The following is a 125,503-nucleotide window of genomic DNA, read 5'->3' on the forward strand; positions in this document are numbered from 1 at the left end:
TCCAAATGGCCTCTTAGCCAAAATAGCTCCTCTAATCTTTAAGTTTTAATTAGCTGCCCACAATTCATAAAATATCGGGAATTAAAGCGCCGATACCTCATTCTCCTGAGAAATGGCACGCAATTAACCTCTTTTTCTCTGGTCAAAGGCGGAAATTGAGAAAGAGTAATGACAAAATTAATCTACTCTGGCGGCACAGCTGGAAAACGGCCTCCGATCCCTCGTCCAAGGGGAAAGCCACGGCGCGCCTGTGCGGTCTTTTTATGTGCGTGCCAAGTAGGTCACAAAGCCGTAGTGGGCTCCCAAAATCTTGCAAAAATGTCCTCCTAACCCACCGTCCCTTTGCCTCTGAAAACGGGTGTACTTCAAGCCTGAAGCTCTGGTTTCCTGACGAGGTGGGCAGACTGAGATCCGCACACCTTCTGGGCAAGCTCCCCGGATCAAAACCTACTCCCGACAGTGACGCCAGGTGGAGTTGCTGGTACGGAGTTTACGCCTTTCTTGAATAACTTTTTCTGTCCAAAAGGTAGATTCTGCTCTTAAATAAAAATCCTAATAATAAATTACATGGTCAGTAATTTATTAGAGCCTTGAACTCCAGGGGAAAGTTGGGCTGTGCTTCCAAAATGGTCTCGAGAACCAGCTCAGAAGCTGGTGACTGGCAGAATGCTCTTCCACATTTAGAGAAAGTGAACCCTTTATCTAAGGCCCAGCAGACCAAAGTATGTGCCCAGAGATGTGGCAGCTGCCAAGGGCCAGTGGCAGATACATCTAGGACCCAGGGTTGACAGGACCAACCCTCAGGAATGCTATGCACCAAAAGGCCTGGACCGGTGATTTAACATTGACATTGGACAGAGTAATATTCTGGCAGCCGCCCCGGCCTGCGATGTCCAGCTGCTTTCCTTCAAAGAGGACCTCCCAAGCACACCTGCTGAAGACCAACACCTGCACAGCGGATAATGAACTAACAATGGATACATTAAGTCCAACATTCACAGTATTAAGGCATGTTTCTATTTGTGTTTGGCTGTTTGCTTTCTGTATAGCCCTCTGAACACAAACCTTTATTTAACTTTCAATCTCTGTTACATCTGGAAGGCTTCCTAAAACCTGTTTATCTAGAAGGTTCTTTAAATCTTACATTTAAAAATAGCAGTCAGAACATATTAAGGAAGTTGAATGGTGGAGAGACTATTTGACTGTTGTTATGAAGACATTTATTGGATGTCACCATGTAATGCGTGACTAGGATCCCAGCTCATGGGTTTACGACCTAAATTCACCCGGGCTCGTGCCCCAGCAGGTCCTGGTCCTCAAAATGACTCAACTTGTCTCTGTTATACTAAAACAAACCCATGCTTTCTTTGGAACGTGAACAAAGAGGCAGTTTTCTGCTGTCCTGTTCTGCTAGGTTGAAGATGGTTTAGAGCCCTTTTCCCCCACCTTTTTAAATGATGTGAATAAGAACAATTTAATTATGCAAATAAAAACTTTTTAAATACAGATTACCAACAAAGAAAACACTGAAAGTCATCTGTAATCTTAAATTAAGCATGCAACCTTTTTAGTCCTTCTAAAAGGGTTGCTGACTGTCACATCAATAGATGTCAGGAAGCATTTCCCGAGAACCTAAAATATTGCTGGGACAGTGCTCCGTGACAGGAGGCATGGAAAAGAACAGGAAGCTCAGCCTAGACCCTCCAAGGAGTTCCTTCTCTTGTTAGGGACTCTAACGAAAACAAGTACCGAAAACAAGTACCGCCAGGGACTGTAACATAGTGTTGACCACCCCCAACAGAATGAAAGGGGAGAAGACGTGTTAGTATGCATCCAGCACCTACTATGTGCTCTCTGGTATGCACCTGAATGGTGAGCTTAAGGAGATGATAACAGCCAGTTTGGAAAAAAAGACCAGTGAAATACAACAAAGTATTATCTAGAAGGACATATGGATAAAGTGTGTCTGGGGGTGGGGGCAAATCTAGCTTTCCCAAGGAGCCAGGAGCGACTGTTTAAACTGGAGGGAGAGAGCAGCGTGCAGGGGACGCTTGGTGAGCGCGCAGAATGTGCCTGGCACGACCTGCTGAGCCCTCTTCGCAGACTCCCCCTTTTAATTCTCACAACAGCCCTGCCAAACGAGGGTTCTTCCTGTCCTCTGTTTGACAGTGGGGAGGCTGAAACCGAGAGGGGTTAGAGCACTTGTGAACAAACCCAGCCAGTAGGTGGAGTCAGAGTTCGCGGCTGGCCACCCGCCTTCAGAGCTGTGCACTTGACCGCTCCCCACTCGAACTGGAGTAGCTGTGGCGCCTTGGCGTCGGCCCTCGCTGCCTCCTGATGGGCTGCCTTTTTCTTCTCTGCACCCACTGCCGCCGACAAAGCACACGGTTTGGGTGCACCAGCCGGTTTTTGTTTTGTTTTGTATTTTTCCTGAATGGGAGATCTCGTTCAAGGATGTGAACTGTGCAACGAGCCTCGCATAATCTTCAATCAGCTTGGCTGAGGGTGAGAGGCTCCCCACTGCCTATCACAGATGCAGCTGAGAGCTGAGAAATAAAGTTGCATTTGAACTTTGCTGAAGTTAGCGCTCTCTGCCTGGGTACAAGCTCTTCGCTGAGGATTCCCACCTTAACGGCTAGATCCGCTGTCCTAGCCACCCCTCTGCTTCTCCACCTACCCCCCACCCCCCGCCCCAGTCCTGCAGAGAAGGGGCCCTGACTGCCCCAACTCCCGCTGCCTGCTCTGGTTTACCTAGCTGCCTTCGCCCTTTCCCTTCTGCTCGGGGAGTCCGAGCACCGCCCCACCTTCCAGGGGTACTCACTCCACACCCCTCTGGCTACTCCTCTGGGTCGCATGACCCCTTTCGGAGCAGCACTCTCGAATCACACTCTCGTTTTCCTTCCAGAACATTGAAACTCCGAAGAACCTCTCCCTGAAGTCAATGCGGCCTTTTCTGAAGAGGTAGCGTCTTGCCACAGGAAGTGAGAACGCGTTCAAAACTGAAAAAGACGGGGCGGAATCCCATGCCCAGTGCAGAGCAGTGAGCTCTTTGGGGGGTCAAAATGGGGAGGAGAGCAATATTAGCTTAAGCTATGGGGAAAGGCTTCACGAGGAGGCAAAGCTTGAGAGAACTTGGAAAATGGTGGGAATTAGAGACAACTGAAGAAAAAAGATGTGAAACAAGCAGGCATCTCGTTATTTTTAATCTGAGTAATTCACCAACTTTACATAAGAAAATGCTTAAAAGGAAAATGTTTTTATGCTGCTGTATACCTGTATTTATTTCCTCCTTATTTAATCCATAGCTGAAGCTTCTTAACAAAGCAGGCCTTCAATTTTCAAAAGGAATAAAACCAAGTATTTCTGTTAATAATTGTTCTTGGAATAAGAGATCAGACCATTCAAATTTAGACCCAGTTTATGGATTTAATTTTATAGCCCTTTGCAATCATAGCTTTAGAATCCGATTCAATTAGGGAATGTAATCACTGATATCAGGTGAGTTTATCTCTGAAACCTACAGGATACTAAATATAAATTAAAAGTTCAACTGAAGTTTACAAGCAGTTAAGATAAAAAAAAGAGAGAGAAAAAGCAAATATGGTGTTTTGTGAAAAGAAGAAGTAATATAGAGCTTTAGAAAAATAGTTTTTGGACAGTGTGCATAATAACGATACTATTTGTATACACTGTTGTGTGTGACTGTATATGTGAAAATGCTTGACCGAACGATCCACTGGAAGCTACCGACAATGGCCATGTCTGCAGAGGATAACTGCTCAGAGCTAAAGTGGAAATGTACTTCTCATTGTATACCTCCTTCTCTGTCTAAATTTCTCACCATATGATTCAATGATCAATTCTAAAAAAAATAAATTAAGATTTTTTGCAAGTGTCTGAGGGGTGACAGAATACGCCAACCCAAACACACCACTTTCACGTGAGGAGAGTTTCGAGCCGAATGCAGTCGGGAGGAAGGAGACACAAGAAAAGCTCTCTGTCCTGGCCCGTCTGCCGAAAAGTAGGACATAATTTGTAAAGATCTCCCCTCTCCTCTGTATACCTGTGTGCTACAAGGAACAACAGACGTTAATCACCGGAGACGACTAGATTCTAACCAGCCCAGAGGTGGCACCAGGGGACCCACATAACCACCTTCACCAACTAACCCTCATCTTCCTCCCGTTTATCTGCTTTCCCACAACCTGCCACCCTAGAAGCTCAACGTCTCGATGCCACATAGCCCCAGGTTCTAACCACCCCTTTGAATCACTCATCACTGAGCAGTACTCTCATGTGCCTGCATGTTGCACGTGTTAATTAAACCTTTTGTTTGTTTTCCTCTTGTTAATCTGCCTTAGGTCAGCCTAAATTACAAGGCCCCAGCCAAGAACCCCGGAGGCTGGTGGGGAAATGTCTCTTCCTCCTCTGAGTCCTGAAGTTGGTGAGCAGTCCTCGCAAACACAGGCAAACCTACTCCAAATTGGTTCTCTAGGGTCACCCACTCTGGGCCAGGTGCTTTTCCTGCCACGAAACTAGATCAAGTATTTGATCCCGATTCCTCTCGTCAGCTAACGAAAATTTCTCGTACCTTCATCATCTAAGCCCAGATCCTCTTGCAGCATCTTCCTAAAGATTATATACAGGGTCTGGCTGAAGTAGCGCCTGCTCAAGTGTGGCTGGTGGGGTAACAAAATAGGTATAATAATTCATAGTTTTCGCATGAGCATTTCACCTAAAGTGTCATGTGGTGGACTTGAGTGTGATACTGATATGTTACAGAATCACATGCTTAGGATTTTGTAACGAAGGATTCTGTACTAAAAAGGGGTGTTGTTTGTGCCAGACCCTGTGGGCTCTTGAGAAAGAATAATTTGAAGACATTAATCAAGTTACCCTTCGCTTTCTTTTACCTTAGGAAGTCCATTTCATATCTTTTTTTGTTCTTTTATAAAAATAATTCTCTTATTCCTAATCATGTTTTTGTTGTGTTAACCCTCTCCTCTTGAGTTAATCAAAACTGCACAAAATGTTCTAACATGGATCTCACTAACAACATATAAAAATACTTTATTTTTAGAGCTAATGCTCTATTTTAATACTTCTCAGAATTATGCTGACTTTTCACAACAGCATGCCTATATAGCATTTTTTAAAACATATTTTCAGCTACGCCTCCTACCTCAAAGGGTTATGAACAGGTTTGATGTGAAGTACTCGTTAGGATGCCCAGCACAAAGCCCACCCTCTAGACGCAGAGACTCTGCTTATTCTGGGTGCTTTAAACCAGAGAGGCAATGACGTATGGAGGGGAAGGAGTTGCTCCGAATGCACTGTAGAATATGGTAGGTAGGGAACAGGCAAATATCAGCGCACCCTGTTTAAGACAACTTATTATATGAAAACTGGAATTTATGGGACTAGTGCGTGACTCGGGGTCTGTTAGGAAGAAGACCCTTGCCTTTGCTCAGACTGTCCTGTTTGCTTCCCCCGGTGTCCGCTAGCCCTCTCCCAAACATTGCATCCAACAGCTGGAGACTACACACAATTCTCCAAGCTTTTCAGTTAGATGAGTGAGCTGCACTCCAGCAAGGTAATCCATCCCGACACCACATCTTAAGGGTGATGGTGCAGAATCTACATAGTTCTGGCATCTCAGGCAGATCCAACCAGGGGCTGTATTTCTGACCAGGGCACAACATCGGGTAAATTAGATACAATGCGTAGTATACAACATGAAACTGAAGAACCACAAACCACTGTGCACATAAGAGAGTAGACACAGGGCCCAAGACTAGTAAAGTGGACATTGATGTACGTACACATTGACTACGTGAAAGGCCCCAGTGAATCATTAAATGCTCATCTAGTTTGATTGTATTTAACAATTACAATAGCTTCCCTATATCATAATCCTGGCCTAAAATGCAAGTAGTATCCAGGATAATTAAGAAGTAAACAGCCATTTAGCAGCATGTTTGGGAATCACCTTATAAATTTGTCACATGAGCCAGATCTCCCAGGTTTTCTTCTAAAAACTTCCCGAGGAAATTTGAGAAGATGCTTCCCCCTCTCCACCTGGATAAATGTCTGAACCAAGAGGACAGTCACAACCTTTCTGGTGCTAATAGAGCACTGGGCTGAGCACTGACTCATAAGTGTTTCATGCTGGTTGTGTTCTTTCTGTCAAAAGCATTTCTTTTCTAAAGGAAAGGCTGACTCCACACTTCCACGCATCACCCTTCTCCTCCCCCACCCTCCCCCGGGGTCGTGAGGACGTATCCCAGAGCTGCCCCATGTCAGAGGGGTTCCTGGAAGAGAGCTCACGTCCAGTCTTTGTCAGCCTTCACTCCCAGGAAATGCTAAGTTTGACATCTCTCAGAGCACTTTCCACTTCAGTGAAAGGAAGTAAAAGTGATCAGATTACCTCTTCATGCTTCTTAAAGTAAAAGAAAAAGTTATATACATATACTACCTATATTTATTTTTTAAATTATATGTGTAAATATAAAAATTTTTAAATACTCCCTACCTTCTTTTTTTCCAACATAATCTATGAATGCATTGAAATTCCAATTTAGATCTCTTAAGGATTTTTTAAATTTTATTTTACTTGTTGTTCAAGTACAGTTTTCTTTTACTCCCATCCCAGCCCACCCCCCAGCCCTCCCCACCTCCCTCCCATTTCCACCCTCCTAGTTTTTGTCCATGTATCCTTTATATTTGTTCCTGTAAATCCCCCTTTCCCCTGAAATTCCCTCCCCTCTCCTTCTTGATCATTCTTCCCACACATAAGGGCCAACACACGGTTTACAACCTCCTCTACCCCCTGGTGGAGGCCTGCCGAGACTATCCTTTATTTTTCCCCCCGTCCAACATCTAACCAGGTGTGTTCCTCTGACCTCCTGCTGATAACACATGTTCCTACTCCAGGAGCAAATACATGGGGTTATGGTGTCTGCCCCACATTGTCTGAAACGACTCTCACTTTCAGCATCTTCACCATTCTCCTCCCACTCAAACACCTGGAGAGCTGGTTAGTACTGTGTGGTCTTTCCCTATCCAAGAAATCTTCTTCTGAGGGCCCAATGAAACCTATTTCTCCGTAGAGCCTTCTCTGATTAACCAGCAAAAGCCTTCCGTTTCCTCCTACAATTACCTCCACTTTTACTTACGCGTCTAAGCAAGCATCCCAACAAATACTGCAGTCGTTTATAGCAACGTTTAGGAGGCGGCAGTTGCTAGATGCTGGACATATATTTAATCCGTGCAATCCTAAAGAACTGTTATATGTAAAATGAAGATAATTATATACACTTCATAAGGTAGTTAGGAAGATCAAATAATGCCTGGCGCATAGGGGGAGGTCAGTTAATTAACGTCCAATTGATGAATTAATAACCTGAGAGTACACAGTACGTCATAAATGTGAGTTCCCTTCCCCTCACAAAACAGCAGAACCAGAAGATACACAAGACCAAATGTATAAATCCAACAAGTGGCTCTTTTATCTGTAGCAAGTCGGCACCCCACTAACCTGTATAACCCATTTTCTAGTTACTCCAATACATTAAAATTTCTTCCTCCTGTAATTCTAATCTACATCCCTGACCTCCTGCCCCGGAGTCCTGGCTCAGCTAAGGGAGCGACACAATACAGAGTAAGGCGTCTGGGGCCTCTCCTTTCTTTACTCCACACCATCTAGTTTAGGCTTCCATAGGTATCGAGGAAAAGGTGATACCCTGCACGTCCCACCTCCAACACACACTTATTGTGAAAACAAACGTTCTTTAAGAAAAATTGATTTCGAACCCATGCCAAAGTTGTGTTCAGACCTGCAGAAGAAAAAGACAGCAAACGGGAAAAGTGTGTTCACAAAAAGTCGTAGTAAAGGGCTCTTTTAGAAACAGAAAGGAGAACAACAACAAAAAAATTTAAAGAAAATAAATAGGAATATCTAGATAAATGGATCTACCCCCAGCGTAGCGTTGGAAACAAGAATTTGTGATTCTTCCCGTTTGAGATGGGGCACAGTAGACGGATTTCTAACTATGGAGATGGATTTCGCAGATGAAGATGCTGGAGCAGGGACCACCCTTTGAGAAGCACTGGTCTGGATTCCAAGTAAAACTGTTGAGCTATGAGACTAATTTTACAGCTGTAAAGCCGCCACGCCTTTCCCCGCTGGGCGAAAAACTGCAGACGCCGCCCGAGCGGCCCTGCCGGCGCCTCTAACCAGAAACACCGAGCCGCCCCCATTCGCTTCAACGGTAGGGTTTGGTTTCTCAAATTGCGGTGCTTTGGGGAATGAAATTTGGGATGACGCTGTCTCTCTCGTCCCCCGAGACAGATCGACTCCTTTCTCGTCCCAGCCCTCAAGGCGGTGCCATCCGGAACTCCCATGCGCTGAGACCAGGACCGGACCTGGGCCAGCCAAGGTCGAGGGCTCCGTCCCGGTCCAGGTCTAGGTCTCGGTCGAGGCGGGGCTTCGCCAGCCCCGCGGCCCCGCAACGCGCATGCGCAGCAACGCCCCCGACGGCCTCCGAGAAGGCGCGCCAGAAATGGCGGTTCCGAGTGGCTGCACTTCTAGTCCGTTTTCCCTTAAGCTGGCGTGAATGAGAGTCAGTTTAGTCCTGACAGAAGATCCTTTGCGATTTGAATCCCTTCCAATAAATAAATTAGTTAATTCTTCTTTAAAAGGGAGGCCTGCCGAAACCCGGGATCGAACCAGGGACCTTTAGATCTTCAGTCTAACGCTCTCCCAACTGAGCTATTTCGGCGCCTTGTGCCTTGGCTTAGAGCAAGGTATTACTGAATTTCGCGCGACTTCCTGATTCGTCCGTTTCCAATTATTGCTGTCTCTTTTATTGTCATGTCAAATGACTATATGAGAGTCATTCTGTCTGGCTCTTTACAAGCGGTGATTTAGCCGCTATATAAATTACTAATGTATATGGTGTATAAATTACACTATATACATTACTTGCTTTTTTCCCCCCCAACATGGATGGATGCACTCAAATGTGGACAAAAAGGGAAAGAAAAAACGATTGAATATTTGGAAGTGTTTGCAATCGCTAAGGTGGAGAGTCGTTTTCTGAGTTCCTTTATGGTGTCAGATCCAAGTAACAGAAGAGCTTGAGATTTCAAAGAAGGCGTTGGCTAAAGAGGGGAAAGAGGTCAGAGAACTTTGGGGTGAATATTGATCTGTGAAGGCTTTGGGGGCCTTGGAGTGAAAGGAGGAGAAATTTGGAGCATGTGCGGGTCCCACATAAAGAAAGAAATAAGAGGATTTTCACAGGCTTTCTTATGTGTCGTGGATGTAGCTATCTTTCACATGCAGGAAAGACTTGAGTAGGAAGTGGCAGGTGAATTTTGATGGGATGGGCGGGGGGGGGGGGGGGGGGGGGAGGGTNGCGGGGATCGGGAAAGGGGAAGAAGAAAAGGTCCAGGGTCAGAGGGGATATGTAGGAAAAGCGATAGGAGAAATAAGAGAAAGAAGAACACGACCAATAAATGTCATGCTTCACAGTTTGATGTGATAACATCCTTTTGCAAAGTACGAGATAATAGAAGCTACATTGTAATAATGATTACCTGCCAAATAAAGGTGGATTTCGGAATGCAAGTGTCGTGATGTAAGCTGTGGATTAACTGGGTGCCCACACAACCTGGTTTGCCCAGAACAGTCCTGGTCTACATCTATTGTCAGAGTCATACCCTTTCACTCACCCTAGAATATCTGGAAAATAAAGGATGTGATCACCCAATTTATAACCTGTGAAAAAGAGCCACAACTTAGTACTACCTAGCGAACTCTACCAGTTTCATCGTTAGTGAAAAGATTTTTAGCATCAGCTCGATATTTGTTATCGCTGTTCTACAAAGGTTTTTCCCAGATTTGGTGTCCTCTTTCCCAAATTGAGCAGCCAAGTCCTACGGGGTACTGCAGTGCTGCAGGTTTCCATTGTTCGAGGGCAGCGGGGTGATATTGGACATGTGTGGGGCACCACTAGGAAGCTCATAGTTTCAGCCATGGGTCATTTCTTTGAGTGACATTATCTCTTTGAGAAGCTAAGTTTTCAGCAGTTGTGATAAAAAGTAATTGCCCGTGAAAATAAATGCATAACAGGAAGTAAGAGTGGCGACTTCCAAGGCCTGAGAAATTCTGCACGACCCAAAGGGTACACACATCCCATTGGTAAGTAATGATGCAAAAATAGAAATTTTTTTACAATCGATATGTATGATTTTTTTCCCAAAGAGTTACAAAGTTATTAGACAAATACTTAATAAGTCGTTTGGGCTGAGCATTTAATTAAAGGAACTGTTCATTATTCCTTTTGGCTTGGGGCACTGGGGAATATTATTGAAACACTAAAACACCGTGAACAGAGAAAGTCTGAGACCTCAAGCTTAGTGCCTCAGTGTGGACAACAGGAATGAAACTTCTTAGTGAGCTTGGACAAAAACCAGGCTTTGCTCCACATGAATGCAGAGGCAAGAGGAACCATCAGAACTTCCACAGAGACCGTGCACCAAGGGCCAAAGTGAAAATCTGCTTACACGTCACAGTAAGGAGCCGATGATAAAGAAATTGGCATTCAAATGAGGAGAAGGATGTCGAAGAAGGCTCCATGTTGAGAAGTTTTATGTAGGCTACAGTCCTGTCTTCCAAATTAGCCTATGGGTTTCAGCCAACTTCAGTCTAATTACCTGTGATAACTATGAAAACTAATTATGAGAAGATCTGAGAATAAAACAACTAAAGAGAATGCGTTGTATATAGTTGTAACATCTAATAAAGTTTTGAAATGCTGTCCACTGGTAATGTGTCCTTAACTTTGCTCCTGGGACCGCACAACACACATGCACAACACACACACACACGCACAACACACACACACACACACACACACACACAAGCACTTATTTTGATGTGCCTCTGATTTTAATCAGTATTTCTCAAGTATATAAAAAATGGGAATATATCAAAGGGCATAAGAGCCACTTTGAAGGGGCTCCCAGTGGCCAAATTTGGGATAATCTGAGCATCAAAATAAATAGAGTCATAGATTATTTACCCCTTGAATAAAATAAAAACCCATGAGTACGGTAAAGGAGGGAGAGGGACATGGAGGATTCTGGCTTGACTCGCTGTGCCCACTGAGAAATGTGAGGGGCGTGGTAGCGCTGAAATCATCATTTCCCAAACATCACAGTCAAGCCTGGTTCGGTCCAGAATCTCAGTGGATGCTAAATCTGAGGGGGACGTTAGAGGAGGAGCAGGAACACTGCGTGGTCGCAGAGCATTTCCCCACCGATTCTTAATAGCCGCAAGGGGGAAACAGAATGTGAGCAGTGAAGAAATGACACAAGGCCTTTATCGGGTCATCAAGGTCAGCATCACCAAGGAAAGGCATTCAGACATCACGTGCCTCCGAATGTGATTCTGCAGAAAGGACACAGCTTGGTCCCTTACATAAGAGTCCAGCCAGGGTTGCACAAGCTGAACTTAACCAGGAGGCAACATTCACCAACCCAAAATAAAGGTTATTCTGGTACAGGGCTGGCCTGTATTCTCAAAACTGGTAAGGTCATAAAAGCAGAGAGCCGAGGAATGTGTCAGATGGAAGGGCTAAAAAGACCTGACCACTAAGGCAGTGTGTGACCCCGGACTGGCTCCTGTTAGGGAGGGTCAACGCTCTGGAGAGGATTGGTGGGGCAATTGAAGAAACTGGAGTACGGGCTGCAGATTACACAAGAGGGTCATGCCAGTGTTAAATTTCCTGGCGCTGGCGACCATATTCAGGTAAACAAATACCCTTGTTCTTAAGAAATACATCCTGAAGTATTCAGGGATAGAGAGATGTCCTATCTGCAAGTTACTCTCAAGTGGTTCAGAACATTAAAATGGTATGTGTACAAATATAAAGAGAGAAAAACAGAGACCAATAAAAAGAGAATATGAAAAAGTAAATGGGGGCAATGCCAAAAGTCGGTGACTCTGGGTAAAAGATATATGGGACTTCCTTGTACCGTTTTGTAAATTTTACGGAAATTGGAAAGTCAGCGTTTTTTTTTTTTTTATTTTTAATTTGATGTGCTGGACCTAGACAATCTGAGTTGGAATCAAAGAAATGCTAGAGGTGGAAAAGAATTTGGGGTTACTTAGCCGGACCCAGAAATTTTATGTGTCAGGAAACTGAGCCCCAGGGACCCTATAAATAGTTGGCTCAGGGTTACTGCCTTGCTGGAGATGGGCTCAGTCTGGTATAACNGCGTTTTTTTTTTTTTTTTTTTTTAATTTGATGTGCTGGACCTAGACAATCTGAGTTGGAATCAAAGAAATGCTAGAGGTGGAAAAGAATTTGGGCTTACTTAGCCGGACCCAGAAATTTTATGTGTCAGGAAACTGAGCCCCAGGGACCCTATAAATAGTTGGCTCAGGGTTACTGCCTTGCTGGAGATGGGCTCAGTCTGGTATAACAAACTACCACAAATGTTTGGGGGAGGGGAGGGCGGTGCTTAAAGAAATTTATTTTCTCAAGGTTCGGCGTCTGGGAAGTCCCGAACTGAGGTGCCTGCTAATTAGGTTCCTCGTGGGAGATCTTCTCCTGGCTTGCAGACAGCTGTCTTCTCCCTGGGTACTCCAGTGGATTTTTCCTTGCTTCCTTGGAGCATGTTCATGGAGAGAAATCTCTCTTCTTCTTCTCATGAAGCCACCAATCCTATAGATTAGAGCTGTATCCTTATGACCTCCTTCACCTTAATTATCTCCTAAAGGCCACAGCTCCAAATACTGTCCCTTTGGGCGTTAGGGCTTCATCATATGAATTGGGGGGAGAGGGGATACAATTCCATTCTTAGTAGTCACACAATTACTTTGGTGCAGAACTGACTGCCAACCTATAGAGTATATTCTTTAGCTTGAGCTAAATACTCCAAATACATATTTTTTTAAAGAAAGACTTTCTTTCATTCACCCTGGCTGGTGTGGCTCAGTGAATTGAGTGTGGGCCTGCCAACCAAAGGGTTGCAGGTTCGATTCCCAGTCAGGGCACATGCCTGGGTTGTGGGCCAGGTCCCCAACAGGGAGTGCACAGAGGCAACCACACGCTGATGTTTCTCTCCCTCTCTTTCTCCCTCCATTTCCTCTCTAAATAAATAAATAAATAAATAAATAAATAAAAATGTGGGGTGGGGGGAGAAAGACCTTCTTTCAATTAAAAATTGGCACAAGAGTCCAAATCCTTAACTGGAATCTCATGTTAAGTCTCAGCTATTTTTGGTTTTGGAGATCCTTTTCTATGGGTATGTCTATGCATTGTGAAGTTGTGTGTTTGTAGAAAATAATGCCTTTGCTTGATGGATATAAAGTGATGTCTCCAAACTTACGTATTAAAGTTGTAACTAAGGGGAGAAGTATTCAAAAAGCTAATAGATTGCAAAATCATCAGTGTACTGAATTGATCCAAAAGAAGTTAATTTATTTAAAGCCATTAAACCACAAGTCAATAAAGACCTTATTGTTTTTTGTGTTTGTAGAATCACATACATCGATATAAAGCCTCTAGGTATACTTCCCAGGCCAGAAACGATTAAGTAAATTATACTCAAGAACAACCTCCCAGGTTTTTCATATGTTCAAATCCAATCCTCTCATGTCCATCAAGCAAATGCCTAACTAATCACATGGATTCTGCACAAAGGCCTAAAGGCCAAAAAACTTGGATTCTAGAGCCTGAGTTTCAGAAGCTTGCACACTCTTTAAATACTTGTCAGCTTAATTACTTGTCTCTTTCTTTTGATGAAGTGAGCCAGCCTCCCAACTGTATCCGTGCCTGTCTCCCCACCTCACCCCCACCCAGCAATTAAAGGATAAGGCCTGATTAGTCACCCCCAAAAAAGACAAAATAAATTTAGTGCACAAGTTTCCTAAACCCTTGATAATTGTTTAATGCCAGGAACAAGAAATAATTAGTCCCCTTTTCTTTTCTCCAGTGAAGATGCACAAGACAGTGTCAAATGACCAGAGACTCAGAAAAGGAGGCCAGGACAAAGGAGTGCCTGTGGCATTTGTCCCGAAGTCCCCTGCAACCTCCCAGGAGCCTCGTATTCTTGACTCTCCACTGCTTTCATCCCCTTCTCCGGTGCTCTTCTTCTGTACCCTTACACCAGCTCCACGTCTCACCACTGGCCAATCCCCGACCCACACAGCTTCTACCCAGGAGCCCTGGCGACAGTCAGCTCTTCTGGGCTGGTCCTCCCTGACTTCCTTGCACACACAGACCAGACACTTTCTGGAGACCTTCGGTGGATGGCTGCGGTGCGGTGAGAGAACGGGGTAGTAGAGCTTCGCTGTTCGCTGTGGTCCGCACTCAGGCGAGACTCCGCAGTATGAGACAGGCGCTTGGGCGGACCTTTTCTGGCTTCAGGTTGGAGCTGTCAGGGCACATTTCGGCAGTTTGCTAAGTCAGCAGGACAGAAAGCAGGGCCCTGACCCCGGGCCCCACCACTTGGCTCTCCAGCCCGTTTCCACCATAGCAAGTGGGAAAGTTGACGACACCCAGTGTTCTGCACCTCCGTGGGCTGCGAATTGTTCAGAAGGAGCTGCAGCGCCCCCAGCGCCCCCCCCCCCCCCCGCCCCCGGTTTTCGCACTGATAGTCCAGGGTCCAATTCTTGCTGGTGGAAAGTCCAGAATGCATGTTACTGCCAAAAAGGCATAAACAGTTCATGTGTGGACCAGTACTGGATACTGGTATAGTTTTTTTGTTTTTTGTTTTTGTTTTTAAAGCTATGAATAAGAGATCCTTGGGATATAGGGGAGAAAAAGAAGTTTTCTTTCTACCCATCTCAGGTTCCCTGGCTGGGGTCCTGTAAATTAGACTGACGAAAGACAAGACAAAACAAGCAAACAAGAGAAAAACAGAAGTCTGTGAACCTGTGCAGTGCACGTACACGTCACAGTGATGGGGTAACTCAGTGGGGTGGTTAGAACTTGGGCTAACACGGCGTCTTACAAGATAAAAAACAAAAGTGTACAGCACTGATAAGGCAAAGACAAAGACTAAGGTTCCAGGGCGGCAGAGCGTGGGAAGGTAAACGTGTGGAGAGATTAATGGTCCATGGAGCTGGTTTGTCCAGTTTGTTATGTTGATTCCTCGGTTGCCACTTGTGAGGGGATTGGGCTGCACAGTTCACACTGGTGATTAACTCCTGTCCTTTTCTTCTCCGAGTGCATCTTCTCAGTTGCCGGCAGCTCAAAATAATGCTTATACCAAAGCAACAGGTTTTGGGCGGCATGTTCTGTAACTTTCTGGGAAATAATGGAGACCTTTAAATATGTATATTAGGAAATGACTGTGAGTTTTCTTAAGTATGAAAATGAAATGGTAATTCTGCAGGAGAATACGTTGAATTTTAGGGTGTTTATGTTGAAGTATTTAGTGTGGAAGTGTCATGGAGTCTACAGCTTACTTTCAAATATCTCACACATACACACACGTGAGTAAAATGAATGTAGCAAAAGGTGAACAATTGTTGAATCTAGGTGGAGAAATATATCTTTAAAAATTTTGTCTTAATTTTTCATAATAAAATTTGAAAAAAGATAAATATTAGTCTTCTGTTACAGTTCAAAAAAATTCTGGATTTTAATGTTATTTTTCACTAAGTATAGTAAAGAAGTTTGATCCTTACTAATGGGTTTTTCAGCCTCCGAATGTGATGAGGAATATATTTTGCGAAACTAGAGAGGTTCTTCATCAAATCCACAGTCAGCCTAACTAGCCCCTTGGCCCCGCGGTTGCTAAGGCTGGTCCTGCATATATACCAGGACCAGAGTTTGGGAATCACCGAATAAAAACACGTGGTTTGACAAAGCATTGGTTTTCCTCACTTCTGTTTTCACTCGCATGAAAGCCTTACAAAGGCATAAAATAAAAATATGTGTAAATATAATTTTTTGTTTAATATATCACAAAGCAACTTTATTGAAAAATAACACAATTAAATGAAATTATACTGTTTCAAGATTTGGGATGCAATATTCATACCTTGTAGTCAATTCCAATGTGATTTACAGAAGAACCTTTTAATAACTCTTACAAGGTCAACTTAATGTATCACGACATGTGTTGGGGAGAAAAATGTCTTCTTTGTCTTTCATTCTTAACTCTAATTTCCTTTCTGAATCAGGCTTTCAATTTTGACCTTCACAATTACTGAGGAAAATCAGATTGTTGCAGCAATGCCCTCTAAAACCACGGTTTGATCAGTCTGTTAACTTAAGGACCCACAGTTTCAACTCCTGAGAATTTGAAACTGACTTCATTTTAGCTAGGTGGCACACTATTTACTTACTTATTCTTATGATAGCTGAAATATTTTCGGAATAAGTCACAGGTAGCGTGCTCATTTAGAATGCTACCAGGACAAAGGGAACCCTTGTGGAGTAGCAGAGTAATCTTAAGGAAAATGTGTATTTTCTAAATATTAACACGTGGTATTTTCACTTGATACCTAACATCCAGATAAGCTATAATTACATCTTACTGTGGAGGCTTTTTTCGTGAGCAAAGAAAAATTGCTTTACATTTTCACCTAAGTTTATTCTGTTAGAAAATTGTGAAGGGCAGACCTGCAGAATCACTCATCCACGTTTCAAAATTTGCTGGAAGTAGAAAGATCTTTCTCAGGGCCTTATGTGGCCTATTTGATGTATTATTTCTCATCTCTGTAATTTCTGTTCAGTACTTTAACCTGAAAAGGTGCTTTCCCTCCTCCCTTCCAACCGTCTTCATTAAGTGAGCAATGTTTTCATTCCAAGTGAAGTTAATAATAAGGGATTAAGCAAAATACAAAACTGTTACTGAAAGGTGTACAGTTTTGTATTTTGAAAGACATTTTATTCAAAGGTTTTCCAGCAGTTCAAACCAAGAGAGGGAAACCAAGAATTAAAATTTCTTCTTTTGCTTCACGAAATTGACCTAATTAAGTCAAAATGTTAAAAAGGCAGGGGGAGGGGTGCTTCCTACTGTCTGAATATGGAATAGAAAGAGTACATTGGTCTAACAGAATCTTTTTCACCATTGGCTAAGTCTTGTCTAAGAGTGTGCCGATTAAAGCACAGTGAGTTTAGCTATAAACACAACAGTGTTAGAAACACTGACTCTTAAAGCTAAGAAAAGATCAAAGAACAATTTTTCAAAGAAGTTTCGACAAAGAAGCACCAGAGTGAGGATGAAAGACCAGTCCTTCTAAACAACAACAAAACCTAAGTGAGATCAGTCGCAAGCACAACGCTTGCGAAACTGGTTTATCTCTTTCTTCAAATGTGAGGTTCAAGGAAGAGCGCACGCTTTATGGGGTCAGTGGTGCGTGCAAAAGCAAGGGGTTCTGCCTGGGATGGGGTGGAGAGCAGATGTGTGCACACACGGACAGGGAGGCAGAGAGAAACTGCGGCAGACAAAACATAGTGACAAAGAATCTGCTCCTTTGAGACCCCACAAGAGAATGGAAACGCTGAGCGTCCGGGTCCTGGGCCGCTCAGATGATGACACTCCCAGGACCAACAAGTCCAGCGGGGCACACGCACCTACAAGCAGATGACTCGTATGAGTCCAGCATGATGGGCACATAGAGGGCAGAATCTCAACAGCCGCAGGTGAGGCCAGCTTCCCTGAGTAGGGGACATTTGGGTTGGGTTGTGAAGGCTGACTAAGAGTTCTGCAAACAGTTCTGCAGGAAGGTGCTTCCGTGAAAGGATGGGCAGCTGTGCCGAGTAACAGGGTCTTTCAAGGGCTTGGAAGGGCCGGGCATCCCGGGGAGGCCAAGGTGCGTACGTGTGAGGGCTTCTGAGGGTGGAGCTGGAAGGAGCAGGGAGCCTGGGCATGGGAACCCTTTGGAGTTTGAAGCATTAGGCAAGAGGGAATCAAAATGTACTTTCCACGTCAGGAAGTGGTTTGATTTACGGTAATTTTGTGTTTAGGGCAAGGACACTCCAGTTTCCTTTATTTTTTTTCCTGTGAAATAAAAATAAAAACTAACATTTAAGGAACGTGTATTATTTATGTACCAAGCACTGTCTGAATGTTTTACATACATTACTTCTTTTTAAAAATTCACAATAACTACAGTTTCCATTTTATAAAGGAGGATACTGAGCCCTGGTTTGAGAACTGTGACTATCACAAGGCAGGGAGTAGTGAACCTGGCTTTGAACTTGAAGTGCTGGGAGGCCCTCCTAAGCTTGAGGGGTTTCACTGTTGCCCTGTGCATATGCTGCTACTGCTCAGCCTGAAGGCCCAAGGGCAGTCTCCAAAGTCAGAGAAACCGGTCATGGCAGCTTTAAATGCCAACTAGTCTGAGTCCTCACTTTTTATCCATTCCCTGCAGGAGGCTAACAAATTAATACTAAGTCACTCCGGCTCTCCATTTAAGGTTCTTCCTGAAGAGCTGACCAGCTGTAGGGTTCCACGTGACTCACTCCTTGCTCAGTCCCTCCAAGCAGGACACCGCCTGGCAGGAAGTCTGTCTGGGTCTGGTTGTCATGGTAATGATCACAGCTGATCCGATTCTGGAATCTCCACTGTCAGGGAGTGGTGCACGTCCATTAAGGCTGTGGCAGCTTGGGACGGAGGATTTCATGAGCTTGCACACATCCCATCAAAAAGTTAGTGGAGAGTGTTCAAAGGTAAGCACCTGTTTTCACATTTGCTCTAGCCCAGCAAACACGACTCCCAAACCCTGTTTTTTGCCACTACGTCATTTCACGTCCTTCTACAATATTAGTAGGAGAATGGACTGAGAATGAGTGAGACCAGAATAAAGCCAAGAACTTAACATCGTGATAAAAAAAAATATGGAGAGCTGCTACCCTGTGGCATATAAAAGGCAGCTAAGCAGGAATAGATGAATGCATTGCTTGTAGTTTGAAGGGCACACTTGTTTCTGTTGGTGGTACCAATACATAAAACTTTGAGGTTTTCTTCAGCAACATGCTATAGTCCATGGACAGAATTAGAAAGAGAAAGATTAGATTCTTTGGTTGGGCTAGGTAAGGATAGTGCTTGGAATACAATAGGTAGTCAATAATACAGAAGGAAGGAAGGAAGGGAGGGAGGGAGGGCGGGAGAAACAAGAGCAGGTCGCAGAATGAAAACCACTGAAAAAAGGTTTGTACCCGTCTGGACCACTGAGGTCCAGACAGAGTAGGAAGGGTAGTGAAGCCAAGGTGAGGCTGATGAGACAGATTGTTGAGGCTGATCTGACTGGGGTCCTAGGTGGAAGCAAGACTGGATGGACCCTGAAGCTCAAGTCGGGGGGTGGTGGGGGAGGATGACATCAAAGGGGTTGCTTCAACTAACATTTAATCATATCATGAAAAAGATCTGCTTCAAATACCCCAGTTGAAAAACCAGCAACAATATAAATGTGCAGTTCAGAGTGAACAAATATACAAGTGGCCAATAAACACACACAGAGAGGCTTAAGCTATCTAAAGATTATAGAAGTACAATTAAACAACTTTGCATCTTTCAAACTGGCACAGATTAAAGGGTCTGTTAATATCCACAACTGGTTGTGCGGTAGGCGGTTAGACAGACATGAGCAGAGCAAGAGTGAAGGCCAGGTACAGAAGGTCAGCAGGGTGGACGCCCCGGGTGCCCAGCACCAGGCAAAACTGGAAAAACAGGGGCCTCACCCCCAGGGCATCCTTTCCCCTCCTAGCACAGCGCTGGTCACGTGGTTTAGACGCCCTGAGCTTCATCTCCCTGGTCATGCGTTCGGACCCTCCACTGACCTTTCCTCCCCTGGCATGTCGCTAGTCACACAGTAGATCCCCTTAGAGGAGGAACAAGGGGCCGAGGAGTGGCCTCCTGTGACTCCCGGGAAGGGCCTTGCATGAGCACTCCCTTAAGCATTAACCCCTCTGTGTCTCAGTGTGTTTCAGCTCCAGGCCCAGAAAAGCAGCCAAACGGGACTGAGTAACAGCGTGGCTGACATCAGGACCGCATGCCCACCCTGGCACCAACCCATCGGTGGAGGCTGTGACCCTGAAAGGACACACGTGGAAGCTGATGAATATTCTACTGGGATCCTCTCCCCAGGACCCCCAGATAAAGGCCCTCAAGACAAAGGACCCAGTGAGGCTCTCTCTATGGAGCCCGCCCGCACCTTTTCTCCGCCCCCTCCCCACCCCCCCCAGGTGCGGGTGTGTTTCCTTTCACCCGGGCTCCAACAGCCCTTCTTTTGCCTCTGTAACTTGTTTCCTGAACCCCTTTCTTTCTTCTCCCTCCGTGACTTTCCAAATAAACTTCCTTGCATAGCTTGCATTTGGGCTGTGAATCCTTTCTTAGCCAGAGCTGAAGCACTGAGGTTGCCGAACCGAGGTCCCATCCCAGGTAACGTTCAGGTGCCATTTCGCCGCTAACAGCTGTTGCGCAGGCAGTTTCAGGTACAGGGGTGTCCAACCCGCAGCCCTCGGGCCACGGGCGGCTCAGCGCAGCTATGAATGCAGCCCAACACAAAATCATAAGTTTACTTAAAACACGATGAGATTTCATTTTGTGATTACATGTCTCAATGTATTTAATGTGTGGCCCAGAGACGCCAAAGGTTAGACACCCATACGCCTTTCCAATGTCAGGTGCATGTTTTTTTAGACCCAGAAACAGCATTTCTGGACACCAGTCCTTCAGAAATACATTCATCTTTGTACTGACGGGAGTGCACAGGGTGTCTGAGGCAGCGGTGTTTTCAGTAATTGCGACAGGGGCCACTATGAATCTGTGGCCTTCAACTTGGCCATGCCCCGACCTGGGTAATGAGAAAAGTTTCTGCTTTTACTTTCCTCTGTAAAAAGTGACCCTTTGAAATTCTCACTTCCCCTCATTTGCCTTCCCTATCACTCAAGAAGAAAGTGAGGCCATGGTGAGTTCCCTTATGACCCTTTCCCAAAGTCTCTATATCCAAAAATTCATCTCAACTCCTGCCTTTCTGGTCCAGAAGGATGAGGCAAACCCCACCTCCCCATTTCATACAAGCCCGTGCTTTCCCCTGGGGCCTCTGTCCCCTATGACTGGTCAATCGCCCACCCCTGGCCCACCCATCAGCCTTTCCTTCTCCACTGCCCAGTCTCCCATTTAGAACCATAAAGAATCCTATCCTACGCAGAGAGAGAGGGAGAGGGAGAGAAGTTAGTTTCTGAAAACCCTTCTGAAGGGAAAAACTCAATTTCCTCCTCTCTACTATTATTGCTCTCTATAATTATCACACTTCCAGCCACCAGAAAATGCGTTTTTTCCACACCAAGCAATTCTTCAGTTCTCCGAGGACACCAGCAGGCTGCCCTATACTTTTACTTAGTTGTGACGTAGCTGCCTGGAGCTACCAACAGATCCCACAAGCAAAGACTGTACTCACCTCAGGCCAGTCCATATTGTCACTTGTGCTTCAGAGCATTAGCTGTCAATTTCAGGTCCCCATGACCTCCTCCTCAGGTATGATGATTTTCTAGAAAGGTTCACAGAACCCAGGGAAACATTTTACGTATGATTATTAGAAAGGTTACAACTCATAAACAGCCAGACGGAAGATGCCCACAGGGCAAGACTCAGGAAAAGGAGCGCGGAGCCCCCAGGCCTTCTCCAGGTGCGGCCCCTCCCAACACCTCCACCTGTTCACCAACCTGGACACTCATCAAATCTCTTTGTTCAAGAGTTTCTATGAACCTTAGTTTTTAGACTCTGTGTCTACAACATCTTACTCTCATTTGGTATTTCTGGTGGCCAGAGCCATCCTGAGGCTGTTTAGGGGCTCCGCCCTGAGTCAACTCATTAGCATAAACTGAAGTGTGATTTCCCAGGGCCTCCTGGGAGTAACAAAGACACTTCTAACACTCTGGAAATTCCAAGGATCTTAGGAGTGCCGTCCCAGGAGCCTGGGGCAGAGATCAGATATATTTCTCACACCACAGGTTCCCCGGACCCTCTACCCTCTTTAGGGCTGGCCCTATCTTGAATTTTCTCAGCCCCTGTAGATGCGAAAAGGCACAATCTGTAGAGATTTTTTTTTTTGTGAGTTTATCTGAACCAACTTGATGACCTTGGCTAGGAAGCACAATCTCAACAGACTGAAAAATGTTCCAGAGAATGGCAGTGTTTCGGTTTATCATACACATGAGAATAAAAGGAGGAGATGTAAGGAGGGTTACAGGAAACCTACTGGTGGAAGATGAAAGGGGCGGGAGAAAGCAAAAGTCGGGAAAGCTCTGGGGCTGGAAAAAAGGAAAACAGAGAAATCCCACTTACTAATGGACATGTACAGCACAGAGAGATGGTGTGTGGGGAACGAGGTCACATAGAGGGGGTTGTGGTCTCACACTCCAGTGCAGCAGTTGTCCTGGGGGATCTGGGAAAAGAGACCCCCCTGCCTGAGGACACGCTTTCAGTTCGGGATTTTTATGTTCAAGACGGTCCTATGGGGTTCCTTCTGGTTCCTGAGCCTGTCTTGCCTGCCGTGCCCATCTGTCTTGCCCGCCTTCCCTGGCCTTGTCAGGTTTAGTGTGTAGCCCCCCACACTCTATTCCGAGACCTCTAATTGCAACTGGCATTAAGGCTCTTGGGGTCTTCAAGATAGAAATCGAGAGGAAACCCCAGAGGCCCTTCCAGACAGATTTTATTAAGCTTATGCTCGACCACAAGGGAGGCACCACAGAGGAAAGGAAGGAGGGGCCTCTGAACTGGCGTGGCGGCTGGCTCTGCTCGGCTGTTTGTATCAGCTGGGGGCAGAGTGGGCTTTGCAAAAAGGCAGGTTGTGAAAATTTTCCATTTCAGGGTGGGGTGACTTCCTTTTCCAACGGTGTTGCCTAGTAACTATATTCACCTGCACTGTGTGGACAAGATGGCAGACTGTTACTACTACCACCCTAGAAAGGAAGAGAGGTCACATCCTGACCAACTGCATGTGCAGGTCAGTGGCTTCAACACTGGCACTTAGAAGGGAGGTATCGGCTCCCTCTGCGTTTTGAGTAGGGAGTGGAAAGGTGGTGACATTCTTGAGGTCAGCCTATCTGGCACTCTCTCTGACCACGTGGTCTTAACTCAGCTTCCTGGCTACCCTGTATTTTCTATTCCCGGCCCCAAGTTCCTATGCTGTCCCATAATCACTACTCGGTCTGTATTCTCTGGGTGCTCTCCTTCTCCCCCACACTCCACTAAATCAGCTCTAGAAATTTTGTCTGTCTCTTGCCCAAACCAACAGATGCTTTTCAAGTCTTTTCCTTACCCAACTTCAGCTGGCCCCCTGCTTGTTATTGAATATCTGTCCCTTCGACTGCTGTGCTGTTATTCCCTTCTGTTGTCTGTCACTCCTCTGACCAATTTTTTAAACCATTCCTTCTTGATCTCTCTGGCTCTTCTGCCTGAAACTCATACTCATACCTTGGTGTCATTTCTCATGGCTTGTTTGTGAATCATGACACCCACCATCACCCTTGTTCTTTTGTGTGCTCTCCTTGGGAAGATTTTGATCCACTCTCAGGGTCTTAATAGCAATTTAACTCATCAATACAGGGGTGGGCACAAGTAGGCTTACAGTCATTCATATGGAAAAAACCATGCAGATTGTGATGATTACAATAGCTTTATTAACTCAAAAGGATGTCACAATGCAGCTGTAAACCTACCTGTGCCCACCCCGTATGAATCTGCAGGTCTCGAACCCTGCCCACCAATCTGAGCCTCAGATTCATGTCTGATTTTCTGTGAGGTGTCTCCTTTCGCATACCCCGCCAATGTCTAAGGCTCATCACCTCCCAAACATAATTTACCGTTCTCCACTCTTTGCAGTGCGATATTTACAACCTTAAAATACTACCCAAGTCAAGAGAGTGTACCTCCCACGCCTAATGATCTGGGTTTTAATCTGAAGACCTCTCACGTCTGTCCTCCACACTGTCCCTTTTCGGCAGTGCTGGGCTGTGGGTCTTTCTGTGGCTGACCTGATTTGCAGCAACAGCTTCATGACCCGGATCCCTGCAGGAGCTCAGTCTTGCTTTCCTTGAGCTCACCTTCCACGCTGTTTGCAGAATAAGCTATCGAAGCTGTAATTCTGTCAGCAAAAGTGGCCAATGATCTCATAACATGTAAAACCATTCGTGATATATTGCTTAGTGCCAAAAAAGCACACTCTGAAACAGTATGTCCATTATAGTCCCATGCTTGACTTTTTAAAAAAATTATATATATTAGTTGACTTTTTGACGTCTGTGGTGTGTGTGCCTGCCTTCCCCTGCTCCCACCCCCAATCTTGCACTGTGGTAGGGATGGGGAGAAGGGGTGAAGGGTAAGGGCTTCTTTTTCCTACCCAATCACCTTGCTAGCTTTTCACACTCAGTGTAAGAACCTCCTCGCTGCCGCCACCTTGGCCGATGGGGGAGACTCCCCTGGACTCCCAACCATTTTACAGTAACAGTGAGATGAAGTGGCATTTCTTCGTGGCAGACAGGACCCTCCATGACCTGGCCACCCCATCATCCCTCTCTCGCCTGATCTCCCCCCCTCTTTAGGGAGCAGTGGTTTTCAGAGATTAGGGTCCATCAGAACCTCTAGGCCCCACCCACAGAGGTGCTGATTCCCTAAGTTTGAAATGGGGCCAGGAATTTGCATTGCTAAGAACTGATTCCAATGCTGCTAGTCTGAGGACGCATTTTTAAAAAATTATCGTGATAAACTATACATAATAAAAAGCCTCCCTTGTTACCTACTTTAAGTGTACACTTCAGTGACATTAAATACATTTACAATGCTGTGCAACTACCGCCATCATCCCCCTCAGGACCTTTTCACTATCCCAAATATACTCTGTACCCATTGAACAGCAACTCCCCCTTTCCCTCTCCACCCAGCCCCCACCCCTGGTGAACCTCTATTCTACTCTCTAAGTCCATGAATTCCTACTCTAGATACCTCAAATAAGTGGGATCCCTTGTCGGCATTGGGTGGTATTAGTGTTACAGATTTTGGGCTTTCTAATAGGTGTGTACCGGCATCTCGTTTTCATTTGCATTTTCCTTGTGACCTATGATAGTATTAAACTTGTTTGCATTTAAAAAAAATGAACTGGTTTTCCATTATATGTTCCTAATGACTGTCAAGGTCATCTCCTAAGATTAGACAAACGATAAAGTGAGTGCATTAAAGTTGGAAATAAAAGTGTGCACAAGGCCTGACTGGGTGGCTCTGCTGGTTGGAGCATCGTCCTGTGCACCACGGGACTGTGGCTCGGATTCCCAGTCAGGGCACATACCTAGGTTGCAGGTTCAATCCCCAGCCAGGGTGCCTATGGGAAGCAAGAGATCATTGTTTCTTTCTCCCTCCCCCCACCTCCCTTCCTCTTTCTCTCAAATCGATAAACATATCCATGAGTGAGGAACTTTTTAAAAAGTGTACACAAATATATGGCCAAGAATAAAGGGCACAAAGTGTTATTTTGTCATCTACCCTCAGTGACCAAACTCCACCACAGACCATGAGCTCCTGGTTGGCCCTGTCTCTGCCTGGAACTGCCTCGCCCCCAAGCTCTCACCCCCAAGCTCTCACCCCAGCCTCCCTTATGTCTGCTTCCGGGCTCCCTTTCTTCTAGGGCTCCAGCTACCTCCACGGGGCATTTCCTTCCCTAGGCATCTAAGATCAGTGAAGGGTCAGCTCCCTTAACCTCACTTTCTCCTGCCCGACCTGGTGCAACTATTCCAATTCCGGCTCAAACCATTTTTACAAACCTCAAAATTCTAGAGTTACCAGTGTTCAGCTTCACTATGTGTGTGTCAGGCAAATCCTCTCACTAATTTTGGGTCTGCTTGCTCTTCTCCCAGTGTCCACTTCCTCAAGGTCCTTATGCCCCGCCCACTCACTCCTTCAACCACCTCTGTGTTCACAGCCAACCTTGCTTCCTACTTCCTTCCTCTGTTTTCGCAGAGAAAACAACCATCAATCACGCATCGAAGCCAGAGAGTAGGGTATAGTTTTTGACTCTTTTTCATTTTTCAACGTAATATCCATCCAGTTACATTTTTCAAATCATCTTAAGGTCTTTAAAGAAATTAAAAATACATAATTATTTAAAATTTTTTCTACAGCAAAATAAAAACATACATTACCCTCCAAAAACAGGCTCTCTATATAAAATACATTAAAATATTGCTTTTTATAAATAAAATCATTATAAACATTAAGTACATAATACAATGTCCAAAATGTGGTTACTTATACAGAGTTCAATGATTGATTTTGAAAATACAAAAACTAAGTCTTTCTTTGTTCTAAAAAACATTTAACTTAATATTGCAAAATTACCCAAAGTTAAAAAGTGCTTCCATTTTGTTCCATTTTCAAAGCTCATGTAGCACAAGAGCTTATCTTTTAAAAAAGATGACTCAGGGCACACTATTGCGTACTGTCTAAACATGAGGACTTCAGAGACTTTCCCAGCAGTGGGAAAGGCCGGGCCACTGGCTGAGTCACTGACTGGCAAAGCAGTTGCCACCCAGAGCTCTGGTGTCCTTGATCCCAGATCCGGGGCCCCTCCTCCCTGGCCCACGCTGGTGCAGGGCTCTGCCTGTGCCTTCTGGTTCCTGTTTTGGAAAAGGCTTCTGAAAGAATTTTGATATTTAAATCCTATGCTAATACTAAAACTCTTCTCAAGATTGATAAAAGTTTTGAATTTTATACAAAAATCATGAATCTGATTCCAAATGAAAACAAGACACTTCATTTGGTCACTTGATTTCGTATCTCTTGTTGAGGTAGGGTGATGTTCTTCCTTTTCGAAAGCCGTCCTGTCTATACAAACGGCGGCTCTGCTGGGAAGGGTTCTAACGCCTTTTCTGCGTTCTTCCAGTTGTGGAAATTCTCTCTGTACCACTCAACTGACAGGAAAGAAAACAAGAAACAAAGATCAAAATTAAAAAACTAAACATCGGTGAACCAAACTTACTGGGTTCCGATAAATAAGAAGAGTCTTGCCCAACAGTCTATCGGAGGGCAAGGGTGGCCTACTGACAAAAACAATCCAATTTTGAACTAACAATCAGAAAATATTTCATCATCTGAAAATTCAGATTTAAAAATCAACTGTTTTTTTTAACTTCAAAAGTATTATATTGAATGTACTGGTATAAGTATCTAAGACATTCTCATTTTAAGAAATCTAGGGAGAAAGGGAGATAAGTCATTTGTACTGGTTTTAAAGTTACAGAAAATAAGTGTAGTATTTTATTCATGTAAATGTAGAACAACACTGCATTACAGGCATAGTGAGATGATCTGAGTTTACCTCTGTTAATATGTGAAATTATTTTATCTTGCTATACTAGCATTAAAGTTTTTTTAGTTAAAAAATAATCTTTTAATTTGCTTTTTAAAACCTAACACTAGTATTTTGTATTTTAAGCTCCAAATCAAGACTTAATGTGTGAACCTATTTTTTCTCATGAGTATGTTTCTAAATAGAACTTTAATGTACACACACTTACATACACTTATTTTAGTAGATATTCTGTACATGGTCAATCTGCTTCCTATTTAATATAAAAAAACTTGACACTTAAAGACTGTAACTATGTATTTAATCAAATCTAAGATGTCACGTAAGATGGACCACTGTTTTACATACCAAAAAAAGAAAGAATTTGCAATAATCTTAACACATGAGTGATTGTAAAATACATACCTTTCAAGGATATGAAAAGAATAAAAAATGTACACCTGAGAATCAATATACCAGGAATCTGAAAAATGCTAGTAACATATAGGAAGACTTATCAGAAGTTAATCCATGAAATTCAAGATGCTCAGGAAATATATTTCTGTTGTTAAAAATATATTAAATACAACAATTTGAAAAGTAGAAATGATTCATCAAAATATTCCACTGAATTAGTAGTGTTCTAAAAATCAACTACTTTTTCTTTAAAATTTTCTGAAACTCTCAACTCCCAAGGGACCAATTCATAACATACTCGTTTTCTTTATTCCTTCTTTCCAAGGCACTTTAGGTCTCCATCCTAAGCCACGTATTTTCTCTGACTTCATTGGATATCTCATGTCATTGGTAGGTCTTGGAAAACAAAACAGATTTAAAATGACAGCATGAAAATATATTTACATATCTGAATATTATGAGAAATAATGTGTCCATGCATCTCTACCATAATTCAATCTAAAAAATTCTCCTTGATAACATGAACATAGAACATTGGTAAAATAAAGTATTTATTTTAAAAAAACTAGCCCTGGCTGGTGTGGCACAGTGGACTGAGCGCCGGCCTGCAAACCCAAAGGTCATGGGTGTGATTCCCAGTGAGGGCACGAGCCTGGGTTGTGGGCCAGGTCTCCAACCGGTTGATGTTTCTCTCCCTTTCTCCCTCCCTTCCCCTCTCTGTAAAAATAAATAAATAAAGTCTTTTAAAAAATGTATCTATAATCCCAGATACCTAACATCCCCATGGCCTGTCCTCTTCTTATTTCAGCACAATCTAGGTATGAATGCAGTGGGTAATACCTAAATGTTTAATGAATGAATAAATAAGTACACACAGACTTATTAGGGCTCTTGTGTTCCATACCCTGGGCTGGGCACTTTGTATTTATAATCAAACCTTAAAATTCTTTGTAAACAGCGAGATGTTATTTTCTCTATTTCACACTGGAGGAAACCTCAGCCTTGGAAAGGGTCAGTAACTTTCTTTAAATCACAGATGTAGCAAGTAAGAATGTTACACTTTATTCTTAGAACATTTGTAAGTAGACAAATATTTTAGTAGAAAACTCAAAACGAACCAACTGGTTTGGGTCCACTCCGTGTATTCCGTAATTCTGTAAGTACCTAAGGTTCCACAGTCTTTCCTCAATGCCGGCACTTGCTACTCACCTGTCACTGACATAATCAACCCAGCTTTCCATTTCAGACTCTGACTTGGTTTCTTTGATCTGTCAGAAAAGAGAAGGCTTTTGAGTCCAATTACAAAATGAGACCAGAGAACAACGACGATGGTCCCCAGCAGAGTTAAGGGGTGAGAAACCCAACCTGTCAAGCCGTGGAGACAGCAGAGACGAACAGCATCTCAGTAACACCGCTGGTACTTTATGGCCCAAATTACGCCTGAAGCTCATTTAATACACGTTGTATACTATGGCAGAAAATGCATTTTTTTTGGCTTTTGGTGATTACTCAGTGTGATGCTACGATTTATAAGAAACATACGCTTGTTGTCCCTGTTCCTGACACTGAGCTCCCAGAATACTCGCCATTTCCTAGCTGATGAGAGATACAGTCTTTTCGCTGTTTACAGCAAGCCTCTTTCTACCACACTGGAGTTCACGGTAGTGTTTTTGGGTTAGTCCATAAGGATGGGGGTGTTTCCTGTGGAAACAACCATGTGATTACAGGGACAGAACTCAGCCCCCCTCCCTTCATACCCGGGAGAGGGGCGGGAGGTTGGACTAGTCACTTACAGCCAGTGAGTCAGTCAATCACGCCTACTTAATAAAGCCTCCACGGAGAGCTCCCAGTCTGTTAAGGTGCTGGGAGAGGGGCATACCCACAGAGAGCGTGGACACTCCACGCCCCTTCCCCCGTGCCTTGTTGCCCTTACGTGTGTCCTCCATGTGGCTGTTCCTGAGTTACAGTCTAATACACAGTCTGTCCAGAAAAAGCCTAGCCATTGCTAATATAATGAGAACAGTTTGGGTGACATTGATGTAACCTGGCAGCCAAGGAGAGTGGACTGGGATGTGCACATGTGAACAATGATGACTTCACTGTACTGGTCAGTGGGGGCGGTAGATGCCACTGAGTGAGCATGTGCACTGTGTGGCCGTAACATTCTGACTGAGCAAGAAGAGCAATGAATCTGCATCAAATTTTGTGTTAACCTTGAACATTCCTCCACAGAAACTATTCAGATGACTCAGAGGCCGTAGCTATGGACAACTGGTGATTGGTAGCTTCATCCTGACAATTCCCCCCATTCAAGTATCACATCTCACGCAGTTTGTTGGTGAAACATCAAATCACCCAGGTGACTCAGCCCCACTACAGCCCAGATCTGGTGCCCTGTGATGTCTGGCTTTCTCCAAAGCTAAAGTCACCTTCAAAAGGGAAGGGGCTCTAGACCATCGGTGGCATTCAGGAAAATATCATGGGGCAGCCGATGACGATTGGGAGAACTGTGTGAGGTCCCAAGGTGCCCACTTTGAAGGAGACTGAGGTATCATTGTCCTATGTGCAATGTTTCATGTATCTTGTATAAGACACAACAAATGTCTTTTTCATATTACATGGCTGGATACCTTCTGGGCAGACTCTGTACACCAGTAACCTAGAAAGTAAACTGTTTCCCTGAGTTCTGTGGGCCACTCCAGCAAATCACCCATGGTTTTAGCTGCTGGTAAGGAGCACAGAACAGCCAGGTCTCACAACTGGTATCCAAACTGAGGGCAGTCTTGTGGGGCTGACTCCACAACCCGTGGGGCCTGGTGCTGCCTCCAGGCAGGTGACATCAGCACTGAGTTACACTGCAGGACACCCGGCTGGCACCGGATGAGTGTAAGGTGTGGGGCACCCCCGTTGGGAGTGGAGCACCCGTGTAGGGAGCACGGAGCGCTCTGGTGACAGTGCAGAGGAAAAGGAGTTTCTCAATACGCTCAGTCTTCCTGTCTGCTGAGTCCTGAGGTTTTCCAGCACTGATATTCAGAAACACACACCTGCACTCACAACTGCAATTGTTTATATATCATTTCATTGTCCTTTGATTTTAGGGCACAACTTCACATTTCTGAAATTGAAGTATGTCTTTTACTGGGTGTGCGCACTGAACACATTGGGATTTTTCCCCCTGAAAAAACTGTTGCTACGTGGCTGACAGAACCTCGCACGAGCATCTCAGCACACAGATGGTGCACACAGGGCTCTTCAACCGCTTTCATCCCGCAGGACACGCACAGATGACTAAAATTCTGCAGCGCACCAAAAGATACATTATGCTTTTTGCTGATCTGACAAAAAAAATAGGTGATTTTGATTCATTTACACCGGACAGCTCTTGTTGTGTTGGCTGTTGTCATGTTTTTATCCACCAATCTAAGGGGAAAGAGGTCAGTGCCCCTGACTCAATAGTCAGGTGCTACACGTTTGAAAACTGTTGTGGCACACAGGTAGAAAATCGCTGGTATACGCAGTTATAAATTTTACTTATCCATCCCCGCTTCTCGCCGGAATAAACGGGAACCTGTTGATTTTGACTACCACCACTGAGTGAGAGACAACCCCAAAACGCTGCCCTGTGGCCGCACATACGCACCAGCTGGATGAGCTCCTTGGCGAGCTGCAGCACGGACATCTCAAAGTTGGTCCCGATGTTGTAAATCTCACCAGGCTCCCCCTTTTTGAGGACAGTGAGAAATGCTTCGACGACATCGGTAGCATAAAGAAAATTTCTTGTTTGAAGCCCTGATCCATGAATGCAGCTAAAAGGGTTAAATAAAAGGGAGTCATAAAACATAAAATGTAAGCTCTCCCAAGCCAGAGCAAGGCAACACCTGGGTACAATTCCAGAGAAGCCAATTCCTGTGGCAACCCGGGAGATCTTTTACTGAAAACACACCATCCCGACTCTTCTGAGTCTCATCCAGAGTTCTTACAAGGCCTCTGGTCCCCCTGAGGTTACTCAAGAGGAAATGGAAAACACATAAGTGACACCTGAGAAATATTTTCTCCTCCACTAGATGCCTTAAATTTATTTTGAAGAAATACCTACAGTTCTATGAGTTAAATCCTTTCAAAAAGTTATATAAAGACAGATGTCAAGTTTTATGTGATGAGTAAAAGTTCCAGGATAAATCATTTAAGAACTAACATTTTTTTCTATCACTATTTATCCCCACTTTACCCTCTTCATCACCCCCCCAACCCTTTTCCTCTGGTAATCACCACACTGTTGTGTTTATAAGTTGGTTTGGGTTTTTTGTTTTTGTTTTTGCTTAGTCCCTTAAGAGCTGAAATTATCTTAGTCAATAAACGGTAAAGATGAATTACAGATTACACTTATTTAAAAAACTTGCCCTGGCTGACATGGCTCAGTGGACTGAACACAGCCTGTGGGCCAAAAGCTCACTGGTCCAGTTCCCAGTCAGGGCGCAGGCCTGCGTGATGACTGGGCCCTGGCTGGGGACCTGTGAGAGGCAACCAGTGGATGTTTTTCTCTCACATCGATGCTCCTCCCCCTCCCACTCTCCCTCCCTTCCCCTCTCTCTAAAAACAAATAAATGATGAAAAAATAAACTATTACACGGATTGTAGAATGAATCTTAAATTTGTTGAGACATCCAATTCCATGGCCTCCAACACCAAGACTTATGATTTTCCAGAAAGACTGTCACCAAACAAGTAACAACATCAGAAAAACATCCGGGTACAAAGGTAAATATTAACATACCATTTCCTGTTGTGTTGTAGTAAAGATATAAATTTTGGAATAACCTAAAAGAATATTCAAATATCATTTCAGACTTTGGGATTTGCTCACTAATATGTATTTGCACTCATAAAAGTAAAACATTGTTATTGTTAAGAAATATACATATAGATACATTCCAATTCTTATCAGCAGTTCAAGAAAAACCTATTGTAACTTTGATAAGTGAAAGAACTCTAAGATGGCTTCCTATTTCACAAAACAAGTTAATGGCTACAAAAATATAAAAAAATATAAACATGTTCCACTGTTTATACCGTTTTCAGAGAAAGTCTTTATGAACAATTGCTTTTGTCACAAACCTCACTTCTGTGTTGATTTTTACAAGAGCAGGAATCTTCTCTGAGTTATTGCTTTACTTCTAACACCTATTCAGTAAGAGCCTGGGAAATGAAGTCTTTAAGAAAGTATATTCCAGCGCTTTGGCTTCAAAGAAAACTTACGTTAGAGAGATGAATTACTAAATGTACAATAGACCTGTTGAAGATACTATATAAATTAAGTGAAGTACATATTACCACCAGCAGCTCACGATAAGGGCCCTTTCCTCTGGGAAAACAGACGAGCGTGTCCAGCTGGGAAGTGGAAAGCCCAGTCTGCACACTTAGGCAGAGAGAGGGCACTGGTGACTTACACGTGGGTCTAATGACACACAGCCTGGCATTCTCCGCCTTCCCCCTGCGTGTCTTTACTCACTACTTGTGCTGCTTTGGAGCACTATTTTCCAAAATGCCCTCGGAAGTCACTGAGCCCGTCTGGGACTCCTGGGACTGGAGCGGCTGACCTGGTGTGTGGCGTCTGTGCCCACTTGGGAAGGCTTTATTCCACGCCACCGTCCCACAGCTGTGAGGTCTAAGAAATGCCTGCACAAGCGTCCCGCGCCACTCCCTGCCCCGCGTCTCCGTTCCGCACAGCCTGGCACGCGGGTCTGACTGCAAACCCAGAGTCTGAACTGTGGTGGGGTGGTAGTGAAGGCAGGACTCCCCAGCGCTGGAGAATCCCAAGAAGTACAAGGCATTCTCACACACACCATCTCACCGGGCCCTTCAAAATCCTGCCCAACATTATCGCTACTCCTCCACTTAAAGGGCCCGAGGTCACGCCAGCTGGTGAGTATCAGGTTGAGACCTAAGGTCAAATTTTCAAACTTTAAACCAGGAATCTGCATGTGGCCTATGTAACATTTACTGATTACGTATCATTACTACATGAATTTTGAACAAATGACTGAAGGGAGGTTATTACAAGCAGTAAGTTACGATCACTAATGCACACTAAATTCAGAAGTAAAATGTACCTTTTCTGGGTACTGATGTGGTCCATAAACGTTGCTGCTTCTCGTGATGACAACTGGAAACTGAGAGCATTGGACACTGAGATAAGGGCAAGGCCCCGAATAACGATACCTAAAGGTAAAGCTTTAAAATATGGTTCTTCTGGCTAAACAATCCCACACACCCCAAGGACCGAAGTGAAGGGATTTTTCCTAATGTAAGGCTCCTGAAAAGACAGGAGACAATGGGATTCAGACAAAGGCAGAGGTTCCAAAAGGAAGAAGGGGAATTTTTCCTTTACTGAGACAAGTGGAAGATAAATATAGACGAAGGCAGGTTTCTAAGTTTGCTAGAAGAAAATTAAGGAAATTTCCAGCTGGTTGTTTCAGAGACTACCTCTAAGACTCTAGATTTGGTTAGATGTTAAACTTCAAGTCGGCTTTCCCTGTTGAACCAACCCTTGCAAATAAAAAACCTGCCACGAAAAGAGAAAAGGATCAGTGCTACTGGAACAGAGAAGGCAAGAGACCCTGCCGTCAGCCCTGGGCTTGCCTCTGTGACCCAGTCCCTAGGAGCTCCTGGGGAAGAGCAGTGCAGAGCCAAGTGTGGGCGTTGGAGTCAGTGACTCAGGCTGGTTAAGGCTCTCACACCGACACTACAGAACCTCCCAGGGAACGTACCTCCCACTTACGGGGAGCCAAGAGGTGGGCCATGCAGAGGGGCGTGCAGGGGTGAGGGAGCCTGCCCTCGCTCCGTCTGCCTTCACTCGGAACGGGGCTTTTCACTAGAGCTGAAACGCTCGCCCTGCTACTGAGCAGGAAAAACACTCTCGTGCGTGCACAAATCAGTCCTTTAAATGGTGAACTGAAGAAGCAGCAGGTCCTACTTTGTCCCCATGGCATAGAAAATCAGTTTTTTAGAATTCCTTAACATATAACTTTTCCCAATATATGTCCTCTACTCCAGAAATGAAACATTGCTAATGCTAACTTGAAGTTTCATCACTGAAGTCCAAAGAAAAATGATTCAAGAGTTTTTAAATCAGTTCTTACTTTATATCGCTCCCAGTAAGACTGCACAAAACACTCAGCAGCCGCTTTAGAGGATGCGTAAGGGTTTGTCGGCTGTTTGGGCGAAGATTCATCAAATTCCTAATTTTAATAAGATAAATTTAAAGGTAAGTATTATGCACATTTTCTAAGTAGAAGAATCAGAAAATATTATTATAAATTTGAAATGTTAATCACTACGTTAAAAAATCATTAATGAACCCCAACTACACGCCTAGCATTTTTCCAAGCACTTGAATGTACTGCAGAGTCACCTATCCAAAGTTCACACCAACCCTGTAAGGCAAGAGGCAGAAGAGCATGTGCAAAGGCCCGGAGACAGAAGCCTGTTCAAAGGAACTGCAAGGAGCTTCGTGAGCGGGGAGAGGAGTGGGAGATGGGGCTGGGGGGCTGGAGGGAAGCCGGCACCATAACAGTAACACAGTGAGAGCCGAGTGATGCCATGACTTCACCCACATCTGAAATGTCATTCTGGCTCCCATGTCACTTCTGATGTAGCATGACAATGTACAAAAAGGAGTAAGACAGCCTTATGAAAATGGCAAGGAGAAGTGAAAACGGCTGTTTCTCGGGGTGGGGCTGTGGACTGGAAAGTGGTCAGGGTCTGCTTCTTCTCACTGTAAGTATTTTCAATCCACTTGATTCTTTTCACTATACATGAGTTTTGGTAAAAATAAAATAATAAAACAGAATGAGGTCACTGCTGACCACAAAAAATATAAACTGGAAAATGGAGCCATTCTTTTGCATGAAGAGAGCCACGCTCACGAATGACCAGGAGAAGAGAACAGACCCCCGTCTCACGGCAGTTGCTCACTCACCCCTGGACATGCCCACGTGCCTCCCTGAGGGGACGGACAGTGTGCTGCAGCCTGACGCACATGTGGCTTTGGCCTGTGGGACTACCAGTCCCTGTGTACGCAAGGCTGAGACCCAAAGATGCAATCAGCTGCTCTCTCATCAAATCACACAACTCCTGCACCCAGAGGACCTCTGTGGCCAGTGGGGCGGCACCGTCCGATCGACCAGAAGGCACGTGGAAGGTCACCTGGAGAGCCCCACAAGGACGTGCAATCGGAGGGTGAAGAAAAGCCCGGAGCAGGTTCTGCTGACACAGGCTTGCTCCGGGGTCCATGGGAAGCAGGTGCAGTAGATGTCTTCGGAGCTTACCTTGTCAAGGCTGCCCCCGTACACTTCGTCTGTGCTGACGTAGATAAACTTCTCCACTCTGGCCTCATGAGCGGCACTTACCAAAACGTGAGTGCCGTAAACATTAACGTAGGTAAACTCGAAGGCACGCACAAATGAAAGATCTAAAAAAAGAGAAAAGGCTAGGGCAGTTTTATCCAAGGACTGGAACAAACACCAGAGTTGATAATAGATTAAGTCGAGTTAAAGTGTCTAAGGTCTCTGTGTTACTTGGGAGGCGAGCAAAGGTTTTGACGGACTTCAGGCTTTGACGAGCTAGTTACGCATGTTATACTTTCTAGGGAAACCACTCACAGAATACAGGCAGAGAATACACCTTCCAAACTAGTAGAGGAAGAAAAACAGAATAAGAAAAGCTCCCCAGTCAAGCCCTTAAAAAAGCAAGAATTTTTTAAAGGTATTTTTAAAAAGACAGGGAAGAATTATTTTAAAAAGAATTTTAAAAGAAACAAGCAGAGAAGCAGAGCTGGCGAGAAAAATAGAGAGCACATAATAAGATGATGGGAATAAGTCCAAACAGGTCAACAAACTCCGTGTTTAGAGTAACTACCAAGGATGGCCAGAGTAGATTAAAAAAAATCCAAACATAAGTTGTTTATAAGACATACAGCTAAACCCTAAAGTCAGAGAAAGGTTGGAAATAAAAAGACAGAAACGGACATATCATAAAGATAATACTGAAGGAAAGGTGACACAGCTATATTAATGTCAGACAAAACTGACCTCAAGGCAGTACACTTCGCCAGGGAAGAAAGATCATTCCATAAAGATAAAAAGTTCAATTCATCAGAAACAGACAGGAGATTTGGAGACCGTGACTAGCCAACTCAACACAACAAATGCGCAATCACAACATACCCAACATCTGCAGATGACACAGTCTTTTCAATACACATGAAAAGAACACACATGGGTAAGAATGTTCATGGAAGTATTGCTGAGGACTGCCCAAAGTGTAAACAATCCAAATGTCCATCAGCAGTGGAACCGATACACAAATTGTGGTATATACTCAGAATGAAATATTTTATGTCGCTGAAAATGAATAAATCACACCTACACTCAACTACGTGGATGAGTCCAGCTGGATGAAAAAGCACGACCAGAAAACCTTTAAGTTATTTTTTATGTACACTTTTATAACACTTTAGAAACAGGCAAAACCTATCCTGTTTCAGAATAAATACACAGACAGCAAAACTCCAAGAAAACCAAGGGAAATAGTACTTTTAAGTCACGTTAAAGCAGTAGTAAAACTATAGCTAAAGAGGGTTCACCAACATTCTGTCTTTTGCTTAGGCGATGGCTACGTGGGTGTTCACAGTATCAGCATTCATTTAATCTGGAATTAAATTCTTTCTAAATTCTTCTGAATATTTACATTTCACACTATAAAATGCTAGACAAACTATGAGAAGAATCTCGGAAGAACAAAAAAGTACAATTATATACTGTTCAAATGTGTATCCAATGCCCAGCTTCAAAACAACAACAACAAATACAGTTTGAACGTCCATCTGCCCAGAACTCATCGCTGCGCTGAATCCGGTTAAACTCACAGTTTTAAGAGAGCATTCAGGGTTGTATTTCAACCTGAATGCTAAAAGAAATGTCCTGAAAAACAACAGATATCTCGATGGCACCGTGACCGCTGGCTTGTTTTCCGGTGGAGTGCGGTACGTGCTCTTTCAGAGACGCACACACAAGTACCTACTCGTTCCACCCCAGGACTGCGCTTTGATGTAGGCTCATCAGCCACAGGAGGAAACAATTTGCCGGTCATAACTGTAACACAAAACAATGCTTACCTACATGTGTTTGTGCCGCAAAATGCAGGACTATATCTATTTTCTCTGTTTCAAAAAGCAGCTTCACAAAGTGAGGATCACATACGTCACCCTACGTGAAAGTGAACATGAAAACACTAAGTTTCGTCGCACATGCCCATTCGTAAGAACCACTGTACTGCAGGAACTACACAGAAAAATGGTAAGAAAAGAATTCTCCCCTCCCCAGTTTAAGAGAGCACTATCTTAAAAATTCAACTGAGGTGTCAAGTAAGTATGGTAACAAATGATGTACCTTTTCAGCATCCTAGGATATAAAATATTCAATTCAAAAAATTTGTTGCAAATTAATGCCTGAAATATTTTATTACACACCAATTACTACTAAGGACTTGCCAGCCTAAGATCATTGAGTTGACAGGAAACTTTTTATACACATTTTCAAAAGTTTGAGATAAACACTACTGAAGTATATTTAAAGTAAATGTTACAACTGGAATGACATTTAAAAAAATCTATTTAATTGCAACTAAGTAAATTTATGAGTACTTTTGTTATATGAATAGTTCCAAAAATATGTATCCTCAATGATCCTTTGGTGACCGAGGGAAACTCTTTCATATGGAACAGAATTAAGAAATGTATTCTCAGTATATTCTTTAAAATTTGTGATTAAACGAATCACTATGAAATATAAATAAAAATAAAGCAAAGGATAAATAGTTGCACTTGCCATTAAAATTCCCCTTTGCAAATGAATGACCTGGCTCTCTGGTTTATACTTTGGATTCTTTTGGGAGGGGCTAGTAAGAACCAGTCTTCCAGAAGCAACCAATCAACTTTTATGGGAGAACACTATGCTACAGGCTGTATGGGGGGCTTTTTCGCTGTTGTGTGGCCAGAGTAACACCCCACTTTATACCGGTCTTTTCTTTTTAAATCCCAGCAAGGCCTTGTTTAGAAGGATACTGAGGACCTAAAAGAATCCCAAACCATGTAAGTTGTCTAATCAGCTATGCACAGATCTGGTGAGACACCAAAATCCCATGGAACTTTGTATGTGGTGCAGCTGGAGAGCAGGTGGTGCTTCTGGAAGCTAACAGGTCTCTAATTAGCGTGCTTTCCAAGCCCGTCACACAAGTTTGTGAAGAAGATACAATATCTGAATAACTAAAGGCTCAGTACAATAATTATACAAGAAAACATCATACCTGCACAAATTTGTAGTTTTGTTTGTTAGAAATGGTTTCAAGATTCTTCAAGCTTGCACAGTAATCCAGCTTAAAGTATTTGAGGGGGAGGGTAGAGAAACAAAACAAAAAGAGGTGATAGCTTTTTCTAGAAAACGCCAATTTATTTTAAAGAAGTTCTGATTACAGTACAAGAACATGTCTTCTTAAGGTGTTTGCACTTTGTATTTTTAGATGTTTCTAATATAGTAAAGTAAAAAACAAACAAAAATATAATTTGTTAATTTTATAATTAAATTTGTTATAAAACAAATTTTATAAAATTTGTTTTATAACAAATTTAATTATACAAATACTATATTTGTATAGTAAATACAGTAAATGTAGTACAGTAAATACAAATTTTATAAAATTTGTTTTATTTGTTATAAAATAAATATATATTTATATTTGTTATAAACTATAACAAATTATATTTGTTTTAAATATAATTGAAACGAATTATATTTGTTTAAATATAATTTAAACAAATTATATTTAATTTGTTAAATTAAGTATAATTTGTAAAAGTTTACCATTCCTCACTGGAAGAATCAGTGCTTGAAGACAATTACCCCTGCGTCGCACATTATGACTCATTACACTTTTTCCTCAGTAACTGTTGGTAGGTCAGTGGAGAGGGGGGAAAAAAACTACTGTCCATCATGCTAAGGCAGGTAAAAATTCCCAAGACTTATGGACTATCCTTTGACTATACATTTTTACTATTACGTTTTATGAAATAAAGGTCACTAATTGCATCCTGTGTTTAAAGTAAAAAATTCAGTGACTACCAATCAAGGTTTTCAGACTCTCTAGGGAGATTCCAATTATTACAGAAAAGTTCTCAAAATTAAATTAATTTACATTTTAATTAAAAATATAGTTTTCCATGAAATGGCAGTTATAAAATCAAATAATAAAGTCAAATAATCAGAATATTCCAACTCCAAAAAAGGTTAATAATCACAAGATTACACTAAATATTAAATTTAGGGTGAATTTTTTTTGGTAAAAATACTGCTCTTCAGACCTTCATTTTATGGGCTATCATAATAAATAAAGTTTCAAAAGACTTTATGTAAGATTAAATACGGCATGGATACATAACTATATAGGTCCCTAAGTTGCTAAAATGACTAAAATACCAAGAACCACAATAGGAAGAACTAAAATATCAGCATGACAGGATTCTAATACTTTTAAAAATGTAACTAACTTTCAGTACATGAAGCTCATTTTTATAAAACTCACCTTGTCTAGATTTATGATCATATAATTTGGGTAATCTTCTACCAAAGAGACAATCACATGCGATGCACTATAAGAAAAAAGTATATTTTGTTAGTAGGAAACTTAATGATTTCCATAAATTGTTAACTGTTACCCTAAGCCATCAAGTATTACAAAACTATTCAAAGATACCTTTACATCTTTGCAAGAAATATTACTACACTGAATTGACACTTACCTACCCTTTTTACTAAGCTTGTCAACAGTATCAACATACAAAGCCTTATACTCCCTTTACACTACAGAGAAGAGTGAATTTACTGCTCCTGGGTATAAGAAGAAACTAGTTTAACAAAATGATCTGTCCATGCATGCTTTGAATATGGAAGCAAAGCAGGATGATAAATACAGTGGTTGATAATAAATATGATGATAAACACTGAGTGCAAACGGGCTATAATGTGCTTTTTCAGAGTATAACTATGTAAAAATTAAGTTAGTATGGGCGTAGGAGTTGTCTGTGTCCATAGTAATTGCACTGCAATTGCTAGCTCTTCATACAAGAATTTGATGGTGTAAGTTGGGTGCAGGGTAGAGCACAGGTCTTAGACTAAACTTGGTTTTCAAGGCTAACAGATGACACCACCCTGAGTTGGATATCCACAGTGACTCCTAGGTTTGGGTTTCAGAGGATCCTGAAGTGGAAGGACAGGCACGGCTCAGTGAGATGATCCACCAGATTTATCGTATACACCAAACAAGGGCAGGATCAAGGGCAGCCCCCGACCAAATTACAAACTCAAGAGTTTGTACCTGACAGCCCTCTCATGGTGTTTTCTAAAAGTACCCTTCCCAGACCAGCACTATCACCCCTGTACCACCCTTTTATGTCCACGCTCCTGCTGTCGTTAAGTCAACCTTGCCGGCCTGATACCCTCCTCCAAGTCACTGTCAGATCAGAAGAGGAGATTTAATGTGCTAATGGGCTGGGAGTGGGTAGGGTGGTGGGAGAGACTCCCACGTTCCTCTTCTTCCACTAGACATTGGAAGAACTTCTCGTTCACAGGTATGCATTCAGCCATTCAACAATTACTGACGACCTTTATAAAACGAGCCAGACACTCTTCTTGGTGCTGAAAGAACAATAGTGTCTGCCCTCATTCAGTTTACAACCTTAAGTGGGGGTGCAAGCAATGAACAAGTAAACACGATACATAATAAAATTCCAGGGAGTGATAAGTGTGTTAGCGGGGGGGGGGCGTATTTTAGATAGGGTGGTAAGGGAAGGCCTCTCTGAGGAGGTGGTGTCTGAATAGAATGATGCGAAAGGGGAAGCGAGCGTAAAGTCCTCAAGAAAGTAGGAAGGAACCTCGTATGTTCCAGGGACAGCAAGGGGTCAGTGTGGCAGATACAGAAAAGAAAGGGGTAGACTGGCCGGAGAGCAGATTGGAAACGTAGTGACTGGGCACTTGAGAGTCTTCAGGGCATGGGAAAGTCTCGATTTTACTCTCAGTCTGATGCACTTTCACTTAATAGACACCGACTTGGGAAGAACAGAAGCACTATGGCCAATCAGGAGGCTACAGTAGTCGTCTAGGCAAAACCAACCACCCACCCAACCGACCACCCAGTAACGCGGGCAAGAGTAGAGGCGAGAAGTGGCCGTGAGAATATACTTTGGAAGCAGGGAGACAGGACTTGCTGACTGCGGGTGGGAGAGGGAAAGGGGCTCAAAACGTTTAGTACCAAGAGAGAATTTTTAATTCAGCTGAATAAATAAACGTCTTGTCGTGCATTAAGACCCTCCCCTTATCGGGCACCCAAAGCCTACAGCGAGCAGAGCCGCAAGAAAAGGTTGGGGTTTCTGGGGAGACACTAATCGGCTAGCGACGCCGTTACCTACATGAAACCAGCACCCCCGGTCACCAGGACCCGCTTCGCAAAGCTGCTGGGAGGAGCCGAGGGATCCACCCCACCCGCAGCCGACATCTCCCGGCTCAGCACTGCCCGGCACCATGAAGCCACAGGTCTCTGTACCGTAGGGAAGTTCCACCGCGACCTTTTACGACGGGCGCAGTTTCCCCGGACACGACACGTTAACTGGGGCTGGCACCGGCGGCGGCTTCCGGAGCGTAGCTGATCCGTCCCCGCCCTTTGGGGGGCTGGGCCGAACCCTTCGGGGCGCAACCTCCGCAGCGGCACTGCGCAGGCGCATCTGTCCCGCGCAGTCCCCTGGCTCGCTCGCGGCTGTTGGGGGTGTCTGGAACTGTGGGCTTTGACAAGTGGTACGGGAGCGTGTCATCAGCATGAATTAGGCTTTCCTTAGATGCACAGATAGTCGGAATTATGAATGATTACCTTCTTTTCAATCTTGTACTACAGCGATCTCCACAATCATGCACCAGTTGGGTTGAGAACTCCCGAGTTCTCTTACAAAAGCATAGAGATGGGAGGTTGGATTAGCCAAATGACCTCTTTCTGTGGTTGTTACGATTATTGTTACAGATGTTGCCTAGATCCTACCCTCACATCTTTTCCTACTCTGCCCTAGCCTCTATTACTTGCTTTTCCCTGAATTCGCCTGGCATGCTACTTCCTTTAAGCCTGGCTGCTGCTTCCCCAGACGTCTACCTAGCATTTACCCTTATTTCAATTCTCAGCTTGAATGTCACCCTATTAGAGAGTCCTTCCTTGACCACCCAAATTAAAATAGCAAATGCTACTCCAGCCCTGCCGAACAGCAGTTACAGAGAAAAATAACTGTTTCTGCACAACAGTTACCAACATTTATGTTGAATTGCTCATTGTCCCTGCTCCAAGTGGGCAGAGGCTATGTTTCCTGATATAATCCCAAAGTCCTAGGACCAAGCCTGGCACAGAGAAAACCATCAGTAAATGTTATTAAATAGGTGAATAAAAATCTTGTGGTTTTTCCAACAATGTGGTAGTAGTGCCTAAAAAGAATGGGAATGCCCAGATATGTAGAAGAGTCATTGGTAACCTTTTGGTGCGCAAATTAGTAATATATATGCAGAATTCAAATGTACGTATCCTATAATCCCCCAAGTTCTATGATGTATAATGTAGGTAATTGCAGAAAACACAGGTATGTTGATTGCTGAATTGCTTGTAGTGATGAAAAATGACACAATATAAATGTCTACTAATACTGTCACAGGTTTTAAATACAAGGGCTGATATATAGCCTTTTAAAAAATGTACCACCATAGAATGAAGACCAAATTTACTGTAGTGGACACTTACGGTTTTATATGACCAGACTCCCCCCTGCCCTTTTTCATCTTCCCAACTTGCCCCACTTCAGGCGGGCCACAGGATGGGCATGTGACGCACCCTACACCAATTGAAGCCTCTTCCTGGGATCTGGAGTTGGACTCAGGTTCCAGGATAGTCTGGTTGCTCTTCTTGAACTCTGAGGACCTACACATTTTGGACTTGCTGGTGGCCATATTCATTCAAATGAACTGAGGAATCAAAAGAGCCTGTTTTCAGTGAGAGGGAAAAACAGACTTGATAACAAGGAAAACAAAGACAAGAGACAGAAAAAGAGGCCTCACAGTATTCAAGGCCCATATTCTGATTTTTTTTCAGGACCAATTTTATTCCTTTTCTTGGCTTGCAAATACCACATATATTTGCAAACACATGTCTGAAAGGGCCCACCCTAAACTATTAACAAGGGTTACCTTTGGGTATCAGGTATAGGCAAGGAAAGGAGGGAATGAGGACTTGTATTTTTATTTCATGTAATTTTGACCACAGTTCTTTTCTAAGCTACATGAAATACTTTTATAATTAAAATATAATGTAGCTTTTAAAAATCTCATAATATTAATACCTTCATTTTATTCCTGGTCTACCAGAGATACAGAAAATGCTGGCTATATGATAAGAAGTATTCCCTTAAGCTTTCTTTTTTCTAAAAGATGAAGTCCAGTGTGAGAATTTGCTTCTATGTAATAAAACTGGTTGCCTAATGAAAATAATTTGTATACACTTATTCATTAAATAATTTTAAGCATCTACTCTTATGGAGACATAGTGTCTGACCAGTTGGAGCTTACAATATAGTCGGGGATTCACATAAACCAAAACATATTTAAAATACCTTTGTGATTAGTGCCTGTAAGGGTAGAGAAGTAGGGGCCTTTTCCCGGGGCATCTAGCACACGCTTGGTGGTTTGAGAAAGGGTTCTAAAAGAGCCTTGAGGAAGAAAAGACGAGACAGGAAGGTGGCCTGGAAATTGAGTAGTAGGATCAAGACAAGCATTCCAGCCAGAGGGATCTGCCAGGGCTACAAGCCCGGAAGCGAGAACTTGGAGTGTTCAGCCTACGGCCAGTGGCTCGCTAAAAAAAAAAAAAAAAAAAAAAAAAAATGCCGAGAGATGGTCATTTGAGAAGCTCCCAAACCGTAATTCAAGAGTGCGTTGTCTACTGAAAGCAATCGAGAACTTTTATAGGAAAGTAATGCAGTCAAACTGCACTTTCCGAAACTTTCTGTGTCTCTAAGGATAGACTGTGTATAGCCAATTGGAGAACATGACCGCTGGAGGCAGGTCAGTTGCCATAGGCCAAGTAAGAAGATGATACCGTTATTGCGACCTGGAGAGGACCGTGGCTGCTGCTTCCTACCATCAGCGCCCAGGAGAGGCGCTAATAAACATCTGTTGAATTGAGCTGACGGGATACAGCCGGTAAGAGCTGGGGGCGTCGAGGTAACTCCCAGCTGTCTGGCCCGGTAGGTGATAACGTAATTCAAGAAAACACAGAACCTAGGAGGAAAAATAGCGATTGGACAAGCCCAGTTAACTATCTTTGAGACGTTAAAGTGGAAATGTCCAACAGGCTACATAGGCACCTAGTACTTTTCGACCGTTTTCTTCTCTTCACCAGAAATGGTGCTGCCGTGGGTTTGATAGCTCTTTCCAAAACCCATAAACTTCTGGACAGTGGAGAGCTCCTGCCCGTGCTCCCACGCATGCGCAGTGGACTGCGAAGGCACTAATGTTTTCCGTAACCTGAAGCAACATCCTCCCAATTCTCCGTAGAAAAAGGCGGGAACTAGCCAAAAGGCAGGGAAGTGATGGGGCGCAAGCCTCTGCACGTCCCGCCCATTTCAGCCTCTGATTGGTGGATGTCCTGGCTCGTGGCGGAGGCGCCCAGGTCATTGGCTGTCCGTCTCCTGGGCGGGTCCGCGGTGCGGTCCTGCTCCCTCTTCCCCCTTCTCCAGCTGCGGGCGTGGGGCCGGTAGCCGCTGGTGGTTGGCGGTGGCGGTGGCGGTGCGGGTGCGGAGCGGCAGGCAGGGATGCGGTTGCTGCGGCTGCTGGCAGTGGCCCTCACTTGCTGCTGGTGGCCGCCGGGCAACCAGGGTAAGACGCTGCGGGGCAGCTTCAGCAGCGCCGCGGCCCGAGACGCGCAGGGCCAACGCATCGGCCACTTCGGGTTCCACGGTAGGTGCGGGGGCGGGGAGAGGGATGAAGGCGAGTGGACACATCCCGCGGGCCGTGCCCCCAGCCTTGCGTGGGGAGCCGGGCCGCCGGGCCGGTTGTGTCACCTGGACTTCCAGTGCCGCCCTCTCTCCGCAGTTCAGCGGCGTCGTGGGATGCATGTATTGCGCAACCCGCTGTCGCAGCCCCCTACACCCTCGTCATCAGCACCCCTTCCCCACTTGTTGATTGTGTTTTGCACCTAAAAGATTGTTTCTCCAACCTCAATATACAAACGTTGTATAGATGACACGCCTGCTGCATTTTTCGAGATCCTTCCCTCCAAGAAGCATCATTTGCTCACTTCTGTTTCAACCTGATTAGGTACATTAAGGCACTGCAATTACGTGTTGTCTTAAGCCCCAGAACATAGATTTCTTGGATCTGTTGCTATTAAAGTTAATTGGATAAAAACTACCTGCAATAAAAAGATTTTGGAAAACAAACAACAACACCTGATAACCTAGTTGTCACTGTAGCTTCAACAGTTTAGTTACTCTGCCACCAAAGGAGTAGATTGATTAGGCCCAGAATTAACTTGAGGCCCAGAATTAACTTGAGGGAAATGCATGTGTGTCCCAGAAGGGTCATAATTTGTGTCCAGTAAAATAATAATACCACAACTATATGGAAATAATGAACTCTGATTCAGAATGCAACTTAAGATATTAACAGGGCCTTAACGTCATTGTTAACTTCTGATACTTTATAATGTAATCAATTTATATAGGATACTTACACTCTCTTTGATACATACTATACATTTAAATTTATTTGAAACGTTTAGTCAAAATGACAATTATAGTAACAAAGATAAAAACAAGAGAATAGAACATCTGAAAACAAAAAGTGAAACAGTCTCCTGCTTTACCCAGGAGTGCGTTTCACCTGCTTTTCACCCAGAGTGCATTTTCACAGAGGCACCTATTTTTTTTGCCCTTTATTTTTGGGCCTTAAATGTATTTGGTGTGTGCAACCAGGCTCATTGGACGCTAGTCTTGCAACAGACTCTGAAAGTTCTACTGTAAAAAATCCCATGTCAAATTTCGTGTTGGGTGTAAAATGTCTACCCCCAAACTCTAAATTTTCTTGCTATTAGCTATGTTTATTATTTACATTAAAAGTATAATTCAACATTAACAGCCATGTTATATTAAAAAAAGAAACTTAGGAAATTTCTGTAGATAGTTTATGAACAGATGTTGAAGACATGTGGAGTGGTTGTAAAATGAGGCAAAAATTAGTGAAAGGTCCACGTGCAGCAGATGTCGCTGTTGAGTCAGTGCACTGGCATCTGTTAGCTGGAGTATAAGGAAACACCGCACACACCGCTTTGGACAATTAATGTGCGTCATCTCCTGCCTTGTGTCTGAATGCGGCATTCATTCTAATGCGATCTACCTAGTTAAGTGAGACTTAAGAAAAATTGTGATTTTTCTAAACTCCCACTATGGTAAGTGGGGGTGTTGAGTTGTCCTGCCATCTCCCTTTTGTGTGAGACCAAACGGATGGATAATTGTGTTTTCCTCTCCAGGTGACCAGGCTCTTCTCTGTGTTAGAATCAACAGCGTAGCAGTAGCTGTTAGAAGAGAAGCGAAACTCTACCTGTTCCCAGCCCAGGAATGGCTAAAGCTGCAGGAAAACAGTCGCAGTGACAATTGTAGTGAAAAATTGTCCAAAGCTCACTTGACAAGTGAGTATAGCCTTTGTTGTATGATTGGATATGTGTTTTCCCTCCTTACTGCTAAGTGCATGTTTGTGTACCAGGGTGTTTCATGACACGGGACACCTCACACTGGGGTGACTTTGTCTAGTACATTTTAAACTGAAGTTTAATGAAACCGATCTTTCCTGTGATCAAAGATGGAATACCTCCCCCCCCCTTGTCATTCAAACTTTTTGAAAATATGTACATGTTATTTATAAGGGCATACTTTCTTTCAGTCAGACTGCTTACAGGTCATGTAATTCATACCGATATGGTGGATAGATTTTGACCCAGGGGCAGCGTGGAGTGAATAACATTTGTTGAATGCTTATTATATGCTAGCACTGAGCTGAAGACTAAACATGTAGTATCTCAGTTAATTGTATAATTTAGCCCAAGTGATGCTGTTTTGCAATGTGTTATTTGAACGTGGGACCTAGTCATGGTGACACAGGAAGTCATTTTGGGATGGGCCAGCACCCCATCCATTGTAAACCTTTGGGTTTGCCTCTAGAGAGCCCTGCTTTTCTATCCTAGTTGCCTGGATCCTTGAACTCTTCCCTTCTCATCAACACTGGCCTGTGCAGTAGGGTGTTAGGCGTCCAGAGTGCGTGCAGATCTTTCTAGTATAGAAATGAAGAGCACGGGCCATGCTGCCCGTTTTGCCTCTCGGAAGTCACGTGTTTGAAGGGGACATTAGGAAGATGAACACCCGTGAGAAAAAATGGAAATTGTCCCTCTTCCCTTTTCGCCTCTACGTTTTCCCCATCGCGTTCTGCATACCGATGAGTCTCTGGATCTTCTTTTAGTCTAGTCAAGGAAAACACTGCCGTTTCTAAACATCCGTTCTTCCTAGTCTTCGCAGCTCCCAGATTCCCTGAAGGCAGCGAGCCAGAATAGGGCCACAAGTCTCCAGTCCTTGCCACCCACTGTGGGGATGTCTTATTTGTATGTGTGAGATGACTTTGACAGTATGTTAAAGAGGTCTGGATGACTTAAGGATTCAAATACCAATGAGGCAGTTACATGAAGGTATGTACCTCCTGCCTGAATTTCAGAACCTGCCTGAGAAGTTCACACAAGTGTTCATTACCTCTCCCTTTATACACCAGTGTGTCCATCTGAGTGTCCTACAAAGACAGGCAAAAACTTCTTGCCCATCAAAACCCTCCTCAGTGTTCATGGTTTTAGGAACTGGCACCACCACCATCTAGGAAACACGCTGGAAACCAGGGAGTCTGTGGACACTCTGCCCTTTGACCTCCCCCCCCCCTTCTGGCCTACCAGTAAGCTGCCTCTAAACATCTCCTGAATTCACCAGATTGCTTCCTCTCCACCCCCACCAGGTTATTCCCGGTTGCCATAATCTCTTGCCTGATCCCTGTCTGCCATCAGAGGAATCTTCCTAAACAGTAGATTTCCTCAGGCCACATTCACTTCCTCACACACCCTCAGCACTTCAGTGGTCTCCTGCTGCTCCTAGGTCAAAGACAGACCCCCCCTAACCGGACCAGCAAAGCCAACAGAGCCTGGGCCCTGCTCGCCTGTCCTCCCCCAGCTTCCCCTCGCAGCACTGTCCCCTCCTGCCTCACTTTTTGATAGTGCTTGTTTAGTTTGAGTGTTCTCCTGGGCCTCTGCTCGGGCTTTTCCTCTGCTTGCTCTTCCTTCCCTCTGACTTCTCCCTCGTCTAAGTTAACACCGGAGTTTTTATAGCCTCTTGTCTCCCTCCCCAGCACTTACTACAGTTACCTCTTTGCATTTTATTTACCTGTTACCAAATCAATCAGTAAGAGCACCAAGGCTCTTTTGGTCTAGTCATTCATTCGTTCATTCATTCATTCATTCACAAGCTCCTCTGTTGTATCACGGATTATGCTACACAAGTGGTAAATCAGAATGAAATAATGACGCTGCCTCAGTCCTTAAGGCCGGTGGGTGTAACGGGAATGAAACACATCAGTGTAGTGTAAAATCGCAGCTGTGATAAGTACTATGAATGGTAGTTGCATGGTGTTATGAGGATGAGAATTTAGGATCCTCTAGTGCTGAGTTAAGTGTTTACTGAGCATTCGTAGGATGAATTATCACAGAGCTTAGTGCTTGAGGGGTTTTCGTTGGTAGGTTGTTTGCTTTGTGTGTGACACCCCAAAGTTCTTTTCTTCCTTTTATTTTTCACTAAAAATTTATCGGGTAGTTTAAAGCTTTGAGCTGTAGGAATGGATTTATTTTCTTGTGCCATGTGGTCAGTATTATACCATGTACTACATACACATAGCTTTTATATCAGTCATAAAATGCCTTCTGTCACGGAACTTAGACATACAGACAAGGGGACGGTATGGGGCGATGGCAAGACTGCTGGGCTGGTAATCAGGGCTCCTGACCTACGAAATCTTCTCTCTGAGCCACACTTTACTTATCTGTGCAACAGGGAAGCTGGACCCGTCTCCTCTAAGGTTTCTGAAAGTCCTAAAATGCCGAGATTCTGATGATGGCTCTGTAGGGTGGAGTTGCATGTACACAAGGCTGTAACTTCATAAAACCTCTTGCTGTCGTTTCTCTTTCTGTTTTTCCCTCTCTCTCACCTACTCCCTCTAGTGGAAGGGTGTTCTGTGGAATTATTACAACAGAAGATCTCAGGAAACAGGAATTTTTGAGGCTTGTTTCGTTAAATTTTGGGGCCTGAGATACATTACGTGTTGGTGACACATAAATCACTTTCTACATAGTTCATCAATTCTTTTTCTAATAACAAATGCCATGTCTTAAGAAAGTCTATATTCTCTAACTTTTATATTAGTTGTCATATTTATAGTATGTTCTTCTTTAGGGCCTTGGCACACTGAAACAGAAAGCATGTTTTTAAATTCACGATGGTGTAGTGGTACCACGTTTTAAATTAACTTCTTGTGGAAATAATTCTCATTTCCTGGCCATTTAATCGGACTTTAGAAATTAACGGCCTTTCACCTACCTGGTAATTAACTATGTAAAACTTTGCTGCTGCTCTGAACTGTGAAAAGACCAGCAGTTTTGAAAAACACCCTAGTATATCACATGTGCCTTACAAGTATATGTTCTCCCAAATTAACGTTTAAGAAATTATTTTTCAGTCTTCCTTTGTTCTCTTTCAGTAATGCCGTAAAACATCAGCTTTAAAAATAGTGATAACATATTTTGTAGGTTTTTTAAAAGCAAGCAAACCAAACATTTAAAAACACTAAAAATAAGTTTCTGTGTAAAGAAATTTAACAAGGAGATTAAGAGTAATTTGCTGTCAGAGTAGAAGACCTAAATACAATTTTGTATATAAAACATGTAGTAATGTCTCTCTACATCATGTGCGTGTGTTTCCTTTTGTACGTTTGGCGTGTTTATGAGTCCTTTAAAGGTGTTGGTATATTATTGTCCCGTGTATTCTTGTTAACTGTATTCGTTTCCTTTTACCATATGATTGAGCAGTTAGCCATGTAACATCATTGTCTGCAATTCAGGTTTTGCTCCTATTTGAGGCACTAATTACATCAGCGTAGAATAGGCGTGCTGTGCCGGAGTCTTTTGTCTTGGAAACAGTACGTACACAGTTTTGTCTAGAGGCTTGCTTTCCACGCCTGCTGGAAAAGGCAGCAAGACCGAACGTGGGGACAGCATCACTTTATGAAGCACTCTCCTGCTTTCATTAGATGTAAATCTGCATAATTTAAAGTGAAACATTAAAAAGCGTATTGGTGGAAATATAAAGGTTAATTTTTATATTGTTTTATCTAAGATAAAAAATGCAAGTGATAGAAAAGCAACATAACAGAGCCTTTATATAATGAAGTCCAAATTATGTAATTTCAAGCTGCACCTTTCAAAAACCTTATTTCTGATCCATGTATTGATTATATGTTAAATTCTTATTAAAGCTCTTTAAATATTTAACAGAAATTACAGTATGTGTTACATTTTTCCAGCTGTGCAGTTAAAAAAAACACACTATAAATGTCAGCTAAATTAAGATAACCAAAATAACAGTGCTATGGTATTATTGATAAAAGCATCTTATCCAGTTTCACTGCTATTAATGAAATTCCCAAACTTAAGTCCAAGTCCTCAAAATTTGAGTCCTGACTAGATATATCAGTATCTCATTTATAAAGACAACCTATAAATAACATTTTTCCAACTTTTTTATTAGGAAAAATTTTAATCATACAGAAAAGTTAAAAGTGTATTACCCCCTACATCTGTATGTATATCCTTGGCTTATATTCATTAATTGTTACCGTTTTGTTAGGTGTGCTTTGTATTTGTGATGCTTGTTTTTGATCAAGCCATATGAAAATAAGCGGTAGGCCCTGGCTGGTGGGGCTCAGCTGGTTGCAGCAGCGTCCTGTAACCAAAGGGCTGCGGGTTTGATTACTGGTCAGGGCAGATACCTAGGTTGTGGGTTCCATCCATGGTCCAGCACGCAGGGCAGACAAACAGTTGATGCTTGTGTCTCACATCAATGTTTCTCTCTCTCCCTTCTCTATGAAGCAGTGAAGGACTGTCCTCCAGTGAGGATTAAATAGACTGGGAAGGAGGGTGGAAGGAAGGGAAGGAGGGAGGGAGAGAGGGAGGGAGGGAGGGAGGGAGGGAGGAAGGAAGGAAGGAAGGAAGGAAGGAAGGAAGGAAGGAAGGAAATAAGCCGTGGATGTTAGGAGCATTTGACCCATCGTATTTCAGTCTACCTTGTGTAACAGTAAGGACATTCTCCATAACCACTTTCTTACACCTAAGAAAGTAAATCGTTTCTTAATGTCCTCCAAAATCTCTCACATATGCGAATCTCCAGTTATTTCAAGACATGTCTTTTATTTATTAAAAAGTTTTTTCTTCAGTTGAGAAGATGGAGACTGGTAGGCACGCTGTGCAGGTAGTCTGGAGTTGAGACTCGGGCCCATCATAACTTACGTTATAAAAATAGTCGACTTTGTTCAGAACCGGACTCTTTACCTGGGATTTTCATACACTGTCGCATTTGCTCCTTACAAGAATCTGAACTAGGTAGGACAGGTGCCTTAGTCTTACTACTGAAAAACGAACTTACAGAGATCACGTAAGTTTATTTGCTAAGTCATAAGGTTGGTAAGTAGTGGGTCTGAGACTTGCTCTTTTAACTCTTCTACTTTTTTTCTTAATCATCGAGTCGGAGACACCACTCTCCTATACCTGTGTGACCGTGTTAGCGAGTGCCTCTTAGGTCAGAATCGTGGGTTTAAATTGAGAAGGGATCTTGCACATCATTTAGTGTTTCTCAGAGGGGGTACTGTTGGCATTTTGGGAGGAACAGTTCCTTTTTGTGAGACTTTGCCTTGGATTTCATGAGGTCTAGCACAGCCCCCTCCAAGTGTCTTCTCAGCTCTTGTGACCAGACTGTCCCTGCACATTTCCAGATGCCCTGGGAGGGAACAGGGCTGCCCTGGATTGGGAACCACTTATCAGCGTGACCACCTTTTTTTAAAAAAACCACCCTTTCTAAAGAAAGGAAAAGGAGAATTAACCTTTATTTAGCAACTACTGTTCGACAGATCCCATGCAGAGTGGCTCACATAACTCAGCCCTTGCATCAGCTCCTCGCTCTTAGTGTGTTATCTTCATCTCACAGATGAAGAAAGTGAGTGCCAGGGCTCACGTCATTTGCCCAAGGTCACACAGAGGGTGAGTACTGGAGCCAGGGTTCACGCGCAGCTGGGTGTGATGCCAGCATTCAGGAGTCCCCTCCGTCCCACCACTGCATAGACCCGACCCAGTGTGACAGACAGCTCCTACATTCTTGTCACTTCTGTGTGTCCGCTTGTAGTGCCTTCTTAAAGAATTGCCCGTTAGAGAAGGACTTTGGAAACTCTTTTGAAGGTATCTGTGAGTCATAGCTGTTAGATATGGTTTTCCAAGTTGAGTGCTCCATTTTAGATTGAACTTTCGTTGATGTTTCCCTATTTTTCTCCCTCTGTTTCCTTCTCTCTAAAAATAAATAAATAAATAAATTTAACTCAAGTCGTTTTCATATATGTCACTGAGATGATGGTATAGCATTGTGAAGGAGCTTGCTGCCCCAGAACTGTACATCAAAAAATCATTAAAATGCTGAATTTGTGTTTTATCTGTTTTACCACAATGCAGTATGTAGACTGCATGTCAGAGAAATGTACACCTGAAACCTGTATGATCTTATTCAGCAATGTCACCCCAGTAAATTTAATTTAAAAAATTTTTGAATGTCACTAACCCACTTGAAAAATTTGAAAACATTTAAAATTAAAATTCAGAGTTTCAGTGAAATCATTCTATTCATTTGTGATGTTTCATAGTACTCGTACAGTGATTCCTTTGGTGAAGTTGCGTTATTTTTCTCTGCTTTATGATTTACAGACCATATGGCAACACTGCAACAGGGTTTGAATGTCTAAGGCTATAAGAATTAAACGAGAGAATTCAAATTTCAGGTTGATTGTATGACTAAAACAATGAATATGTTCGAAGCTTGTGCTTTGAAAGTACTATCTTCTTTTTCTTTCAAGTGACCGTGAATCAGACTGAACACAATCTGACCGTGTCCCAGATTCTGAATCCACAAACATGGCATGTGTTTTATGCAGACAAGTACACGTGCAAAGATGACAAGGAGAATTCTCAGGTGGAAGACATACCATTTGAGATGGTGTTTCTAAATCCTGATGTTGACGGGAATCCGCTTGATCATTTTAGTGCTGGAGCATCTGGTAAGAATATACGTTTAAATACATGTCCCTAATACAGAAAAAGATGAATGCACAAATTATTTCATGTTGTGTTTTTAGAATATGAAAAATTAAAAATAACATGTACAATAGTAGGGAAATGGTAAAGTGAATCTTCCTATAGCATTTTAATAGCTGTACTATTAAGTTCAAAAAGCAGAACACTAAATTTTATATCGTATGATTTGAAATATGTTTAAAAATACAGAGAATAATCAGAAGTACAAGAATATTAACAGATTACTGGTAGAAATTTGGGTAGTTTGATTTTCCTCTGTATATTCTAAATCTTTTTAAAATGGTAAGCTAGCACTTACATAAACAGAAAAATACTAATAAATTGAGGAATCTAAATCGGAGATTCCATGGTCAAGATTAGCAACTGTGCTGCTTTGCGTGACTGTCCTTTTAGTAAGTCGTTCGGGCCGATTTAAGGATTGTGTTTATTCAAGCTTGCCACTATTTTGGGAGTGACCAAAGTTGGAAATGCTTTCCAAAGTCAGGTTTACGCCCATTACATGTCTCATTGACTGTGCACGGTACTAGTGACGGGAGCTACCTCGTCCAGACAGAAATGCATGACTTCCTGTGATTCGTGATAGACATGCCATAAAGTATCCAAACACATTTGTAAATTAGCACAGCAGAGTAAAAATGGAGACCTATAGGACATCTGTCAAAGAAGGGATTCATGAGTCCATTAGCCATTTGGAAGAGTCAGTCTGCTTGGAGAAAAACTTAATCCCATTACATTTCATTCCTGGTCAAGTTGGATGAGTGGAGCCTGGACAGGAGTTGGGGCTACATTATACAACACTGATTGTTTAGTTCAAAATATAAATTGCCAGCAATAGGAAAACAATTCAAGGAGCATGTGTTATAGACAACAAGTCACAAATAACTTAATGTATCAAGAGATCAACTTTTTAAAAAAATATCCTTTGGTCTGAAAAAACATTATATAGTGACAAAATGAGATGCTAAATGTTTCAAAATGGTTAATTCTGAAAAGTTTCTGTGTGTGTAAAGGAAATGACATAAGGTAAGCTACTCAAGTTATTTTTGAATGCGAATGAACTTAGAGGTTAAATTTCACTTAATGGTGGTTCAGATCATTGTAGATTGTTGCGGGAAGTTGTTAGTCCTACTAACAACTTTGTGTTGTTGGTGGAAATGGGGTTCCTTCTCGCAGTAGTGAGAAAAGCTGTTCTGGGGACCCACACGTGGGAAGTTAAGGTGGTGTTGTGGTAAGATTTATTGGGGTTGAAGTGGAAGGATGCCCCGGGTTCCTAGGGTCTCCTCCCTGTCTGTCTCATAGACAGACAGACCAGCTTTGGAAGAAATCCAGATTTGTCTTAATCAGGCCCAGAACGAAGGCCAGTGTCCAGGAATGCTGGGTCGTGCCGAAGCTGAGTCCAGTTCAGCCTCTGCGCTTGTCCGGCTAGCTTAGTCTGTTCCCAGGTGTGTTTTGGCTGGCACTGGCCCAGGCCTGCACTTGGAGTCTGCATGGCCCTATGGCTGCTGTGGAGAGAGAACGTGCGAGTGAACCGGCAGGCACATGTTGTGAAGAGAGAGAGAGAGGGGTTGTCTGTGTTAGGCTGATTATATTACCTAGAACAGGAGAAGGACCGGGCACCCTTTCAAGCTAACTGATCAACTTCCCAGTCTTACTCAGGCTTCTGGTGGATCCTCTGCTCACCATCCACTTTCTAGATCTTCTGGGGTTCTGTGTTCCTTATCCAATTCAATCCAGCCCTTTTCCCAGGCTGGGCTCTGCCCCTTATGGACATTATCTTAGTTCCTACTGTGCATGCCTCAAAGTGGAAGGACCTCTGCCTGCACCTTGTTGGCCAGCAGAGGAATTTCTCCTCCTGTTGTATCTTTACCTTAGTAACCCTGGCTAGTGACTGGTAGCCATCCTTCCTGCCCACTTCCGGCCTCAGGTCCCAAGGGCGGAGGACGCAGCAGTCCCCTGGGGCTGCTGAAGGTATAGCGAAGGAAGCTTATCGTGTGATTCAGCTCCCTAGTTTGTTAGGCTTGATGTTATATTCCCTTTGCCCCCTTTCTTTATTAATATCTAGCTACCTACACTAACAATTGTAGATGATTATTGAAGTTAAGGCAGTGCTACCATTTCTTTTATCTTTCTAAAAGATGTTGGCGTTTTTCACAGTTTGCAAAGGCATTGATGAAGCCCACATCCACTGATGGCATTGGATAGATGGGTGGACTAAGTTGTTTCTAAGGTCCCTTCCAATGAGAAGGCTGCATTACTTCACCTGATGCTTATTTTTAGGACCCGTCTAGGCCCAGCGGAAAGCCCTGCTCTGGAATAGTCACTGCACACTCAGACCCTGCTGCCTCTAGTTGTCAGGGGCTGGTCCTGCCCTTGCACCGTCTGGGACCTTTTGTGTGTCAGGCACCTCCCAGTCCTTGACTCACGCAGGGGAGATTTCAAGAATGAGTTGGAGGGAGAATCAAGCACTTTTTTTCCAGGTAGAGAAAAAGAAAGAGGCCAGGGTGCGGGTGCCGCTGTGCAAGAAGAGAAAGGCGCATGTCCCAGTGGAAACGGGCCAAGGCCAGAGTGCGTTATGTGCATGGTCAGTCAGTTCCTGGGATTTTGTGTGTTTCCAAGGGTCTGGTGTTGTTTCCAAGCTTTGCGGTGGCAAATCCCACCTGCTCCTGGTTGGGAGGAGGCCTTGTTGTTGCTTTCCAGAATCACAGGCATTTGGGCCACTGACTGTTTCCTGTTTGGTCATTCCTGGAGATGGGGTTCTGGTGAGAGGGTGTCAGCTTCTACTTCCTCACCCCACTTGTCGGGGGTTTCCCTCACTTTCTTCCATCCTGCGTCGTAGAGTCCACTCTTCCCCTTGTTGCCTTGCAGGCTGTAGGCCTTTAGCTCAACAGACTGTTTCATTTATTGTATGGATCTGTGAGATGCTGTTGTGTGCTGATACGCTTTTTCTTGCCTCCTTATCCAAATTCCCATTTCCAGTCTCCTTCTACATTTCCAGTTTGACATGTGAACATTGACCACAGACCATGAAGTGATCATACGTGTGCCCTACACCATGCACGAACCACTGCGTGTCAGTCATACTCACCCTGGCTCATCCTGAACCTTCCCTGCATTGTCTAGTATTTTTTCCAACAACCTTAATTACAGTTAGCTTTTTCTTTAGGGTTCACACTAACCATTCTGATTGAGTCCTTAGTCCTAATTTCTTCTGATCTATATTCTTTTGTTACTGACTTTGATTAGACGTTTATACTTAAGTCTAAAATCTGGGGTTTTTTTTTAATGTTAGGATGGGGAAAGTTACATGGGACATGTCATCACCAAAAGTTAAATTAGGTACAAAACCTCATTATAGTACTTATTTTCCTTAAGCATGGGATTCTGTGCATGGCTAATTTATTATCAGAAAGTGCCAGAGTACTCAACAGTATTCGTATTTGTTGTGTGACTGACTTAATTCTTAAAGGTCACATTGTTTTGTAGATTAAAATGCCTGGAGGGCTTAAAATACGATTACTTCTACATTGCCATAAAATGTGATTAATTCTACATCAAAGTCTGCATCAGTGGTTCGTCACCTGTCACTGCGCATGCATCTGGAGAGCTTTACAAAAAATAGATAGATGTCCATCCCTCAGAGACCCACATAGATTCGGTTTGGGGGTGGAAGCCAGGAACTTGTGGGTGGTCAGAGCTCCGAGGTCGATTCTCATGCACAGAACCACCAGTCTCAAAGTCCATACTCAGTTGTCTGGGCAACGTGCTCGTATAGAATAGAGCCTTCAGAGGGGTTTCTCCTGTTCTGCAGCCTTAGGTGTGGAGTTTGTTTTCAGCAAATAAATCCCAATTAGTTCATTTCAGAAACTTTTGCTCATTTGTCTCATTTTCTGCCCTAAGTAGAGAAAATTGATTTGCTCTGCTTTTTATTAAGCACTGACTATTAAACCATGTACTTGAGAGGTTTGAATTAGAATAACCTGGTGCAAATAACTGGTGATTAATGTTATGTACTATTTTGGTTAAATTTTATAAGTTGTTTTCTTTAAAACCATTATGTGTTTTATACCTACCAGACTTTGGTTTATCCTGTATTTTACAGAATTGGTCTAGATTAAAATAATAAATAAATAAAACTAAGGCAAGTTTGATGTCATTTGACAAAATAGTACATAGGGATGTCATGCTTTAAGGCAGAATAAAACTGCTTCTTAATTAAACAAATAGAATTGTGGTTAACTATATCTGTGCTGTTGTTAGAGACCAAGAGAAGAAAGAGCAGGCATCCAGAGGGTTACGTCATTACCGTCTAAAGCGGGCTGGTTTTCCCTGGGATAACATTACAGGTCCTGCCAGCATCTGCCATTTCACTGATGTTACGAGTCCAGGTATGTTCATCCTTTTCTCTCCCCCCTGTGGCCTCTATTATCCCGACAGATTACAGGTTGGGTCTTCCATTTAGCTCTGATAACATGTTGCTAATAACCGGTTGGAATGTTTTTGGCTTAAAGTAAACAGAAAAAAAGTAATGCAAATGGTGTAGATGATAAGGAGATTAATTATCTTACACTGCCAGAATCCCCAGGGCTTCTTCAGGGGGGTTTATTCGGTACCGGTACCGTGGGGCGGTTCCGTCCTGCTACTCTGTGCCTGTCAGCTGTGTCCTTAGGCCCTTTCCCTCCTCTTCCCCGGTAACACGTTAACGGGGCCCCATCTGGGCATCAGGGCTAGGTACTGTCAGCCTGTACCAGCTGTGGACCCCGTACTCAGTCACAGAGTGAAAATAACAAAAAGGGGTCCCAGGCAGTTCCAAAAAGCACGATTGGAAATTGCCCCGCGCTGTGCGGAATCCCCCCTGCAGACGAAGCGCGTGTGCGCCCCCCTGCCGGCCTCTGGGCACCTCCAGTGACCGCGTTGTTGTGTGGGCGTCGTTCACCCCCACCGCATTAGTGCGCCGTTCTGCAGGAGGGGTGGGTCCCGGAACCCGTCCCCCTCGGATACTGAGGGTGATCGATGGCAAACATCAGAAGAGGGAGCCGGGAGACCTTTCCCGGAGGCGCTCTCGTCGCATTTAATTGGCCAAAACTGGGTCACGTGCCCTTGCTACGCAGGCCAGGAGGGAAAAGTAGGAGAAGGTGGCGGAGAGGAAACAGGGTGTTGGCGAGGGTGCTGGCGTTTCTCCGGTCGGTCAGGCCGATTCTCAGGCCGATTCGGGTGCATCCTGAGACTCCTGCCGGAGGGTGGGGCTCTGAGACAGCAAGCACCGTGGACAGGCAAGGGTGTTCCAGGTGCTGCCCCAGACCCAGTGGCTCTCCCCTCCTCGTACCCTCTTTTCTCTGGTCTCCTGCCGGTTTGTTGGAGCCGGATTGTTTGAAGCCTCGCTGTACGTTTTCTTCCTGCTGAATGATGCAATGCTTCTTCCCCGTGAGCTTGTCTTTAAATCTCTACAGTTCCTAATAACGTGTTTGTCACATGCTGCACACTCCTTTACGAGTAGTTGTCTTTGTGTATAGGAAAATTTGATACCTAGTGTCCATCTATTTTAAAATTAGATTTTGATTTCAAAGTGAATATAAAGTGCTTTCTTGTGAAGGATGGTGGCAGAACAAAAGTAAAATTGATAGCTGAAGAGAAAAAATACCTTTTTTTTCTAGAGGTGATTTATTTAAAATAGAACTGAGCGCAGAACTAGCATTTTATCTTTGAAGTGTCTTGTGGGTAGAGTCATGGTAAAAATAATTTATGCAAAAATTCAATAAACAAAGTGTAGGACAAATGACCTGGTTCAATGTATTTAATATATTATCTCAATGAAGTAATTTGTTGGTTATAATGTTAGCTTTTTCTAGAAAATATACTTAATCTTGAGTAATCCTAAAACATTTTTTTGCTGGTGACATATGTCATATTTTCAGAATCTCCCGGCCTATATTATTCCAATTACTCAGTAAACCATCTAAGGATTTTCTGTTTATGATGGGTTTGTAACCTAATGGAGTCTAAAACTTTACCTTATAATGGATATTCTACAAAGAATTATGAATAAATAAAACTTTAAATAGAATGCCATGTTTAATTCTTTCTGCTAAGAAGGAAGATAAAAACCAGAATTTTACAAAGCTAGAAAAAAATTTTACTGACTTACAATCAGCATATTTTCTGTCTTGCTGCATTACTAAACAGTCCCAGGGTTTTTGTCCCGTTGTTTCCAGAGCTGGAATACCTCTTCTATGTAAGCCATTCTGTAAGGGAAAAAATGCCTTTTCTGTTATTTGATCCTCTCCTCCTGAAGACTGAGCTTGCCTTTCACCTGGACTGGACAGTGGACCATCAGCATGTACATAAGTAGAGCAGGAGAGACACCCAGTGGCTGGAATCCCTCTTATCTCTCCCTTTTCTCTCCTAACCATGCCAAAACCATGATTCAGATGGAACTTTTTGTTGACTGTTTTTCCCACAATTAGTATCTGGATTGCTTTTCGAAAGTTATTTTTCATGGAATGGAAATATTCCCTTCCCTGCCTATTGGTGTGGAGTTTACTACCAAGGAGGAAGTGCAGTGGGTTCAGTGTTCACAATTAGAACAGGAGTGATTGCAATTTATACTGTTCATCCACAGGCTCAGTGGAGACAGCTCTGTTCCTGTCTCCTGTCGCTGTATTCCAGTGTTACTCAGACAGACTGCGAAAGCCCCAGTATTGAAGACTGGCTTTAGGTGTAACCAAATAAATGTAAGCCATTACGCCCAAAGTTAGGCTTCTAGCTCATTATAAAAGTTTTCTGACATTTTTGAAAAATGGAGACAGTATTCCAGATAGTGCAGAAAAGAGGTGAGAGAGACTTATCTTGAGGATGCAGGAAGACTCGACTGAAATCTGGTGGGAATTAGCAGCTGCTTAATGACTGGCACCGTTTCTAATATGAAATCTGCACATTTACTTTGTCTTGTCTTTACCACCCAGCTCCTTTTGCTCATTCAAAATGTCAGTGTGCTCAGAAATTTTTCATGGCTCAGGTTCATTTCTTTGGCCTATCCCCATGTGGGCCCCTTTAACTTCAACTCCTGTTGCCTAATTCCCTATTTTGTGGTTTGATTTCCCAAAAGAGTGTGATTAGCCTAGCTTACTTTTGAGAACAAATCATGCTGTTGGCCAATGGCTGTCTTTGGACCGGTAAACCCTCAGTCAGTTGTTGCAGTTCAAGGTAACCATGGAGTGGAGTCATGGCCACCGCAGGTAGGGTTTCCTCGCTGACGAGAGCCGAAGACAGTTCACTTCAGAAGGGGACTCTGGTCACAACGGGTGTTTGGAAGCTTGGGCCAAGGGGAAATGTGAGGTCATGCTATATCCCAGAGCTTCGGTTCTCGTGCCCAGTTGCAGTCAAGGTCACGTGAGGGTTATTGGAACACGGACTGCTGGGCCCCGTGCCAAGTTTGGGTCAGTAGATCTGGGATGAGGCTCAGGAATTTCATTTCTAGCAAGTTCCCGAGTGAGGCTGCGCTGCTGGCCCAGGGACCACATGTTGAGAGCCGCTGTCAGGGCGAGTTTTACTGTTGCTGGCTGACTCAGTCTGCTCCCGTGTCTCGCAGCACAAAGTCCAGGGGGTGAAGAGTCTGGCTAACAATGCTGAAATCACGGTTTCAGTGCACTGTTTTTGAACAAAACTATGGTCTAATGGGCAGTCTTCAGGCTTATTCCTTGACCCCTATACTTTTTAATAGATTGACTTTAACCGGTTTACTTTAATCTGCCTCCTTATAGTTAAAACTACCCAAAAGTATAAAATTTTTAAGTTTCAGTAATTTTCTTTTTTTTCCTCTTTCTTACAAAAGTGAATGCTATGACTTCCGCTAAAAAACAAGTTCTAGAAATACATTAACAGGGAGACTTGAAAGCAACCCGACTCTGTAACTGGCTTGTTTTACTGAAGCAAACTCCTTTCTTCTCTTCACAGGGTTACATGAGTTCTTTCTCCTCCTAGTCCTAGCGTACTCTGTGATTGCTTGCATTTATGCTCAGTCACTGTGGCAGGCTATTAATAAAGGAGGACCCATGCAGATGATTTTAAAGGTTCTGACAACTGCTTTGCTGTTACAGGCTGGCTCAGCTTTGGCTAATTACATTCATTTCTCCAGGTAACTCACAACCACTAAACTGTGTTCATCATTACCTCTAATTAATCCTAATTAGTCCACCAAAATTGTGCTTGATTTGACTGTCAACAATTTTTTTCACGTTTGCAATTTACACTGACCCTCTTCTCTCCAACCCCTCAGTTACTCCAAAAGATGGAATAGGGTGCCTCTTCTGGGAAGTTGGGCAGAATGTGAGTATTTTTCTGAGCCTTGTTTTTAAAACTAAAACTTGCTATCTGTGTCTTGTTTGTCTTTCTGTTTTGTAAGTTGTTCTTTCGTGCTAATACGATTTTTCTATTCAAGGTTGGTTACAAATTAGCATGACTGAAAACTGGGCTACAGATTTAGTTCCCATGTATCTTATTTAGTTTCCTCTTCACTGGCAAAGTGGGTCACTCTTCACTGTTCATGGAGCATATTTATATGCCTTCTTCTCTTTCACCCTCAGTAAAACCTTGGTGACCTGGAGGTTTGCTTCTCCCTGTTTTGCAGATAAAGTACCGGGGCTCAGTGCCAGGCAGCACATTTCCAACTGAGTGGTGGAGCAAGACTCAGAGAGACTCAGACCCGAGTTTCTGACCCCAAGCTGAAGGGGGTTTTTCCATATTTTTAACCCTTCTTTTACCCTTTTTCCTCTGTCTGACCCAGAGCCATAGGGTGTCCTTATAACTGAGCTGACCTCAGAGCTTTAGGGTTTTTTTAAAAATTATTTTTAAGAGGAACTTCTATGAAGTAATTTTTCAGTTAAACACAATGGAAAAAATATTTAGAAGTTTCTCTAATCATGACTTTTTAAAGAGAACTTCATATACCACATCCTATGCCTTTCTCAGTCCCGGAAAACTCATTATGATTTGAAAGACACCGAGAAAGATTCTGAATATGAAACCATTCTGGAATTCACTTTTCCTTGCATTTCCCTATTTCCGTTCTGGTCTCATCCCTCTTTAATAGGGCATCTTATGGTAATCTCTGTAATCATCTCAGACCCACTTGTCCTGACCTTGCTGCCTACTGAAGATTCGAAAATGCTAAAACTTTTTCATTTCCTTGTGAAGGGAATGTGTGTGGCTCCCCCTTGGGCATGAACAAGAGTTGCTTCTCCTTTTTCAACATTGTTAGGAGCCCCGGGTTCTCCCGCTCTCCTCTCTAAGATGACTCAGAATGTTTAATAGAATCATAGAATATTTTCAAGCTGGACAGACCTTAGAAATAATCTAGCTTATGCATTTTAGGTAAGGAAATTGAAGCTTAAAGAGGCAAAACACACAGAAGCCCATCAATAGCAAAGCCATTACAAGCTCAAGGACCCTTGCATGTTAGTGTCTGCTGTTTGCAAAACAGCGTAGTGGTCTGTCTGGCACCCTCACTGTAGGTTAGAAAGAAAAAATCTTTAGTAAAACCGCAGTAAGTCAGTGTTGCTGTTTCTGGTAATTCTGACAGCAGGTTTGGCTAGTGAAATTATTAAAATTAAAATCACAGGATGGGATTTTGTGTGTGGTCTGTGTATTGTACCCACAATTAGTTATTCTTCAACAACAAATAAGCAGTGTTCTGCCTATCCTCAAAGTTACAGCATTACAGCAGCGTGTGCATTATTCAGTATATAAAGAAATGCACAGGGAAATCGGAATGCACAGGGAATGTTTTTATTCCCAGGTATTTGGTTTTCCAAATTAGCAACTTACGTAGGAATGTTTCTTTGCCTATAACTTCTTTCAGTAACTGAATATGTATTTGTGAAACATTGAACAAAAATGACTGACATTTACAGGCACTTAAAATCTGTGGGGAAATAAAACTCTGCTTGATCTGAAATGCTACAACTTTTTGTATCATTCAAATGTAATGACAGTCCATTGTCAGAATTCACTACTATCAATACATAAGCATAAATTTAGAGAATGCAGTTTTAATTTGGATGGCAGAGTAGGGGGGAAATATGGTAAACTGTGTATGAAAAGGTACGTTGTTCATAGGTTTTTGGCTTGACACTTTTAAAGACAAGTATTATATGATAGCTAGTTTTATTTGGTTCTTCAAGAACATCTTTATATAAAAGGAAGTAAAAGTTGTGCACTTCAAAGTTACGGATAGCAATTTGAAAAAGGTTTATTTTGTTAAATTGTGATCACGTTTACTCTAAAATCTAAATGAAAATACTCTGTGGTGAGAAAGAGCCTTTTTTAGAGTCAATAAATACCGTCTTCTAAAATAAATATGCGTGGAACTTGAAGTATTTATAGATGGTTGTTGAACTGGGTGCAGGCAGTGAGTGGGCTGCCTCACCGGCGGCAGGCGGTCCCTGCAGTGTGAGGGACGGCCGCCTGGTGGCGCAGTGCACTAGCGCCTGCGGTGTTTCATGTTTTCAGGACTCGGACACTGCACCGGACGTTACTGCAGCCATGCGTGCTACTGTCGTCCGGTTTCTCATGAATGGTTTTAGAAAAAGCTCTTCACTTTGTGGTTCAGCCATCAAAAAAATTAGCAACTGAGAAAGGAAGGTGCCAGTATGTGTACATGACAGAAATTATATTTAAAATTTGTCTTCTTTAATAAGCAGTGAGGTATAGAGAGCAGGATGATGCAGTTAGAGAAGCTAGGAAAAATGGGAAACACAAAGAGATTTAAAGTTTATCTTAATAAAGATGTGTTAAGGGCATACATGTACATGTACATATATTAAAATAGGAGTAGTACCATTGTTTTCTCTGTTCTCATGAATGTTTACGAATTCTAGTGGCAAACTTTTACTCTTTTACAGTCTTATATATGAATACCTGTTATTTACTGAATTGTATTGGTTCTCTTTGAAAATGGCCATCTTTTGTGGTTAAAAAATAATTATATATTCTCAACTCCAAAAGGACCCCACTCTTGGTATTATGAACAGTTAGTTGACTTTGGTTTTCCTTTCCCATCAGTTTTTGACATCGCTTCCCACATTCAAATGCTATAGCTCCTCCTGAGTCTGTGCACGGGCTGGACCATAGGCAGAATGAAGTCTCAGAGCAGACCTCTGCAGCGGGATTCTACCCCTGCATCCACCGGCATCGCTGTGCTCATCGTCACGACGCAGGTGAGCGTGAGCTCGCAGTGCTTCTGTGCAGGACGCAGAGACGCGCGTTTACACAGCCCGTTTCAGAATGAGACTTGGTACCCCTGAGTAACTTGTGCAGGCGGATTTTAAAGTGTGAATTTACAGACTGATGGATTAAGTAATCTGAATTTTTGTGAGGTACCTGAATTTGAGCTTCCTGTCAGCTTAGTCGAGTGCAATATGTTTCATATTAGGTCAGAGTCTTATTTTCTAGTTAGTGGTTTTCTTTCATATGTTATAACATGTATCAAATACTCAGAATTAAATGAGTGAATCTGTGCATCTGAGATTCACCCACTGGCAAGAATCTTTAGGTTCAGTTCTATACTTTATACATGAAACAACTCAAGGGAATATCTGAGATCAAGAAAAAAGCAAAATGTAGAATAAAAAAATGAATCTTGTCTTTGTTCATGAAAACCATTACAGAAACAAATTTGGTCTTCTTTTTTTTTAAGATTTTATTTATTTTTAGAGAGGGGAAGGGAGTGAGAAAAACAGGAAAAGAAACATCAATGTGTGGTTGCTTGTCACACACCCCCCCACTGGAGACCTGGCCCCCAATCCAGGCATGTGCCCTGACTGGGAATCGAACTAGCAGCCCTTCAGTTTGCAGGCCAACACTCAATCCAGGGCTAAAGTTGGTCTTTTAGAAAGGCCCTCTCTGCCTTTTTCCCCCCATAGCAACAGGCCGAGATGTCACCTGGGATCTCCACGTGCCTGTGTGCTGTGGATTCATAGAAATTAAGGAGAAAGGTACAAACATAGAAATTGGTACCGAGTTTGTAACCATCATTGACTTTAGATGAAAATGAAATACACCCGTGGGCTCTGTAAAGGACATTAAGTACATACAGTGCAGGGTTCATTAATGAACGGCGAGGGCTGTGCCTCATTCTTCTCCGCACCTCTGGGATTCGGCAGGGACAGCAGGTAGTGGTTGCGGAGTGAAGTGGTCGTGCGGAATCGGCATGACCGGTTGTAGACTGTAGTGCGGGTCGTGGTACTGAGGAAGGAGATAACGCTGCGGAGGACAGGCTGACGAGAAAGAACCGGATTAGAAGTCACTAAATAAGGGCAAGATTCTACCGACTTAATGTTTCTGATTTGGGATGTGTGGACGGTAGTGTTAGAATCTCATTTCTCAATTAAAGGCTGTTTTAAAAGTTGAATTTTTATTATTTCTTTGTAATTTAAATTCATTACCATGGACAAATGCAAATTAAGAGTCAAGGTTCTGACACTACCCTAGACTGTTAGGTGAGCGTTCGTGGGGAGAACATTAGACGGGGCCCTGGTACGACAACCCAGACAAGGCGAGTGCTGCGGGCGACCAGAGACTGTCTGAATGCATGCATACATGTTACAGGCCACGTATTTGTACACGTATGTGAAAATACGGGCATTTGAACTGTAAGAAAGTGAGTCATGGGAATCGGTAGGGGGTTTTTCTGCTTTATTGGGGTATTACTGACAAGTGGAAATTGTGTGTATTTAAGGTGTACAACTTGATGTTTTGATGGACATATCTATTGTAAGATGATCGCAAATAAATTCATCACCTCACAGAGAGCAGGAAATGGTAATTCCATGCTATGCACTTTTTTGTTGTCAAGTTTAGAAACGTAGGGTAGGAAATCAGTGGGTGTAATTCAGTGGAAGAGGAATGTTTTCAGTCTTAGGGAGCAAATATTCAGTCCAACAGGGAAACCCACGTGTCCCAGATGGCAGAGGAGCTCGCCAGTCACGAACGGTAGCAAGACTAGAACTGGTGTAGAAGCTCTGAGAATGAGAAAAGGAAGAGGGTGCTGGAATACTCCCTGGAGGCTAAGAATTGGAATTAACACTTCAGTTTTGATGCCCACTTTTTGGAAGCCACTGAAGATGCACTTCTGAGGTCTGAGTTGGTATGAGAAAGCAGCACAGAAGGCTACTGACTTATGATGGTAAAACCATTAGATTAATTTATGTATTTAAGTGATTGGTGTTGGGAAAGATGGAGGGAATGTGGATGCAGATTCCTAGTGAATAGCAATAACCAGAGCAGCTTGCTGAGTGTTGTACTGTTACAATAACAACATGGGAGAAAAACCACTGAGGATAAGTAACTGCGCTCCTAGTGAATATTAAAAATACACTCTATTTTACCCAGGGAGGTGACCATGGAGAAAGAATAAAATCTGAAATTAGCAGAAATCAGCAGTTCTGACTTGTTAATTTCTGGGTCACAAAAAATATTCAGATATTTGAAAGTTACCTGGAGATAATACACTTGAATGCAGAACAGTTTGATTTCTAATAAGGTGTTGAAATAAGAAAAAGATGGATTTAGAAAAAATTTCCATTTGTTCTCTTAATCTTTTCCCTTATTGCCACCTTCACGGATGTCTTACTCGAGTCACGTGAGCAGCGGAGTTCTGTATCTTCAGTGCGTGGTCTTGTTTGATAATCCAGTTTCTCTACCGAGGGGGTCAGCAAAGAAGGAACTGTCCCTTATCGATTGACAGCTTTATCCTCTGATGAATCTTAGAACCTCGTAGAACATTGATGTGTGTAAGGGGATGTTTAAAGGACTTGGGAAAGTACTTCATTGTAAACAGGTGTGACTTTTTTTCTGTAAGTGTATTTTTTTTTTTGGCAGAGTATTTTGCTACTTTGGGAGCAGTTTGAAGACACCAGTCCTCACAGCCACTATTCCCACGACAACTTGGCAGGGACCCTTCTCCTCCTTCTGGGGGTCTGCCTAGCGCTGTCCTCAGGCTACGGCCTCCACCAGATTGTCACGGTGGAGAGGAGCAGCCTGAAAAGGGAGTTCTGTATCACCTTCGCCAAAGTAGGGGTCTTCTGATCGTCGGCTTCCTTCTGCCCCTTTAGCAAGCACACGCAGGCAGCCACTGGCCAGCCCCCCATCTCCCTTCCTCCCCGGCCTGTGAGAGCGGGTGGCATTGTCCCCATTTTGTAGAACCCACGGGACAGTGTTTCCCACTTTTGGCAGGTCAGTTTTGCCTGGCCCATGATTCCTTTACCAGTGGGGATTTTACATTCTTCTGTAGTATCAGAATTTTAATTTTTTAAACAAATTAGAATGCAGTTTACATTTTCTATTAAAAAAAGTTTTCTGACTATGACTAGAGAGAGTTCCTCAGAACCATGCGGTGCCCTCCCTCTGGGAGGCGCTCTTGTTGGCCTGAGCAGGTGGGCACTGCAGGCCCAGCTCCACGTTGGCCTCAGCATCTCACTGCACCCGCGTGCGATGTCCACCCCATTCCCCGCTCCATGCCCTTGGTGTGGGAGCGAGATCTAAAAGCAATTTTTTTTCTAGATCCATTTCATAAAGGAAAAGGTCAGGAGAGAGTGGGGGCAGTGACATTGCAAGCGTTTCTCCCTAGAAGGTTTCTCTGTCTGGGTGAGAGGACCCATACTCCCTCACCCGGCCACCTTACGTGGCGTTCCGATGAGCTGGTCTCTGTGCAGTCTGAGGCAGCCGTGGGGGCGGTGGTAAGGGGGCCAGGTGCCCTCCCTGATCCTGGTGCGGAGCACGGCCAAGCTGCTGCCGCAGCCCTAGAAAGCACCAGCCAGGCCAGAAAATGCCGCTTCACTTTTGAAGTTTTTACAGGGGTAGCAGTGCTGATTGTTTGAAAAGTGAGTATATAGTTAAGGTTTTTAGAAACTAAGCTTCCTCTTTTGTTCGATGCATAAAACATTTTCTTTGAACTTAAATTATTTTATATGTTATGATTTCACTTTTTGAATGTGTTCAAATGTTCAAAAGTATTGATAGAGTAGCAAAACATTTCTTACCCTCTCCCATCTACCCAGTTACCACCACCTCAAAGAGTCCCTGCTCTCTCCATTTACCCTTCCAGAGAATTTTTAATGCACATTCCTATGTATTTCCCTCCAATTTTACGTAAATAATAGCATACTAAACACATTTTGCTGCATTTTTCCTTGACTTTAATATATACGAAGTATCTCGACAGCTACTACTTATTAATGTACTACTTTATTTCAAATTTAACCTTGGAAAACAGAGTACATTGCCATGGTTTGGGGAAAAAGAGAAAACAGATACCTGAAAGGACAGTGTTAAAAAGTCCCCAATGTCACTCGCCCGGCCCCTCTGGCTTCTGCCCGCACAGCCCGTGTGCAGGTGGCTGCCTTCAGTCACTGTGTGTGTTCTTGCAGCGTCTCTGTGTGTGTGTGTGTGTGCGCGCACAGTCTTACTTTCCACAGAAATACACAAGTGCACTTTGGTTTTCTCAGTTACTGATTTGTTACTTATTTGCGGTATGTCAAAATGTCTGTGTAAAAGATACAAGATTTGGAAATTAAACACTCTAGAAAATGTCCATTTGATGAGAAACAAAATATTAACGTCACAGCAGCAGCAGATTACTTCTGCATTTTTTCTAAAGTTCTACAAGTTCTCTAAAGTCCAACTGAGGTCAGTCAAGACCTCTGACATACGCTACTTTAGTTTTATCCGGAACATTCTAAAAGGAAAGCTGCAGCCACACTTGTCTGACTCGGTTTCCGTCTGTTTCGGGGCCGTGTCCTGTGGTTTTCGTGCCGTCCAGGGCTTGCATGTATTTCCGTCCTGTGTAACGACTGCCAAAGAGATAAGGTGAGGGGTGTAAATGACCAGAATGGTTTTGGGTAGTCTTTACTGAGCCTGTTTTTTCCTCTCAGAGGCTTCTTGGGTTCTTTCCAGTAAAACATTGAAACAAAATATTGAACTGGTGAGTATGTAATTTAGAAGTTTAAAATGTGAAAGACAAAATTTTCCATTTAGTTTATGAGCAAAATGATGGAAAATAGCTTTGTTATTCACATTTTAGCCTATTTTATAATGCCGTTTTGTAAATCAGAGAATTTATAACACATCTTTGTTGTTAAAAATGGCAAAGTTCTGCGTAATGGTAAAAATCCAGATAGAATTACAAAACTCAGTGCTATTGCTGTAACACCCTGACACCGCCGTGCCGCGGTCCAGGATGCGCGTTTCGACTGCGGTGTGCACCCCTACCCTGGTAGGCGAGCGGCCCCGTCATTTCCACGTGGAGCTGGGCGGGAAGCCCATTAGGAGCGGTGCAGTGTGCACCTGAACGCACGAAGTGTCTCGAGCCTGGCATGTTTACAAAGGGTAAATGGATCGGAAGGTAGTCTGCAAAAATGGAGGAGCGACTTGGGAATTTCTCAGGGGACTTCTGGAGTGCCCTTCGGTGTGGGCGGGGTGTGTCGCCTTCCTGTTGCTGGAGGGGCGAGCACCCACCTTCTTCCTCGTTGTCTGTGGCCCGGCACCGGAGGGTGGGTGGCACAGCGAGTTACTCTCCTGTGTCTTATTTGGGCGTCTATAAGCTGTTCAGAGAATTTCATCTTCGAACAATTCCAGTTCTGAACATTAGCCCTATTTCTCTATGGGAAACGTATTACAAAATGCGCCCAAGGTAAAGATGGAGAACAGGGTGTGTGTATATACAGGGTGAGGCAAAGGTAGATTTATGGTTGTGAGTACACAAAACACATGGTTCATTCTTGTTATTTATCAACTCTAGTATTATTTTTCCATGTGAACAACTGCAAATCTGCTCTTACTCCCCCTGCCTGGGCATGTAAAGCACAGTGTGTATCGGTTTGTGATCGATTGAATTTCTGGTATGGCACGCAGTGAAATCATTCTCTTTCTCGCCTTTCCAGGTTGTTACGACAGGCGTCATCCTTTGCCAGTCCGTCTCCATGGTGGTTCTGTACAGACCCTTTCTGTCCCACAGCCTGTACTGGGAAGTGTCCTCGCTGTCCTCGGTGACGCTGCCGCTGGCCATTCCCTCTGGGCACAAGGGCCTGCCTCACTTCTGATACTGTTTTCTTTACAGGAAGAGCGAACAGAGTGCAATAAGGATCCAAATTCTGACTTTATTGTTCATACTTATAGTATGAAAACTTGAACATGGAAAGCAGAGCGTGTTATTTATACGACTGCATTAAAGCAGTGCCAAAACTGAAAATGTAAAAATGAAACGTTTTGAAAAATACTTAACTTTAAAGAAAGAGTAGGGTTATAAGGTGATTTATGCAATTTCCATGTGGAAATAAAGATGAAAAGAATTATATGATATTTTGGTAAGAGATTCACCACTTATAATGCCTCATGACAAATAGGTAACTCAGGTTTGAGAGTCTTATAAAAAGTAATCAGTTAAATGATTACTTGCTTATACATAGCTAACCGAAGTCCAGCTACGGAGTCAATGTAGTACACTGATCTGAACTGCTTTTTATGCTTTAAAGAAAACGCATTTCACATTGGAGTTGAAAGGAATTGAAAGTGGAACTGCTTCAGAAAATAAATACCAGGTATATTGGTAGTTGAATGAATAAGCGTTTGTTTATTTGTGGGTGGGGTTTTTCTCTGCTTTCTTCTATCACTTTGGCTCTGACTCGGGTTTTACTTTGATTAGCAAAGAGTTTTTGACAGTTTATGAAAAATAAAATTAGATACATTCTATGTGTTTTAAGGACAAAGGGTGTTAAAATCTGAGTATCTAGGTGAAAGGACAAGCAGGTTTACATGTTTAAAAAGAAGAAAAGAGTGCTGTGTGATAATGTCACTAAAATTTTAATCCCAGTATAATTCATTTCTCTTAACATTGAATCCCCAATCATAATTAAGCCATATATACAGGTTAAATTAACAGAAACATTTCACATAAATGTTGGTTTCAGTCGTCAACTACCCACAAATTCCTGCCCAAGGATACTTAATCGGGATTAAATTTTCTATGAATAATTGAAAAACAAAATACTCACTGGATTTGTTCTAATCCGTATTGGCACTGGACTCTAAGTGGTTGCCATCCTGAAACTTCTGTAATAAAGCCATATCCTTCTGTGCATGCGGTGCCCAGCGCTGAGTGTGGTGCCCAAGTGCCCTCTGTCCCGTGCCTGCGGAAGGACTTTCTGGCTGGTCGTCAATGCCTGCTGGAGAAAGCGCGTGTTCCCAGTAGTGACTGACTGGAAGTGACTCTGTTTCCCGTTGTGAGGTTGTTCGGGTCTTTTCATTTTTGCCTCTGGCTTATTTTTTAAAACGTCTTAAACCTACTTTCAGAGGTATTACATTTTTAAGTAAGAAATGGTGCGCTCATCTGGTCATTAAACTTTTTAATTAAGTAGTGAAAGTAATGTAGCACAACTTAAAAATATCCATGGCTACCTTTACACCTAGTCTTACTGGAAATGAATAGTATTGTACCATTTTAAAGGCGAAAATATATTTATTTTTGACTAGTGACTAGTGAAATGTCAAAGTGACAAAGTTCAGCCTGCTCATTAAATCATCTCGAACAGTTCTCAGTTCTTTGTAAATTATCTGATAAATGAGGTTCAGACTAGAAGTCCCGGGTATATTTTAGGCTTACGTGATCTGCCGAGTGGTCATGACCTTTTCTTTGCCCTCATGTCACTAATTGTCTCTTGCGTTCAGCTCAAGTGCAGTTCATTTCAGCTGATAAAACAAGGGAAGTGTTTTCATAAATTTTGTGAACTTGCAACAATGGGAAGGGAATGATTTTCATGTTACCTTACACAAAGAACATAGAAACTGTAATCAATATATATGCAGTATATTCCTGTGCTTGCATTTATGAAACTTTAACAGGTGTTTTTACTTTGTTTTTTAACTTATGGTTGAATTTGCTGATAATTTATTTTGTTATTCAAGAGCCATTGTTCAATGAAGTAAAACAGTTGTTCATAACTAATGTATAAAAGACGTGTTAATAAAGTTTAGTAAAAAGAGCTCAGACTTACGGTTCATAAGTCACGGCACAGCATTCCCCTGTTCCTGAATGTCTACCTGGAGATGTGTGACTCCAGATTACAGAAAGATGAGTGTATACTCAAAAAAGATCAAAATGTTTCTACTTTCTGTCAGAATAATGGTTTTTTAAAATTTATTTTTATGTTTTTCTTAAAGAAGATGAATGGTCTGTCCAGAGCTCTTTTTTTTTTAAAAAGGCATTTTGGCGTTTTCCGTGAGAAAGGTGCAGAGGATGTTGTTTTTATGGACACGTACCGTATGGTGAGCTCCTGCTTGCGTAGGTGTGTGCCTCCGCAGGCTTCACTGTGGTACCCAGGCAGCACCGCGGGCAGGGGGAGGGAATCCAGGCAGCAGAGCTCGCTGTAGGAGGGTTTTTCATGATCTCAAGCAAAGCGAGCAAGTCTGATGAGAGTAGAAGACGGGCAAGTCCACAGCCGACTCTAGCGTAACGAGAATAGGACCTATACGTTAACATGCACGTCGGCCCCTTCAGTCTGTATCCCTCAGGAGGCTGTGCATATTCCCTGGATAGTCTGAAAATCTGAAATTATCTGTGAAACATTCTCTTTAAATAACTTAATGATGACAGGCCTTTGGAGTTTTTGTTTGTTTGTTTGCTTCCCATTGCACTCACACAAAAGCCGTCCACACTCCCTACCCTGTCCCACAAGGCCCCGCGTGACCTGGCCGAGGCCTGTAAGTCTGGTCTCATCACTTTGAACCTGTTTTGGAGTAACAACTACAAAACAAAACAAATGACACAAACATTTGTAAAAAAAAATACAATAGAAAAATTAAAGTGAAATTCAAAAATCTGTTCAAATAACCCAAAAGAAGAAAGGGAAGGAGAAACAGGGATTCAAAACAGAGAAAAACAAGCAGAAAAAAAAGCAATAAAAAACCTGAATTTAAACACATCAATAATTTCAGCAAGTGTAAATGTTTTAAATACTTGATTTTAAAGAGACTGTCAGCACTGATTTTTTAAAAAATGTCCCAAATACACGCTCTCTACAAGAAACTCAGTTCAAATACAGTGCTATAGGTAAGTTAAAATAAAGTGATGGGACTACAATAAAATACCCATGCAAACAGTAATCAAACAGAAGCTGGAATGACTAGATTAATACGCATAAATAAGTGGGACAACAAATCAATGTTCCTCTCTCTAGAATCAATTTTTTTTAAGCCAGTTTTCTTTTTTTTAAGATTTTATATTTATTTTTAGAGAGAGGGGAAGGTATAGAGAAAGAGAAGGAGAGAAACGTCAGTGTATGGGAGATACATTCACTGGGCCTCCTGCACACTCCCAAGCAGGGCCCACAACCCACGCATGTGCCCTGACTGGGACTAGAACCGGCGACCCTTTGGTTGGTGGCACTCAATCCACTGAGCCACACCAGCCGGGCCTAAAATGTTAGTTTTAAATGGTCACATGCTGAATGATTCCATTCAGATGGTGTTTTCAAAGAGACAAACCTACAGTAACAGAGAAGAGACCAGTGGTTACCAGGAGCTACAGGTGGGGGAAATGAAGAGGTAACACCAAGGAGCTTTTTGGGTGTGATGAAACTTTTCTGTACCCTGCCTGTAGTTGTGGTTACGTCCATCTATACATGTGTTAAAAAATTTTTAAACTGTACACCCAGAGTCAGTTTTTTGTGTCATGACTTAAAGAATAAAGTAATTATGAAATAGATGTCGGATGTTATTTAATGTGCTACAGCATCCAAGAATATAATGATATGACTTTTTTCTTTTGTTCTATTAAAATAGTGAGTAGTATTAATAGATTTCCTGATGTAGAATGAAGAGTTGATACACTTTTGAAAGTTTTACCATCTCACACTGAGATTTTCTTTTAATCTGGAATATTTAATAGGATATAAATCTTAGTAGCTTGGAGACTGAAAATAATCAGATTCTTTTATTTCTTAATTGCATCTTAAAAAGCCAAGACTCGCAGGTGTGCTGAAAAGTGTTTTTAAAATAAGTTGTATTGTTTTAAATTTTTGTTTTGTGCGTCCCTGATATTTCAGACTCATTATCACAGGATGCTTTACAGTATAGCTGGTTGGGTACAAAAGGGCCCCAAATCTTTCATCTACAGCAGGCATTATGATCCCCTGGAAAGAGCATTGTCTTTTTTGGCAAGACAGACTGATTTCAAAGCCTGCCCTTGCTTCTGTCACTGATTTTCTCAAGGAGCAAAGAGGGGCCGTTCTAGCTCAGAGAAGGGGTCTCACTGAACAGAGCGAGGCGTGGCCAGATGTGGGAGACAGGCTGTAACATTACGAAGTCGTGCGCTTGTTTCGAAGGTTGTGCCCAATGCTGTGCCTACTGACTACGGAGTTCTTTATTCATAGATCTGAAGGGTGTGTGCAACTTTCAGTGAACCTGAGGTTCTTCTTAATCTCCCACTTGTGAAGATAATATTTAAATGTCAATGAGAGGGAAGTGTTTGTTTTAACGGATCATACATCTGTGGTTAGAACAGAAAGTAGGTGTAATTGGAGTATTTTCAAGATTCTATCTAATGCACACATGAGGACATTCCAACTTACACCCACGCAAGATCAACTTTAACATCTCTTGCCTAGCCTGTGAGCCTTAGAGGTCTTCCAGATTAGTTTTGATGATGTACCCAGAAGTTAGTGTGTTTGTAAAAGGTTTTGTTTGTTTGTTTGTTTGTTTGTTTTTTGCAGGGGTGGTGGGGCAGGGAGGGCCAGGTAGGAGTGGATTTATTTTTTAATTGGAGAGTGGTTTCTTCTCAGATACACCAATTGCCGTGACTGAAGTTCCTTGTCAGATCAGTAAACTATGATGTTCTTTACTTCCTTTTGTAAAGGAATCTGGTTTTGTAGAAATGAATGATACCCAATAGCTGGTACAACTTCATAGTTCTAAACTAACGATCGTTTTAAACCCTCGTGAAGTCGACCTTTCATTGCTCGTCAAAGCATATCGAGTGCTTTGTAAAGTTAACCTGAGAATTCAAGGGAAAAAAAACCATTCCTGACATAGTCTAGTTTTAACCACAACAGCAAAAATCTCAAGTCACGGCTCCTATCTAGATTGTAACGTCACAGATCTCTTAGCATTTCAGATATAAATCCCCCTACAGAGGTCAGCGTCACACTGCCCACTGCTCACTCCCCGCAGTGACCCCTTCTCTGTGTTGAAAGACTGACTCACTGTTCACTCTGAACCAGATGTTTTCCCCCAGGGCTCTGCTTTAAGTGGGCAAGGCAACATTTTCTGCCCTTTGTCTTCTTATATTTCATACTTCTGCTCTTTATCACAAGGTTGTTTTTGCAGTTTCTAGCTCTTGATGAGACACCACTGTCAGCTCAGGCTTCTGGTATGAGTTTCAACAGCCGTGACATGTCTAAACTGCATTATCTTGAAAGGGTTGGCACTCGTGAAAAATAGAAAGGAGCCAAATTAATAAAACAAAACATTTCAAAGGGTTCCTATGGATACCTCCTGAAACCGAGACGCACACAGGGGCTAGAGCTGACTCATCCTGCCTGTACAGCCTCGGTAGCATTCAGGTACACACCGTCCAGGACATGCCCGGGGACAATTATGACATCTGATGACCGTGATCGCATCACGACCAGTGTGCCTTTCTGCCTCTAAAATCTATTCTTAAATGGGTTATTGTGTTTGAAGTGGTTTATTATAATCTTCAGGGATAAAATATGAATCCTGTACAAGGGGTGTGAAAAACCAAGGCACAAAATGGGGTGTTGTATGTAGGGGAGTAATCAGAAAATAATGAGTATGCATTCTAATCAGGGCAAAGTCACTCCAGCAGATTGAAAAGGCTTCCGTTTTATGGCGCGTTGAGCCTTCCCGGAGCTGGACTTGGGCAGTAATAAAGCGCCGCTCTGTTTCTTAACGTCTGATTTTATGTGTCTGTGTGACTCTCCTTCATCTGCGTTCATATTTTAGTTTTAGTATATTTGCTTAGAGTTTGATTTTTATAATGAGATAAAGCTTCACGGTAAAAATGTAAATGCTGCTGTAAAGCCCCTGAGTTATAAGTGGCGGAGGAGGAGCCAGGAAAAGAGAGATATATTCTGAAGTGAAGACCAGCTTATTTTTCATTTAAAAAGAAAATACTTTTTATTGCATATATTTAGTGACTTTTTTTCTGGATAATTTCCCTATCCCTAACCTTTCCTCTTTAGTCTTTTACCTTTTCTGTTATACTTTCTTAAGAGCTTTGCCTAGAATGTACATTGGAAATATTGTTCTCAGTTTATGATTTTCTTTTCAGTTTTGCTTGTTTTTATTTTTGATGTTAAAAAATTTGAAGTTCTCATATCGTTAAACATATGAATATTTTCCATTGGTGTTTCTGTCTTTAGTGTTATTTAGTACCCTAAAATAACATATATATTTATGCTTCTTATTTTCTAATTCTATGGCCTCCTTTTTAACAATCAATTTTTTAATCTACTTGGAATTTATCTTAACAATAGTTCTCATCCAGGGCTATGCATTAGAATCACATAAGAAAAAAACAACGGCACCTCGATCCTGTCCCAGACTAATTTATTTGGACTCTCTGAGGGTGGGGCATGGCCACTGTATTTTCCATTTTTTTTCTGCGAGTGAGTTGTGATGTGCAACCAGAGTCAGGGATGACTGTGTAAAGAATCACACATGGGCCCATATTTTCTTTTCCCAGATGGTTCCAATCCACCTTGCAAAGGATTTTTGAAGAATATTTACTGATAGGAAAATGACCCTGATAAAATGAAAAGTAAAAACATATTAATATAAACTTTATATAGGTGGACTTATATAAAGTCTCTGATTTCACTCTCTGATTTCAATTTTATAGTAATTTATATAGTGCTGTATAAAACAGTGGAAAAAATACACCCAAATCTTAATGAGGATTATTTCAGGGAAATGGGCTTTAATTTTTTTTCTACATCTTCCAAATTCTCTGCAAGAAGTACCCTTTATAATAAGAAATATTAGTTGCAACAGAAAAAATATACAAATATTGATTTAAATAACTGGTTTTAAGTTTATTAAATTTTTACTTTTTAATATTAACTCATCTCTGAGAATAAAATAACAGTTGGGAAAGGCTGGTAAAAAGAATCAATATATTTCAGCATTTGATTTCCTTGGCCAATGAGGAAATCATAGCAGCCAATATGTTTTTATCTTAGCTCGTGTGAGCTCATATCCTCACTTTGCAGAGAGAAATCAATTTAATAAGTTCTTGCATTTATATAGGACTCCCAAAGACATGAGAGACTACAAACTTTAGACCGCATTCAGTCCAGTCTCCTGTTTACAACTGACAAGACTTTTTGAAGACCATTGATTTCACCACAGCCTCACAAAAATGCCTGTATTGGGCTGGAAGGATTTTACTATATCTAACTGAATTTAAGACTCCATTGCCTTTAAGATTCACTGTTAATTTTATGAAGAAAGAAAAAACACTGGCATTCAAATTATGACACAGTGCCCTTCAAACACAGAGTACTTAATGCATTCAATATCAAGGTCTTAAAATTTGAATAATACATGCATCTTAGAGTCAATGAAACACAAGCATTACTCTCTTCAATGGAGAATACAGAAAGATGGGGAAATGTTCTTGCCCCAAACACTCAGGATTTGAACTCTATACAGACTGCTCCACACCACACACACAGTTAAGTTGCAGATGTTATAACTGAGTTTCCTGAAGTAAGGTGTCACGTGATAATTTGCTGGGAGACTCAGCCCAGGTCTTTTACAACGGGTAGTAACAGTTCTGCTAAAGCATTCTGATTGGTTAAATGACTCAGGTGCCTACTTTGGCATAACTTTGTCACCTCCCCCCACAAGGCAGAGTGGTAAGAGATGCGAAACATTTTATCCCAAATATCAGACTCCCTAGATCTGAGCAGCATGGCAATTCTATTACTGAGTCAAATCTTAAAGGCACAGATGTGAAAAGGGGTAAGAATTTCCCTTAAAACAATCCCTTTGTCTTACGGAGCAGGAATATAGAGCCTCTGGGAGATGATCATTTGCTGAAGATCACATGGAGACAAAGTCAAGGCTAGAATCCAGGCTCCTCGGTTCTCAAACTTCATTCATTCCAAAGGCTATTTGAGAACCAAATTGTTCAAGCTGGGAGACGTTCAAGAGGTTTGACTGTATGCCTTTCTCCTCTTTCATGCCCCTGGCATTTGGGGATATGATAAAGATTATGGTTATTGAGTAACTTAGATGCACTTTATTTAAAAACCATGTGCTTATTTTGGCATATTTGTTTTGTGTTTGCTTCACCTATTTGGGAAAAATCTTTTTTAAAAAGCCAAAAAACCCAAAACTAAAAGAGTGACAACTTCTTCATTACTTACAGAGTTCAAGGCAGCGGCCAGGCACACATTATTCAAAGTAATCCTCTCAACAACTTTGGGAGGAAATGAGTCGAAACAGATGAAGTCATTTACCCGCTGTTACAGGTAAGCGACAGAACTGAGTGTGTCGGGCTCTAAAGCTTATTAGCTGCTACGCTCTTCTCCCTCCTCTCGGCTAAAACTAACTTCCAGGGAAGTCCTGGGGAATGTATGAAAGACGGACATCCCAGACCCCTCAAGTTTGCAAAAGACACATGGACAGACTTTCCGGAATGTTCACAGCCCCTTTGGAAGAGGAGAAGGGTGGGGCCGATGCCGTTTGCACTGTGCTTGTAAGGAGGCGGCAGAAAAGGAGTCCAGTTCTTCGGGGTCACTGCATGGCTCATTCTTACTAGTAGCATAACCTCTTCTTAGGGAAGCAGATTATCATTCATTTTTATTAAGTATCATGCGTTTCTTGAGGTGTGTTGAAGAAAAAAAAGTTCTTTGCCTATATTTTGATTAGGCTATTATGCTACATTATGTCATGTTATTATGAATTTCAGCTTTACATTTATTCGTAGGTGTATCATTGCTAAGAGCTAAAAATGCTCTCTTCAGGAATAGTATGATAGTATGTAGTATCCATATACATATTTCCTGTTACAATTTTTTCTTTAAATATTTTCAAATGGAATTCTTAAATTTGAATCAAAGTTAGTTATGCTCCCACACTCCCCAAATGGTGTTGTGCACAGATGCTAATGTGGAACATGACTACTAAGCCATAAACAAACTTGGCAAGACCTTCATGACACAGAGGAATTGTATTAGTTATTGTCTTTTGGGCCTGAAGAAAGGATTTGTTTAAAAGGTTGCCTTTTAAAAAAAATTATATGAATATTAAACAGTGTATAATTTTAAGATGTAGCCAATTTGGTGAAACAATAGGAAAGGTACATGCCGAAAAGTAAAACTAGACCACCAGCTTGCACTGCACATGAGAATGAACTCAAAAAAAAAAAAGGATAAAAGACTTAAATGTAAGTTGTGAAACCATAAAAATCCTTGAAGAACACATACGCAATAAAATCTCCGGCATCTCTCGTAGCAATATTTTTGCCGATATCACTTCTTGGGCAAGGGAAATAAAGGAAAAAATAAACAAGCGGGACCACATCAAACTAAAAAGCTTCTGCCCAGCTAAAGACACCAACAACAAAATGAAAAGGGAACCCTCTGTATGGGAACACATATTTACCAATGATACACCTGATAAGGGTTTAACTTCCAAAATATATAAAGAACTTTAGAACTCAACACCAAGAAGACAAACAATCCAACTAAAAAATAGGCAAAAGACCTGAATAGATACTTCTCCAAGGACACACGGTTGACTCATAGACATATGAAAAATGCTCAATGTCACTAACCATCAAAGAGATGCTAATTAAAACCACAATGAGATACCATCTCACACTTGCCAAAATGCCTGTCCTCAATAAATCAACAAACAACAAGTACTGGCAGAGCTGGGGAAAAAGGGGAACCCTTGTGCACTGTTGGTGGGAATGCAGACCTGTGTAGCCACGGTGGAAAACAGTGTGAAATTTCCTCCAACTATTAAAAATTGGATCTGCCTTTTGACCCAGTGATTTCACTTCTGGGACTATATCCGAAGAATCCTGAAACACCAATTCAAAAAACTATATGCACCCCTATCTTCACAGCAGCATTATTTACAATAGCCATATCTGGAAACAGCCTAAGTGCCCATCAGTAGATGCATGGATAAAATAAGTTGTGGTACATTAACCCAGTGGAATACTATGCAGCAGTAAAAAAAAAACCACTTACCTTTGTGACAGCATGGATGGACCTGGAGAGTATTATGCTTAAGTGAAATCAGCCAGTCAGAGAAAGACAAACACTATATGATCTCACTTACACGCGGATTCTAAAGAACAAAATTGATGAACAAATAGAAACAGAGACATGGACACGTGGAACAGACTGACAGCTGTCAGAATACAGGCGGGTGGATGGAAGAACGTGAAGGGATGGGCCAAAGAACACACATGCATGACCCACAGACCCAGACAACAGGCTGGGGATGGCCAGAGGGAAGGGGGCTCGGGGGCGGGTGCAGGTGGGCAAAGCAGAAGAAAATGGAGACATGTGTAATAGTGTCAACAATAAAAACAAAGTTTAAAAAAAGTGTAGCCAAAGTAATCTTGAAGAAGAACAACATATGACTCATATGACTTGATTTTAAGACTTACAATGTGTTTTTAATTAGAATTTTCCCATATATTCCACTATAAAACTAAACACATAGCAAAATTAGAGGAATTCAATGGAAGACAATTTAAACATACAGTTGAGAAATGAATATTACCAACAAAAAACAAACAAAATATGTCCACTAGCCAGATAGCACTGCTAATAAATTTGTGTCTATTCTCCTTATTCATTCTATTTCAATGACTTTAAAGTGTGGATGCTACAAATAACTTTTATTAGTTAGATTTATGTGATTTGACCAAACTCTCTCATTTTGTTACCAAACAGCAATTGGTGCCATCCTGCCTACCGTCACCATCTAGGCAAAAATCCAGGCAAAGTTTTGGTGATAAAGGAAAGGAGTTTTCACTCAAAAACTTCAGTTTTGGAATAACAGTTCCCACATGAATTAGTCATTTAAGGCTATCAATTAAGGCTAAACTCGTTAACACCTGAGTTCTCCTATCACTCCCCATTAGTTTTAAATATCTTATGTCTATAGGTTAGTTTACAAAGTAAAACAACATAAGATACAAAACTATACAATTGTGGAAGAATGGCAGGCTTCTGCCCGAGAGGTCAGAACACCCAAAGAATAACCCTGCCACCCTCTGCCAGGCCCTCCGGATCCTAGGCTGCACCCAGAGTTACTTCCCATCCAAAAATCTTCAGTTGGGAAACGCAGACATGCCCGTCTGAGCATCCTGGAGGAAGAAAGAGAGACGAGGAGAGCTGAGAGCCCTCCTTTTATTTCAGATCTTCTTGCCCATAATTCCATGTGCTCTGGAGGCGTTGAGCTTCTCAGCCAATCCCATCCTAGGCTGTTGACCATTGCCAAGGGCAACCTCTTCCTATGGCCCCTCCCTACCCCTCTCCAGTGATCTGACCAGATCTCTCTGTATAAATTTCACAGACCTAACACAAAACTGTGGAACTTTTAGTAGCTCTAATTGTTTTGAGAAATACCAGAGATAAATAAACCAAAGTATAAACATGATGAAATATTGAGATAGACTCTGTATATATGCAAAATATTTTTTTCCTAGAATCCATGTGAAAAACAAGCAAGCTTTTGTACAAAGTAATTTTCCCCCTGACAAATTTGTTAACTCGTAGATAAACATAAACATCCGTGGAAAATGATTTAGGAAGCTATTTCGTGTTTCACATTTAGTGTGCCAGTGTCCATGGGCCTGGAGTTCAGGCGCTGCTTAGCTGGGTCCTCTGCTCAGTCCTGAAAGGCTGCAGTCAAGGTGTCACGTGGACTATGTCCCTGTCTGGAGCCCCGGGTTTTTATCCAAGCTCATGCAGTCGCTGGCAGAATTTAATTGTATTTGTAAGACCAAAGTCCCCATCCTTTTGCTGGCTGTGAGCCAGGGATCCCTCTCAGCCCCTTCAGGCCAGCCCCATGTGCTCTCCGTGTGGTCCTCACCCAGGTCCTCTCCCAACATAGTAACTGATGTCTTCCAAGCCAGCCGGAGAACTTCTCTGACTTCTAGACCCTCTTATAATAAGGCTCGTCTGAGAAATCAGGCCCATTCAGGCTCATCTCCCTTTTAATTAACTCCAAGTCAATCAAGAAGGGGGTTAAACTGTATCAGCAATATCCCTACCCCTTTGTCCTGGAGTGTGATGTAATCACGGGAGTGATTTCCCAACCTAGGCAGAGGTCCTGCCCACACTCGAGAGTGTGGGTCACTGGGGGTCATCTTCGGGTTCTGCTCACTACAGATGATGTCTCATGACTTGAACTAGAAAACACACAAAGAGGGGCGATTTTATCGGGTTGAATATTGAGTTTAACCTTCCCCGTGTCGGATTTGAAATGCCTGTGTGTTATCTGGGTGTAGAATGCTGTATTCGGGGGCTTTCTCCACAGTAGCTGTGAGCTTTGGCACGCAGTCCCCTTTTCCACTTGGCACAAACACTGAAAAATCATTATCTGAGCAATTGCACGTATCCATTTGAACAGCAGTTGTGATCACATGAATCATAAGAGCATCTTAAAGTTTCTTTGCATCATTACATTACAGTCTTACTGTGAAATTTCACTTTTGTATATGAACACACACACACACACATCTTGAAATAATTCAAAATGCTTTCCTATTCTACATTTGCTTTGAAGTCATGTGAGATATTCCTATGAAAGACGTATGCACACATGACTTGTTTTACATATTTCATCAACAGTGTACACTTTTTCTCAATATTTTCTGTGCCCTCTAGCTAAAAAAGAGAAACGAAAACATATTCTTTCTTACGCATTGAATTCTAAGAAGAATCATTCTTAAAAGGATATGTTATGATGCCCTTGTGACACCCTTTAGAGTTGATATTGATGAATATTTGTTGCATTGTGCATTGAGAGTATAGGTTGGCGCTTTGTAGGGAGGGTCTGTTTTACAGCCACACAGTTGCCCCACCCAGGTTACAACAGTGGCCCGGGGAGAGCAGGCACCGTCCAGTGCTTCTCAGAGCATCTCAAATGACAAAAGCAGCATCACATAAGATGGTGGTAGATGGCTTCATTAGCTGCCTGTTTGAATAGCGTGTTCTCACTTTGAGATAAAAACATTCTGAAGAGTTTGTTTAGGTCTCCTAATGAATATTCCATCCGAGATGGGGAAAGCACGCAGGGAATGCTGTGCAAACAGCTCTTGAGTGAACTCACCCACCCTTCGTGTCCCAGCGGTGCGTGTAACAGGAGAGGATGGGGCTGCGTACTTGAGAGGACTGGCCCTCTTAAACGTGGTGTTCACCTTGTCGTTGGTTGTGTGCTATGGAAAATTGGGGAGTTCTCACTTTCGGTCTGTGTTCGGCACAGGTGAGAAATTAAAGTAGATTGGCATTTATTTAGTAAACATCTAATTTGAGGATTTTTCAAACCCTCCCTCCTAAAGACTTTTATTAGGCTGAAACTTTACACAGAATATAACATTAAAAGGTTTATATATAAGTATGTTTTGCCCTGTCATATGATGACTTTAATTTACGAGGTTTTTTTTTTTAATCTTTGAAGTGTATCAGCCCTTACAAGTTCACAAGATCTGGAGGATTAGGCCCTTCATTAGCATTTTTTGTATTTTCTTTAGCTCAAAATAGATTTGATTAAAAAACAAAATTTGGCGCAAGATTAATCCATAATAGTATTTTATTGCTTCTGTTACTTGAAAAAAAAACAGACACTTATGCTTCAAGGTGTGATTAGCACCTAAGTATAGAGCAGTTACTTTTAAGTTGTATCTCCTTTCATTTTATTTTGTATTCACCCACCGGAATCCACATTTGTGGGATAGTGTGCTGAAGTATACAGTTTTGTTTATTATCCTTGCATTTACCAAAAAACATAAAATTTACTCTTTTCTTTTATTGCCAGATTGCACAAATGAGTCTGCATATACTAGGTGTAAGATCTAATCTACTACAAAAATGAATATGTTTGCCTAAAAGTTTACTACAGTTCAAATATCTTTGAACTGTAGTAAACTTTTAGGCAAACATATTTGAACATTTTTAGGCAAAGATATGTGAACTGTACGAAATTTACAGTTACGGTTGAAATGTTAAAATTAAGTTGCCCCAACCTGTCTCAGGAATGTATACTGTAGGGGCCAGATTTTGCATTATTAGACATCTATATAAGTAAGGATTCAAGAAATTGGTATCTTCCTGCCAATGTGTAATTTACTTGGGCCATTGTTCTTTTTCTTAGGGTCTTAACATGGCTAGAAAAACTCACACCAGAATGACTATTTTCTTAACTTTCCATAAACGACCAGTTTAATTTTTCCCTGGATGTGATTTTATTTTTTTAATTATTCACTTTGTTTTCTATAACATTATGGTCATAATTTAATATTTCTTGAGCACAAGCTGAGAATTTAACAAGGTTCAAGACAAGAAGGTGAACTTGGTCCTTGGATTTATGACCTAAATTGAGCATATACTTCATAGACAAATTGTAAAAAATGTAATAGATATATAAAACTCATTATCTGAATAAGGTGTGTCAGCCATATGTATGTATTGGGTATTTCTGTGAAATATATACATGCCTCGCTCTCCAAATACTTAGTTATCCTCTATCATATTTATATATGAACCTATGGGTATATATACATATGCATACATGTGTGAGTTTGTGCCCATACACACATGTGCCCACATGTATACATATATACAAATCCAATAAAGGATAAGTATATAGAGAATTAAGCATGTGCATATCTCATATATTTTTTAAGATTTTAGTTATTTATTTTTAGAGCGGGGAAAGGAGGAAGAAAGAGAGGGAGAGAAACATCAACACATGGTTGCCTCTCAAGCTCCCCGCACTGGGGACCTGGCCCACAGCCCAGGCAAGTGCCCTGATTGGGAATCCAATCAGCAACCCTTCAATTTGATTTGCCTGTTCACAGACCGGCAGTCAATCCACTGAGCCACACCCGCCAGGGCTAGTTCACACATTTTTAATCACAACAGTTTACCTTAGTGGAAAGAACATGTGTGGACATTGGCCTCTTATGATTCAAGGATCCCCTGTAGCTCTGTCACCTAAGGATGTAACATTTGGACAAGTTATTTTCATTCCTGTACTTTTCCGAAGGGAGAAGAACCTGCGTAGGAAGGCACCTTCGGGCGTTTAGTCCTCACTCCCTACATGCCTGCCAGTGGGGTTGATAAAATGGTTCTCTTACTGAAGGGCCACGCTGCTTTCTGTCCAAGTTAATGCTATTGTAAGCCTTCCATGGCTCTATCACAGGACGTTCAGGACAGCAAGACCACGTAGTCACCCCTCTGATTGAGTGGCACGTGTTTGATATGGACAAAGCATGTGAAATGTGCAGAAACAGCACTTATCTGACTGAGTCTGACGGAAAGTCCAAGTCATGTTTTTCAAACTTCATGTCCCAAGCTGGAAAATATTAAGAGTGCCAACACTGCATATTACTAAAAGAGAAATGGAGTATCCCAGGAATATTTTGAACTAATTAGATATAAAATGCTGAAATTTAAAATTGTCTTAAGAAAAGAAACGATATTTTTAAGATAATTTTTAGTAAGTTTAATTTAGAACTGTGAAAATAATAAAAGCATGATTGCCAATTAAATCCATTAATTTAGACGACCAACTATTAAAAAACAATTTTTAAATCAAATATTAAATGCTTTGAAATCAGCATTCTCAACTTGGGAGAAAAGAGATACAATGTAATACAGAAGAAGTTAAACAAGAGCCTGTAGCCCTGAATTTTTTTTAAATTTTATTTATTTATTTTTAGAGGGGAAGGGGAGAAGGGAGAGAAATATCAGTGTATGGTTGCCTCTGCCGGAAACACACAATGTACCGTGTGTCCCCTGCCAGGAACTGGCCCGCAACCCAGGCATGTGCCCTGACTGGGAATCGAACTGCGATCCTCTGGTTCGCAGGCCCGCGCTCAATTCACTGAGCTACACCAGCCAGGGCTGGCCCTGAATTTAAATTAGATGATGCATCACTATGAATCCTTGATGCAGTCTCTGTTTAATATCCATCATTTCTCACTCAAGTGACTAGGGCCCCTTGGAGAAATTGCTGCCCCAGGTTTGGGGCAGAGAATGTTTAAGATGACGACAGAACATCTTATCAAAACAGAAAGAAAGGAAACTATCAAAGGGAACTAGGGTATTGTCTAATGGACTTAGGAGCCAACCAGAAAAGGTTCCTATTAGCCAAAGACAGAACAAGTTCAGCAGCAATTAGAATAGTAACTGCAATATATTGAAATGCCTCAAAAATGGTTAAATACGTGAGTTCATAAGGATACTAAGAAATTGGTCACCATGAAACGAAACCAAATCATGATTTAAAAAGTTGATAAAGAAAAACAAAGCCAAATATTTACCCTGTCTTTCCTATATAAACTGTGCTAGTAGGTGAGGGGACGTTTCTCTCTACACGAGTATCCCAGCCCACAAATGAGGAAACGTTCAGATGATAGGTATCACCATTTAGTAACTCCAGGTAATTAATGGGTCATCGGAATAAGTTGCCACAGATGTCCCTGTATGTGCATGACAGCAGCTCTCTGGGTCACGCTCAAGAAGTGAGACAACACAGATGTTCAGCTTCTCCCGAGGGTCTCATACTGTATTTTACAATGGTTCGACCAACTTATACTTCGACCAGTAGATGGTAAAGATCTGTAATGATTTGTAATCATTGGTGTGTAATGATTCTTCACATTTTTCTATAAGGAAATGGAAGTGACCTCTATTTTCTATCAGAAAACCACCTCCTACCGCCTTCCCAATCCACCTGGTATCCCCCACCCCCAGATGTGTACCTGGACCAGTCCTGGCCCATATGCCAGGCACAGGTCAAGAGGGAAAGGAGACTCAGTTTGTGCCCCCAGTTGGCCCAGTGAGACTTGAGTTCGCAATATGTGTTGGAAAGTTTGGAAGAAATGAGCTTTGGTCCCCTGCTCTGAGCTCCTAGGCGGTGTGCAGAGAGGTGCGGGAGGTCATTCGAGTGCATGGTTAAAGCTGCAGGAAAGTAAGTGCCGCCCAGGCCAAAGTCGAACCAAATGGAGGAAGAGATGGATTTCTGGATCCAGCCTACATTCCATGGCTTTGGCAGTGATGTAGTACAGTCTCCACACTGCACCCCTGGTCCTGACTTACCCCTGATTGACCCAAAAGTGTTACCCACCCAGGCTGAGCTTAAATGTGCACCAATGAACATGCTCCCTAAATGTTCACTTATTTTAATTTTAATTTACATAATCCTGGTGTCAGGAAATGGTATTTTTATCCTCAATGGTCTTTAGTATAGATACTTATAAATCAACCAACCATTTCAAACTTCCTCAGAAGCAGTGGGTCAAAATATTTGTTCAGCATGTGAAAAATATTAAACCAATAACCATCCTCTGGTACAAAACATAAAGAGGACATAGTCCCTATTGTAGAGTCATCTATTATATTATGTAAGCAGGGGTGTCCAGCCTTTGGGCATCCCCAGGACACATTGCAAGAAGAAGAGTTGTCTTTGGCCATTGTGATTTTGTCATTACATGACATTGTGACGCATAATCACAAAAAAAAATCTCATAATGTTTTAAGTAAATTTGCAATTTTGCATTGGGCTGCGCGCGTAGCCATCCCAGGCCACATGCAGCCTGTGGTTCCCTGGGTTGGACACCCCCAAATGGGAAAGGAATACACTGCAGAGCTGAACCCCTCACACTCCTGAAACTGACAGTACACACAAGCACAGTCTGTAGTTCAGAGGAAAGAAAGTGAGCGGGCACGTGCACAGTCCTGAGAGGAGATGCCCACGTGTGGGAGAAATAATAAAGGACGAAGGCCGGGGCAGGTCCTGAGGATGTGGGCCTGAAGCATATATTACAACCGGCGGGGGGGAGGTTCTCCTTAAGAAAACTAATGCAAACTTAAGCATGAAGCCTTAGAAATGGCCTTGGCAAGCAATGGGCCCTACAATCTAAGCTTCACTGGCTTCACGCTGCAAATAACCTCTGTAGGAGAGATGTGTGTAGATGTAAAAACCGAAGTTGTGGCTCAAGACAGAGCAAAAAGTTTTCACTAACTGCAGTTCAGCGTATAGCAGGAAGGTGACCACTGTGTTACTAAGTGGTTGATTGAAAAGGCCAGTCCTTGCAGGGGCCTCAGAGCTCAGCAGATAGAGAGTGTTCCAGTGACCTGTAGCTGGGAACCTGAGCGCATTTCTGAGAAGGGAAGTTGCATTGTTAGGTAAATGCAACCTGCCACTGGGATTAAGATGAATTCATTAATGGATTAATTAATTGATTGATTGCTTGATGAATAAAAGGAGGCACTGGGCCTCCTAGAGATGTTTCTCTAACAAGAACTGATAATTTCATGGACCAGGATGGAGACTGCAGAAACTGAAAGGAAGGAGATGAAGGAAGCCCAAATGCTATTGAAGGAAATAGTCTAAATATTTGGGAGAAAACCAGACTTAACGTTCTGCAAGCTTTCAAGGCTGAAGGGCAAAGAGGTTTACAGTGTATTCCTTTTTAGATGTTACTCTTCCCTAATGTAAGCTTCTTGTAAGGCAGGACTTAGGGTTTTAGGATAATTTTGCATCTTTTCTTGTAGATATGCCTTTAGTAACTATCCAATATTACTCTCCTCCCATATTCCAGTGCTATGGTATGAATGTTTATGTCTCTCTAAAATTCTTTTTTCTTTATTTGTTGAATTGACTGCAGTACCCCAAGATTCTTACGGTAAATTCCTAACCTCCAATGTGATGGTACAAGTAGATAGGGCCTTTGCCCTCACGATTGGGATTAGCGTTCTTAGAAAAGAAACCGGAGGGATCCCTCACCCCTTCCACCATGTGAGAGCACATGGAGAAGTCAGCCATCTCAAGAGGGTCTTTGTCAGAGCCCAGCCCTGCTGGCACCTGACCTTGGACTTCCAGCCCACAGACCCAGGAGCCGCACATTTCGGCTGTCTGCAAGTCACCCAATCTGCGGTGTTGTTACAGCAGCTCAGACTAAGAGGTCCAGTAATTTAAAAAAACAACTTGCTACTGTCCCCATCTGATCTACCAACACTGTATAGCATCTTCCATGATGAGTGGATGTGCCAGATTCCTCTTCAAGATCATCCCAACGGGGATCATGGCCTAGGGAAGCCAAGCCAGCTCTCAGGTGAATGGAACACCTCCTGTCTAAGTGTCCAGCGCTTGAAACACTTTGGTGGCCCCAACTGGGCTGCAGTCGGCCCGTGTGTGAGCCTCAGTGCCAGAGGAAGCGAAGGAAATGGTTGGGGGTTCGTCTCACCTGCAAACCTGGAAGGAGACAAGAGTTCCTACCTTTGTAAGGACAGAAAAGGGTCGAACTCTGAATGGTAACAATAATCAGGCATTTTCTTCATGGTTGCATTGGAAAAACATATAGGATTTTAGGAATTATTTAAAGGTAGTTCTATCCTAAAGAACTGAAATAATCCAGTTTGGGCTAAACCTTTCTGAAAGACAGGCTCAGACCATTTCTATGATTTACTTTCTCCCACGTTCAGAAACCCAAATCTACTCTTGGAAAGACTGAAAAAAAAAACCCCAAAAACCCAGTCCATTCACCAATTTCAGTGACAGGAGTGTGAACACCAGAAATCTGAGGTTGTTTGTCAGGTCTTTTTCTTTTTTAATATTTTATTTATGTATTTTTAGAGGCAGGGGGGAAAGCAGGGAGAAAAAGAGGATGAGAAACATCCACGGGAAAGAGAAACATGGGTTGGTTGCCTGTCTTATGTGTTCTTACTGAGGACCAAGGCCACAACCCAGGCATGTGCCCCCGAATGGGAATCGAACCGGTGACCTTTTGCTTTGTAGGATGATGCCTGAGCCACAGCCATCTGGGTGTTTTTGTCAGTTTTGAGAAAAACCCTGGAGATATAAGGCTGGCTTTCTGGTAGGTGGAGCTGGGTCACTATATGAGAAATGAGGCCCTGGGAGGAGTAGGAAAGCAGGGACTCAGTGAAAGCTCGTTTTAACTGCAAATAGTCTGACTTTGGAACTTCATTTATTGTTTTGTTTTGTTTTTGCCATTTCTCTGCTATGACCCTGTAAACTAACCAAGCAAGCAGTGTCATAAAGCAGAGTGTACATAAATCACAGTAACAGGAAGCAGACCACTAGGGGGGATTGTTAAGCCATTTTGTGCAAAAAGGACTCTCAACTTTTGAAAATGACTGCAGTTTCGTTCTTTTCAATTGTCACTAGTTCACTTGACGCAGGCATAGCACACGAGACCTGGAATCCAGTCTTTGAAAGCAAACTCCTGTCTCCACCAGAAGTGATCAAATGCCCTTCACGTCCCTTTCTTGTTTTAATTGCGAAAGGATGCATGCAGCCGTCCCCACTACCTACCTGCGTCCAGAGGCAGCTGTTCCCTCCGCATCTCGGCAGGTGCAGCCCAGAAGCTGGGCCCTGCCTGCCCTTACTGTGTAGCGGGTGGCATATTTGCAAAGTCCAACGTGTGTTCAACTAGTCAACTTCTTTATCTAAATTCTCCCAAACCCGAAGCCTACCAGGAAAATAGCAGAGAGTAATTCCCCCGCAGCAATTACAGAGGGATGGGGATCAGAGGGGAACGCAAGAGGCCAGACTAAATGGTGCATTTTTCAGACAAAGAGGCCAAACTCTAGATGAGAGAGAGAGAGAGGGACAGAGACAGACAGACAGACAGACAGGGCCTAAAACACACATATGGGGATCCTTTAAATGAAATGCTACTATTTCTTGGAATTGCTTCTCCAAAGACTAAGATATTTCGCTTACAGTGTGTGAATATTCATTTTCCAATCAGTAACCGGAAGTCACTTCCAGCAAGACCAGGGCTTGGTTTAAGGACCCTTGGAGGCTGTGTTTGGAAACGTCTAGAGAGGAAGGCGCCAGGGGTGGAGGGTACATCCAAAAGGCTCACGATTGTTTCAGTCATTAAACACAGATATTTAATTTGAATTTGGTAATCCAGGGCACTATTATTTGGGCCCAGGCAAAAAGAAAAAATGAGGGAATTAAGTAAGTATAATAAAAGATCGAGGAGGGGCCAAGCTGCTTTGGGCAAAGAAGAGCATAAAGGACTCTTTATAACTGCTGGATGGTGGAATATGCTTCCCACCCCCCACCTCCTGCCAAGCAGAATGTCAAATTCTGTCCCCCCTTTTTTCCCCTCTTAAAGCATGCTAAAAGGAAAATTCTTCACAGAATCTTAAAGAACTTTTTTTTGACACAACAGCTGCAAAATCTATTTTCTAAACAAAGATTTATACATATTTATATGAGCTTAATCCAGATTTTTTTTAATAAATCATCCTCAGAACTGCAGAGGTAAACTATATGTAAATACCTCAAGTAATAGGCTTGTAGTGCAAATCACATCATTTTATCTTCAATTTTGCATTCGTTTTTCTGGCTTAAAGGTGCATCAGAGATATGCATTTTAGCATATTCAGAACACGGGGCGTGAAATTAAATGTTTGACAGAGTGAGAAAAATATACAGACTTTGGAGATGCCTTAAAAATAGTAATTTATGCAGATCTAGAGGAGTGAAATCATTTGCAATGGAGTGACCCTCTCTCCAGGAATTTTGTGCTCAGTGTTCTACCCTAATCTCCCGCTGTATCTTCATTTTTCATTGAACTAGCCAGTTTTCTGCGGAGCCGTCTTGTAGATAAGGGGAGTGCTGAAGAAGAAGAAAGAGGACGCTCGGTGGGTCCGTTTCCATTGCACTTTTACCCAAGGCAATGGGCAGAATTTAACGGATTCCTTCCAACATATGTTTTTGCCAGATAAGTAAACAGTGTGTGTCGGAAATGAAAAAGCATTTGCAATTTAATGACATTACAGCTCTCAGCTTAGGCTGGCGTGCTGCGAGGCGAAAAGCAGAAAAAGAGAGGAGAGTAGAAAGAGAAAAAGAACAAAGTTCATCTTCCCTTTTGTGCATTTTTATCAAGGAAAATATTACTTCTTTCCCCCTCTTGTTCTCTTTCTCTTCCTCGTCTTTTGGCTTTTTTGTCTCACTCATTTACATTTTTTTTCTTTGCTGCCTTTCTGTCCTCTGTTCACTTTTACCTTTGCCTCATATTGCCACTGACTCATTTCTTTTTTTGTCTCCATTGTGTCTCCTTATTCATCTATTTTGGCCATTCAGTTTTACCTTATAAGAAGCTGTTTATCCCACAATGTATCCATTTTCCTGTGTTGTACTCCTAGTGCTATAGCTCATAGCCAACAGGATTGTCAGAGGGATTATAACGTTTCATTTCAAAGCAACACAAATCTGCTCTCTTGCCTTCAGTCCCTGCTCCCGTTTCTTCTGATACTTGTCATTTTATTTCCCATTCATTGCAGGCTTCAGTGTCCCCCCCAGACTCCACGGAACCCTGGTATCTAACCCTTCATGCTCACTGTCTTTGCATTGCATGTTGTTTCTGCAAGGCTCTAGAAACTTAACCTTGAAATGACACAACCCTTCTCACACACCTTTGGTCAGGTTCAGACAGGGGAGGTCAGTGAACACATGGTCAGAATTTGGTTCTTCCAGTGCCTGATGGGCCATCTTCCAATGGAAAATGAGCCCCATATACCTCAGCCACATTTGCTGTTGCTTTTCCTTTGTGTCAGGGTGATGAATGAAATGTGTGTGTGTGTTAACTCCTGTGATTGTGTCACTGAGTGTGCGTGTGCGTGTGGACTGCACTGTGTGACAGGTGTACCCAGGAGGTCATGTGGAGTTGTTGCAGGCAGCATATGATGGGTCTTTAAATACAGGCATAACGAAAGAAATGACTGTCTTTCAGCTTTGATTCTACCTTCAATTCCAGGAGTAAAATTTGAATGGAAAACCATTATTTCCTCTCTACAGAGGATTATTTTGACTGCATCTTTGACAAGTAAGAATAAGCTTTTCTACCCGATCTCTCTTTTGTGACAGATTAGTCTGATGACCAAGGGACCCCACTGAGGAGTGAGGAATGTCTCTGAGTCATTTTTGCTGCCTTTAGTTTTCAGTCGGTTGATCGAGACAATTCCTGAAAAAAAAAAACAACAACAACTTAGAACACGAAGGTTTGGATTCATTCTTGCATTTTTATTTTTGCAGAACAGGTTCACATTATTTTCGATACTGTTATCATGAACATTTGAATATTAGTCCTCCAGATGTTTAACATAAATTCCATTCCAAGAATACACTTGAAAGTTACTTGTTCACCTCCAGGTTGAGCATAATTGAAAGGACCGGTAATCAAATTGAAAGTCCTATCGCAGAAAGGCTGTCCAGACTTTAAAAAGATATTTAAATAAAATGCTCTTGTCTAAAGACATGTGCATGTTTTTACCATAAAATTACATCTTCCACATCTTCCAGATCCGGCACTTGGTAAGTAAAAAAGAAAATCTATTTGGACATAAGGATGTAAAGTAGCTGGAGGTGGTAATTTAATCAACCAAGGATATATTTCAATGTTTTTCTGGTCTTCTAGGCATTAGCACTTTAAATTCATTATGTCAGCTTGACAGATATATGCAGCCTTAAGGATCGAAAAATGAAATCCTAGAAGTATAGGCTGCTAGAGGATATATATTGAACTTAAGAGATTAAAATGGCATAACCATTGCAACAGAATGGAACATATCATGTTTCTCATTTTTCCCCCCCACTAAGCATGAGTATTTTGCAAATGTGAAATGCAGTCTTGTCTAATTATAAAACCTGGCTCAAGAGCCAGTGCTTCCTAACTTTTATATTGATAAAGAGGATATTAGAAAGAAAATGTTGGCTTCCCATACAGTCTGAAAATGAAGAAGTCTTGGACTTGGGATTTCCTATATCAATAATTTAGTAAGGAAAATGACATAGGCCGTTACTGGAAGCTTACTGTTAAGAGACAAGCATCATGCCTTTTCCTATTTAAGGCAAATAACAAAAGGGCCAAATTATAACACAGGTCTTGACACCACTAGGACGTTAAGTCTGCTCTATCATTATGTCAATTTAGTAATTTTAATGATCTGTAATATTAATTCACCGTCCTCAAAAATGGGGAAGAGTTGCCCTAATTAACTATATTAAGCCGCAATTAAAAAGTCATCCAGGCTGTTGTAAAGATTCTAGTGATGATTAGACTGTTCGTTATACTGCACACCTTTCGGACCGTGTAAATTCTGCATAGAAGGCTGCGTTACAAACAGCCCCTCGCTCCGAATTCAGATAAGCCAAAAAAGCAGCCACCCACGGAGGCGGTGGTACCGACAATCGGACTTATCAGCCCTTCCCATCGTCAACTGCAGTTTACCACTTTCTTCCGGGCAGAATCAGCTTTGAAAGAGGTACAACCTTTTAGCATATCTACTCTAGTCCCTCCCAGGGAAGCCAGAACAGGCTGTCTAGTGGAACTCACAGTGCTGAGGCAGGCTATCTCCTCTTCTGAGATTAGGGGCGTCGTGAGATTAGGGGCGACGTTTCACACTGCACAAAGTGAACATGTTGATGTTTTGAAACGCAGATCCTGTAATGTCTACGCCTAAATCCAAGTTGCCTATCACCAAGTGCCTATAAGCTCTTAACTCCCCTCCCGACGGAGCTGAAGTCTCTATTGTGAACGGCAGTCTCCGCAGCACAGACGATACCGGGAGAAAAGATAAATGGGATCGTGGAAAGGTGAGATGCAGCCAAGATGACAACTGATTTAACTGCGCAGTCTAAAGGACTCCCTTTCCCCTTGATGGGAAAAATCAGCTGATGATAAGGGACTCTTTCCTCTTCCCCCCCAACTTCTCCTTACACCCACTATTATCGCCCTTGCCCTGAATGACCAGGACTTAGGCTGCTATCCCTGTGTGTGTAAATGCACCACCCGGGGGCATTTACAGTCAGGGGCTGTCGTGGCTGCCGTAAGCTGAATGAGTGAGGAAGATGAGGTGGTAACTTGCACACATGTGTAACTGAAAGTAATTTCTGACAAGTAGAAGGAAAATGTATTACCAAATCGTGCTGCATAAAGGACTAGGGATTTATATTCTCAGAGATTCCTCACGGGCTACTGTATATATTTTTGTGGCTCTGTTTTTGGCCTGTGAGAACTAAAGCCCCACTGCAGATTCAGAATCACACCTGGCACGGCACTGTTCTGCAAAGAAACTGTAGCGAGTCCCCTCGGCAGATTCCCCACCCCCGACACCAAGGGCCTTTCTATTGACATTATGGTGTTGGCACTGTTTAAAAAATTAGCCCACCCACTCAACACTGTGACTTCTGCAGTGGGCCATGAGTGAGGAAAGCCTCATCAACAGCATCAGTGTAAATTCTTATTGACAGGGGACAATCATTCAGCGACCTCAGCCTTACTGATCTGAGTGATATTTGATTCCCATCTTTCCCCTTGACAGGACTCAACAACCTGTTTTTAGAGAAAAAGCTCTGCTCCATTCCTGTAGCCAAGCAGCCAGCAAAAGGTGGATGCAAAATCATTTTGCCCTGACTGTTGTGGCTCAGGGGGTTGGGCGCTGTGAACTGAAAGGTTGCCAGTTCGATTCCCACTCAGGACACATGCCTGATTTGCAGGCCAGGTCCCTGGGTAGGGCTGTGCAACAGGCAACTGATCAATGTTTCTCTCCCGCTCTCTCTTTGTCCCTTCCCCTCTCTCTACAAATAAAGAAACAAAAGAAAAAGAAGCCTTTTCTTTCATGGAATGCTGGAGGCTTCCTGGTGGCCAAAAAGTGGCACTGGGTGGGAAAACAGCACTCCCTGCTTCTAATAGGAGGAAGCGTCCCAGGAGGTTTTCTTCTAACAGATGTTGCCAGAAGGAAAGCATTTCCCTTGTATAACCCCTGTGGAAATGTGGATACATTTACCAAACCAAACCCACCTTCGCTCCCTCCCATGTGGAGCAACTACCGTCTAGAAGCCTCATTTCCCTCCTCAGCAAATGACCGATGTGTGGGATATGCGGGTGAACGGTCCTGGTGTGTAGACACATTTAGAAGAATGCTAACACCCGCCTGGCCAATATTTTGGGGATGAGGGGGTCTTGCCAAGTCTCTCGCTATAGATGTACGCAGGTCCACTTCTGTTCTGCATATTTTGGGGATGCATTCAAGGCTTCAAAAGGAAACTAGATTTGGCTCCTTTCCGAGGCTCTCAAAACGCTTTTCACTGTCTGCGAGCCGGACTCCTGTGGAAACCTGTTGGAACAGTAGTTCCGCTAACAACTCCCACACGTGGGCTCACAGTCCCACGCACACGCAAAGCCCCTGCTTTCTGGACTGCTTTGCAGGAGTCTCGGCATGAAAAGACAATGACAATCTCTTCACCCTGCCTTCAGACTTTTCCAGATCATCCCAGTGAAGGCGGCCGGTGTCTGCAGACCTGACCACTCTATTTGGAATGGGTCTCCCTCCATGTTTGCATGGAGTCTCCTCAATGTATCTGTGCTCCTATTGGTTCACACAAGCCTTTGTTTGGGGAACCTTCCACCCAGGCCTCCGCCCCCGTTTCCTACCAGCACTGTTCACCCAGTGGCTTCCCGGTGTTCCTGCGTGAGTGCAGAGGAAGTGATTAAGAGAAGGAAGGATCCCTGGATGTGCTGCCTGGTCAGAGCGGGTCTAAGTGTTTCGTTTCTGGTGATTGGGACTTTGCTATTCCCATGATCCAATAGTCCTCCCAGACTGTGCTGAGACGAAGGAAGGTTCCCCAAAGCCGCCAGCGATCTGGAGAAACGATGACTGGAAGGTGGAACCCTGCCTCTTACTTGGTCCTGTGACCCTTCACACTGCATAACTGGGCAACGCATCTTTATAGAAAAATGTGACCTGTCAAAATAAGACTTTACTCATAGCCTTTAAAACAGATCTTTTTATTTAAGGACTTCGATCACTTAGTTTTTGGTCAGCGTGTCAGGATGATGAGTTACGGTCAGCACCCCCATGACTATCTGCTGTGATAGCCTATTGCGTTGGGTTGTCTACGGTAGCGCTTGCCTCCCTGTGACTGTCTTGATTAAGATGCCTTTGGACTCGAACATCAGCACTTCCCTCATCAAAACTGAGGTTAAGAAACCCATCCTAGCTGAGCATGGTTTCCTTTCTTTTAAACCCAGACGGCTGCTCAGTCCCCCCTCTTCTGAGTTGTATTGCGTTCCCCCCAAAAGAGGCTGAAATCCTAAACCCCAGGGTCTGTGAATGTGACCTTATTTGGAAATGGAGTCTTTGCAGGTGATGAAGTTAAGGTGAGGGCATTGGGGTGGACCTTACTGCAACACAACCAAGTCCTTGCAGAAAGGGGAAATTTGGACTGGGGCAGACAGCTCAGAGGGAAGAGCATGTGAGACCCGGGGACCATGCCATGTGGAGACAGAAGATCAGAACCATGCCTCTACAGGCAAAGCCCAGCCAGCCACCAAAAGCCAGGGGAGAGGCAGGGGACAGATTCTTCCCTCACAGCCTCAGAAGGAACCAAAGCTGCCAACACCCTGCTCTTGGGCATCTGGCCTCCAGGACTCTGAGTTCACACACTTCTGTTGTTGAAGCCACGCAGTGTGCGGCACTTGCAACAGCAGCCCCAGGCAGTAACACCCCAAAGGGGGTGGGATGTGCAGAGTTCCTTCTGTGGGTTACTTCATGGGGGTTTTGTTTGTTCCTTTTGCCGAAGGCAGTGCTCAGGTCACAGACCATAAACTATTTGGAGAAAGTTTCCATGGGTGATCTTAAATGAAAATAAGATTTGCACCCTGGTGGGTGTGGCTCAGTAGATTGAGCACTGGCGTGGGGACTGAAAGGTCACTGGTTCAATTCCCAGTCAGGACACACACCTGGGTTGTGAGGCAGGTCCCCAGTTGGGGGTGTGCAAGGGGCAAACGAATAATATTTCTCTCACACATTGATTTTCTCTCCCTCTCTCCCTCCCTTTCCCTCTCTCTAAAAATAAATAAGTTTTTTAAAAAAGAAAAGAAAAGATTTGCAACCTTTAGTTTGTAACTACTTAAACTGTTCTTAAGAAATCTTTTTGAATTTCTAGTGTTATTTTATTTTTATCTCTAAATATGATTTAATCAGTACCCCAAAATTTCATTTTTGCCCTGGGTTTTTAACATGCTAGGCCCTCAATGAATGAGTTGTTTGGTGAATTTAATAAGACTCTATTTGGCCTTTTGTTTGGAAGTTCTAGAAAACACTCTGTGTGGTACGTAATAGGAACTTTATCAATATTCAGATGAATTAATAGAGGAAACACATAATAACATAAAGATAAGCCAAGGGACTTTGTAGCAGCTAGAGTTAACTTTACTCTATTTCAGTATTTTGCAGAGTAGTGATCATTTGGAGTTTTTTTTCCATTATTTTCCAGATTATTTAATGTTGGGCAAAAGACTTTGTGATAGTATTTAATTGTATAGTAACAGAAAGTTACCCACTAAGGGTTAATGAATTGGGAACACATGTTAAACGCTCCCCGAAGGATATACATTTTGATTGATTTTGGAGACAGAGAAAAGGGGGCCAGAGAGAGAGAGAAGAACATACATGGATGTGAGAGACAAACTTCAATCAGTTGCCTCTAGTATGTGCCCTGACCCGGGATTGAACCACAACCCAAGTATGCGCCCTGACTGGAATCGAANAAAGTTGCCCGCTAAGGGTTAATGAATTGGGAACACATGTTAAACGCTCCCCGAAGGATATACATTTTGATTGATTTTGGAGACAGAGAAAAGGGGGCCAGAGAGAGAGAGAAGAACATACATGGATGTGAGAGACAAACTTCAATCAGTTGCCTCTAGTATGTGCCCTGACCCGGGATTGAACCACAACCCAAGTATGCGCCCTGACTGGAATCGAACCCAGTGATGCTCCAACCAATTGAGCCACTTGGGCAGGGCCATGTGGTAAACAAACATTTTGGCCCATGTACACACTTTGTGTGGGGGGAGGTGGGGGTGGTGGCAAGGGAGGTTGTACAGTGATATAGTTTCTAACACTAAGCAGAAAACTGTAAAACAGCATCTCAGGTCTGTGTTTGACTCGAAGGTCTGCCAAGGCTAAATTATACATGTTCCTCAGAGAGGTTTGCGGGAGACTGCCTAGGGGGACCGAGATGGGTAGCTTTTTAACAGGCAAGTGTGCAGCCACAAGGCTCCGCACACAGGGCGCCTCGGCCTGCCAGCGTGAGGTGCTTCTCCAGGCAGCAGGCGTCTCGCAGGCCCCTGCGCACACTGGGCCAACAGGAGAGCGGAGACTGAACATACGATGCTGTATCCACTAAAGCTTTATGTAAGCTTGTCTTTCAAGGAAATAAGCCCACCTTTCTGGAGTTTACAGTTTGTATATTGCCTGAGAATGTTTGGCAGATTTTTCTACTAATTGCAAAGTTATCGCATTAAATTGAAATTAGCCTTTGAGTAGCGTTCTGCAAAACTCGGCTGCAGGCAACATCGAAGGCATGGCCGAAGGACACCTACAAGCCACACAGAAATCTTGGGCCGCTGGTGGTCCAACCTCAACTCACCCACACCCGCTTCCATCACCGCATGGTGGCCACCTCGCCTTCTCCAAAGTACCCAGATCCTCCCGCTTGCTTTGGGGCTCAGGTGCCCACCTGGGAGACCCCAGTAAAATACACAGGCAGCCTAGTCAAATGCAAATTTCAGAGAAACAACAGAACTCATAGATACAGGAACCAGATCTGTAGTTGCCAGAGGCAATAGTTGGAGAATTAGGAAAACGAATGAGGGTGGTCAAAAGTACAAGGTTCCAGTTACAAAACGAATAATACTGGGGATGCGACATACAGTACAGTGGCCAAAGTTACTAATATTGTATTGCATATTTATAAGTTGCTAAGGGATTCGATGTTAAGAGTTCTCACCAAGAGGGAAATAACTAAATATGTCCAGTGATGGTTGTTAATTAGACATGTTGTGGTGATCATTTTACAATTACAAAACTATCAAATCTTTATGTTGTACTCATGACACTAATGTGTCCTATGTCAATTATATCCCAATTTTATTTTTTTTTAATTTAAGAGAAATGATAAATACTTTCTTAGTGGAAGTATGCTCCAACTGCTGCAAACTTATACTAAAAAATTATTCGTGGTTTACTCATCATCCAACTGCCTCAGGTTCATTTGCCAGGTGGTTTCAATGTCACTTCCTCAGAGATGCCTCCCAAAGGCCCAATCTAAAGAAGGTTATTTTCTCATTCTCCTTCAAACCACCCCATTCTTCTCTTTCATCCCATCCTCATCAGTTTGCATTTACAGTTCTAGGTTCACATTTATTAAAGTCAAGCCTGTCTTCCCCGTGAAAGCAAGAACCAACCCCTTTTGTTTGCTATTGTAATACCCAGTGTCTGGCACTTAACACTCAGTATTGATTTTTAAAAATATATTATTAATAGACTTTATTTTTTTGTAATTAATATATTTATTTCTCTTTAGAGAGGAAGGAGAGACGGAGAGAAACATCAATGTATGGTTGTCTTTTGTGCGTCCCCTGCTGGGAATTGGCCTGCAGGGAACCAGCCTGCAACCCAGGCATGTGCCCTGACTGGGAATCGAACCGTGATCATGTGGTTCACAGGCCCGCGCTCAATCCACTGATCAGTAGTGATTTATTGATGGACGAATGAATGAATGGGGAAAGGAAAATCTTTAGACTTGTAAAATAAAAAATATATTTTTCTAATTTGTAAAATCAAAATATACCTTCTTATTTGGTAGAATAGCTAACTATCTAAGCAAGTTCACAAAGGAAAACTGAGACTCTTCAGGACGTTAATAAAATGCTCACAGACGGTGTGGAGAGTAGTGTTAGAGTGCCTGAGATCATGTCGTGTGTAGTTACACATTACAAAAGAGATGTTCAAGGAATCACATATTAGCCCTAGGTTAATCTAATTCAAATAATTTTGCTAATAGATCTGCTGTTTGTTCTAAGGTAGATTTCTGGATAGAAAGCTTATTCATTCCAATTTACTGTTAAAATGGTTAACTTAAAACAATCAGCATTCCCAGCCAATAACTGGAGTGTGAGCCACAAATAGTCCTCCCAGCTAGACAGTTAAACCCATCTAGTACAGGGTACAATGTGTCTTACAACAAATAAATTTAGAAAAGAATATAGTTGTAATAGTTCATGAAGGATGTTGGTTCTCCCCAGCTACAAAGCAACTGAAATGGCTTACAATTTTAGAGAAAATAATAACTTCTTATATAGACTTCTGGCCAAGATGGAGCTGTAGGTAGACACACTGTGCCTCCTCCCACAACCAAAAGAAGGACAACAACAAATTTAAACAAAAAAACAACCAGAACTGACACAAAATAAAACTGTATGGACGTCCGACAACCCAGCAGTAAAGAAGAAACACTCACCCAGACCGGCAGGAGGGGCGGAGAGGACTTGCGGCGAGACAGCGGCTGGCAGACGGGGGTCCCACATGCTTGTGCCGATAAACCGGGAGGAACAACTGGCGAGTGAGACAGACCCACAACCGAGGGGTCTAGTGCAGGGAAATAAAGCCTCAAACCTCTGACTGAAAACACCTGTGGGGGTGAGGCAGCAGTGGGAGAAACTCCCAGCCTCACAGAAGAGCCCACTGGAGAGATCTACAGGGTCCTAGAAAATACACAAACCCACCCACCTGGGAATCAGCACCAGAAGGGCCCAATTTGCTTATGGGTAGCGGGGGAAGTGACTGAAAGCTGGCAGAGAGCGCAGCAAGCGGCACTGCTCCCTCTCAGACCCCTCCCCCACAGACAGCGTCACTACCGCAGTGACGTAGGTTGCCTCACCCTGTTGAACACCTAAGGCTCCACCCCTTATGTAACAGGGGCCCCCAGATGCCCGAAAACAATGGCCCAAATAAATGAACAGATCAAAGCTTCAGAAAAAATACAACAAAGCTATGAAGACATAGCCAACCTATCAGATGCACAGTTCAAAATAGCGATAATCAGGATGCTCACAGAATTTGGTTACAAAGCACAGGAAAAAGTGAAGGCTATGAAAAGTGACATAAAGGAAAATGTACAGGGAACCAACAGTGATGGGAAGGAAACCAGGACTCAAATCAACAGTGTGGACCAGAAGGAGAAAATAAACCATCAACCAGAACAGAACAAGAATTTTAAAAAATGAGGAGAGGCTTAGGAACCTCCAGGACATCTTTAAATGTTCCAACATCCGAATCATAGGGGTGCCAGAAGGAGAAGAGGAAGAGCAAGAAATGAAAAACGTATTTGAAAACATAATGAAGGAAAACTCCCCCAATCTTGCCAAGGAAATAGACTTCCAGGAAGTCCAGGAAACTCAGAGAGTCCCAAAGAAGTTGGACCCTAGGAAGTACACACCAAGGAACATCATAATTACATAACCCAAGATGAAAGATAAGGAGAGAATCTTAAAAGCTGCAAGAGAGAAGTAGACAGTTACCTATAAAGGAGTTCCCATAAGCCTATCAGCTGATTTCTCAAAAGAAATCTTACAGGCAAGAAGGGCCTAGAAAGAAGTATTTCAAGTCATGAAAGGCAAAGACCTGTATCCAAGATTGCTCTATCCAGCAAAGCTTTCATTTAGAATGGAAGGGCAGATAAAGTACTTCCCAGATAAGGTCAAGTTAAAGGAGTTCATCATCACCAAGCCCTTATATGAAATGTTAAAGAGACTTATCTAAGGAAAAGAAGATAAAAATATGAACAGTAAAATGACAACAAACTCACAACTATCAACAACTGAACCTAAAAAAAAAACCAAAACACACAAACTAAGCAAACAACCAAAACAGGAACAGAATCACAGAAATGGAGATCACATGGAGGGTTATCAGCAGGGGAGGGGGAGGAGGAAAAGGGGGAAAGATACAGGGAATAAGTGGCATAAATGGTAGATAAAAAATAGACAGGGGAGGGTAAGAATGGTATAGGAAATGTAGAAGCCAAAGAACTTACATGAACAATCCACGCACATGAACTAAAGGTGGTGGGAATGCAGGTGGGGGTGGGGTGCAGCACAGAGGGGAATAAAGGAGAGGAAATGAGACAACTGTAACAGCATGATCAATAAAATATATTAAGAATAACTTCACATATACACATGTATTTGTATATATATACCAAAAATAATATATATACCAAATATATATTTACCCAAACAACTTTACATATTCATATATATGAGAATGTATATAAACAGTATATATATTCTGGTCTAGCTATAAGCCGTAGGAGAAAATCGTTGGTACATGGACCAACAATTTTCTACTACGGCTTAGAGCTCTGGTGAGATGGGTATTTTCTAATTGAGAATCCAACACCAAACTCTGACGGATGTGCGGGGCTTCTCCTATTTAATGATCCATCACTAAGTGTCGAACCTCAGCCGCCACTCTAAGAGCAGTTTCAGAACAGACTGGTCAGGGTTGGCTCAACTCAGACGAAGTGAAGGGAACGGTTGGGCCAACAGTTTAGGTGGGATATTGGCATGAGTTTAATTTACTGGAGGATGGTTCCATTTCGCTTCTTTTTAGCTTCATGGCCATGTGACTGGACTTATAAATTGGATCTCATTCAACAGTTGCAATTGTACATATTTTCCTTTTTTTAAATAATGCCCAAACCCACTGTCAGGTCAATTAAAATCTCTCAGCTTAGTTTACATTCACAGGATAATGGCCTCGTCATCGACTACTCTGCTTTATAGTCATTTGCTAAAAACACAAGCTTATACAGTAAAAGGGATGTATGCATTTAAAATTTTCAAATACCTCCTCTTAAACATTTTCATTTTAGCTGTCAGCCTCCATCCAATGTAATACTTTAAGGGAATGTAAGTGAGGAAATTTGTGAACACATGTCATATAATAATTGCTGGGTATTTATCTAATATTTCTATAGACTATATATCTAATAAAAGATAGTATTTGGCATTACATACACTGACATATGCTACTAAAATCAGATTTGTTTTTGCCACAATCTAAGGTTCTTACAGGATGGAGTGATAGTAGGTTTACAGTTATGAATATGCAAAACACAGAGGTTATTCTTTTATCATTATTTATTAATTATTGTATTAGTTTTCATACAACTATAAACCTACTTTTGCCCCACCTTATATATCTGAAATATGTAAAATTCCAAGCCTGTGCTTCATTTTCTATTATTATGCTTTATTGGCATAAATGCATTTTTCTCCAATATTCATCCAAATTGAAAACACCATAAAATATGGTGGTGGTGTGGTTTTTCTTCCTGTGGATCTGTTTCAATATTCCAAAGTGAACTCGAAAAAATTGTATCCACTTCCTTAGCAAAAGCTGCTTCATTTGCCTTGATTCAAAATGGTCTGCAGACAGAAAAAATTCAACCACAAACAAGGACAAAAAATTAGTCAAGATTACATGATATTTTTCACATTTTTTAACCAAACAGTTGGGCTGTTTTATAAAACAACCTCAACGCCAATTGTCACACTTTTTAGGCGTGATGAAAGGCATCGCAGTGGCCTGTCCATCCTGGACACTCCGGCGGGTGGCCCGGGGGGGGCAGGAGTGCTGTGAAGGCCAGTGTGACCATTCTGGGTCGGCGTCTTTGTCAGGACAGCAAGCTGCGTTCGGCCAGGATTCCGCGTGTCTTTCCTCTCCCAGCTGCAGAAGAGAAATGAAGTCTTCTTTCAGCAGTTGCGACAGGCTGAAGAACGTCCTATGAGCTGTGCTTTGTAACTTTTAACACCCATTGGCTTTTTTAGTTAGTATGTACAAGGGTCAAATTAGGTAAAGCACTTGACAGAGTTTGTTCAAAAAAGTTGAGTACCATTTTGACTTGGGTTTTTTTTTTTAAGTCAACAGCTGAGACATCTGTCTATGTTAGATGTAAGAAACTCAGTGGAGGAGTGATGTGTGTGTTGCAGATGAAGTTCATATGTGTACCAGTTTACATTTAGCAAACAAATAAATACTGTTATTTAAAGAACAGTCTTTAACCTCAAGGAGAAGAGGCTCATTATTTTTCTTTGCAAATTAGCAAATAAACTTAATGTGACTGGTGATACTGTTTTTGCTGAATCTAAATGGCTGTTTTCAACTTAAACATGTACTCATTGCTCTTTTTTAATATAATTTTCCCCCTGGCTAGTGTAGCTCAGTGGATTGAGCCTGTGAACCAAAGGGTCGCTGGTTTGATTCCCAGTCCAGAGCACATGCCTGGGTTGTGGGCCAGGTTCCCAGTTGGGGGTCCGTAAAAGGCAACCACACACTAATGTTTCTCTCCCTCTCTTTCTCCTTCCCTTCCCCTCTCTCTAAAAACAAATCAACAAAATCTTTAAAATGTATAATTTTTCAATTAGCAGTATATTCACATGGTTCAAAAATAAACAATGTAACACAGTGCAGAATGAAGGGTCTTGTTTCTGTCTCCCTGCCCACTATTCCCCACCCTTCATCCCTACCTCTTCTGTTTTCTCCCAGGGCTTTGAAGATAGATGTTCTTTATATTCAAAACACAGTACATCAGCACTTCTGAAAATTTATGTAAGTGAAAAAAATCAAATGGCGATTAAAAAGTAGTGATTGATTCTTTAAATATTCTGACTCAGTTCACTTGAGCTATTCTAGTTTTTTGACTCCTAAGTTAGGATTCTTTGTTAAAATATTTAAAGTTATATACATGTCTGTATGAACTTAATCATTTTTCAAGGAGAAGTTAAATGTTAGGGTTGTGTAAGAAGTATTGAAGTCGGTTTTTTTTCCTCACTAGGTGGCGCTCACGTGCCTAGAGGTCAGGGAGGGAGTTGCCTGCTTTCCGCAGAAGCACAGTTCACCATTAACACACAGTTACCATGGAGACCCGCAAGGTCACAGGGAGGAAGAGGCCTCCGTATTTTCTCTTCTCTAAAGAAAGATGGTTCTACTCATAATTCTCCTCATTATACATAACCTTCACATTGTGAAGAGAGTGTTGTAGTTTCCTCTTCACACTGAGAGCTACCTTATGTAAGGTTTGCACCAGGCAAGAAAAGGTCATGGCAACTGTCACTGTGGCCTGGGGGGGAAAGACCTGGGAAAATTCACCTGCCTGTTGAACTTAGCATAGCAAAGTTCCCTTTCGTACCTGAACAATCTGGAAGATGGTCTCCCACTTTCTCTGAGAACCTGAATGACCACCCAACAACAAAAAGCTTTTAAACATGGTTCAGTGGAATCGTGTCCTCGCTACTAAAAGGGGGCCAGAGTGCTTTACCCTGTCTGATTCTCACAGCCCCTCACCACGAGACAAGCAGAACATTCCAGACCTGGGTAACTTAATAATCCAAGTGTTTCCATTGGCTACTCAACCCTATCAGGAAGTCACGAAGCCCAGCAGGCAATCGGGGAAGAAAAACAATGTAAACCAAGATAGAACAAAGCTAGGAACACACTAGTTCACTTTTTACTAAATATATTTAATTCTGCAAGAATCAACTTTTCGTGCATCAATTCACCAGACATTGTTTGTGCAGCTACTATGTGCCTGGCTCTGTGCCATTTGCCCTGCACACACAGGTGGGTTGGACTTCCTCTGGGTCTCACGCCTGATGGGAGAACACACTCTAATTTAGAATGCCCTGTCTTAATCCAAACCACCATCCTCACAGGAGTCATCCCCGCTCTGCTGTGTCTTTTTCTACCCAGCTCTCTCCCACGCCAAAATCCTGCTCAGATGGACCTCTTTTAGGACACCTTTGGGCTCCGATTACTTCCTTAAGCCGTGGACTCTACTGGATTCCAAATGTGTGATTTGTGTTTGCATGTCACCTTAACTTGGGGACAACTTCAAGTCATGGGAGGGTCAGTTCACCAGTTCCGAACGATTTTGAGTTCTGAGAAGAATGTCACCTGGATCTTTTGCACACAACCTGTGACCTTGGGTCTCATGGACCAAAATGCTATATTTAATGTTTTATCGGGAGAAACAAAGAAGAGACAATTGTGGGAGACACTTTTGGAGACAAGAAGTGTCAAAGGGCATCCGCTAATCTTTGGTTGGGGGCTCCTCCGAGTGACCGCTGCCCAGTAGGGAAAGCCTCTGGCTGATGCCCAGGGTCACGCCAACTATTGCGACGACTGTTTGTGCCACTGGCTTCCAGAAATAATGTGAATGCACAACTGTCCCATATTCTTGTTCCCCAGTTAATTTTTTTGAAGAAGAAGACAGGAAGGAGAACAAAATTAAGAAAACCCAACATTCTCAGCTATCTGGTGTTGTTGTTCTTATGAAGATTTTGTTTTCACATTCCTTCTCCCAAAGTGGGAAGAAAGTGGGGGAAAGACAGGAAGGAGGCATTCTCTCCCCACAGGACCACACAGGAAGACTCTCACGCCTACGATGATGTCACGGCACACTCTGGAGGGCCCGGTCTTGGGACTCCAAAGTGACAAGGAAAAGGAGCACTCCATTCCGGCAAGGATACAGGAAGTTGAGGCGAAGGATGAGCGTGAAAGTCCCTTGAGATGAAATGCACTCCTGGCTGGCACAGAGCGGGGACCTCACCACATCTTCAGGACAAAGGCGCTACATTTAATTGGAACTAAAATGCAAAAGAGAATCAGGAGAATTGCCTGATGAGCCTCCATACCTGGTCTACTGTGCCTTCCTCCTGCGTGAGTCTAACCTCAATGCAAAGAAGGGCAGAGCCGCACATTTCCAAACACGTGGGTGGAAATCATAAATTACGTGACAGCGCAATTGTGCCTGCTTTCCCTTCGGCGCCCCCCACCAGTCTACAGCCGTGCACAAGGGGACCCCGCACGGTACTGCCTAGGCCTGAGACGTGGGCAGTGATTCAGTCTTTCCCTGCAAATGACTTTCCCCAGTATTTCTCCTTCTTTAACTTTCTCTTTGGGGGATGGCTGGCTTTAACTGAGCACCCATTTGCACCAAATACGTCTCCTTTACAATCTGCCGTGTCAGTCACCCATGTGCACTTTCCCAGATGAAAAGGAGCCACAGTGGACTGCTCACTACAGCAGTTCTTTCCCTCGCCCCCAAACTCCAAGAATCTTATGACCAAATCATATCATAACTGGTATGGATTGGGGATGGCAGGCAGTGAGTGGTGGTGATTAAAACGAGAGATATGAAGCAATTTTTTATCTTAAGACATGTAGAGTTGAAGCAGAAAGTACAAGCACTTCAAAAACTAAATAATGACTCATGGCAGGCTGTGACATGAGGCACGGAATGTTCTAGGAGCCCTGAAAAGGACTCCGTTGCCTTGGTAAGAAGCCTCACAAGAGGTCAAGGATCTCTACACGTCTCAAAGAATGAACACGGGTCTCAGGGAGACGCTGGAGAAATCATCTCTGGTGAATGAATGGTGTTACGGGCCGGTTTGAGTGGAGTCTATGAAAACCGTGGGGCAGACACTGGCAATAAACTGGAAATGTGGACCGAGGCCAGAGAGTGGAAGGAAACTAAGGCACTTGGACTTTATCCTGGTGGTAATGAAGAGATAATGAAGATTTTTAATTAAGGGTTTGGCGTGATTAAAGGGTGTTTTAGGGAGATTACTGTGGCAGCAGTGAATTGGAAGGGGTGAAGCAAGTAAGCGATTAGTTAGGAGGCTATTATCATCAGCCGGGCTTGAGGCAGCCAGGGTCTGGGGGCGACGGGAATTGAAAGGAAGGGTGGAGTGTGAAAGATGGTACAAGGGAACACCCAGCAAGCCTGGGAGACTCATGGAACAAAGCAGAGGAAGGCGGCAGTGGTGTTGGTACCTTGGACACTGAAGGGAACCACCAGGAAGCGAAGAATGGAGATAGGAGCGCTGAGCTAGCCGGGCACCAGGGCAACCCTAGGGCAACCCTAGGGCATCCATGCTCCAATGTCCGCAGGCAGGTGACGACACAAAACTGAGGCCCTGGAGCGCAGCCAGGTGAGGAGCCTCACCTGTCCTTTTATAAGTCAATCTGGTTCCTTCCCCCAGAAAGAACAGAAACGCAATGCCTAAGCAATTATGACAGAATGTGCATGTTTTGGGGCGTATCCCTACATAGCATCAGGCAGGAAAAATCCAGGTCATGCTCTGAATATTTTAAACTTCTGAAAAAGTACTTCTTCAATGAATCATCCCAATCTTTCAAGTGATTACATTTTAAGCCTAAATTTCCCAGATAACGTTCCCAAATGTTCAGATGTCTTCCTTCAGGGAGGCTCAGGTTTAGGGTCTAACAGGGCTCAATTACAGGCTCATTTTCCCATTGAACACGGGGGTGAGGGCGCTCTGCACACGGAGCCCTGCAACTGCCGGGTGACTTCTGACATGCGGTGCAAGGGAATGGCCCCTCGTGACCCCCGTGGGCCCTCTGCCTCATTCCCCCGGGTGAACTAGAGGGAGGAGAGGCTTCCAAATTTCGTTGAGCGGGAAAGCACACCCTTCTAGCAGAAGGAACAGGTGAGAAGAAGCTTCTCACACGGGACCTTTAACATTAAAGTGTAACTAGAGGCCACTGGGGGTGCCACCAGACTCTCCGCCAACCGGCCCTTTCCTTCCAAAAGTAGAAGGTGGTGGATCAGACTGCGACCGCGCTAGAAGCAAAGCAGCTCTTCCCTGAACCCGTAGGGGTGTGGGCTCTGCAGCCAGGGCCACCCCCCACCCAACACTCAGCAGGTCGTTGCCTGAGTGTTGCAATGAAATTCAAGGGACCAAACACATCACCAAAGTTAGCCATTATTTGGAAATCAACGGAAAACGCTTTTTTTTTTTTCAACTGAAATCCAAATACTGGTGAACAACTGGCTTCCAAACCGAGCAGAACAATGCCCTTCAATTCACAAACGTATCTGAGCAGTGCTGGCCCTTGCATGACACTTACAAGGAGGAACCTGAAGGTGCTGTTGGCATCTGTGAATTTAGGAGCTCCTGGGTGCTTTCAATGGGGGAGGGTCCCAAGAGCGGGATCCCTGCCTGTCAGGGCAGTTAGAGCCCACGTGGCTGTTTATCATCTGGCCACAAAGAGCTTCCCATCCGATTCACTGCCATGGATGCCATCAGCGGAACTTGGCCTTGCCATCATCCAGAGGCAGCCTCCCGTGACTGCTCCAGGAGCCTTGGCGGCACTGTGAGCTGTGTCTTCAAGCAGGTTCGTCCAAGTCAGGGGCAGACCGGATGTGAAGACCAGGGACAGGTTTCAGTAGCACATGAGTGGCTCTCAGATGGTTCCGGAAACACACTTTTATTCTACCTTCTAGTGTTGAAGATGTTTCATCTCCCCATATTCCAGGAAGGGTCTGTCTTGGGGCCAAGACAGTCGAACGAGGAAAAGGCTGGTGTGAGATTCTCCCCTACAGAAAAAGAGCTTTTAGCCAAAGCCCGAGCAGGACTGTCCAAGACCACTGGGAACTTGGAAGGGGATGTTGAGATCTATTAGGCAGCACCACCTCCCACCCCAACCCTTCCTTACTCAAGGAGCATCTGGATCAGCCAACACCCAAAATGGCAATCCCATGTGTTAAATCAAAGCAGTGTACAAAAATCGCACCTAGGAGTTCTGCTTTATTTGTGATCACGCCTTTCTGCTGGTAAACAATAGAGAATATTACATCATCAAGAAGTTTACCCAGATAGACTGGCTCTGGTTAGGCAGGAACTCCTTCCTCTTCCATCGCTCATGAGACAACAACTGAGACTCTTCTTGGAATACAGGGCGGAAGCATTAGAGGACTTTCAAGGGCCCTCCCAAGTCTGTAACCCAATGGCTTTCAAGGTGAATATACCTGCACTTTGTGTGCTGTTTCATGGGTCTCTGCTGACCTGAAACACAGCCTCTGACCTCCCCAGGGGTGGCCTCTGCCCTTGACTTTGGGAATATCTACTAGATGCTTCAAGTCTCAAAAATTAAGGGGAAACACACACACATACACATTCATTTTCAATATTAATTGAAGTTGATCCCAATTTTTTTGATGCACTGAGGACTGAACTTTCTCCATATTTCAAATACAACTTTTATATTATGGTGTTAAAGTGCATACCTTTCTGCTTGCTAATAATCATTCCAGAGCAACATATGAGAAGACATTATGCAAAGGAATTTAATCTTGGTTAATTTAAGGTAACCAAGGTTGATAGCTTGGTTTTAGTTCTCCTTCAGCCAAGAAAGACAAAGGTCAAAAAATCATCCTTTTTCAGTTGTTCTTGGTTGGAAATAAATTCTAAATTTCTCTTTTATTAATATGTTGCCCTTTGTTATGTGTCAGAAATAGAAATGGTAGAGGGCTGGGGCGTGATCTTGATATATGACTCCACTGCTCTTTCTACGAACTGCTGAGTTATTATCATTTCACAGAAATCACATCTGAAAGGGACGGATGTGTTTTTAAATTGTATGTTTCCAACTGAATAACCTTTGCTAAAGCGATCAGTAATTTCTCCAAGTGATGAGCCTGGAAATACTCGGTTCCAAGGATCTGTATACCCCTTGCATTCTTCCTTTACTATTGTCATGCACTGACCAGAAAGCACAAGGAGAGTGTCTACAATACGTGCAAAATGTTCTCCTTTATCGGTATCAGGAAAAAAAAAAACAGGGGTTTTTCTGGGGAAAGGTGAGGGAGAGGCGGGATGAAGATGCTGCTACACACTTACGTGAACAAAAGTTAGTCCCCTCGCAGTGCTTCTACTTGTCATTTGCGTGAGAGTGTCACTCCAGGGGCAAATGTAACCTCAGGAAGTGACTTGGGCACTGGGAAGAATAGGCCACAGTATTTCATCAAATACAACAAAAACAAATTACCTCAGACTCAGGAACCCGAGACCATTTCCTAAAGGCAAGGGCTGCGAGAAGGGGAAGGAAATTACTTTCTCACGGAAAGAAGGTGGCCGATGGGGGAGCAGGGAGTGGGCCTGTCTTGTGAGGGAACCTTACAGTTGCCCAGTGGGCACCCTCTGGGCGCACCCTACTGGCTCCTGAAGGTGACTTCATGTTGCTGCTGTGAGGGTGGCCTCCAATTTGCTTTGTGTTGGGTTTGAAGGAAGATGGTGGTGACATTCACGTCTGCTCAGATTCCTGGGAAGCTTTTAGGGCAGGTGTGTCAAAGTCAGCTCCAGGACTGACTTGGAGACAAGTGACAGGGTCCAGTAGGACATGTGTGGATTTCAAATGGTTCAGGAAGTCTACTTATTGTCCACCTTCTAGTGTTTAAGGTGTTTCATCTTAGGGTGTTTCATCTCCTCATATTCCAGGAAGGGTCTCCCTGGGGTCCAAGGCAGAAAAACCGCCTGGTGTTCTCTCTTTTGCTGTTTTTTGGTCTTTATAACCAGGTCTGTTCCTGATGGGTGGGGAAAGGCAGAATGCAACAGTGGTTAAGATGGTGGTCTCTGGAGACTGACTGCCTGGGTTCAAACCCTGACTCTACCACCTACAGCTGTGTTACTTCGTTCTGGTGCCTCAGCTCTCTGAGTCTCAGTTCTGCCATCTGTAAAACAGGGAGTCATTCATTCGCTTGGACAAGTGTTTATTGAGTACTCGAGACACGGAGATGAAAAAGAGTCTGCTCTTATGGAGTTTCCACTCGGGAGAAAGGGAATGCACAAATAAATATGATGTATCAGATAGTAATAGGTAGAATGAAGAGAATTCAAAGGTTTATGTGGTAGAGCGACAAGATAGCCTTTGGAGAGGTGACCAGGATGCCAAGGAGTCACCCACGAGAAGGTCATGGGTAAGAGTTTTCCAAGCAGAGGGCACAGCAAGTGCAAACTCTAAGGCAGAATGAGCTTGGGTAGAGCAAGGCCGATGTGACTGGAGAATTGTGGGTAAGCAGGAGAGACGATGACTCAGGCCAGAGAAGGGGAGGCCAGTGCCTGGTGGACCAGGGTGTTTTATTCAGAGTAGAATGGAAGTCACTAAAATGGTTTCAGCACAGGAATGATGTGATTTGATTTACACTGTGTTGCATGGAGAACCAATTGCAGTGGGGCAGGAATGGAAGCCGAGAGGCTGCGGGGAGACGGCAGCAGCAAACCAGGTAAGGGGAGGGTGGAGCTGGAGAGAAGTGGATTGACAGATGCTGGGTGTGTTCGGAAAGAAGAGTCAAGAAAGCCCTGGCTGGTGCGACTCAGTGGATGGAGTGCTGGCCTGTGAACTGAAGGGTCACTGGTTTGATTTCAAGTCAAGGCACATGCCTGGGTTGGGGGTGTTGGAGAGTCAACTGATCGATGTTTCTCTCCCTCTGCTTCTCCCTTCCTTCCCCTCTCTTTAAAAATAAATAAATAAAATATGTTTTAAAAGAGTCAAGAAAAATTGTTCATGGATTTGGGTCTAGGGATTAAAAAAAGAAAAGAGAGTACCTCACAGGATTCTGACTTGAGCAACCATAGATGATAGCTTTGTTTATTGCAAAGAGAGACTGGAGGGAAGAACAAGGTAAAGGTTCTGATTTGGACATGAGGCTTTGGGTGAACATTAGTTATATAAATAAAGAGAAAGGTCAGGCAGAACACTGAGTAAATGCATCTGAGGTCTGGGGGAACACCTGGGCTGGCGATGTGGAGGCTGCAAGAATACATTTGGCATCTGGAGCCATGGGGCCGGATGAGATCAGCGGTTGGGGACTGCAGAGGGGGGAGATGAGAAGATGCAGCAGAGGTTAAGAGGGAGAGAGGAGGAGCAGCTAGGGAGACTGAGAAGGTCAGACAGAGAGGGAGAAAGAAAAGCCGAGGGCGTGGTGTCGGGAAAGCCAAGAGGAGAATTTCAAGGAGGGCGCGGTCAGCTGTGTACAGTGCCACAGAGACTGAGTAATGCAAGGTCAGAACTGGCCATGGACTGGATTTGCCAGCGCAAGGCTGTTGGTAATCCCCAGAGTAGTGTCTGTGGAGTGGTGGGGACAAAGCCTGGGTGGGATGGGCTCCAGCAGAGGCAGAGCAGGTTAATGACGATCAGATGGGCACCTGGTGGGTGGGGAGGGCCAGTGGTCGAGTGGTCCGTTAAGATCACCGGTTCTGAAGACTTGACTGTGGGGCCTGAAGTCTCCTGGGGGACGTCTTCAAGAAAAACGATGCAGCCTCGACACAACATTAGGTGCACACACACCTATCTATTTAGAATGAGAAATCATGAAATGAATTATAAATTTAAAATGCCTGACAAATCCCATATGCAACAAAATACAGGAAAAAATGTGTTAACTAACTGTGAGATGCACCACTATAATATTTTTCCTTCTTATTTATCTAGGTAACCTTGACAATGACTTTTATATATATTATATACATATAGTTATGTAAGTCAACCTCCTCACTTACCCTCTGGAGCCTATAAATACGTCATTCATGGCTACAGTACCCTGAAGTCACCAATAAGTTTTTTTTCTTCGTTTATTTTATTAGTGGAATTTTGAGTATTACTTTTTTAATAGGAGTATGGAAATCTGAACTATACTCCACTATCACCTGAATGCTCAATTAAAGAGACTGAACCAAATAGGTGTAACCAAAGCCTGCAAAATATGCTGAAAATTAAAGGTAAGACAAGTCCTCTCTGATATCCTGTTCCACCAGGGTTTCTCAACATTACACTGCAGACATCTGGGGCCAGATAAAATTCTGCGCTGTCAGAAGCTGTGGTTGTGTATTGTAAATGTTTAGCAGCATCCTTGTTCTCTACCCACTAGATGCCAGTAGACAACCAAAAATGTCTCCAGACATTGCCAAATGCTCCCTGCAGCGGGTGTGGTGGGCAGGGACCATGGGGGGGAGTGTGGTGCTGCTGTTGAAAGCCACTGTGTTACTCTAAAGCATGTGTGGTCCTTGGTTGACCCCCTCCTGCTGTGAATTTGTGGTCCAGGATTATTTGTATTTATCCCAGAGTTCTTTTCAGTGTTTGTTCTTTGAACAAGGCTTGACTTTCATCTCTAAGAGAAGTTAGGCAGGGGTATAAATACCAAGGCATGTCTCCCCCCTCCTTGCATCCCATTTCTGACTTGGAATCTCTCCCTGCAGTCAGAGCCCTCAGCAAGCTGAAGAACTGAGAACGCTCAGAAAACTAACCCTGGCAGGAGGCCTTATGACCACAGTACCTTGAAGAGTAGTGTGTGTATTGGGGGGGCGGGGGTGGATGGTAAGTGTGAAAGGCCTCTACTGATCCATAATTAGGCCTAAGGAGTAACTTGGGAAAGTTGAACAAATTAGTTACTTTTTAAATGACAAAGGCAAGCATTATTTTAGGCAGAGAGTACCTTTAACAAACTTTTGCTCCACAACGTGGTACAAGTTGAAAACAGGCATTAATTTTAAGAATTGTTTAACAATCATAAGACCACCATCAGGACAAAGAGGTCGATGTGAGTGTTCGGAAGGACCATCTTTTAACTTTCTAACCTGAAAAACCAAATGCCACAGCGAGATAGCAGTTCACGCTTGCTAGGATGGCTAGAATCAAAGAAACTGAAAATAGCAAGTGTTGACAAGGATGCGGAGGAGTTGGAGCCTTCGGATACTGCTGGGAGGAATGTGACATGGTGCAACCACTGTGGCAAAGTCTGGCAGTTCTTCCAAACATTAAACGTAGAGTGCCCCCTTCACTCAGCAATTCCATTCTTAGGTCTATTCCCAAGACAACTGAGAATATATGTCCACAAACAAACTTATACACAAAGGTCCATAAAAGCATTATTTGTAATAGTCCCAAAATGCAGACAACCCAAATATATATCTATAAATGGATAAACAAAATATGGTGTATCCTTACAGTGAAATGTTATTTAGCAATAGAAAGGAAGACCTACTATAACATGAAAGCATTCTGCTCAGCCAGATACGAAAGGCCATATACCGCATGAGTTCATTTATATGACATGCACACAATAAGCGAGTCTGCAGAAGCAAAGTAGATGAGCGGGTGACAGGGGATGGTGAGAGGGGGGGATTGAGACTGACTGCTAATAGGGATGGTGTTGGGGTTTTTTTGTTNAAAGGCCTCAACTGATCCATAATTAGGCCTAAGGAGTAACTTGGGAAAGTCGAACAAATTAGTTACTTTTTAAATGACAAAGGCAAGCATTATTTTAGGCAGAGAGTACCTTTAACAAACTTTTGCTCCACAACGTGGTACAAGTTGAAAACAGGCATTAATTTTAAGAATTGTTTAACAATCATAAGACCACCATCAGGACAAAGAGGTCGATGTGAGTGTTCGGAAGGACCATCTTTTAACTTTCTAACCTGAAAAACCAAATGCCACAGCGAGATAGCAGTCCACGCTTGCTAGGATGGCTAGAATCAAAGAAACTGAAAATAGCAAGTGTTGACAAGGATGTGGAGGAGTTGGAGCCTTCGGATACTGCTGGGAGGAATGTGACATGGTGCAACCACTGTGGCAAAGTCTGGCAGTTCTTCCAAACATTAAACGTAGAGTTCCCCCTTCACTCAGCAATTCCATTCTTAGGTCTATTCCCAAGACAACTGAGAATATATGTCCACAAACAAACTTATACACAAAGGTCCATAAAAGCATTATTTGTAATAGTCCCAAAATGCAGACAACCCAAATATATATCTATAAATGGATAAACAAAATATGGTGTATCCTTACAGTGAAATGTTATTTAGCAATAGAAAGGAAGACCTACTATAACATGAAAGCATTCTGCTCAGCCAGACACAAAAGGCCATATACCGCATGAGTTCATTTATATGACATGCACACAATAAGCGAGTCTGCAGAAGCAAAGTAGATGAGCGGGTGACAGGGGATGGTGAGAGGGGGGGATTGAGACTGACTGCTAATAGGGATGGTGTTGGGGTTTTTTTGTTTGTTTTTTTCCGGTGACGGAAATGTTCTGAAATTAGATAGTGGGGATGGTTGCACAACTCTGTGAATATACTAAGTACCACTTTAAAAATGGTGACTTTTACATTATTTGAATTATATCTTATCTTGTGTAAAGACACAGCAACCCAAACCTAGAATTGGAAGGGTTCTGGGAGTCATGTGCTACCCACTTTGTTGTCTAGTTGAGACACCTTGAGGAGGTGGCCCAAGAAATTATCTCTAAAAACTAGTTTGAAGAGGATCACTACTTCACTCAGAACCTGCTGAGACCTGAGGAGGGCAGCTGGCGGTATGATCCCAGAATAGTGTGTTATGGACCACGTCTGTAGATTCGTCAGTTAAATATTTGCTGAGGGCCTACTATGTGCCCGGCACTTTTCCATGTGCATGGTGGTACATCAGGAACTCGAGAGACAAAGAACCCTGCCTCCATGGAACCCGCACTCCACTATAACTCCTTCCTGGACACTCTCGTGCACCTGCCCGGGAGCAGCGTTCTGCCGGGTCTTTTCACCTGCGCTATCTCATTTAATCCTCACACTGTCCCCATGAGGTGCAATGATTAGCTCTATTTTTAAGAGGAAATGGCTTAGCAAGGTTATGTAACTACCCCAAGGTCACACAGCAGGTCAGCGGCCGAGATGATGGCCAGGTCTCCCCCTGGCTGACTGCATACTCTTGCCCAAGCAACATGCTGTCTTCCCAGGAGTTAGCACTTTCAAAAACATGCACAGTTGTGAGCGGAAGCCTGTGTGGGATGTAAAGGTGGACTGGACAACCCAAAGCTTCTTTCCAGAAATAGTTCGACACCACATGTGTGCTCTCACACTGTGATGTTTCATGTGGGCCCCCCTCTGAGGACAGTTAGAGTGGCAAAATGAAATTCATACCAACCCACGGGTTGGGTGGATCAGATGAGCTCATAAGTGTGCAGAATCTAATACAGTGACACCAGCGTTACTCAGCAAGTAATCTGCTTTGTGCCAGGCCTTCTGACGTGACGCCAGCCTGGTCTTCGTGAAGCCTACAGTTAGGTCTGACAAAGAGGGTACTCCACAAGATGGCAAGTCCATCCCTTTTCCCTTAGTCCCACAGCCTCACTCTCTCTGTGGTGCTGGCCACTCTTCCTACTTTAATCTCATGCATTCAATCATGAGGTTCAATCTGGCAAAGGTTTACTGGGCACCTTCTGTAAGCCAGGCACTGTCCTAGGCATTGCAGATAAAATAGTGAGCAGAATGGACAAAAGTCTCTACTTGGCGAGGCTTGCTCTGATGCTTGCAACAAGCAAATGCGGATAAAACATACACTACATCGGAAAGTGAAGAGCACTATGGAGAAAATTTTAGAAGCAGCTACCTGAGCTCCAGTCCTAGGAAATTCCACCTCAGCAGATCTTCATCATGGAGCTGTGAATGCCTGTCTGGGTTCTAAGGCTCACACTGACTCTGATGCTATGTCAGAGTGGAGACACACTCTCTCAGAACATTTCTGGTAACCGGAGTTCAGGGACAGAAGAGCCATATCTAATGGAAGAAGCTTACAAGTTAGTTCTTGATTTTTTTTTTTTGGAGAATGAGTGAATTTGAGGTTTTTTAAGAAATAGAGAGGACTAGAAGTTAATTGTTGGCATGGGAGAACTCCCCATGACCCCTTTATAAGGATTTGTATCTCACTGTTGAGTGAAGGGTTGGAGCAGTGTTTTCAATGTTGCAAAGTGATGAAATGACTTCTTAAGTCCTTTGAGAGAAACAAGTTAGCCCTGGCTGGTGTGGCTCAGTGGACTGAGTACTGGCCTGTGAACCAAAGGGTCACTGGTTCGATTTCCAGTCAGGGCACATGCTTGGGTTGTGGGCCAGGTCCCCAAAAGGGAACACACAAAAGACAGCTACACATTGATGTTTCTTTCTCTTCTCCCTCCCTGACCCTCTGTCTAAAAATAAAATGAATTTTAAAAATATTTTTTAAAAAAGAAATAAGTTCGGTGTTCACCAATCCTCTTTTCTTTGTGTTGACACACCAGTGAGTTATATTTCCCAGCATTCCTTGTAATCAGGTTGACATGTTTGCCAGGGGGGTGTGGGCTAAAGTGGTGCCCGTTGTTGCTAGGCATGACCATAAAACCCTGCAAGAGCCATGGGCTGCCTTCGCTTGTCAGTCAGCTGAATGCAGAGATCCAGAGGCCTTATCTGATGGCCTCGCAACAAAATGGGAGAAGTCTGGGTCTGGAGTCACTACCTCAGAGTCACTGTTCTGTCCCGCCTCGGACAGAGACATGCGTGGAAAATAAACTTTTGTCATGCTGTGCAACTGAGATTCTGTGGTTGTTTGTCGAGCAGTTTATATTAATCACCCTAATTAATACAGGTTCTCCTGGTGCTCTGCATTCAATAATCTCTTTTCTTTAGCCCCTTATATGCCTCAAAACCTACAGTCAAGAAAGACAAGATGGGAGCCTAGACAATTGTTGACTCAACTATTTAAATGTTCAGATTTAGGCCCCTTTCAGGTAGAATTGGCATTTGAACTGACTGAAGGGATCCCATGGAGACTACACGTGGTCCCATCGTAAGAGAAGAGAGAGCCGAGAGTGACCAAAGCTACAAGTGTTTCTAATTGTTTGCCAGTCCAGAAGGTGTTAGAAGATGCTTCAGCACAGAGCAGGGTAAATTATTTCAACTACACACGGAGGGCCAGAATCTGAGCTAGACGCCGAGGGAAGGAGGGGGGCTGTCCTGATATACAAAGGGAAGCAAGACCCCTCTGCTTTTCACACAGTTGGGTCAGTACAGACACACACAGAGAGTTACCAAGTTCAGTTAAGCCAGTGAGTACCTAATAGAAGAACAAAAACACAATGAAAAACAGAAAGGAAAGAAAAATTCCAAATGGCATCAAAAGTTGGCAGGGTATGAGGTCCAGAAGGTGGTAAGATTTGGACAGATCTTTGAAAGATGTGTAGGAGTCTGGAAGGGAACAAAGGTAGGAAAATACCCAAGTTCCCAGAAGAGGTCATTTAACAGGACCCAAGTACAAGGATGAACGTGTGTATGTATGTGGAGAGGGTAGAGATGTAACACGGGCAAGACGGAAGGAAAAACTGGGGCTGCAGTTTAGCCTTTTTCCTCCCTCCCCAAGCACAGGAAATAAAACATTCTTTAAAGCCCTGCAGCCCTGGCCGGTGTGGCTCAGTGGATTGGGCACTGACCTGAGAACCGAAAGGTTGCTGGTTTAATTCCCAGTCCAGGCATGTGCCTGGGTTGTGGGCCAGATGTTTCTCTCCTTCTCTTTCTCTCTCCTTTCCCCTGTCTCTAAAAGTAAATACATAATATCTTTAAAATAAAAAAAAAGCCCTGAAGACATATTTTCAAATCCTGTGGTATAGTTATGGACCATCCAGGAATGCCCAGCAGTAATAGACCTGCCTAGCAAGCTGTGAATTCAGAGAGGATGTGGACATATTTTACCGAAGGCTGAGATGAAGGGCAGGGCTGCCGGCATCACCAGGCTTTCCCGAATGAGGCTGTCCCTGCAAAGCCACGGGAAGTCTTTTCACTTGTGGATGGTAAAAAGACCACTCATTAACTCAGGGATGGTTCAGTCACATTTTCTTTCAGATAACATTGTCTCTTCAGATGAAGAAGCCCATTTGGGAATGTTTTCTTTTAAGATCAAGCATTTTTACACAAAGCCTGTTGAGGTGGCCAATAGTGTAGCTCATCAAATAATTCTTGCTGTCCAGCTTCTGGGCACAGGGCAGGATTGCACCCCTGTGCCCCCCTGTGAGGTGTGGTTTGGCTATGACACTTACTTTGGCCAAAGAAATGTGAGAAGTGATCTTTATACTTTTTGGTGAGAAACTTGAAGAGCCAGTGTGAGAGCATGCTGCCCTCCCCTGCAAGACAGTCAGAGAAACACAGGTCAAGGTGAAATGATGAACGAAGTCCCCCCACCCCCAGAACCCATTTGGAGTGAAAATAAACTTGTGTTGAGCCACTGAGATTAAGGGTTTATATGTTATATCAGCTTACTCTTGCTCATACCGCCTGATAAATCTATACTGCCAGTTACATACATATATAATTGACGTTATAACGATTTTCTACTGACACTGGTATAGTAATAATCAGAAGACAATTGAAACTTGTTTGAAGATTAGAGAACAGCTTAGTACATTGGGGCCGCTATAATAAAATACCATAGAGTGGGTGGCTTATAAACAACCTAAATTTATTTCTTCCGGTTCCGAAGGCTAGGAAGTCCAAAATCAAGGTCCCAGCAGATGCAGCATCTGGTGAAGGTCTGCTTCTCGGTTCCCAGATGGCTGTCTTCTCGCTGTGTCCTCACGTGGGGGAAGGTGCAAGGGAGCTCTCTGGGTCTCTGTAGTAAGGGCACTAATCCCATTCATGAAGGCTCCACCCTCACAACCTAACTGCCTCCCAAAGACCCCAACTCCTGATACTATCTCACTGGGCTCTAGGCTCTAACATCTGAATGATGGGAGGCGGTGGCGCGAACACTCAGTCTACAGCAGAAAATATTGAATGAATTCCTATCATTCTGATAAAACTGACAAGAGGCTGGAGAGAAATAGAACAAGGAAGGGAAAATGGTAAAGACCATCTGGTGGGACAGAAAAAAAAAATGAGTGGACTGCCCTGGGCAGCCGAGTGGTTTCCAGAAGGAGGGAGTAATCAATTCAGTCAAATGCTGTAGATCAAGGTAGATAAGAACTGTTCCTTCAATTTAGGATGTTACTGGTGACAGAAATCAAAGCAGGCATTGGGGGAGGGGTATTTTGGAGAGGTAGAGGCAGTTTAAGAAAGAAGGAGAAAGAGTGAATTGGAGATAAAGAATATTTTTGTTTTTGACAAATCACTGCAAATGGAAGCAGAGAAGTGGAATGGTAGCTAGAGGGGGAAATGGGATTGTGAGGTTTTTTTAAAATAAAGAATTGCATTTTTTATGCCGACAATAATTATTGACCAAGGGAGAAAATTTTGATATTGTAGGAGAACGAGGATTTTCGTGGAGCCGTATCCTTAAGTAAGTCACACCATACATCAGTTATCTCTTGCTACACAACCAATCACCCAAACATGAATGACCTGAAACAACAAATGTTGGTTATCTCATGATTCCTGCGGGTTAGGGATCCAGAGGGGCCTGGTGGGGGTCCAAGTGCCTGGGGGAGGTCCTCTGGCTGAAGGCCTCTGCCAAAGCTACAGTTGAGGTGTCCGCCAGGGCTGCCATCCTCTCACGGCTCAACTCCAGCTGAGAATCTGCTCCCACGTCACTGGCTCTTCTGGTGGCAGGCTTTGGGTCATCGCTGGCCTTAGGCCCAAGACCTCCATTTCTTGCCCCTGATGAGCTTCTCCATGCAGGCCTCTCCATACAGCAGCTCATACAATGGCTGCTGGCTTCCCTCCGACCAAGAGCTGAGACATCCCATCCTCTTGCCATCCAATTCGTTACAAGCGAATCAGTAGGTCCAACCCACCCTGCAGGGGAGAGGTTTAGAGAAAGGCTTGGGTACCAGGAGGCGGCATCACGGGGGGGACCACGTTGGAGGCTGCTTGCCAGGACAGGAAGAGAATCTAGTGCCCAAGCAGAGAGGCCAGCCCTGGCCGGGAGCATTGGCGACTGGGTCTCCGGAGAGGAGGGCACGCAGGAGCTAGTTGGTAGGTAGCTGTGGAAGTGGAGGTGAAGGTTATTTGCCCGCCAGCACCGAGTCCCTTGGTGGACAGAGCAGATGCCATGAGGGAGCAGGGCCCGTTTTCCTTTGTTCTTCTGTTGTCAGCTTCAACATAGCCAGCCCAACCCTCACTGGTCCTTCACAAAGAAGCTCAGAAAGCATCACACCAGGTTTTACTAACGCTTTGACTTACCTGGGCTGGGAAAAATGTCAGAAGACCCACACGGAAGCAAGGAAATAAGGAGGAGACGGGAGAGAAGAGAAGGTGAGGCCTCCCCTGAGGAATCCGCTCACCAGCTGGGCTGTCATGCACACGTTTCTCTCACTTCACAAAAGTCATATTAAGCCAGAAGCCTTTGCCACTGAGCACGCTTAGCACGACCCAAGGGAAAGGGTCGCTTGATGGTGTGTTTTGTTAAAGCAGAAAAGTGAGATAAACTTGTCCCTTCACCAACAGCATTCCCCAGACCCATCTGCTGGCGGTCATGATAGAATGGATTTCAACTGGGAGAGTGGCTGACGCCAGAAACCGCCAATCACCAAGGAACTTCTGTTTTGACTTTCAGGGGATGTCAGGGGAATTCNTGTAGGAGAACGAGGATTTTCGTGGAGCCGTATCCTTAAGTAAGTCACACCATACATCAGTTATCTCTTGCTACACAACCAATCACCCAAACATGAATGACCTGAAACAACAAATGTTGGTTATCTCATGATTCCTGCGGGTTAGGAATCCAGAGGGGCCTGGTGGGGGTCCAAGTGCCTGGGGGAGGTCCTCTGGCTGAAGGCCTCTGCCAAAGCTACAGTTGAGGTGTCTGCCAGGGCTGCCATCCTCTCACGGCTCAACTCCAGCTGAGAATCCGCTCCCACGTCACTGGCTCTTCTGGTGGCAGGCTTTGGGTCATCGCTGGCCTTAGGCCCAAGACCTCCATTTCTTGCTTCTGATGAGCTTCTCCATGCAGGCCTCTCCGTGCAGCAGCTCATACAATGGCTGCTGGCTTCCCTCCGACCAAGAGCTGAGACATCCCATCCTCTTGCCATCCAATTCGTTACAAGTGAATCAGTAGGCCCAACCCACCCTGCAGGGGAGAGGTTTAGAGAAAGACTTGGGTACCAGGAGGTGGCATCACGGGGGGGACCACACTGGAGGCTGCTTGCCAGGACAGGAAGGGAATCTAGTGCCCAAGCAGAGAGGCCAGCCCTGGCCGGGAGCATTGGCGACCGGGTCTCCGGAGAGGAGGGCACGCAGGAGCTAGTTGGTAGGTAGCTGTGGAAGTGGAGGTGAAGGTTATTTGCCCGCCAGCACCGAGTCCCTTGGTGGACGGAGCAGATGCCATGAGGGAGCAGGGCCCGTTTTCCTTTGTTCTTCTGTTGTCAGCTTCAACATAGCCAGCCCAACCCTCACTGGTCCTTCACAAA

At 43.1% G+C, this 125,503-nt stretch overlaps 2 protein-coding genes and 1 non-coding gene across 4 annotated transcripts; 1 reads left to right on the top strand and 2 right to left on the bottom strand.

Annotated features, from left to right (window-relative positions):
* Nucleotides 1–8,707: 8,707 nt before the first annotated feature.
* On the bottom strand, nt 8,708–8,780 carry TRNAF-GAA (transfer RNA phenylalanine (anticodon GAA)). The gene has a single exon. It is a non-coding gene; the product is annotated as a tRNA-Phe (tRNA).
* A 17,242-nt stretch (nt 8,781–26,022) lies between these two features.
* On the bottom strand, nt 26,023–42,446 carry TGDS (TDP-glucose 4,6-dehydratase). 2 transcript variants are annotated; one of them, XM_037057554.1, is made up of 12 exons: nt 42,380–42,446; nt 40,364–40,430; nt 39,092–39,160; nt 37,902–37,992; nt 36,055–36,197; nt 34,867–34,965; nt 33,838–33,897; nt 32,502–32,545; nt 31,368–31,533; nt 28,937–28,995; nt 28,026–28,123; nt 26,023–26,933 (listed from the first exon to the last, which is right to left on the bottom strand). In XM_037057554.1, the coding sequence occupies exons 2-12, from the start codon at nt 40,382–40,384 to the stop codon at nt 26,848–26,850; spliced, it is 936 nt and encodes a 311-aa protein (XP_036913449.1). In that variant the 5' UTR covers nt 40,385–40,430; nt 42,380–42,446; the 3' UTR covers nt 26,023–26,847. The 2 variants fall into 2 exon arrangements, with proteins under 2 accessions (XP_036913449.1, XP_036913447.1); XM_037057552.1 differs by having other exon boundaries at nt 42,246–42,439.
* A 3,169-nt stretch (nt 42,447–45,615) lies between these two features.
* On the top strand, nt 45,616–73,368 carry GPR180 (G protein-coupled receptor 180). The gene is given in 9 exon segments (XM_037057555.1): nt 45,616–45,813; nt 47,384–47,542; nt 54,103–54,303; nt 62,291–62,471; nt 62,613–62,662; nt 65,396–65,550; nt 68,213–68,403; nt 70,120–70,198; nt 71,272–73,368. Coding segments are annotated over 9 exon segments (1,320 nt in total). The 5' UTR covers nt 45,616–45,668; the 3' UTR covers nt 71,431–73,368.
* The last annotated feature ends 52,135 nt before the right edge of the window (nt 73,369–125,503 follow it).

The sequence above is a fragment of the Sturnira hondurensis genome, unplaced genomic scaffold (assembly GCF_014824575.4).
Source record: "Sturnira hondurensis isolate 20B ecotype Veracruz unplaced genomic scaffold, ASM1482457v3 Scaffold0009719, whole genome shotgun sequence".
In the NCBI taxonomy this organism is placed as follows: domain Eukaryota; kingdom Metazoa; phylum Chordata; class Mammalia; order Chiroptera; family Phyllostomidae; genus Sturnira; species Sturnira hondurensis.

What these genes read in the sequence shown, in the direction of transcription:
- TGDS (XM_037057552.1), bottom strand. Translation starts at nt 42,331, where the DNA reads ATGTCGGCTGCGGGTGGGGTGGATCCCTCGGCTCCTCCCAGCAGCTTT. An exon ending in TGATCATAAATCTAGACAAG is followed by an intron (nt 39,161 to 40,363) that starts GTGAGTTTTATA and finishes AAATACTTTAAG; the next exon opens with CTGGATTACTGTGCAAGCTT. An exon ending in CTACAACACAACAGGAAATG is followed by an intron (nt 31,534 to 32,501) that starts GTATGTTAATAT and finishes TAACCCTTTTAG; the next exon opens with CTGCATTCATGGATCAGGGC.